The 144179-nt window shown below is 28.1% G+C and overlaps 3 protein-coding genes across 6 annotated transcripts in view; 1 reads left to right on the plus strand and 2 right to left on the minus strand.

The window, feature by feature from the left end:
• LOC100200262 (WASH complex subunit 1) overlaps positions 1-8033 on the minus strand; it is a 17917-nt gene extending 9884 nt beyond the window's left edge. The window contains exon 1 of the mRNA XM_065805454.1: positions 7384-8033. Within this exon, the coding sequence (XP_065661526.1) occupies positions 7384-7942 (559 nt within the window). The 5' untranslated portion in view covers positions 7943-8033. The remainder of the gene's footprint in view (positions 1-7383) is intronic.
• An 18364-nt stretch (positions 8034-26397) lies between these two features.
• LOC105843664 (uncharacterized) lies at positions 26398-110491 on the minus strand. Of its 3 annotated transcripts, none has more exons than XM_065805456.1 (9): positions 110142-110491; positions 109842-109953; positions 95278-95412; positions 60823-61329; positions 58119-58601; positions 50189-50671; positions 42280-42555; positions 26724-26893; positions 26398-26647 (listed from the first exon to the last, which is right to left on the minus strand). In XM_065805456.1, the coding sequence occupies exons 1-9, from the start codon at positions 110466-110468 to the stop codon at positions 26642-26644; spliced, it is 2499 nt and encodes an 832-aa protein (XP_065661528.1). In that variant the 5' UTR covers positions 110469-110491; the 3' UTR covers positions 26398-26641. The 3 variants fall into 3 exon arrangements, with proteins under 3 accessions (XP_065661528.1, XP_065661527.1, XP_065661529.1); XM_065805455.1 differs by having other exon boundaries at positions 95278-95415; XM_065805457.1 differs by lacking the exons at positions 26398-26647; positions 26724-26893 and adding an exon at positions 41981-42125 and having other exon boundaries at positions 95278-95415.
• Positions 110492-121603: 11112 nt separating this feature from the next.
• LOC100209380 (ribosomal oxygenase 1) overlaps positions 121604-144179 on the plus strand; it is a 120448-nt gene continuing 97872 nt past the window's right edge. Inside the window, exons 1-7 of one of the 2 annotated variants that reach the window (XM_065805461.1) lie at positions 121604-121767; positions 126180-126700; positions 129151-129250; positions 139663-139776; positions 140831-140937; positions 141037-141144; positions 142940-142974. In XM_065805461.1, coding sequence (XP_065661533.1) covers positions 121660-121767; positions 126180-126700; positions 129151-129250; positions 139663-139776; positions 140831-140937; positions 141037-141144; positions 142940-142974 — 1093 coding nt within the window. In that variant the 5' untranslated portion in view covers positions 121604-121659. The remainder of the gene's footprint in view (positions 121768-126179; positions 126701-129150; positions 129251-139662; positions 139777-140830; positions 140938-141036; positions 141145-142939; positions 142975-144179) is intronic. The other variant, XM_065805460.1, reaches the window with a different exon arrangement.

The following is a 144179-nucleotide window of genomic DNA, read 5'->3' on the forward strand; positions in this document are numbered from 1 at the left end:
TTAAAACTTATTTTTATCCTGATTGCTCTTAACACAATTTTAAATGTGTTTTTAATAAAAATTTTTGCATTTCCAGAAAAACTAAAAATGAACAGAAACATCTGAAAGTCTGGAAAAATAATAATCTCTGTAATTCGGTGCAGAAAAGATTTCTCATTTGTAAAGACTATCATATTTTGTTTTTAAAGTTTAAAATTCATGGTTTTACACTTTTGTGTTTGATGGATATAAAAATGAGCATCCTTCTCAACTGTAGCAACCCATTACAACAGGTGCCAAGTAAGCAACTCTTTACAAATGAGATAAATTGAAGCCCCACCATTTCCATGACAGTACCATGCTCAACTTGTTTCTCCTTAATAACTGCTGCTAGTAGCTTCTTGAATTGTAATGATAGCACCATATTAAAGTGAAAAAACTTTGACAGAAAATTGATAGAAAAGCAGCACACATCAGTACCAGTAGAATCAATTGACACAGTCCTACAACCAAAAAAATTAGCAAGGAATAAAAAAAACCCAGACACAAACAGCATGAAACAACAGATAAAGAAACTTGTGCGTCTATTCATCTAAATAGTCCATAGACAAACCATTTGAAGAAGAAAAATATTGGAAACATTTATTTCATAGAACTTTTTCTTGCTGCTCTAGTAACAGCAAATAGCACAAAAATAGTTGGAAAAGCCAAAACTAATAAATACAACTAAACAGAAGAAATAGATGTAAAAAGGCGCTGTCTAATACAAAGCTCCATTATTCCCAGTTCACTAAATCTCTTATTTTATCTCAAAAGCGAGGCTCTTTTGGAAAATTTTCAGCAGCATCACTCACCAAGGTAGGTTTAACATTCCATCTTTCATTCATGGTCTTTTTACCTACACCAAAGATAAGGCAGAACTATTTGCAAAAAACTTTTCTTCTAATTTGGTCCAGACAACATTCATGTCATAGTTTTACAAAATTGTTCTCCAGAACTCTCTTCAATTCTCATGAAACTATTTAATAAATGGCGATGTTTAAAGTAGCGAGACTAGGGCTATTGCTTTTGACATATTTAAAGCTTTCAACGAAGTTTGGCATGCTGGTCTTTATGTTACACAGTTCGCATTTTACATATGAAATCACCATTTTTATACATAAAATGAGAGCTGCGTAGTGCTTTTTATCATGACCTACCATGGTTCAAGGTTGGGAGTTAAGCTGAGATTTTTTTTAGCTTTATTTAGCGGTGCGTGTTTGTCTAGAAGAGAGTTAAAGCTAGTGAAGTCTTCATAAGATTTATTAGTATTACCATTGGAAACTTTGAATACGTTATCCCAGTTTATTTTCAAGTAATTATTCCTGAATTCTTTAATGTTTAGTTTTTTGAAACTTTGAAGAAAAATATTGCTTTTAGGAGAATTAATTTTTCTTTTATGACGAGTAAATTAGAAACTGAGGCAAATGATCTGCTACTTTAACAGTTAGATTGCCAGAAAAAATATCATTAGAAATTGAATTAGAAAATATATTATCAATTAAAGCACTTAAGTGATTGGTAATTCTTGTTAGTGAGGATGTAAAAGGAAGAAAGTTTTTTAAAGGAATGGTGTTTAAATACTCCAAGATTGATTAATCTGAATTTGCTTTTACAAGATCTATATTAAAATCATACATTGAATAATTTTATTCTTTTAACAGAAAGTTTTTCAAATAGAATAGCTAAATATGATTTAGCCATTATATTTGAAAAACTTTTATTAATATCATGTTAGAATAGTAATAAACACAGCATACTATGATAATAGACTTTTTAGGGGAAATGATTTCAACAAACAAAGGCTTCAAGAATCGAATTTTATACATAATTAAACTACTTTTTCCTTGCTTTTGAGAATCCTATACTTTTAATCAACTGATAAGTAAATTTCTTTAATTATCAGCTAAATATTTTGTGGTAGAGGTGTAGTGGTAGAGTGCTTGCCTTATAAGCGAGAAGCTCTGAGTTCAATCCCCACCATTTCCCTGGTAGTACTGCACTCAACTTGTTTCTCCGTGCAGTGGCCTTGTTTGTCAAAGTTCGTGTTTTAGAGTTATAGAGTTGAGAGAGAATTGTAACAACATTTTAAGTAGCCTCCCAACTGTAGTGGTCTTCATGGCCTCAGAGAGGTGAATTAACATAAAAAAAAAAAAAAAAAAAAATTGTAACACTTTAAACTTTTTTCCATTTCAGTTGAACATTGCTTTATTAGTTAAACATTTTGATGAATTAACTTCACTTTTATCGCTAACAAATTTTGAATTCAGTATAATCAGCATAATAGAAACTAAGCTGAAATACATTTTACTGCCAACAACTCCAATATATCTTAGTGAATATGTTAATGTTCATAATTTTCATTCATACTTCAACAAAAACCTCATTAGTAGGGGCTCTACTTTATATTTCTAATAAACTAATTTATAAATCTAGAAATAGATGGTCATTTGGGAATTATATATTATATATTTATATATTATTATTTATATATTATATGTTATATATTGTCAATTGAAGTTTGAAGATGTAATTTAATATCTGATATAGAACTAAAAGGAAAGATAATGTTGCAGCATGTAATACAGAGCCAAAAAGTAAAGAAGTTTTTTGATAACCTAAAATCAACATTATTCAAAAAACTACATTTTTGTGGATTCACTTAAGCAGAGGTTGCATTCAAGTGAAAGATGATTAGAACAAATATTACTATCAGAAATTTTGCATAGATTAATATAGTAATAGTAATTTAGATATAATAGTAAAAATTAGTAATATATATATATATATATATATATATATATATATATATATATATATATATATATATATATATATATATACAATATATATATATATATATATATATATATATATATATATATATATATATATATATATATATATATATAAATATATAATAGATATTGATATTAGTAAGATTATTACAACAGAAACAATATAATAATAGTAGTATTTATACTCTAGTATAACAATGATGAAGTTTATGATAAAAAAATTAACAAAGTTATTTTTAATAATAACAATATTAATAATAGTAACAATCACAAAAATAGCAATAATAATAACAATAGTGGCAGTAGTAACACTAGTAGTAGTAGCAATGTATAATAAAAATGTAAATACTATAAATATGAATAACACTCAATATACAATAATAAAATAATTAACAATATTATAAAATAGATACATATAAAAAAATAAAAAATTAAATGAGCTAAAAAAAAAAGGTAAAGTAAATACAATTTCAAATATAAGCATTAATGATTAAATTTTTAAATGCTTCTTTTTTTCTTCTTACTTGTCTTGCTAATGAAAACAATTAAAAGTTCTTTTTCTAAGTTCAAATTTAATTCTTACATTTTGCTTCTTTTTTTTTTACCTGTAAGCAGATACATTCCGTCATATTTAATTTTTATCACTTTTTTTTAATTAATATTTATTTATTGATTAATTTACAATTTTAGTAATTTATTTCAGATAAAAGATTAGAAGTTATCTTTTTGGCTTTTATTTGCAAATACCTTTATCTCCTACTCTATTGATAAGTTTTCTCTCTTTATTTAAATAATTTCTTTTTAATAATTTAAATAATAATTTTTTTTTCTCCTTAAATTATCAAGTAGCATTAAACCTCAACAGCAATATTTATTAAATTAACTCCAAAGTCATTAATAATTTATCATTAGAAAATTTTTTATCAATTTGAATTATTATTTCTCAGATGGATAAAAAAAAGACTTGTGGTAGAAAAAATTTGACAACGAAAAAAAAAAGGACAGTAAATAGCAAATATAAGCTAATGAAGGTTTTAAACATTAAAACATTCTTATTGCTGGGGTATTCCATGAGAAAATGAGACAAATTTTTCAGGTATGTAAACCACTGTTCCAGATTTTCTTGATACTTTAAAAAATTGCTCACTTTTAACACATATATTACCTCCAATTTTTTGAAATTTTAGCAATAATTACTTATAAATCAGCTATTTGAACAGATTTTTTTGTTTGGTGGCCATCTTAGTTTTGGTAGTATTTTTTTATTGCGCAACCATACATGTAATCAAGCTGAAATCTGCTCTTATATAGCTTTGAAAATCAAAAAAATCAGAAAATTATGATAGTAATGGAAAATTGTGCTAATTTTCTATTATGACAGTAGCATCTTAAAGGAAAAAAATATTGATTTGAATGCCTCTGTTTTAAATCAAAAAATGTGACAAAAGTCATTTCATCTATTTCCTAATTGGTGAAATGACTTTATCAATTTTTTATTTGATTTAAATTTGATGCAAAACCACGATACATTTCAAGAATATTTAAGGTATCACTGGTGTTAACTTTTTTCTCTGCAAAGCAACCTTATTTATCAAGGTTCTTAGTTCAATGTTATAGGATTAAGAGGTTGTAACACATTGATTACAAAAATTAATGAGTTAAAACACAAGCCCCAAATGAGCAATGAGTTATCGAAAATCTATATGACAACAGAGCTGAAACTTCTCAAATAAACGTATGTGATGTAAGTGACAATTTTTGAAAAAATATGATACAATCCTCTTTTTTTGATGGAATAACCCTGCTTACTTTTAATACATCAATAACTGTTTGGAGACTAATTTTATCAGTATATTTTTTATTTATATTTACTACTTCTAAACTATATAGTATTGTTGAATGCTATATGGTTTATATATATATATATATATATATATATATATATATATATATATATATATATATATATATATATATATATATATATATATATATATATAAATTTAATTAAGAAAAGTAAAATAAATATTTTATCAGCTTGTTGCTAAAATGTTTCGGGCAGGGTTTTTTGGGCATTATCAAAAAAAATTTATAGTAATAATGTGAAAATTAAAATTAATGGTAAAAGACTATCTAAATATATAAAATACCTCGGGATAATTCTTGATAAAAACCCATCATGGTACTATCAAGTAATTCAATTATATAAAAAACTCTCACATGCCAATAGTATAGTATGCAGTCATTAATATGACACTAAGTTCCCTAACATGTTCTAATATCAATTTACTATGCCTTATTCTCCTCACATCTAAGTTATTGTTGCACTGTTTGGGGTCAAAAAGGTAGTTTTCTATTGCATTGTATAAGCAGTGTTTCAAGAAGCATTTAAAAATTTAATCATTAATGCTTATATTTGAAATTGTATTTACTTTAACTTTTTTTTTTAACTCATTTCATTTTAATATTTTTTTATATGTATCTCTTTTATAATATTGTTAATTATTTTATTATTGTATATTGAGTGTTATTCATATTTATAGTATTTACATTTTTATTATACATTGCTACTACTACTAGTGTTACTACTGCCACTATTGTTATTATTATTGCAAGTTTTGTGATTGTTACTATTATTAATATTGTTATTATTAAAAATGCAAATGCAACAAAAAAACAGGTTTTCACTGATTTCTTTTGGAATCTTTTGCAATATTTTTGTAGATTCTGTGAGTTTATCAGAAAAAATGTTCAAATAAACTTGAGGTGAGCAAAGAAACCTAAGTTTTTTACGACAAAACCCCTTTTTATGTAGAAAAACTTACTTAAAATAAGAAAATAATGCAAATGCAACAAAAAAACCTGTTTTTTTGTTGCATTTGCATTATTTTCTTATATAAGTAAGTTTTTGTACATAAGTATATATATATATATATATATATATATATATATATATATATATATATATATATATATATATATATATATATATTATATATATATATATATATATATATACATATAAATTAATTTAATCCATTTATTTAACCATAAAATATGAAAATTTACAATAATATTTTATAAGCTCGCATAAATAAGGTTAAATGTCACTCATATAGTTAAAAATTAGTCAATGGAGTGACACCTAAAGGTAAATTAATGATAATAGTAATATTACTAGAGTTAAAAAAGACAGTAAAAAATAAAAGACCTTGAAACTTTAGAATTTTTAGTTCAGAAAATCTATTTTCGATATTAGATCGTAAAGGAGAAAATATCACAATTCTTAAGAAAATGCGCTGTAAACTGCTTATACAATGCAATAGAAAGCTACCTTTTTGACCCCAAACAGTGCACAATAAGTTAGATGTGAGAAGAATAAGGCATAGTAAATTGATATTAGAACATGTTGGGGAACATAGTGTCATATTAATGACAGCATACTATACTATTGGCACGTGAGAGTTTTTTATATAATTGAATTAGTTGATAGTACCATGATGGGTTTTTATCAAGAATTATCCCGAGGTATTTTATATATTTAGATTCTTTCTTTATATTTTATTTCTATATATTTAGATTCTTTTCTTTTTATATATTTAGATTCTTTTACCATTAATTTTAATTTTCACATTATTACTATAAATTTTTTTTTTGGAGGGTAAAAAATAATAAATTCAGTTTTATTGATATCTAGGGAAAGATGGTTACTATTTATCCAATGATATATAATATATATATATATATTATATATATATATATATATATATATATATATATATATATATATATATATATATATATATATATATATATATATATATATATATATATATATATATATATATATATATATATATATATATATATATATATATGAATGTGTAAATAAATTATTAAAAAAAGAAAAATTTCTTAATATACCCTATCTTAATTAAGTTTGCTTTTACTAACTTTGAACCTATAAGCAGTAGGTTAGGCAGGATTTTTTGAAGTTACAGATATAAAATTTTGAGGCATTGTCTAAACTCCATATATAAGTATGTTTATACTTATGTCAAACGAGAATATTTTTCAAAAAAATTACAGCAATCAAAACCTAGAAAAAAAAATTCCATATAAAGTTTGCTCCCCTACCACCAATACAAGGACAATAAGTAATTAAAATATTTTTTTTTTACTTAATTATACTAAATTTAATTTCAAAGACTTTTCTAATAATCTTTTTATGTTAAAATGTTACCATGGTGTGTAAATTTTTGACAAATTTTTAATATATACAATAATAATTCAAACTGTATTTATACATATCAAAACACAAAATATTATTGATTTGTATCAAAAAAAGTATACTAAAAAAAATAATTTTGAACTCATTGACTTCTACAAAAAAATCTACAAAAATAATATAAAACTATCATAATGTTAGAAAGGTAAAAAATATTAAACAAATTGTAGCTAATAAAATAGAATAAATTATACATTATATTTTCAGTTCAAGTGGTCCATAAAAAATAAATATGCTTAACAACTGAAATTAAAAAACATAATATAATAAAAACAATACCAGCTAATGGATCCATAATGACATATTTCTTGTATGGATTTTCGGATGTATTTAACAGTAAAAGTGAACTAACAGAATCAAGAGCTTTAGGTAGCTTTCCTAAGCCTTCCCTTTTTTTATCGTCATTATCATTTTTTAAAACCTTTGTAGTCACATTATAAAACTGAAGTTTTTCTTTAAGAGCATTGTCGTTAAATGAAATATGGCGCATTGATACCTGATTGGATGATCTTTTAATTTCATTTAAATCATTATTAATATGAAAAATTGATTTGTATATATCTAAGGTATCTGCTGCAGGATATTTAGCACTAGAAAAAACTCTAATAGCTTTTCGACTACCTTTTAATGTATCAATTTTAGTTTGTGCTAAACCAGCTCTTTGATTAATATTATCCAACTTTTGTTTTAAACTATCAACTCTATCTGTAATTCGCTTAAAAACATCTTCTGTAACATTTTCAAGATATTCTAATGTATCAGCTAATTGAAAGATATAGTCTTCCTGACGTAAATCAGCAGAAATGACTGGTATATTGTATACTTGAACTGGTGCCATTTACTTTTAATAGTATTTATAAATCTACATATTTAAACTTTGATATTTAACAACAGTATTATAAAACAATCATTTTTAAATTAACAATGCCAACCTAATAATATGATTTAGTTAAAAATAAACTGTTATTAGTGTTTAAAAGCAAAGTAAAATAAAATAAATAGTAGAAAATATTATAAAAAAATAAAAATAAAACCAACAACAACAAAAATTTAAACTTTATGTTTAATAAAGCTTTAAAACAAATGCAGTTTTGCATTATTTTATAAATCTATGCATTTAAAATACTTTTAAACTTATACACATAAAATTTATGCAATATTTCATAAAACAGCAACAATATAAACTCAGATTTTTTACATTACTAAAGATATGGATTTATATTTTTAAATTGATGAAACCTGAGGTAAATACATGATAGAAAAGTTTTACTAAAAAACTTTGTAAAACCTTTTAAGCTTAACTAAAAACTCAGAAAATACATTAAAAAAAAAAAAGTTATGCTATCACTTTGCATATATTCTGCAAAAATATCATCAATCGAAAATGAAAAACTTATTAATATTAAAAAACTATTAAAATATTGTATACTGTTGGGTTTATAAGATAATTTTTTTTTTCATGTTAAAGATAACCTGTTATTTGAATGCCACTTTTTAAGGGTGCTAAGTGTGACACACTAATTTCACAGACTGGATTGGATAGGTTTCCATAACCTTCTAAGTGATATAAAAAATATTATTATATCTTTTTTTTAATTTCTACAATAACATTTTTATTATTATTAGGAAGATTAAAGATTGAACTTTTGAAATAATTGGTAAAAATAGATTTTTCTTTATAAAAACTTAACTATTCCTGCATTTTTTACATCATATAAAAAGTGCAAGAACAGTAAAGTTTTATGGTGGTCATATATAAATTATATGTGACCAGATTGATGTTTACACTATGCAATCTATTTTACACTGTTATTATATTCATAATGTAAATTATTTTCACTGTTTAAAAAAACTTTAAATAAATAAAAGAGGTTGTTGCATTGACAGGAAGACTCAGTAGTTATAAGATATAGACTTACATAATATCTAAAATTAAGTCGAGATTTATATCATATAATAATATTATTAATCTGATTTTATTAATATGGACAAAAAAAATGATAGCTTCTATCATAGGGATCTAGGTATTTTCTAGCACATAGTTTAAAATAGTAGATTTTTGCATAATCTTTAAAGACTATGAGAAGATAAAGCTTTCTTTCTCGAGAAAACATGTTAGGAACTTTATTTATTAACAGTCTATTTCATAAATTTGAGAACTCTGAAACAAATGGATGCTACAGACACATTGGTAAAATAGAATACTAATTCACAATCTTTCCTATTCCAATTTAGCGTTAGGTATACGATTAAACGCGGCGATTTTATCAGCACTCCTGCCAAGCGCCAAAAATATGCATTTTCAAGTTTAATAAGATGGATCATGGTACTATACGTCTTTTAATTTGATTTAATTTGATTGTAATGGGACGCCTAAAAATAAAACTTATTTATGTTATTTGTGTATAGAATAGCAAACTATATTTTTTGTATCTCTCAGTAGCGAAAGTTAGCCAATGACTTTTCTATTTGCTGTGTTGAAGTATAGATTAGTCCTATTTAATGGGTCTAAGTAACATTAATATATAAAGAAACTTTATCAGTTTATTAGCGATCGGTTCGGTTCCGGCCAAAACTCTGACCGGATTTTTCGTTTCATATTCTGGTTCCGGTATTATTTTAGATTTCGGTTCCGGGCGGAACTTCGGTTCAAAATGATACCGGATGCACCCTTTCAAGCCATTTGTCAAACGTTTTTTTATATTCTCCTTAGGGTATACTTTTTGTTTTTTGGGTTAGTTTCGTTATGCGAGTTTTTTTGACTTTCGACGTCAGTATCGTCATCAAGATTTTTTTTATCAAGTCGAATAGCCAATAACTGGATGGAGCTAAGTCTGGTGAGTATGGTGGGTGGCGAGTTATTGTAATTCTAGCTTGGTTCAGACAATTTGAAACATGGTTTGAGTCCCATGGGGTCGAGCGTTATCATGGGGAAATTCGAAATCTTGAGTGCCTATTTTAGGTCTTTGCTTATTTATTTCGCATAAAAGAGGTTTCAAACAATTTTTTATATAATATTTGCTAGTAATGGTGTCTCCTTTTTCAACATAACCCAAATGAGCAACACCTGTTTTTTCGAAGAAGATGTAGAACATGTTTTTCGGCTGAAATCTGTCGCATCTTTCTATAGTTCTTGGGCTTTCACCTTTATCGACCCAACTAGCGTTAGCCGATTTGTGTCCAACTTGTCTCAAATAAAACCACGACTCATCCCCTGTAATAATATCACATAGTCTCCATGGATCGTTTCTGAAAAGGGCTAAATTTTCTTTACATGCCTTAACTCTATTCTTGCGATTTTGATCGGTTAACCCGTTGGGTATCCAATGTTAGTTTTCTTTTTTTAAGTGCGTTGTGAATGATTTCATTGATTGTAAAACGATTAATCGATGTCAGGGCTTCAATTATATCATGTGTTGCATGCGGATTTTCTTCAATAATGGCTTGCATTCGTTCAATATTCTCAGCTGTATGCGTAGTTTGAGAGTGCCCTGAGCGAAGATCATCTTCAAGACTCTCTCTACAATCCTTAAATAAAGTAGCTCACTTGGCAACTGTACTATATTCTGGAGCTTGGTCACCATGAATTAGAACCAATTCATTGGTTATGGCTTGTGTTGAAACTCCAAGTAGAGCGCGGGTTGTATATGCTCGATATTCAAATGTTTCCATTTTTAAATTTTTTCTTTTAAACGTATTTAATAAAATTTAAATAACTTTTTTAATAAGCATTCAAATAATTTCAACAAGTACTTAAAATGTTCATAATTAAACACAGTTTAAAATGATATATAAATATTTAATTATTTCCTGCCTCATTGTATATTTATAGATGAAGTTCAATGAATTTCTCTAACGAACTAAGTACTAAATATTAAAACTAATTTAAAAAATTCAACTTTTATCCTAATTTCTATAATCTATAAAGCGTTAAATTATCTGTTGTTTCTATTCATTCAACTTTCTTTTTTTTTTTTTAGGTGCCCCAAGAAGTCCTAATGGTCTTGTCACAGAGCACCGCGGAAGTGCATTTAACCAGGAAGTTCGCGCCTTTTTCCTTAGCGTAACGCGAAAATATATCCGGAGCTCGTTTCAAACCTGGATCTCCTGCTTATGTTATTTATGCAAGCGCTCTAACTACTGCGCCACGGCCGCCACTTTTTTTCAAGTTTAACGCAACTGTTTTTGATTGCATTCACGCAAAATTTCCCTTGGAAAACGATGAATTGAAGTAGTTGTCCAATTGGACAAGAATTTCAACACTATAATTTCCTTAAGGGAATTGTAGTGTTGAAATCGTTAATATTTGTCCAAAAAGAGCATATTGTTAATTATTGTCCAAAAGGAACTTTTGAGTAGAAATCATTACAATAAATATTGGAAATACAAAAAGCTTGTCAATTATATTTTTAACATCTGTATTTGACGCGAACCAGCAACATTGAAAAACCATCTTATATTTTATTCTAACAAAATGAATTCAAAAAGAAAAACAAGTTTAGCATGAAAATACTTCATAATTGAAGCAAACAATCCATGAATAGTTGAGTGCAAAATATGTAACGGCAAAGTTTCATGAGGATCAGACGACCCCAAAAAATAAGGATTATATGGACTAACGTCACACCTGAACAAACATCATCCTGACATCAAACTTACGTTAGAAAGTTCAGAAAATCAAAAAGCCAAAGAAGAAGCTGAATTAAAATTAAACAAGAGAGAGAGAGAGAGAGACAGTTCCAATCTTCAATATACGATCAAAAAAACAAAGAATTGATATGTTAAAATCTACAATTGCAAACTGGATTCAAGCTTTTTCAAAAATTGACTCTAATTCTAAAAAACTTCACAAGTCAATATTTGAAATAATGGTTCTTGACCTCCAACCTATTGTCAATGATGCTGAGTTTTTGAGGCACCATGCTCTAGTTGCTCCTAGTTACGAAATTGTTAGCGAAAAATACTTCATAAGTTTACTGGATCCAACTTATAAAAAAATAAAATTTGCTCTCAAGGAAAAGTTGATTCAATCAGAAACTGAAAGTGTGTCAGCCTGTTATGATGCATGGTCATTAGGGTGGAGCGATTTTGAAAATTTTTGAAATTTGATTTGCCTGAGCAGCAAATCAATATCTTTTGGTGAAAAAAGAACCTTACTCTTTTTTTTTTAGTTTAGATGAGTTCTTGAGGTTCCTCTTTGGATTCTAAATTTTTGATGGGTCCTAATATTGTTTAAATTTTTTTTTTTTTAAACTATATCAACTTGATACTTAAAAGAAGCAAAATAATATGCTGATTTTGAAAACCCCCGTCCTCAACAAAACGGGGGTTTTAAGGTATATTTTTGCAAGTATTTTTTTCACTAAAAAATTTTTTTAATAAAATTATTATTTATGAAATAAGCATTTTTTTTCTGCTTTTTTTGAGTCCAAGGTTGATATGGTTTAGAAAAAAAAAAAAATTTAAAAATATTAGGACCTGTTTTTCAAAGAAAAAAAAAATTTCAAAGAGGACCCTCAAGATCTCATCAAAATCAAAAAATATTTTTTTACTTTTATCTTATAATTAATAGATTGATTCGTGTCTCAGTAATATTAGTTTTTAAACTCTTTTTTTTTTTGCTATGAAAATCGCTCCACCCTAATGGTCATCATTTCATCATGGCTACCTGGGGATGACGGTTCACTTTATTTTCAAAGATTGGAACCTTGTCAAATTCTGTATCTCTTGTTCTCAATTTGATGAAAGGCATACCGCAAAAAACATTTTCAACAAGATCGAAACAACAGCAGAGGAGTGGGAAATTTCTTCAAAAATTGAAGTTTGCTTAAGAGACAATGCAGCAACTGTAAAGGCAGTCTTTAATGAACCATTCTGTAATTATATGTCAGCTGGATTCCTTAACTACTCCCTTCAACTTGCCATCAAAAAAGAACTATTTTCACATCCAATCATAGACGGACTGATTGCAAAGAGTCGAAAACTCTGTTCTTACGCATACTATTCTACTGCTTTCTACACTGAACTTTACAGATAGCAAGAAATCCAAACGGATACAAAAGTCAGTCTTGGCTTAAAAATCGATGTTGTCACAAGATGGAACTCTACCTATTACATGCTTAAGCAAACTTTACATCTGAAACCAACCATTGCTGCCGCCTTAATCAAATTTCCCTCAGTAGGAAGTTAGTTTTCTGTCCAATATTGGAGCCTCTGTGAAAAAGTGGTGAACATTTTAAGAGTTTTTGAGGAGGCAACAAAAATGTTGTCAGGTGTTGACTCTTGCATCAGTTTGTGTATTCCAATTTTGACAACAATAATCAAAGCTTTGGAAACAACCTCTAGCGACATCAGTGTTCAGGTATTAAAAATTGCTATGAAAAATGCAATGGAAAAACGTTTTTCAGTAATTGAAAAAACAGAACATTATTCAGTTACTATTCTACTCGCTCCAAGATATAAATTGTATTTTTTCAGATCTCAAGGTGCTTTGCAAAATGCTAAAAACTCTGTCAAGACCCAAATGGTCATGACAAAGTGTTTAGCATTTTGCAAATCATCTTCCAAAATGATAAAAGAAGCTTTTAATGATTTTTTGGATAGTCCAATGACTTCTCAATGCCTTGAGTTTTGGAAAAGCTATGAAAAAAATGCAAATTCCAAAATCAAGTTAACGTTGACTAGGGTGGCAAAAAGTACCTCACACCACCTCCAACATCTACAGACTACAACATCTAAAGACTGTTTTCTACAGTTGGAGATATTCTCTCAAACGAAAGAAACAGAATCCATCCAGAAAATTTGGAAAAACTTCTTTTTTTGTCAAGAAAATCTTCCAGTTCTTGGATTCTGTTATTAGTTATTTTTATTAATTTAATATTTTGTTTAAATTAAAACTAACTTTAAAAAACAATATATTTTATTGATTTCTGGTTTCGGTTCCTGTTCCGGTTTGGGTTTATTTTCTGTTTATGTTCCGGTTATTGATAATAATAATTGATTTTCGGTTCCGGTTCCGGCAACATATGAGTTCCGGTTGATCACTGCAGTTTATCCACGTCAAGAATAAAATTTAAGGTAAAGTGAAAAACAAAGTCACTTGAACAGCCCCCCCCCCCCTTCCTACTTGAAAACCCGTGTCGTCGGCCCGGTTAAAGGAATTTTATATCAGGAAAGTATTTCTTAAAGATAAGACTAATGTTTTTTGTCTGATTATGAAAAGAAAGTGTAGAAAAAAATTCTAAATGAGAATTGAAAAAATAGAATTAACTTTTAAAAATAGTTTCTAATATTTTGTTCTCTCATTTTTTTACAACTTCTACACAGCTTTAATTTACACAATAAATTTCTTTATTATAATTGAAATAAATAAAAACAAAAAGTATTAAAACTAATTTTTAAAAAGCTTTTATTGTAACTTCTTTATAAGTTTTTTAAATTTTTTCATATTTTTTTAAATATTGATTGGTGTTACCCTCAACTTTAAAAGGTTTTTTTTTAAATTTATTAAACAGCTTGTCATAATTTGAACAAAAAATTGTGTGTAAGAAAAAGTACTGCTTTTAAACATTAAATCTCTATCTATAGTTACCCCAGTTGGGGTTTGTCAAAAAAATTATTAAATCTCTATCTATAGTTACCCATAACCCCAGTTGGGGTTTGTCAAAAAAATGTGCAGCTACTTAAGCAACTTCACTTTTTTAAAGACAAACATCTTTACGTTGTCTATCATTCAAAGTTATTTTTCAAAAAATTTTAAAACAGCTTATACTAATTGGAATTCATATGGATTTACTTCACACCAACCAATGGTTTTAGCTGTTACATTTTGCAAACAAAAAACTGATGCCTATTTAAGATGCTTGTTTTAAACGTTTTAAATGTAAGCCAATTATAAGATACACACTTTTTTATTTAATAAGAAACCAAGCAAATAGGCTAGTACTATAAAGTTTCTTTTTTTAGGAGTTCTATTTTCCCAATCTAGTACTAAAGTTTTCTTATGGGGTTCTTTCTTTGTTTATACGATATAGGTGTTTTATTTGCAATCGAATGGAATTCTATATATTATAATAAAAAAAAAGGAATAGATAATATTGAAAACAAAAGATAAAATCCTGATTCATAAAAGTTCCAATTATTATAGCAAGAGGTTTTAAATACGTGTTAAGTATGCTTGCACAAAAACGACTAATGCCGACATATTTTAATTTCTTTTGAAGCTGAATTTTATAATCTGATAAAACTTGATATTTTATCAGCTGCGCTCGAAAAGACTTATATAGAACAAAAATGTTAAGCAAATTTAGTAAGAGTGAACTTATTTTTTTTTTAACGGTACAAAAAAAAAATCTGATTCAAAGCCTTGATATTTGCACATAAAGAATAATATAAACACGGGTGGTCGAACCATGACGAAACTTTCTTTTAAAAAGTTTTATGTATCTTTTTTTCATTTAGTAGAAATATTACATTAAAATAAAATAGAATAAAGGCAAAGCATACTACAAAAAATAATTGTTGTTTTATGACAGACCGTTACGAAAACTTATTATTTTCAAAACATTCGTTACCTTAATTTTGTTAAACCCACAATCGGGCTTATTAAAGCAATGCATATATTAAAAGCTTTTTATAAGTTTTCTGTGGGGAATGTAACCCCCCCCCCCCCCTCAAATTTTGCAAGTGACGGGGTACAAAAACTATGAATATCAAAGCCAACGGTAAAAAACGTTATAGAAGTGATATTCTTAAGTGATTCCGACTTGAAAACTAAAATTTCTTAAAAAAATGTAAAATAATGAACATTCTTTAGTGAAAATTTCTAAGCAACCACAAAGTTTAATTGATTCTTGGCTATATAAAGGTGAGATCATTTGCAGCAAATATATAAAGGTGAGATCATTTGCAGCAAATATATAAAGGTGAGATCATTTGCAGCAAATATATAAAGGTGAGATCATTTGCAGCAAATATATAAAGGTGAGATCATTTGCAGCAAATATGGAAAATCGTAATTATAATAGCCGTAATAACTGAAACGGCAGCATTTAAAATTAAAATATTCAAACAGAAATATCGGTATTTTTATTTGAATATTTTAAATAAATTTACACAAGATGTGATTCAAGTTTTGAAAAATAATCTGATTCAAAGCATTGGTAGCTAATTTGAGTTAAATAATAAATTGAAAGAAAAAGACCAACATCTCTGCTAGTAACTACATAATTATACACACTCGCGGAATGTGTGGAATTTTCCTCCACACCGGTGTGTAGCTATCACTCCTATACACAAGTGTGGAGTTATTTTGCACACTTTTGTGCAAGTTAATTTTTTCTAACTCGACTTCTGACTTTCACCCTATTATCATTCGTTCTTCTTAAATTTAATACTTGTGATCTGCGAAGAGGGTTATGATGTTCTTTATAAAGAGCATAATAGTCGAGTTAGAAAAAATGAATTTGCACAAAAGTGTGCAAAATAACTTCACACTTGTGTATAGGAGTGATTTCCACACACAGGTGTGGAGGAAAACTCCACACTTTCCGCGATTGTGTATTAATTACAATAAAGTCACCGACTAATAAATTATCCAATTATTTTATTAAATTTTAAATAAATTAAGCAAATTTCCTTCAACCTACCTCCAATTTTAACTAAACTAAAATTCAAAATTCAAAACAATTTGTTGAATGTGCTCAATAATGGTATATCAATCCTGATGAATTTCAAGTTTCTTTCAATATTGTTAACCTTTAACCTTCAATACCAATTAAAGACAATTAAAGAAACATGTATATTACGGAAGAGTTAGACCAAGCATTCTAGAAGTAAGTGGAGAATAAATATATTCGGTTCAGGAGAATGTAGGCAAGAGATTTAAGAGAGAATCACAATTAATGCAGTAAAGTCCAATGTTAATGAGGATTCTTTTCCAACATTGAGACCTGATTATGGGTATGAACTTTCTTCAGATAATAAAAATTTAGCTGATAGATTTAGTCGTTCGAATAAGTCTAAGATAATGATAGGCATAAGCGCTAAAGATCTGCTTGATTGTATTGTTTTTTTACGCTATTATAATCCTTAGCATTGTTATCAACATTCCGCCTCGATGGCTTCTCAAAAGGAAACGTATGTAGGAGTTATTTTTAATACAATAAATATTCAGTATAATTAATAGTTATAACTTTAGCATATTTTGATGGTTACAAAACCTCATTCGTTAGGTATATGGCTGATGCTCTTCTTACCCTGAGAATAACTAATATGATCACAAAGATTGTAAATGAGGATGAAAAAAATATTCTGTGTTATTTTATGGTATCTAAAACAATACCTAGTTGTAAACTCACCCTCAAATGACCTTGCTGCTTTGAAAAGTGTGTTTTGCATCATAGATAAATATCCCAAACATGGGTCCGTATTGGTTTTCAGTATGCAAAGAGATAACTGGTATTGGATTGAGCAGTTGTTGCTATTATTTCCAGGGACAATATAAAGAAACTTAAAAAATATTTTTCCTAGCACCGAAAATGTATAATTTATCTGATAAACTATACATTTTTAACTGATTATAGGAATTATCCTTTCCGACAAACGTTTTCCGAAACAAGTTAGGCATTGCCATTACAAGTTTAAGGTTGTGTTTTGAGTATAATTATTGCTGTTACAGTATATGCGATTATATGCAATATGTTATATGCAAATATATGCAATTATATTGCTTTTTTACATTATTAAGTATACAGCGCTAACACAATGTTGGAGCTGTTGGAACTTTTGATTATGTGTCAATCTTTTTTTTGCAATGCGATTGTTTGATTTGTTATTAAGATATTATAACACAGATTGTATACAAATTATTTTTTCTATAATATTATTTAGATAAGTTTAAAGTATTGTTAAATTTTATTAATGTTAAATAGTTACTAAATTATGTTAGTATAGTTACTAAGTTGCGTTAATGATGTAAATTATTTGTCACTTACCTAATTTTTTTTGCAAGTCTTTTGCAAGTTTTCCGCGTTCTTTGAAGTAATTTCTAATACTTTACAGTTTTATTTTATATATTTTTTTGTATAACGTAACTTTGTAATTTTTTTTTTTAACTTTACTTACTCTGTAAAGATTCTATTATATTTTACGAATTTGTTAGGATTAAAGAACAAAAAAATTAAATTAAAAAAAAAAAAAAAAATTATACCTTATTTGGTTAAGACAACGTTTACTTTAAATTTCAAATAAATAAAGGTAATGGCTCTAATTTTACCATTTTCTAGATTTACTGCTACCTATGCCACTCTTTGGTAGAAGAAAATTTTAAACAATTACTTTTATATTATATTTAAAGTGATTTACAAGGTGCAATGATTGATATTGTTTGTCTTTTTAGATGGGAAACTATCCGGTACTATCAAAATCAGCTTTTCTGATAAAAATCTTGCATTATTGTTCTAAGAAAAGTTTAACAAAAAAGTGAAGTAAATGGTAAAAAGTTGGGGCCAAAATGGTCATATGAACTTAAAGGATTACCAAGATGCGTGAAACTCTTCGTGTTTCTGTAACCAGCAAAGTCTATTTAAAAAGAGGTAAAAGCGTTTCATAGTCATCACTTATAAATGCCAATTTTTATCTAAATTAAGATTAAAAAAAAAAAATTTTTTTATAGAAATTATTTTTCTTGCTTGACATCAGAGGGCCTGTTTTTTTGAATATTTTTGTTCCCGAGCTAAAAATACAAAATTTTAGTTTAATAACTTTTGTAGTCATTAATAACAAGTCTAAATAAAAACTTATTTTGTAAAAAAAAATTACTTATTATTTGCTTTAGGGATCACGCAACGCTAAATTTATTTAAAAAATAGAGGGAGGAGATCTTAGGCTCTTTTTTTTGCGGCGATTTTCATTAAACTTAATGGGTCGGTGTAGTTAAGGCGATTTACAAATTATTCAAGTTCTTTTATTTGGTTTAGCATGATTTTATCAGCGTATAATGCCCAAACAAGAGCTTTAAATATTATAATTTTTGCTTTAGGTTTTTTTAATATTTAAAGAAACTTTTCTTCTTTGAAAAATTGCCAATAATCGATCAGAACTGATCATACTAGTAAACTATGCTGTTCATTTCACCTTAAAAAACGTATTTATTTGAAATCTGATTTAAATTTTGACAAGTGATTGTGATTTTAAGAAGATTTAAAAAAAAAATCTTTGGCCTAGGTTTTTTCGCTTTAAACATTTGAATTTTATGATACCGCAAAATTTATCATTTCAATTTTTTTCGTCTTTTCATAATTCACAGACCTGATTATTTAACGGAAACATGTCGTAGTCAACAAAGTATCATACAGACGCTTTAATATTTTATAATTGCCTTAACTACACTGAGGGGCTGTTTTAATTTTTTATATATTTTAAGGCTCTGTAAGGGTAAAGTTTTGATCTTTTTTGCTTTAGGATTGTCCATAAAGTACGTATGCCTAGACGGGGGAGAGGGGTCTAAAAATGGCGTATATAAGATAGGGTGCAGGGGGTCAAATCATTATAGTAATTTTAATATTATTATAAAAATAAGGAGACACTAAATTAAAAAGTTATCATAGAATTTTAGGTAGGTTGTTTAAAAGAGCAGGTTTTTTTAGGGAGGTAGTGGGACTCAAACAGGCGTTTAGCAAAATGCAGAGGAGGGGAGAGGGTTGAAATAAAAGCGCACGAACTTTATGGACGACCCCTTAGTTTTTTTGTGAAATTTAATTTAACGTTGCGTAATTTATGGACGATCCCTTAGCAATATACTTTAGTTTTATTTAGTTCTGTTTACTAAAGCAAAACTCTTAATGTTTAAAAAAATGCTAAATTCAGATTAGTTAATGACTCTTTGATGTTGAAATTAAAGTTGAAGTTAATTATGCATTACATCATTTTAAAAAGAATGCTTCAATAACTTTCTTTTCAATTTTGAGTAAGATAACTATTTCTAATTTTGTTTATAACTCTAAAAATTAATTTCGATGAACATGCTGTGTTATTTTTGATGAACATGTTGTGAAATTTTATTTTTATCTTTTTAAAGATATTCACAGATATGCTTTATTACAATAGACTTCTTAGTTTGCCTAAAAATCTGCAAGCACGTCAACTTCTTTTTCTTGTTCAATTAATCCCGCTGAAATTAGCATTGGTAATTAGAAAATTAAAGCATTGAACACGGCAAAAACTCTGTAGCTACTGATTTTAATATTGCAGAAATATTTCTAACTTTAACGCAAGCAATAGATTTAATTGGTGTAAAAATAGATTGATGGCGCCACTCAGTGCCGTGGCTAGTGGGTCGGAGGCACCCCTCCTCAAAATCTGCTTATAGGGCCCCATAATTCTAAAAAACTTTCCACAAGGTATTCCTAAAACAAAAAAAAATCTCCTTAAATTTGCAAAAGAGCTTTATATTTCAAAATAATCCCGTCTAAAATTGCTGACGCCCCCTCCCACCCAATTATGGTTGTGTGTGTGTGTGTGTGTGCGTGTGTGCGTGTGTGTGTGTGTGTGTGTGTGTGTGTGTGTGTGTGTGTGTGTGTGTGCGTGTGGTGAAGCCTAGCCACGGCTCTGGTGCCACTATAGATTGGTGTGAAATATAATCTAATTTGGTTACAAACAACAAAAGAATTTTGATTAGCATTTTGAGGTCTAAACAAGTCTTACATTCCGCCTGTAATAGATCATGCTTTTGGCCATTTTATGCATTGTCAGCCAAGATTCAGGGATCAAAATTTATATTCAAATTTTAATAGTTTGTCTTATACAGATAATAGCAACAAAAAACGTTTTCCAGAAAGTGGACTGGTAGTTATAATGTAAATCATTAAGAAAAGATTAACCTGTTGCTTTAATTTTTAGAATAGTGCTGGGAAGGCAACGCACCATGAAGTGTATGCATGCTTTAAATATTAATTAAATTATTTAATGAAATGTTAAACGACTATACGCATGTTTATATATTAGTATGTGTACATGTTTATGTATATACACATGTATGTATATATATATATATATATATATATATATATATATATATTATATATATATATATATATATATATATATATATATATATATATATGTATGTATATGGATGTATACATGTATGTATATATGTTATTTATGTACACATATATGTATATATGTTTATTTAGTTTATAAATGCAGAAAACGTATTTTGATAATTTGAGTGAAAAAAAAAACAATGGTCTTTTTAAGTTCTACACTTTACAAATATTATTAAAAATGCTACAGCATCTTTTAAACATGTTGTTTGCTCTATCTACCTTTTCTTTTTTGCAAAACTTTTTTTTTTTTCCTAAAAAACTTTTTATTTTTCTCAAAAAATTTTATGTGACATTTGTTTTAGTTTTTGTTACATCAACAATGAATGAAGGCGGAAATTTTACTGAGACAGAAAAATGCAAAATACAAGTGTTAGAGAATTTTATTAATCAAAAAACTTGATTATAAAGACTTCGACTCATCTGAGGATTTTAATTAAAACGAAGTTTGAAACTTAGATTATTACAAATTGGTTTAGGTTTATTTGTAATTTGATTTTCATAGTTTCAGATACTAAAAACTGAAAGTTAACATCGCTTAATATTATTGACGTGCAAAAAAAAAAAAAAAAAGAAAATAAGGCAAAGCATTAGAAATGAAAAATCCACTCAAACATTACAGACCAAACATCTTCAACATACTCGGCAAAAATGAGACAGAAAACCAAAGTTTTTTAAGAGTTTTGCATTTCAGTGAAACTTCCAGAAAGCTAGTAGTAGTCAATGAAAGTTCATAAAAAAAGCTCACTTTAATGCACGCGTTGAACTTTTAATAAAATAAAATACAATTCAAAGCAAAGCACCCTGCAAGATGTAAGAATTAAAGGGTGTACTATTTGATGCTTTTTTAAATAACATTTTCAAACTTTTAAAGTTTTGGCACAGTATTTTTTCTCAATTCTGGGCAGTAAGGAGGATTTGTTTGTGCCTAAAACACACAAAATGTGTTTTAGGCACATCATTTTGTTTATACCATCCCTAAACCAGTTTACTATAATGATTTGATGATAAATCAGGTCAGAATACATGTCTACTATCATGTGATTTAATAATAGATAAAAGAATTAAAATTTTTGTAAACACTCTTTAACATATGTTTTACCAAAAAGTGCGAACTAAGAAATAACCAGTGCTATTTTTTTGCCACACCTGCAAATAGCTTGCCAAATCAAAGCTTTCTTTAGCAAACTGATCATGTTTTGGGCATTTAGAATTCTTATCTGCTTTTTCTCTATATTTGGCATTATAATAGATAGCACCAGGAATTTACAGATAATCGTACTTTAAATAAGTTTCATCATCTTCAATAATTCAGAAAGTTCTAGAAATAGAATTGTCATACAACTTTCTGCAGTTCTAGCAATTTTTTTTTGAATTTCAAAACGGTTAGACAGCTTTTGTGATTTGAAAGAATAAAGACCATATTTTTTTTGAACTTTTACAACAAAACTATGAGAAGGTCTGTATTTTTTTCACGTTTCCTTAGCGAGAAGCTTGGGTTATTCATAAAACTGTTAATCAGTTTTCCAGCCAGTTTTATATCTTGAAAAACCTCCTTTAAAAGAGGTTTCATCACCAGATTTGCTTTTGATCAATTTTAACGGTGTGGGGTTGTATTACCAAATTTTTTGGTGTTGAATTGTTGCTTCTATTCAGATTTTCCAAATATATGTGCACAATTTTTTTTGTGTTATAATACTGCTTAACAACCTCTGTTGGGATAAAATAAGCTTCACTTGTGTGGCAGATATTAAACTCTGGCTAGCCATGTGTGGTATATTTTCTCGACCTTGTTATATTTGTACATGGAATAGAACAGAGGTTTTTTTTAAAAATAAATGCACTTAACTACGAACCCTTGGGTCACTAAGATTAAGCAATAAAATGTGTAAATTAGATTATAAGATTAAAAACAAAAAACAAAAAAAAAAACATTTTAGCTGTATTCATAAAGTTTTTTCATTTAGAAGTGACAATGACCTAGTTGTTAACCATCTTAATGGGGAAACAAACCATATCTTCAAGGAGCAACCAACCATATCTTCTAAATAAATAACAAAAAAGTCCTTTCTGCGAAGATCAGGACATTCTTTAGTGAACAAGTACAACAGCTTCCCCTGTTCCTCATTTCAACAAGAAAGCATGAAAACCTTTCAAAGTGTTTTCACTTTTGTATTTGAAAAAGCATTAGTTAGTCTCAAAGAAAAACATTTATTTAATATTTAATGAACAATTTTTTTTTTTAATTTGGCTTTGATTTTTCTTTTTTTTTTGCAGTAAAAAAAAAAGTTCTAATTATTGGCACCTCCTGGGCTGTCTTTTAGACCCGCCTGAGGGGGTAACTAATGACCCGTTCAAAAGATAAAACCTTAGATTGTTTCGGACACGATCAGAGGGGCGTCGAAGTCCGAGACCTATTTTGACCCTTGTATAAATCCAAATATTTAAAGAGAGGTTTTATGATTCTTCACAATAACTTTCCCTGAATGGTTCTAACATTTCTAGAAAGATATGGCGCAGCCATATGTTGTTTGATCAACCTTTAATTTGATTCAGCATGGTTGTGACGATAGTAAAAAAAAACTAAAGCAGATCATTATTTAATAAATATAATAAAAGCTAGTAAATATAATGATCGTTCAGTAGCTTTTCACAATGATTTGGTTAGGTTTTAGCAAAGTATTATAATAAAGATCCACGTCTTGGTGAACATGAAATTGTTCTCGGTTAACCAAGATAACGGCTGACTAGAGACAAACTTCGTGCATTGATGACAACCCGTTTAACATTGATTAAGGTAAAGTGACCGATTCCAGCCGCATCTTTACAAAATTGTTTCTTCAGACATATTAACAAAAAGGTCGATATGAAAATTATACATTTCTAGAAAGATAAATCTTTCAGCATTTAGGATATAATTACAGCAATTATTATAAATGAAAATTGTTTGAAAAAATAACGATAACAAAAAGTATATAAATTAGACCAAAATACAGCCACTATGACCAAATTTCAGCCAGGTGTATGCGGAATGAACTTAACAACAGCTAATATAAAAAACAAGCTTTTTACAAATACTTTTACGGGTTGACATTTAAAATATTTAAAAACTATACTATAAAAAAACTATACAACTGTTTTAAAAGATTTGCATAAAATATAAATTTGTATAAATTGCATAGAATATTCACATTAAAAAAAAAAGAATTCAGTGAGCTCTATAAAAGACTTTTTTAAACACTAAATACAAAAATTCATAACAACATAATCAAATTACACACTGTTTTTTAATACTTTTATTGGTTCATTTTTATAGCAACGATTTTTTTCTAGGATTATATTTTGAAAATACTTTTGCTTTCTTTATTTTTAAGTTTTGTAGTCTTTTTAATGACGCATTCTTTTTCCGTTTCATTTTAAGCTTTTTTTTGCATCTGCTTTAATTATGACGTCATATGTGACCTCAAACCATACTTTTGCAATCCCTTGATTAGTCCATCCAGATTCACTTGGACTCCAGTTTGTTCCTTTAGGGGCATCTAGAACTTGAAAACTTTGAAGGAATTTTACTTCTTCCTTTACGTCTTCTTTTTGGAATCACGTGAGGTGGTAAGGCTCTTCCTGCTGCATTCACACTAACAATTAAAGTAATCATTTCTCGATTTCCACTTGTTCTCATATGTAAATATTTAGTACCTTTAGCAGCAACAATTTTGTGCGCCTTAAAGTCTAGCTGCAACTCTATCTCATCCATAAAATAATTTGCCACCTTTATCGGATTCATGCATTGATGACGAACTGATGCTGTTGATTCCGGTTGTCGAAGAGTTACTTTTTTGTTATGTCGATTTATAAGTAGTCGCCACCATTTATTAGATGGTTTGCCATTCTTAAAAGAATATCCATATTTTTCGGCAAGCTTGCCAGCATATACCATGAATTGTTCTTTTCAAAAACCCATGCCCATCCTAGCTCTGTTGTCTGAAAAATCAAGTAACTTTTTTTCAAGATAAAGTGGCATTAAACTTTTTCTTCCTGCTTTTGCACCAATCTCAACATTTCCATTTATCCTGCTCTGCAAAGTTGCTCGGGGTACTTTAAAAATTTAGCAGCAGCTCTAACAGACATTTTAGGTGAACTAATAACACTGTTTATAGCTTCAAGTAACACTTCCTCTTTATATTTCATATATTTACCTCGAGTTGGATGATATTGTTTCTTAATATGAATTTTTTTTTTATTATCAGCCATTCTAAAATGAAAAGTTTCTTATAAATTATTAAAATTTTCAATTAAAGAATATTTTTTAATATGATTTCATTTATAAGCAATAATCTACATGAAACAATATGGTATCTTTCAATAATTTAGACTTTAGTTTATTTTTAAGTCATCATCCTCATATTTTAAAAATATTATATAAATATTTAACTAAATAAATGTATATAATTAAGATAACTTTTAGGACATATATGTATCATAAAGTACTTATATTAAAAGAATAAAATCTAATAATATAAATATCTTACAAGTATGAGTTACTTTTAGACACTCGTTAACCTAATTTTGGCCTTGGCCGGAATAAGGTTTATACCTGGCCGGATTTTGATCGTTCTACCAGGTGCATTTAATTCAGAAATACTATCTTTAGAAGTGACTTAGCATAATTATAAAGCTAAAATTGCCTTTTAAAGAAATATATTTATAGTTTAAAAAAAATAACATTTCGTTAAGCAATAAATATTTAATGTCTATAAGCTTCAAACTGGATGCTTACATAATATTTTAAATCTAAAGTAGTATTTTTTTTTTTAGATAAATATTTGTTATGATGTTTCTTCTATTATAAACACCCGCCAACTAAAATAATGTTTTTTTTTTATTGGCTGAGTTCATACCAGTCTCAAAAAAGTCGCATTTATAAACATAATGCAGAAACCAAGACAGAAATATTAAATTTAAAATGTGGCAGGGATTTGGTCACTGACTCGAATTTAATCACTTTACCCTATGACGTCTCGTTCTAATTGACTTGAAATATTTGCACAATTTTTTTTAACCGTTATATTGGCTCCTTGCTATATGGCTACTAATTTAAATACACGAAATTTTTCACATTTTTTTAACAAAGCGCACACAGATTTTTATATCGATGAAAATGATGGAGTAAGTGTGAAAAAAAAAGTTATAAATAATTTGAAATATATTATAAAAATGCATAAATTATTTTCTTTTAACTACAAATAAATCTTTATCTACAATAGGAAGTGTATTAGAACTGATAAATAATATAATATATATTTTAAAAAAATGAATCAGTGTCGAGTAAAAACTCTCATTACACAACACATACCAGTGCGAAACATTTTATTTCTTCAACAGTTTATTATTTGTTTAATTCGTTAAAATGATGTTGATAAAAACGTTGGAACTTACTTCTAAATAGAAAGAAAAATTACTTGAAAATAACTGAATCACTTATAAATTTATATATCTCAAATATATTGAGCCTACCTTGGGTCCATTTGTCCTTAAAAAAAATTGTATAGAAAACAAATTTTCACTGGAGCCATAAGATATGTAATTAGTTGAAGTAGGAGTTGCTTCAATGCAGCTAGTTGTCCACCAGTTACTGCAACTTTTAAACGTCGTGTTATTAGCATCAAATAAATCCGGTTCAAGAGCTAAACATTTATATAACTATTGAACATTATATTAAAGAATACATCAATCAAACCATCATCATCAATCAAACCATCATCATCAATCAAACCATCATCATCAATCAAACCTAGATAAGTTTGATTGATTTGAGTATTTTTATTTTATAGCTAAAAATAATTAACTTATTTAAATTAATTGATTTAAACAAAAAAAGTAAGTGGTTTTGTGACGAGTTATGCGGGTCTTGTTGCGAAAGAGTTACGATGTTGTGTTGAAGAAAAGGGGAAGAGGGAAGGAGTCAAAACTGTTGAAAATTGCGTAACGAAATTTATGGACGACCTCCAGTCAAGTCATTAACTTCTATACAAAACCAAAAAATCTGGTTTTATTTTCCTCAACTGTATTAACTTTTTATAGAGCTGGTAATGGTAGAGCTGGTAATGGCAGAGCTGTTATATTTTTTATATAGAACTATAAACAGTGGCAATAAAATAAATAGCACAGATGTTCAATGCAATGATATATTTTCTAGAGATCTAAATTTTTGAGATCTAAACTTTTTTAGCCTAATAAAATATTATCTTTAAAAGATAAAATTACTGAGTAAGAAAATAAAGTAACTTGATTAAAAAAACAGTACAATCAATGATTTATAGGTACAGAATAATTTATCTACAATTAAATAGCGCACCTTGTACTTCATGGTGTACTGTACATGGTGTGCTATTTAAATTGTTTTGCATAATTTAAATAGGTTACCCTGTACAAAACTTTCATTTCGTCCTTTTGCTACAAAAATCATGAAATTCTTCGTATAAACAGTTAAGAAAAATATTATTTGAGGTTAGTTAATATTTAGTGGGGTATCCTTTTGAGTCAATAACTGTTTGACAACAATAGCCCATTGACGAGATCAATTTTTAGCATTGTTCAGCTTTAATTGCGTCCCAATCAGTCTTTATTTCAATTCAAAGTCCGTCTGTATTTGCTGCCGTCAACCGATTTATGTTTCTGACAACTTTCTACCACAAACTTTCTATCGGATTTAGGTCTGCCGATTGTGCAGGTTATTGTTGGGGATGACCAAATATATTGTTCTCCATCGGATCCAAAGCAATTAAACTTAGACTTGTCTTCTCTGGGAGTTGTCATTCGCTCTCGAGACTTGGATTTTTGTTGCCTTATGAACCAAAATGAACCAACCTAAGTAAAATATTAGCAATGAATTTAATACAAGGTCATCACAATCTTCGAGCTATTGTTCTTCAGAATTGTTCAGAATTGTTCTTTATATCGAAATGCATGTACTTGTTACTTGTACTTGTTACGAAAGATATCTGTTCCGTGTATACCGCGTCCCATTGTTGATAGATGAAAAAACTTTGCTCAACGATTTATTAAAATGAATTCAATGAATGAGCTCAATGAGTTCTTAAAATATTAAATAGAATGATTTTTTTTTTGATACAATACAAATATTTTTTTTTTAGGAAGAGTAGATGCACGCAATTAAAAATGACCGCAAAAATGTAAACATGACCGCTAAAATGTAAACACGACCGCTAAAATGTAAACACACATCGTTGATGCAATAAAAAATAACACCAGTTTCTATAAAATATAAAATTTTGTTTCAAAAAGTAAAAACAACTGGTCTAGCAACTAATTAAAGGTATCAATATTAACAACTTTATATATATATATATATATATATATATATATATATATATATATATATATATTTATATATATATATATATATATATATATATATATATATATATATATATATATATATATATATATATATATATATATATATAGACACACACACACTTACACACACACACACAAACACACACACACACCCACACACGCACACACACACACACACAAACACACACACATATATAATAACGCAGTACTACCCTAGTAGTACTACGTTATTATATATAAGTGTGCATCAATGGCATTTTAAATACGGGTACCAAACTTGTTTAACCTATTCATCACGAAAGTGTATAATTAATGTGTATCGAAATTCATATTGATGGTCAGAAAGTAATAACTTACTTTCTGACCATCAATATGGATTTCGATCTTCTCGTTCTACAGCTGATTTGCTAACAGTAATAACTGACAGGTTTTATCGTGCATTAGATAAAGGTGGAGAGGTTAAGGCCATCAATCTTGACATTTCAAAAGCTTTTGATAAATTTTGGCATGCTGGTCTTCTCCATAAGCTTTCTTCTTATGGTGTATCCGGCAACATTTTAAGATCATTGAATCCTTCCTTTCCAATCGTAGCATAAAAGTTGTCCTCGATGGACAACACTCTTCTTCTTATTCTGTAACTTCAGGGGTTCCTCAAGGTTCAATCCTTGGCCCTATACTCTTTTTAACTTACATTAATGATCTTCCAGATATTCTCACATCTAAGGTGGCATTGTTTGCTGATGATACTACCATTTATTCTTGTCGTGATATGAAACCATCACCCTCTGATTGCTTGGAGGGGGCATTTGTACTTGAAAAAGATCTCACTTCTGCTACAGCATGGGGCTCACAGTGGCTGGTGAACTTTAATTCAGATAAAACTCAATTTTTTCAGCCAATCGTTATCGCAATAATTTAGATCTTCCTATATTTATGAACGGTGATGTACTCGATAAGTCACCTACTCTTCATCTTCTAGGATTAACTCTTACTTCCTATCTTTCTTGGAAACCATATATCAAATCAGTTGCAAAATTAGCATCTGCTAAGGTTGCATCTCTTTATCGAGCTCGTCACTTTCTTACTTCGGATTCTATTCTCTATCTCTATAAATCTCAAATCCGGCCTTGTATGGAATACTGTTGTCATATCTGGGGCGGTTCTTCTAATGATGCCCTTTCTCTTTTAGACGGTGCAAAAACGCATTGTAAACATAGTTGGACCTGCTCTTGCAGACAACCTCCAACCATTATCACATCGTCGTAATGTTGTTTCTCTTTCTCTTTTCTATAAATACTATAATGGGCACTGCTCTAAAGAGCTAGCGTCTCTTGTGCCATCTACTATAATTCATTCTCGTGTTACTCGTCATTCAATTAAGTGTCATCCTTTTTCTGTGACTGTTCCTAAGTGCTCCAAAAACGCTTATTCGTCTAGTTTTTTTCCTCGAACATTAGCTCTTTGGAATTCGCTGCCTTCATCTTGCTTTAATGATTCATATAATTTGCAATCCTTTAAGTCGTCCGTCAATCGTTATCTTGCTCTACAATCTTCATCATTTCTCTTTCAGTAACTTCCAACTTTAATTAGTGGCTGCTTGCAGCCTTGTTGGAAGCGAAGATGTATAAAAAAAAAAATAATAATAATAATGTGTATAACCCATTTTCATTTTTGAATATTTTACCCTTTTTGCTGAAAATTACAAGTATACTCATAGTTGTCAGTCATTTATTTTCGAACTACAAGTATACTCGTAGTATACGATTGCTTAAAATTTACCAAGTACGAGAATACTTGAAGCAAGCTGGCATCAAGAGATTGCCATCTACAAGTAAACTCCTAGTTCTTCTAATTTAATTAATTCTTAATATGAGAACTGGATTAGAAAATTTTAATTCATATAAATTCTTTTGTTTTAGCTTCACTATTAATTTTCGAGAATCTAAATGTTGATAAAAATATAAAAAAAACTTAAAACAGATAAAAGTAAAGGATATATATTGTTCAATAGAAAGTATAGTGCAAGCCTATTCTTTTAAACAATATATTTTGAAATATTTGCCAACAAATAAAGAAGGCCTACTTTCACAAACAGCGCATTCATATATATTTTTTTAATTTTATTTTAGAGAGAACGCCACATGGTTTTTTTTTTTTTTTTTTTTTTGTTTTAATAATTTTTTTAATAATAGTTTTTAATAATAGTTTTAATTAAAAAAAAAACATTGGCAAATTTGATTCATAAAAAGGTGGTAGGTCATGATAAAAACATTTCATCGTTTGATGTTAGCAAATTCCTCATAAATTATACATAGTTTCAAAAATAGCCATTCACTATATACACTACCACCGGCAAATAATAAGAAAACTTCAGTTAGGAAAATCTTTTGCGCGTGCAAACTTGTAAGAGTTTGTTGTCCGTTTTAAGCAAATAGTTTCATGTAAAAACTAGTTTCACTTGCATTTAATGGGAATTGACTTTAAATTTAAATTTAACTTGACTTTAAATTTAAAATTAAAGTTAAACCCATTAAAGTTCAAGTTATGGTGACGATATTATTTTTAATAAGTTTAGTTCTTTGTGCTGTATCTATCAAAAGCAGTTTTTTAAATTTCTTTAGAGTTACAAGATATAGCTGGAGATTTTTGTTATCTTTTTGAATGGTTTGAATGAATGAATGAATGAATGGTTTGAATCGTACTTTTACGGGGCTTCGGCTAACCGAATATTTGGCGTTCGGCAAAATCACTATTAAGGACATCTCTAGTATTAAATACAAATATATCGAAGAGATTAAGAGCTAGTTTTTTATATCTTTTAATTGTCTTTCTACGATCCCATTTGATCAGCCTGATCTACCTTTGACATGCCATGATTGTCATATAGAATGTTTTATTTTTTTACTCACCTCTTCTGTTCGTCACTTCAACCAACTTTAACGAATGCATGTCGCTAATCATTAGTAATTCTTTTTTATCATTCTATTTAGCAACCACTAAACCTTTCCTGTCTCTGGCTATGAATTCTGGTCTGTCTTTGTTTTAGCTTTTACACATTTTTTTTTTTGAATAATGGTCATCTCTTAACGTACCACAAATTATGTTTTTTGATTTATTATGTGCTTTGATAGTTCAAAGGAATTGTAGTAGTTATCGGTATCCAGGTGATAATCTTTTCCCAGAAAGTTCTACATTAAATCTAAAACAATATTTCGGGAGTTGCCTCTTTAGAACAGATTTTTACTTTCACATTACCATCTGATTAGCAAAGCTCATACACCATGATACCATATTTATGTCTTCTTTTTTTTTTACATATTGCCTGAAAACGCGAGACATTCCTTTCTAAGCATTATTGATTCATCGATTAAAACATTTTTATCAAGACACTAGATGTTGTCCATTGTATTATTCAAGCGAATAAGAAGTCCAATAAATTTACCAAAACACCCACCACTCTTCACTGTCTACAAAATGCCAGAACCTTACCATTAGCTGAAATTGGTTTCGTGGTATTATTCTAGAGAAAAAGGGAAATCTATAGAGATTGTTCTTAGTCCAGTAGTTAAAAAATAATGACAATTTAACACATCCCATATAAAGAAAAATTCCAAGGAATTGATGTATATCTTCCACGTTTATTGGTTTCCAATCTTTAAAATTAGTTTATTCTGAGTCGACGTTGCTTATTAATTTTATGGAATGCGTAGCAATTAGTATCAAACACCATATTATTTTTAAGTTCACATGAAACAAATAGTTGTAAGAAATCAATTGGTTTTTTGTTCTCCTTGTAAATCCTCACGCCAGGATTGACAGTAAATCGAATTTATTTTACAATATTTGGTTTATTTTTCGATTGACATGAATTTCTGGATAGATTTGTTTCAGAATCTAAAACGTCAGGCTTAGAATTTCTTATGTTTCTTGTTTGTTGAGCTTCATTTCAAGTTAGTCTTAAGAGTATCTGTCAACTGACGTATATTACTTTTTTTAGCGTTATTGACATCAGATTCTGACTCTGATACAGTAAAGCTTGAAGACGAAGTAGTACAGCGGGCGGCCAAATTATGTGACACTTTTTTACTAGCTTTTAAGATTTTTTTTAATTATTGTTTTTAAATAGTGGCAATACCCTCAATCCCCCACATCTGTCAAAAAGTTAGCTTATTCCTCATTTAGCTGTCAGTTGTTGAAAAGTGTGGTTGGAGTTAGTTAAAAATTGAGTTTAATTATTCGTTTTTGGAACAATTTTTTTGCAAGTTTTTTGAGTTGAGGATTATCAAAGTGTAAGTATTGGTTAATAATTTAATTAGTTATAGTTATATAATAATAGTAAAATAATAATTCATTACTTTTGCTAATTTTAATGCATAAATCCTGATTCGTTACCATTCTCACATTCTTATTCGTACCATTCTTACTTCTCATTGATTTTTTTAATATGGGCATGTCTTCAGACTTAACATCAAGAAAATGTAAGGAAGTAAAAACCTTACTTCTTTATTCTACACATTCTCAGAGAAAAATAGCAGCAATTACTAGCGTTTCAAACTCAGTAGCGAACCAAATCAAAAGAAAAAATTGATACAAATGTGCCCCTAGAACCAGACCGTGTCGGCAGAAGTGGCAGAAAAAAGATCACTACTCCACGATATGACCGTAAAATCAAGGACATCTGTCTTAAAAACAAAAAAAAATCTGACTCAACTAGCTACAATGATAAACAATGAAGGAATCAACGTGTTCAAAAGAACGGTTTAGAGATGGTTGGTAAATAGAAATTGATGGGTCCTTGTCCACCCAAAAAACCACATTTAACTGAAGCCAAGGAAAAAAAGGCAACTGGGTAGGCTAGAAAGTAAATATGACTTATAATTTTGTAAGAGCCCTTAAAAACTATAGCTTTATATTTAAAAATATCTTTGTAACGTTTTCCAGATCTGCCTCTTGAAAGAGGCAACATTTCAAACTTTGGTAGATAAAAGCTCATTTGTCCTACGCCGCCTAGAGGAAAATTCTACCAGGATGCTTTATGAAAAAGATTGAACATTCTGTGAGTGTAGTGGTGTGATCTGTGATTTCATCTATGGGTATGGACTCCCTCTACATTGTGATAGGAACCATGAGGCAGTAGTAGTACAAGCTAATACTGGAAAACAGGCTCGTATCCTTGGTCCAAGAATGGTTCCCTGATAATAAAGAGTACATGTTCATGCATGACTTGGCACAGTGCCATAAAGCTAAGAGTGTTACAGCATTCCTAGCTAAAAAAAATGTGCGGGTTTTGCTTTGGCCGGTGAATTCAACTGACATGAACCCCAAAGAAAATCTATAAGAGTTCGCAAAACGGAAAATTTCTATGGAGATTGTTACAACCAAGCAAAAATTGATAGAGAAACCTTTATTAGAGAATGGAATAACAACCCCAGTCTCTAGGACAACGTCAAATTCTGCATAGTAAGCATGAAACGCTTACAACGCCTGAGAGCCGTTATTGTACCAAATGGTTGCATTACAAATTATTAAGATTATTACCTTATTTATTATTTTAAAACTTTTTATAAAAAAATAAATAGCTATGAAGAAGTAGTTACGTTGTTTTATATTCTAAATGAAGCCGCCTAATAACAGAAACCATAAAAAATAAGTAAGTAATACCTATTCACCCTATCCAAAAACGGTCCCAACCTCAATTTTGAGGACCAAAAAAACGACCGATGGAGCATTAATCTACAGGTATCAGGTATCACCAGATGTAAAAATTAAAATCTAATCTCTATGGCCAAAGGAGAAAAATACATTTAAAGTTTTATAGCACTTTGCGCTACTGATCGCACTTTGAGCCCCGTTGTAAATCTATATATTTTTTTCACTTTTGGGTTATGGAGTTTTTAAAAAATATCAAAAACTCTTTACATATATGTGTTGGCTATAACCTGACAAAAATTAGCTTTTTAACACTTGTGGTTTGTGTACAGGGACCTAAAGTATAGGGTATGGCACTAAAAACCTTTTTAAAAAGAGACAACGGATGCTTTACGTTTTTATTTTAACCTTATCATCGACTATGGAAGTTTCAAAATTTAATAGAATGAAGCCTTAATATGTATCTTTCAGGCAAAAAAATAGAAGCAAGATATCTTTTATCTGTGCAAAGATATAGCTCTTAAAGTAGGAATCTCGCCTTTGAAAAAACGGCGAGATTCCTACAAAATATAGCAGCTTTTTGTGGTTTTTATGCTTTTTAAAGATTCAAAGTTACATCAAATAATTAATTTAGTAACAATATCATGTGACTAGTGGATATTAGATTCTATGGTTGTTAGACTTCACATTTGTGTGTACTTTGTCTGCAAAAAGAGCGCTTTTTTTGTCCAAGTTTGTATAAAATATGGGGCAGAAAACACATAGTTAGAGGCATTTTTTCTAGTTGTCCTGAATTTAAAACATGTAAAAACCTCTTTATATTTTAGTTGTTAAACCCACAGGTTTGTTTTGTTGTTTTTGTTTAAAATGATTGACCAAATATTGGAAATACACACAATAATAACAACTTTTATAAACTTAAATAAGAAATATATCTTTACTGAAATGGATTTTAACAAGATAACAAACAAAAGAAAATCCCATTTAACCTTAATCTCCCATTGAAAAAACACATACATACAGAAATAAAATCAATCAATCAATCAACCAAAGTTATTAACAGGCTTAAGGCCCAATATAATAAATATACAATGGATAAAATAAAGTGGATTAGAATAAAACAAAGACTAACGCACTTGAATATAAATAAAACCCAAGGAAAAATAATGATAAAAAAAATAAATAAATAAAGATAAGAAATTAAACTGTTATAAGTATAACTCATCTCTCCATTTAAACATCAAAGGAGACTGCAAGAACCTGTCTGAGTTAACAAAAGCTTTTATGATGAGGTTCTCAATATACTGCAGCAATAATAGTGAGGAGTATTGTTGCTTGCGAATAACAACATTAAGTGAATGGGCACCATGTTTCACAAATAATTCACTAGCACTGTTCCATGGAGGCTTGTTTAATATCAAGCGAAGTGCATTATTATATGCAACCCATAGACGATGGAATGAGTTATTTCTCCTAAGACACCACAACTGACATTCATAGATTGGGCTGCAAAAGGCATTAAATAACATGATCTTTATTTGTATTTGTGTAGAGCTGAACTTTCTATGGATGAGATTAGCTTTAGCATACATAGAGCACACGTGTTTTAAAATATCTTTGTCATCCTGCATATCGTTTGAGATCAAATGACCCAGGTATTTATATTGACTAGTGTGTGTGAGAACCATGCCAGATAATGTGAAACAAGGGCTATTGGTAAGGGGGTTGTAAATTTTAAAAAACATTATTTGAGACTTAATATTGTTATAACTATATCATGTTTCGCAGCATAACTGGAGCATAAGTCAAGTAAGATCTGGAGACCTTTGGCTGATGATTGATTTCCTTTAAAAATGATTTCCTTTAAAAAAAATTACTTTATGGTAGTGTTATGGTGTTTAATACTTTTCTTCAAATTGCTGGTGAGATTTTTTTATTTAGTACTTGCAAAATAAGATATATACTTCTGATTAATTTTTTGTAAACTAATGATTTTTTATGAAACTATAAATAAATTTATATAGTAAACAAAAATTTCAGACAAGAATATTTCTTATCAACAAATGTTATAAGTATTTCTAGAATGAAATTCTAGAAATAACTGTTTAACTTTTTTAAAAAAAAAAGAATTATTTTAAAAATCGAATTCAAAGATGCTTGCTGTTATAGTCAATAACACATTTCAGTAACTAGCCTCCATAACCAGGGTGAACAGGGGTTTTTTTGTACCTAGCCCATTGAGCACTGAAAATTGAATGCAAGGTTTCTGTTGATTGCTCACTAAAAATGCCCAACGTGTACCCTTTAGAGCAATAAATTTAGGAACATAGTGGAACACTGCATGGGCTTTTGGGGTGACTGAAACTGGGAGATGAAGATATGAGTTTTTTAAGTCTTTGATATGTTGAACATATGCAGTATTTAATGTCCTTCCAAAACAGGAGCTAACAACACTCTTAAAATGTTGGAATGTTTTCACAAAATCAAGCATATGGTCTGCCTTTTCTCTTTCAATAATTCTTTGTAAAACATCCATATTCTTCAAAAGCTTATGACAATCATTTCCAACAAACTTTCCACCATGATAAGATTGTAATTTCAAATTGAGAAGTAATGGCCAATCTTTGCCTTTAGCCCATATCTTTAGCATTGATATGTAAAGATGATTTACAATTACAAGGAGAAAATAAAGTTCCATCGGAGGAATAAACTCAATAACTTGTTTGACATCTTCTTGGTCAAACAATGGGTTATGAATAACATTATGAAAATCCTTTTTCGCATATTTTTCCATTCTCTTTCTCAATGAATGCTTTGTATTGCATCCTAATGGATCTGAAGTTGCTTGGAGTTCCCTGTTCTTTGAGGTCACTAGATTTAACATCACACCAACAGCAAGAGTGTTTGCTTGAGTGAGACTGAATACCACAGATGATATTGGCTAACTTCATGTCATATGCAATAAAAAAAGGCATATCAATTATCCCAAATTAACATAAAATTTTTTTCACATTTTTATAAGTTTCTGAAACATTTTCAGCAACAGCAATAAGTAGTCGACGCTTGGCATTTGTTTCTTTTTTTTCTTCTACAGACAGTAAGCTTTTGTCATTTGAGGCTGAACTTGTTTTGACATTTTTTTGACATCCACCATTGGAGATAACACTCAACTTAAGGAAAGATCCTCCACCATCAATACCTAGTTTGATAAGAGGCGGTGAAGTGATGCTCTAACTCTGAGAATTGAGTTATAAAAATCCCTAAACTCTTGCAGTAAACAACCTTCGCCAAATAATCAGTTTTTGTTGATGGCCTAGTGAGATTTTGGAAACTTTGAATAAAATTTCAACCTTTTGACCAGCCATTCTAAAATTTTCCCTAAATTTTGTTTCAACAATTTTTAAATTAGTGGTCTTGTTTAATGTTTGTTCTATTAAAGTTGGTGAATTAAAATTATTACGTATACGTGGTAAAAGCCACGTAGATAAACGTGATGAAAGTCACGTATTCATTTATGGTTTTTAATGACTATTGTTGTTTTATAATTGTCATGGGAATTATAACTTTGTATTTATATACGATTTTTTGTAATAAAACAGAAGGTTGAAAAACGCTTAGTTGTTTTTAATATATGTATATAAACGAATACAAGAATGCAACAAGCTATTTCGGCCATTATGCCACCAGTATTTGATGGCAACCATCAACGGTTTATCCGTCAACTGCGAACATATATTGCAGCAGTGGACATTGACGAAGCAAAGAGAAAAACGATAACATTAACATGTTTGCCACCACAGATTTATTCTGCATTAGAAGATCTATTCTTGCTGGCATTCCCAGAAGACGATTCAATGACTTACGAAGAGATCGAGGAAAATATTATGAAGCTTTTTAAACCAAAGTCATCGTTAATACTACGCTTTGAATTTGCAACAATTAAAAAAGCAAGTAACGAGAGTGTGACGGAATTTTTACGACGGATTGCCAGAGCTGCTGAAGGATGCAAATTTACGGATAGAGATGACAGGATGCGCGACCAATTTATCACTGACTTTAACGATGGAGCTACGATCAAACGGCTATTACTGGAATCTGAAGAACTTACATTTGCAAAAGCTGTTGAGGTTGCTGTTACTTTGGAACGAGTGACTCAAGAAGCCCGACAGTTGGATGGTTCCGATAATGTGATGGTTGCAGCAACATCGCTACTTCCCCAAACTGGTTTTGCCGGAACAAATAAAATGACATGTTTTAATTGTGGGAAATTTGGATATAATGCACGGGACTGCGAGGCAAAAGGCAAGAACTGTTCACACAATCATCGAGCAAAAGACTGCATCAAACGATTGCAAGGTTTAAAAGGAAAAGGGAGAATTTGGAAATAATGGCATCCAGTATTCTCCCTGAAACAGCGTTGCCATCATTAAAAGTTAAAATAAACGGAATGTTCCGAACAGCATTAGTTGATTCTGGATGCTCAATTACAGTGGTTCATGCTGAATCTACACGTGGACTTGTTTCAAAAAGTGAAAAATGCATCACAACTTTGGGAGGAACTGTACAAGTACTAGGTGAAATGGTAATCAAATTAGAAATTGATGGAATATATTGGATGGTTAATTCGTTAATTGTAAAGGACAAACCATTCGGGTTTGATTTGATTTTTGGAATGGATGCTATTGAAAAATTCGGAGGAGCCGTAATCTATGTTGATAAAAACCGTACCGTCCGAATGTTAGCATGTGACACGGAAAAATGTGGCGCAAATTATATAAGTAAAGAAAACGAAAGGAACGAAATAAACGAAGAGAACGAAATAAACGAAGGGAACGAAGTAAACGAAGAGAACGAAGTAAACGAAGAGAACAAAATAAACGATGAGAAAGAAAGAAATACGGCAAAATGTGGGGCAAATTATATAAGAAGTAAAGAGAACGAAATAAACGAAAAAAACGAAATAAACGAAGAGAACGAAGTAAACGAAAAGAACGAAGTAAACGAAGAAAACAAAATAAACGAAGATAACGAAATAAACGAAGAGAAAGAAATAAACAAAAACAACGAAATAAAACATCAGGATTTCACGGCAAAGTTCGACGGGAAAAAGTGGACGGCATCATGGAACTGGAATAAAGAGCCCGCAATTAATAAAACGATCCGCGAATACAAGATGAGCGAAAAGCATGAAAGTAGTTACCGAAAAGAAATAAATGAATGGATCAACTCTGGCATACTTGTGCCATATAACGAGCAAGCATTGGGACCACCTAAAGTATTGATACCGCTCATGTGTGTTGTGCAAGAAAATAAAGGTAGAAAGATACGCCCAGTGGGAGACTTCCGCGCTCTCAACGAATTTGTAAATTGTCACACAGCAAATGCCGACGTTTGTCAAGAGAAACTTCGTCGTTGGAGGAAAATTGAAATTGCAAAAACTCTTGACCTTAAGAAAGCCTACCTTCAAATTCACATTGACAAAAAACTGTGGCCATATCAAACTGTGATTATATATGGGGAACGGTATTGTTTCACCAGAATGTGTTTTGGCATCAACGTGGCTCCAACAATAATGACTACAATTCTTCGTCACGTGCTCAATATGAATTCTACTGTGAAGAAAGCATGTGATAATTACATTGATGATATATTTGTCGATGAAAGTGTAGAAACAGCTGAAAATGTAGCGAAGCATCTTGAGAAATTTGGTTTGCAGTTTAAACCTCCAGAAGAGCTAGAAAAAGGACGTGTTTTAGGATTGAGAGTCGAACGAAATAAAAATGGGGAATTGATATGGAAGCGGAACAATATAGTACAATTCGAATCTTCAAATGCAGTCACACGATCACAGCTTTTTAGCAATTTAGGTAAACTTATTGGACATTACCTGGTCGCAGGAAGTTTGCGTTTACAAGCTTCATACATCAAACGATTAGCTGGAAATATTCCATGGAATGAGTATGTTTCTGATGATTGCAAAGAAAAAATGAATGAGTTGCTTCACCGTTTGGAAAAAGAGGACTCGGATGGTGGGAAATGGCTGGTACCAGTGAATAAAAAAAGCTGAGCTTTACTGTGATGCATCGTCCATAGGACTGGGTGTATTTTTTCTAATTGGAGGAATCGTTATTGAAGATGCAGCATGGCTACGACCAACGAGTGATACGCACCATATTAATATAAGTGAACTAGATTCGATACTTCGAGGGTTAAATTTAGCCAGTAAATGGAAAATAAAAGAACTTACAGTATACAGCGATAGCAAGAGCACCGTGGAATGGTTAAACGCAGTTTTAAAAGAAGAATATCGCGTAAAGACTCGGGGAATTTCTCAACTGCTAGTACAATGACGGCTGAATACGATAAAGGAAATAGCAAAAGATATTAAGATTATTGTACAATGGATTACGTCTGAACTAAATCTGGCCGATCGACTTTCACGAATCCCTCAAAAATGGTGCAGAACAGTGTGTGCAACCGGAATAATCCAACAGAAAGACATATGGAAAGTTCACTCAATTGGTCATTTTGGTGTCGATCGAACATTGCAACTTTGTTTACGAAACAACCAGAATGTATCACGTAAGGAGGTTTCAGCAGTAATTGCAAGTTGTAACCAGTGCAACTAACTTTTGCATTTTTTCAAATGCAAATAACTAAAAAAATAATAATATACCAAGATATTTATATTTTTAAAGGAAAGCAAACTTCTTCATTGTAACCTAGATGATTTTTAATCAGACCACTCTACCAACATGCACTAATGTAACCAGCTAAAGTTTTCATCGGAAATCAGTCTTTATCATATAACGAATTATCTTTATAAAGAATATACTTTAGATTTAGACTTTTACACTTGATACTTTTAGTCACACATTTCATACACATGGATTTCATACATAGTCACACACGCATTTTATACATGGTCACACACGCATTTCATGCCATGAAAAACTCAAGAATATATAAATGGTTATAAATGATTCACTATAAATGATTCACCAATTACTGATAGAAAGCAGTTTATATCTTTAAACGATGGCCTACATACAAATAAACTTACAATATTATATAGGATGGTACAAAGTTCAATAATCTATTAATTGAAAATCTAATGATTTTCAATCGATAGTTTTTTATTCAATATAGCTTAAATTCATAGAGCTATTTCATTCAAAATAGTTTAAAAACTATTTTGAATGTAAAAACTCATTGCTTCATCCAGAGTGGCCACTCAAATTTAAAAATGAAATTCCATGACTTTTAATAAATTTAGATATTTTACTCTATTTGCAGATTAAGAAGAAAATTACGCTTTTTAATATTTTGCAAGAAGATATATATATTTTTTCTAAAAATATTTTTGAAATTTTAAAAAAATAAATAAATAAAATGTAATGGAACAGAACATAACTTTAATCTAAATATTTCAGTTTTCTGAATAACAAATGACTAAAAATATAACATTTTTGTGCAAGAATTAATGATATCAAACTTTTTTTTGCAAGATTAAATTGATGCAGATAAAAATTTTGAACAAAAATATGTAAAAAAAAGAAAAATAATTACTTTACTCTAAAATTAAACGTCCTTTCAAGGTATGAAATCTTAAAAATTAAAAAAATCAACTAGAAAAACCACTAGAATGATCACAAAAGTGATGATTATTCAACTTTAAAAAAAAGTAACAAATTTTCAGAACGCTGGTTATGCTTTGCTTCAATTGATAAAAACAAAACCAGTTATTTTTAATAATTTTTTTTTTAAATACTATTTATGTTAAAGACTTTCTTTGAGCATTTAGCAACTGCTTTTGTGTCATATTAGTAACCACTTGCTTTCCAGTTTACTTTGGATTCCTTATAGGAGAAAGCAGGTTGGAACAACCTTTGAAAGAAACAAAATGTTCACAAATATGAAAACCTTAATGATAACATTGGAGATAATCAGAATACTTCTTCTTCGTAAACTTTCTAAAAACCTTACCTAATGAAATACTAAACATAGCATTTTTATGTAAATAAACAGGAAAAAAACTTACATCCTTTTGAATCATATGTTTCATAGCTAAACAAATAGTCATCTATACTTGAGCTAACGGTAACATTGTAATACATTGAACTAAATGATATATCTTCAAATATAAAATATTCAACTCTCATATCTGTAAAAAATGTACTTGTTATTTGATTAATATTTTTTAAACCAATCCATTGTTGGTTTATTAGACCAAATCCATTCTCATAAGCCTCATAACTTTTATCCCAAAAACTTGATTCCCAGGTAGAAAAACGAGTCATCATTGGGATCCAGATTCCTGTAAAAGTTTAGAATACAATATAAATGCTGATAAACTCATTCATGCCTGTACTTTAACTACAGTTAAAGCAATTCCCAATAAAAATTTAACATATGAAATTTTATCTTCAATATTAGTTTTTATTGGCCAGATGCATTATGCGACGATGTAAAATTTGCAACTTTTTGATTACGTATACAGGAAAAAATGCCTTGTGTAACAAAGATAAATATCTCAAAATTCTATAAATTTATATAAAATACAGGGTGTAAACTTAATTTCTGACCCCCTATATCTCGGTTTAAAAATACAGTATTTCAACACATACCATTTTATTACTGTCTTATCAATTTAATTAGACAAAGAATATATGTTAATAGTCAGTAATCAGTATTTTGTCCATTTCTTTCTATGCATTGGGTAATTCTCCTTGGCAGACATTCTACTAGGCGAAAACACTCTTCTTGCGTAATGGCAGCCCACTCCTGTTCAACACGTCTGATCAACTGTTCACGATTACGAGGTCGAGGATTGTGTAAAACACTGTCCTGGAGTCTTGACCAAATATGTTCGATGACATCTAAGTCGGGCGAGTTGCCAGGCCAGTCGGTCCACACTGCTGGAAAGTCTCTGTTGATCACATTCATTGTTGCTCTTGCCGTGTGGCAAGTTGCTCCATCTTGCATCAGAATAACTTTATTTCTCACAGGAAAGATGGTCTTATCATCAGCTGCACGTTTGTACACAGGTAGAATAATATCACGGTAATATTTTCCATCAACAGTTTTATTTTGCTCAACAACAACCAGATCAGTTTTGCCATATCGAGAAATGCCGCCGGCGATCATAATCTTGAGACCGAATTTCGGACGTCGAACATAAGGTATTGACTCTGGTGTTGCTGTACGTACTCTTTGATTTTGACGGTTTGGAGCCGGATATAATTCAATTGGACTCTCATCAGTCCACAATACGTGAGCTCGTTTCACTTTACCATCCGGTGAGTCATCTGCAAATCCCTCTTCTTGCAAACGAGTACAAAAATTTACGCGATCAGTGATGTTTTTCTGCGACAACATGGGTTTCACTTTCTGTGTATAGGCATGCTTTCCCCATGTGGTCTTGCGCAAGTATTTACTGATAGCACTGTGAGAAATTGTTTTTCCTCTTTCTTTGTAACTGTCTGAAAAATTCAGTTTCTTAGCTACAGTTCTCGTTCCAACTCCGACTTTGTCTTTGACCCACTTTCTGACCTTGTCCTTGGTTCTTGGTGAAAACTTTGTTGGCTTTCCAGGTCGCTGAGCATCTGTGACGTCACCCTCTTGTTTTCTTGCCCACTTCCTTACAGTATTTCGAGAAACTTTACACTGTCTAGTGATTTCTTTAATGCTTAATCCTTGACTACATAAAACTTGAATTCGGTGACGAAGTAACTGTTTATCAGAACTCTATTTCAGAGTAAATTGCTAAAAAACACATGTTATATAATACATGTTAGTAACATACACATATAATACATATAAATACACACAGAGTAATTAATGTAAATCATAAACAGACACCAAGTATCACTGATATAAATAAGGCAAATAAAAATAATGCTGATTATTTCTTGTAGCCAAAATGCTAAACATTAAAAAAGTGTAAACTTAATTTCTGACCCCGGTTTTGAAGAGTAGCAATACGTCATAAACAGTGAAGAAAAAATGTGTTATTAATTGGCAAACTAAGATCACATATTAAGGAGTAATAAGGACAATTTACTTAAAAATCGTGCTAAAACTATAGTCATAATGCCAAAGGCCGTGGAAGAAGACAAGGAGACGTGGACAAGGAGAATGAAAATATCATTTTTATGTATGTTGACAAAATGGCTCCCATAAACATTTTCTGAGGTCATATCCTATCTGAAATGAGCGTTTTACGTGCAGAAAGTATAGAAAATTGGCTTAAAATTTTTGTCTACTTATCCCATAAAAACTATAGGAGAATTCTTGACAATATTTGGCCATAATGGTTGTATATCATCGTTTTAGGATAATGATAAGTTTCAAAGCAATTAAGTTAAATATTTTTTAATAGAAACAATGCTTTTGCTTTCAGTTAAAACTTTTAGTAACAATAAATAGGTTTTTTTGTTGGAATTAAAAGGTTTTATAAAAAATATTTGGGTTATAGTCCAAATTAAAAAAAATAAATAAAGGCAATTTTAGTATGTTACCAGTGGTGTTCCCAAGAGAAGGGATTGATTCCAGATTCTAATAATTTATTTAAATTTGTTAACTTGTACCTTCTTTATTTGTAGTTTGTATATAAAGACAAAAATTTTTAAATAAACTTCTTATAGTTTTAAACGTTTTTAATGTTTAAAACTACAGATTACAGAACAGCCTAACCCTCCTCCTCCCCTCATTCTTCCACAACAATAAAAAAAAAAAATACTTCTTTGAGTATTTTATAAATTTTTTATAATTTCTTTAATTAATTTAAATTATTTGAAGTAAAAATGTTTAAGTGCCTTAATGTTTTAACCATTAAATTTTGATAACTTTTTCATAATATTCTTTAAATCGCAAAGGTATACATTTTAGCATCCAACAAAAGGTGTGTATTTAATTTGGAGTGATGTTATTTTTAAAAATGGTATTTTCTAAAATAAACTTTTTTTTGCAATTTTTTAAAAATCTTTAAAACCCTGCAGGTGCATTTTAATTATTTTGAATGGTTTTCTTTTATTTACTGTAAGCAAAAGTCTTGTCAATGAAATTGTTGAGTAAAATTCAGTTGACTGCAGTGTTTGTTTTTTTTTTGCTTGTTATCAACATCCTGAACTGCTGAATGTCCTGATACACTACACTTCATTGTAATATTTTTAACTGATTAGTGTTGAGTCAGAAAATAAATCATGGCAGTTGTCATAACTAAGTTGTGGTTTTGAGGACCACAGCTATCACTCCAAGTAATATGATATTTAGCTTTAAAGATATTTTTGGCAACATCATCAAAAAAGTCCACTTGAAAGATCATTACCTGCTCTTCCCGAAGTTACTTCTGGACTCATAACACTTAATAACTATTCTATTAAATTTAATGTGTGTTATCAGTTTGTGAACATTTAGTTTTAAAAAAAGCTGTTTCAGCTTTTGGACACTGAACAATATTTTGCAGATCAAAACTAATTACTACTACATTATCCAGCTGGTTGTTATGGTCATATTTTCTTTTACATTTTTCCTGCAAAAAAACTTGATGTATCTCTTCCATGCTTTTCTTAAGTTGATTCTTTTTTTTGCTATTTCATAACCTTCAAAAGCATCACATTTTTTTTTAGTTTAAGGAAAACTAAATTAAAGTGAGATTTGAATATGGATCTAAAGTTTCCTTAACTTGTTTTTTATTTCTTGCTTACTACTGTTTTCGATATAAAGCTAATAAATCTTTTTTACATTCAAATTTGAGAATAAGTACTAAGTACTGCCTAGTGCTTAAAGATCTACATTAGGGACTATCAACTAATGGGAATAAAAATTATAAAGTGAAATAATAAAAATACTTTTTTTTATGATTTCATTTGAAACCTTCTTACTTAATATGCTTACCACTCATGTCCACTTTTAACGTAATGGTCAAAGGATTCTTTTTTCATGCACATTGTAAATAATATTTTGACTTATTTATAGTCAGTGCCGGTTTTAGCACTACCAGCGCTCTGGGCGAGATTTCTACGGTGCCGCTAGCTCAATTTAACCCCATTCAAAAAAAAGGCAAAGGGTAAAATAACCAATTAATTTCGCCCCTTTATATTCGGCGCCCCTGGGCCATCGCCCAATCAGGCCCTATCCTAACGCCGCCACTGTTTATAGTTATTATAAAAAAGGTTTTGCAGATTTCTTCATTTGCTCCAACAAATTGAACTGAAAACTGTCTTTTTAAAACACCTACTTTTGTCTGACTTTAATATTATGTATAACTTAAAATAAAAAAGTTTTACTTATATTTGTCCATATAATAGTTTAACTATTTAACAAAGTTTTTTTTTTCAGTAAGTTTCATGTTGCATTTGTACTACACTTTTAACACACAGATTTTAACACAACATACAGTATAAATTAGTTTTACATCAGATGAACGGAAATGTACTTGATGAGTCATCTACCCTTCAACTTCTAGGATCCATTGCAAAATTAGCATCTGCTAAAGTTGCATCTCTTTATCATGCTTGCCACTTTCTTGCTCCAGATGCTATTCTTTATCTCTAAAAATCTTAAACTCATCCTTGTATGGAATGCTGTTGCCATATCTGGGGTGGATCTTTCAGTGATGCCCTTTCTCTTTTAGACAAGGTGCAAAAACGCATTGTAAACATAGTTGGACCTGCCAACTTCCAACCATTATCACATAATGTTGCTTCTCTTCTCTTTCTCTCAAAAGAGCTAGCGTCTCTTGTGCCATCTACTAAAATTAATTTTTGTGTTACTTGTCATGCTATTAAGTCTCATCCTTTTACTGTGACTATTCCTAAGTGCTCTAAAAATTCTTATTTGTCCAGTTTTTTTCTTTGAAGTTTTTTAAAATTTGTTTCCTTCATCTTGTTTTCCTGATTCATATAATTTGCAATATTTTAAGTTGTCTGTCAATCGTTATCTTGCTCAATAAACTTCATCTTTTCACTTCCAGTAACTTCTAACTCTAATAGTGGTTGATTGCAGCCTTGTTAGAAGTGAAGATTTTGAAAGTTTTTATTTAATTATCATTTTAATATAATATTATAATATATAATAACTGTTGTATTCAACTAAAAGATTTATTTCTTTTAACTGTAGTTGATGTGTTTTTTTTTTAATCTATATTTATTTTCTCGTTAGTTTTTGCCGCAAACTGCAATAAATGAATTATTTATAGATAAATTTAAAATTACTTATTGCATGTTTTTTTTTTTTTTTCTATAATAGTATTTATAAAAAATCTCTCTCTCTCTCTCTCTCTCTCTCTCTCTCTCTCTTATATATATATATATATATATATATATATATATATATATATATATATATATATATATATACTCAATAAAAATTTTGTTTTATATAACTTTAGCATTTTTATAGTTGTGTTTCATAAAACATTTGTCTTCTTAGCAGGGCCGGTTTAAAACATTTTTAGGCCTGGGGCTGTAAATATAAAAGGAACTAATGCAACGGAAACCTAATAATGCGAAACGGGAACGAGACTATACTAATGAGCTTGGGAAAATTTTATTAAACATTATTATAATCTTGCTAATAAAATGACATAATCTAGGTACTAGTTAGGTACGGCTACATTCCTTTGGCCCAGACTTCCATATATATATATATATATATATATATATATATATATATATATATATATATATATATATATATATATATATATATATATTTATATATATTTCAATTCACCTCTCCAATTTCATGAAGGTCCCTACAGCCGAGGAGGCTACTTTAGTTGTGGTTACAACCCTCTCTAAACTCTATAACTCCAAAACATGAAGCTTGACAAACAAGGCCGCTGTGCGAAGAAACAAGTTGAGATAGTACTATCAGGGACGTGGAAGAACTTTCAAGACCACATATGTAGACACAAGTCTACATATGTAAACTTGAATTTACGGCATATAATCTGCTTGTGGTTATTTTGCATATAATCAGCTTGTGGTTATTTAGGCTTAATAATCTGCTGACTGATTATGCCTAAAAATTGCCTGACCCCTTCACTTTTTTAGATGGTTGATACACTGAATAAAAAAACATAAACATTGCCCCCTTTCTTAATGGGCTTGATCCACCCCTGAACCAATCCTGAAAAAATATAAAGATTTATTTATTTTTCTGACATTTCCTCTTTTATGTCTCTATCTTTGAGAAGTTTTTGTTTTAGTTTTATGGAATGATATGCTTCTGAATGATATGGAACGATATGCTTCTAAATGATATGGAATGATATGCTTCTGAATGATATGGAATGACATGCTTTTGAAAGGAGTGATAGGCTTATAGAAATAGATATTTTACTGCCCCAGCAACATGGAAAAAAAAATGTTCAGGTTGTTTTTGTAATCCAGTGACAAAATTTAGAGTACCTTTTTCTTCATTTTGTTTTGTGCTCATAAAATGCAACATTTGTAAATAATATTCTTTCTTGGTTTGAAAAATCATCAAGTTCGAAATCTAATATTACTCAAAATATACAAATGATTAATGATTAAATTTTATGCGGTAACAGATGTGAATATAAAATTAAAAATGAAACGTAAATAAAATACTATACTTATTCACAACGCCTCCCAAGCTTCCAAAAAATTAGTTTATTATATATAAATTAAGAAAACTGAGAAACATACTAAAAGAAAAATGATCTGCTTCCCTAAAAAAAAGGTCACAGGACAGAGGGCCTATAATTTTCAAAGAGCCTAAGCCCTTCAAAAAATGTGCAATCATTTTTTTAATGCGTTAACTTTAAAGATTGAAGTTTTTATTTTATTATTATTTGAAATTGTTGTAACTAAGAAATGTAACTAAGAATATTTTTTCTTCCTACTGTTTTTTTGTTGTTTTTTTTTCATTAAATTTTCTCGTAGCTTTACCACCATATGCAAAACCAATAAATGAATGACTTTAAATAAACTAAAAATTATCAATTGTGCTTTTGAACGTTTTTTTATTTATGTTTTTGTAGTGCCTAAAACTTTGTCTTATGTAAAACAAGTGATTGTTATTGTAGCATAAATATTTAAATATCAAGAAAACGAGATTGACTTGATGAATTGAGAGATGACTGTAAACTGCATGAGTGAACTGTAAACTGTAGAAGAGAAACTGTAAACTGCATGAGTGAGGAAAACATGAAGACAGGACTTCTAAAGTATTGTGTTTGATGTGAAAAACAAGGTTTAAAAAGGTTTTTTGAGCATGATGGAACACAAGGATGCAACATTGTTAAATGATGAGTCACATGTGATGGAGTTTAGGTAGAACAAGAGTTTTGTGTTTAAAAAAATTGAGTTTTTTGGATTGAACAAGACAGTAGTATTTCATATGAATAAGAGTGAATAAAAAAAGGATGAATAAGAGATTTACAGAAAATGTAATGGGGAGTAAGATGATAGGAGCATCATGATGTCTTAGAAGAGAGACCACATTCAAGATCAGCTGCTTTTTTTAAGCAAATAAAATCTCATAACTTTTTTGAATAATGCATATGATTGTCTTATATAGCAAATAGAGCCACATAAGATTATTTGGAAGATCATTGATATAGATGAGAAACAACACAGAAATGAAGATGATTCAGCGTTCATCATCCAAGGACGGAAATAATGTAAGGCAGTTTTAAATCTATGTCTATCGATAAAAAAAGAGTGTAAAACTGGCCTACAAAAACTTTCTGCTTATTTTAGATTTAAAATTGCCTAAACTTTTTAAACAAATTAAATAACGTGATATACAACCCAGATAAATTGTTTGAATGATATAAATTTTCTTAGAACAAATTACCTTTTAAAGGTTACGTTAGAATACATCATAATTACAACATAATAATTAGCAATATATCAATTAGTATTAAAAAATTAATTATTATTAACAATACAAATCTTAAAACTATATACACTCACCAATATTACCATTTATGATTTTGAGATCTTTGATGGATCCATTCTGTGCATCATGCCATGGATCTGCAGTATATACATCAATATTTTTAAAAGATTGAGGAATTTTATTTTCAATGGTATGAATGATAATTTCATTTAAATGTATAGCATAAGTGTAAACTCTATTAATTTCATACTGTGATACTTTTATAAATGACCACTGGTTCAGGGGCAGAGGCTGGGTCTTGACAGCATAATCATTATTTCCATTAACAGCTGAAGAAATGTACAAACTCCCAGAACTATCGTTATAAAACCACACTGCAAAAACTCCTGATTGCCCAGAATTTTGTCCAATAGTTAAGTGAATAACATTTTTCCAATCATTTGAATATAATCTAGGTTTTATTTTAAAAGAAATCAAGTATTCTTTCTCTATTGTTGATAATCTTGCAATCAACTTGTCTTTGTTCAACTCATGCTCATTGAGTTCTTCTACAAAATCTGAATGAAAAAATTTTAGGTGGACAGACTGAGTTATGCATAATAAAATATAATAAAAGATTTAGATATCATAATAACTAAATTATTTGATAAAATTAAAAAAAGCTAAATATTTTTACTACCTAGAAACTGTTTATTTTTTAGAAACTTATTTATTACAAGATATTAAAATTATATGCTAAATATTTATTACAAAAAAGTAGAATGCTATGCAGGTTTTTCAACATGTGGTTGGATTAGGGTTGCCATACGGTAATCTCCAAAAAAGAGGAGATTTTCCAATTTGTGGTAAACGAAAGGGGCGTCAACTTTATTTAGCAAGGTGGTAGAGTGGGTACCCCTATTATGAATCTAAAATGAAAACCATTTTTTAAAATAACATTCTTTTTGTTAATATAAACAGCTGGTTTGAAAATTAATTTAAGGACTCTTACAACTAATTAATGTAATTTTAATCATAATGCAAGTGTACAATCAAATTCAAATTTATTGAACTAGAGATAATATACATATATATATATAAAAAGAATCAATAATTCATAAAAATTTTCAATATATTTTTAAGTTTACCGTTCTGTATATTTTTTATTATATATTTTATATATTATTCTATATTAAAATATACCATTAAGTATGTCTAATTAAATATAGCATATATTTAAATATTTATATATATATTTAAATCAAAGTATAAATAAAATGTATATATATTTAAATAAAAGACTAATGAAAGATAAAAGCTGTATAATTACAAGTTACACATTAATTCTAATTTTGTATCATTTGTATCAATCTTACAAATAACTTGTATCAGTATCTCTTTCATCAAAGCTTTTATTTGTGGGAACAGAACTCTAAACAGGGGAAAATGGATCATACCAACTATACTTTTTTGTTGAGCCTATTTTTTTCAATAAATCTTTATTTGATAACAGATACTCATGGAATTCATGACATGAGTATGATTTGAAATTATATTTTACACATAGAATACTTTTAACAAGCTTTACTGATAATCTACTTTTTTCTTTTGTCCATTGGCAAGACATTAAAGAAAACAAACGTTCTACAGAGGCATTGTGGTTTGAAATACAATAAAAAAATTGCACTATTTTCAACAGTTCAGAACCACAGGACTTGTCTGTCAGGTTACTAAAATACTTGAACCAATATATATTTATATTGCTTTTTCATTTACAAATAAAATTGAGTCTTCAACCTGATCCCAAGTTGGGATACTATCCAGTTTCATCCAACTGAAAGCTTTGAACTCTTGGTATTGGAAGAATCATTTATCGAGGTACAAAATTGAGCCTTCATAGACATTAGAAAATTCAATAAATAGAGCACTAGATTTATCTCCATATCCATTATTTTTCATTTTCTTGAAAATACTTTTAACATTTAAAGGTACAAAGTTGTTACTTTTTCTGTCAGTTAAAATTTCAAGAATTTCCTCTAGGATGTAGATACTTTCAGCTAAACTGTTCTTTTCTTTTTCTAGATAAACAATTCTCTCAAGAAATACATACATTAGACTATGAACAAAAAAAAAGTCTAGCTTCATTAAAATCATCATTAAAGAAATTTCTAATAATAACAGGTACAGATTCCTGAGATTGAAAATAGGACTTCAGTGCTAGGTACATTTGTAAGACTCTATTTATACAAGGAAACAAAGACAACCACCTTGTTTTTAAGTGGTATAACAATTGCCTGTATTCTACATCTACGAAATTACAAAAGCACTTCAGCTCTTCAGTTCTTATTGTATATATTGAGAAGTAATTAAATATTTTCAAGATAATTGACTCAATTACATCAATGGAAAGTCCCTGTCCAAACCGTTTTGAATACAATTGTGCAAAACATGAGCAGGACATCCAGATCCTAACATCTTAGGGTTAAGGACATTTTTAAGAAGGCTTAACATATTATTGCCCTGACGCTTGTTGATACCTCAAAAGTTAGTGTTGGTGTTATCCCCAGCAAAGGCAATGCATTTGTTTTGTATGTTTGAGTTTTTTAAAGTGTTAATAATGTAGCCTGAGATAGTTTCAGCTGTCTCATCAGGAGTGGCTTTAATTTCAATGACCTTAGTTGTGACACCTTCTTTGTTTGGATCAAAGTACTAGATTAAAATAGGAAATATTTTGGTAGAACCATGATTACTGCCGTCGGTTGCTAATCCAAAACAGGCAATGTTTTTCAGATCCTTTATAGTTATGTCAACTGAGTGGGGAGACAACACTGACGTAATTATTGCCTCTGATTTTGTTCTGGCACAAGTGACTTCTTTAGCAATTTTTGAATCCGGATATACAGTTTTGTGCAGCTTGCTGACACAATCCATTGAATTAAAAGACTGGTGATGACTTACTGTATGAAATGCTAATGCACCTTCTGCAGCATGAACTTTTTCTTGAAGAAGATTGCCTTGTTTAGGCTGTAAAAATGACTTAATTGGCCTTGTAGATGCAACTGATTTTAAACATTTTTTGTGTTTTGTTGTGTTTAAGTGATATTCCAAATCCAGAGCACCTAAAACAAAACAATATTTAAAAAAAAACCCACATAATTTGTAAAGATGTAAAACATTTAGGCTACGGTAAAAAAAAGACTAAAATACAAACTAATAGTTATAATAAACTAAAAACAATAATTCAAAAGCTGAAAAGACCTACAATAGTTATTGTGAGATGCATTTGAAAAATAAGATCAAATTAAGAAAATTTAGGTAAGATGAATTATTTCTTACCTTTGTGAGAAACAGAAATATATGTTCCAGAAAGACAAATTTTGCATTCGGCTTCACAATCAATTTTTCCTTTCTTAAAACTAGAAAACTTTTCTTGAAGGACGTCATTAAAAGTGCAGCTATACTTTTTCTTTTTTAGGTTATGGTTTAGACTTGACATTAAAATTAATTAAGTGATGTTTGACATATCGCGAGGTTAGAATTATTTTGTTCTATCTCCACAAATCAAAAAATTTGAGTTAGATAAATTTTTTTTCTTTTTATAGTTAAAATATTTATTTTTTACTACCAAATCAGTAAAAAATAAATTATTTCTTAATATACTATATATATATTTGCAGGTTGTTAAAATCAAAATGGCAGCCGCGGTAGATTGTTTTGTTGAAAAATTACAACAAAACGTTGAAAGTAATATATGTATATATATATATATATATATATATATATATATATATATATATATATATAATGTTTTTTTTCATAGATCATAGTTATTACATTTGAACTTTCTTATATATATATTGTTCATGGTTTGGGTATTATGTTGCATTCTTCTATTCGTTTATATACATATATTAAAAACAACTATCTAAGCGTTTTTCAACCTCCTGTTTTATTACAAAAATCGTATATAAATACAAAGTTATAATTCCCATGACAATTATAAAATAACAATAGTCATTAAAAACATAAAAGGATGCGTGACTTTCATCACGTTTATCTACGTGACTTTTACCACGTATACATAATAATTTTAATTCACCAACTTTAATAGAACATATTATTGTTATTTGTTTATTATTATGTATATATATATTTTTTTTTTTTAGAAACTGATCTGACTGTTCTTGGATATTCTAATGGTGCACTTGTAATAGAATCAGCTAGTCGTCTGCCCCCACATGGAGGCCAAACTAGGAAACGAAAGTCAGCACCTAAAACTTGGATACAGAATGTGAGAAAGCAGTTGAGACAATCTGGTCAAGCTTATAAAAATAGAAAAGGAGAAAATGTTCCATGCAAGTCTGTAACCACAAGAAAAGACTGTTTAAATTCTTGTAAATTTAAATGTAGACAACATATCAGTGATGAAGAACGAGCACATATATTTTCTGATTTTTGGTCTATGGATGATACCCAAAAAAAGCATTTCTACAGTAGAACTACTGAACGACTCCAGAAGAAACGTCATCGAACAATCAATCAAAATTCCCGAAAATCATATTCATTTTATTACAGCTTTTTTGTTGGTGATTTGCAAACTCGAGTTTGTAAAGAATTTTACCTCACTACTTTAAATATAAATAGTAGAAGAGTTTATTATCATCATGAAAACAAGAATGATGCTACTGGAAGCCCAGCCTTTTCAAAATGGGGGAAATACACCAAAAAGGTTATTGATCAAAGATCAAAACAAAGTGTTAAAGATCATATCAATGAATTTCCTCGTGTACCATCACACTACTGTCGTAAAAGAACAAAAAAAGAGTATTTTGAAGCTTTTTTAAATCTTAATAAAATGTATGAACTTTACTCTACCTATTGCAAAGAAAAGAATATTGCCCCTGTTAAGAAGCATATGTATAGATTCATATTTGAGCATGACTTTAACATCGAGTTTCAAAAGTCAAAAACTGATTTATGTGATACATGTTATGAATACCATAACGTAGTAAATCCAACTGAGGAGCAAACCCAAAAATTTTCCAAACATGTAATGTTGAAAAATGAAAATTGAGCAGAACGTGAAAAAGACCGCAAACTTAAGGATAAAAATGTAGCTGTAGTATGCATTGACCTTAAAAATGTATTAAGTTTACCAAAATCAATCATAGGAGCATTTTTTTACAAACGTAATCTCTCAGCTTATAATTTAACTGGGCATTGCTCCCTAAATAAAAAAGGTTATTGTATGCTTTGGCATGAAGACATTTCAGGTCGTGCAGGAAATGACCTTGCAAGTAGTGTAACATGCTTGCTAGAGAAGATAATTGCTGACCACCCAGATGTTAATAAACTCATACTATGGTTTGATTCCTGCGTGCCTCAAAATAGAAATAGTCACATGTCCATTGCCTTACGTGAGTTTTTGATACGTTACCCAAAAATCAGGGTAATAGAGCAAAAGTTCTGTAAATCAGGGCATTCTAGTATACAAGAAGTTGACAATATACATAGTCAAATTGATAGAGCACTAGCTCCTCTTGAAATATTTAGTCCATTTGGTTTAATCAGAGCAATTGCTAATATTCAAAAGAGAAATCCTTTTTCTGTCTTTTTTTGGATTTTAGGCATTTTTCAGCTATTGCAGGCTATTTTAATTATAACCTTGTTCCCTATACCCAAATAAAGCATTTGGTTTAGAGGGCAGAGTTTTCAGATCATATATACTACAGAAAGTCATTTGCTGATGTTTGTTCAGAAGTACGAATTAAGCGTCTTCCTAACAATCCACGATCTTCATTAGCTGTGGCAATACCTCTTGCAGTTGTACCAATGGCTTCTGTCTTAAACCAGTGTGCGAAAATTTCTAATGATAAAGCTAAGGACCTTCAAAGTATGTTCAAGTATATGCCTGCTGTAGACATAACATTTTATAATAGTATTTTAAAATAATTTATTTGAATGTCAAAATATTTATGTTTTATGTTTATGTTATGGTGTTAAATGGGCTTCTTATTGAAATTGTTGTTTTTAATGAATTAACCAGATGTGCTTACCTTGCTGAATTTAATCTTTGGAATTCAATTCACTGTGAAATGTATTTTGGATAATATGTTCTTGGAGCTTATTTCAACCAAAGTTTTATTTTTCTGTAAAAATCTTGGTACATACTTTAGATAATTAAACTTTATAAATATTGCATTTATAAAGTTTTTTTACTAGTTAAAGTAAGATTTTAATCCAATAAAACAGAGATATGTCAAACAGTTCTTTACCTTGCTACTATATACAATATATATACAAAATACTAATTTGTATTATATTTTTATATAAAAAATGAAAATAGAACACAATAATATTGTATTTTATAAAATAAGTGTGTATTATATTGTTCTATTTCCAAATCAGGGTGTGGTAATTCAGATACCTGCACATTATATCTTTTGAAGTATTTACTTTTAAACTGTGGTAGCAAGTATGGGAAATTAATATGAATTTATTATCTAATTTGTTTACGTCTTTTATGTTTAAGTGGTCTACAGGTCCTTTTTAAAACTTTGAATTTGATTTTCTCAGTTCGGAAAAACATGGAGTTAGATCAAAATAATTCTAACCTCGCGATATTTTATCTTCGTGTTTACGAGTTTGGAGGCGCGCGCGATTTATAATAATATGTAAAAGAGAAAAAAGAGTACTTGTTGTTTGAGCATTTTCAATATATCCGTAAAACAGTGCGTTTTATTTTAGTTCGCCTTTTTATACTAAAATTTTTTGCATTTAATAAAAGATGTTGCACTTAATAATTTTTCTATATATTCTCGAAAAGTTCTATATATACTCGAAATTTAGGAATTTGAAAGGTTTTTTGATAGAAACTTTTAAAAGGAGGAGATTTACCTTTTTTTCTGAAATCCTCCGGAGACTTCTTTTTGGCTTCAAAATCCGGAGATCTTCGGGTAAATCCGGAGATATGGTAACCCTAGGTTGGATGCTATGCTGGATTTATTACAGAAGTTGTATTCTATGCTTTATTTATCATAAGGAGTTTAATGCTGTGCTGGATTTATTACAAGAAGTTGAATGCTATACTGGATTTATTGCAAGGAGTTGGATGCTAAGTTGGATTTATTACAAGAATTTGGATGCTATGCTGGATTTATTACAAGAAGTGGGATGCTATTCTGGGTTAATTACAGAAGTTGAATGCTGGATTTGTTACAAGAAGTTGTATGCTATGCTAGATTTATAACAGAAGTTAGATGTTATGCTGGATTTATTACAGAAGTTGAATGCTATGCTGGCTTTATAACAAGAAGTTGGATGCTAAGTTGGATTTATTACAAGAAGTTGGATGCTAAGTTGGATTTGTTACAAGAACTTGGATGCTATGCTGGGTTTATTATCGAATTTGAATGCTATGCTGGATTGATTACAGAAGTTGTATGCTGGATTTATTACAAGAAGTTGTATGCTATGCTAGATTTATAACAGAAGTTGGATGTTATGCTGGATTTATTACAGAAGTTGAATGCTATGCTGGATTTATTACAAGAAGTTGGATGCTATGCTGGATTTATTACAAAAAGTTGCAGGCTATGCTGGATTAATTACAAGAAGATGCTATGCTAGATGCTATGCTAGATTTATTACAAGAGGTTGAATTCTATGTTTTATTTATTACAAAAAGTTAGATGCTAGATTTTTTTGAAGTAAATTTTGGAAGCTCTTAAATGTTTTAATAAGGTTATAAAAATTGTTAGCAATATTCTTTAAAAAAATGTTTTCTATTTGATCATATCAAATATTATGTCTATAAATGCAAATTATTTTAACATTTATTTTTTCATACAACTTTTAACAAAAAAATTTGATTTAAATTTAAGACTCAACAACTTGAATATAAATTTACAATATTGTATTAGAAATAATATTCAAAAAGTTCTGCAAAAATATTGAACAAAAACTTTATTTATTTTTTAATTTTTTAAGAAACTAATGTATTTTTTAAACAAATGAAAAGCTTACTATTATATCCATTAATAATTGTAAATTCTTTAATAAAACCATTTTGGACAGAATGCCAGGGATCTGCTGCATACACTCGAACATTTCTGAAAGATTGAGGATAAGTATTTACTATGCTAAAAATAATTGTTCCATTTAGAAGCAAAAATAATGTATAAACTCCATTAACTTGAGTTTGTGATAATCGTATGCTTGACCACACATTCAGTGGTAGTATCTGGGGAGGCATATAAAAGTCACCATTTCCACCAATTGCAGTAGAAATAATCAAATATCCATCATTGCGATACCATATACTAGGACATCTTTCCCCATATTGGCCATAATTTCCCGAGGTAGTTAAATGAATAACATTTCCTGATGTGCTTGGATATGACTCAGGTTTAAGTTTAAAGGAAATTGAAAATGTTTTTTCTAACCATGGCAATGTTGTTATCATGTTATTAAATACCAACAGACGATCTTTGACTTGGTCTAAAAAATCTATTAAAAAATTTTTCAATTGTAATTTTAAAATTAAAACTTTAGTTTTTAAATACAGTATGTATGAGTATGTGAGTATGCAGCCCTCAGAATTATGGTCAGCATTTGGCAATGCCGACCTAAAATTGTTTGAGATCGGCAAAATATCCCTGATCTTGTTTCTATGTTTATGGCAACCCCTTTGTGTCAAATATTTTTTTCGACCTGATGCCGACCTCAAATTTTTTCCAAATCTGAGGGTTAAGTATGTGTAGAAGTATGTCGACAAATTATTTAATTGATATTATTACACAACATAAGCAATATTATTCAATATTATTTTAATTCATTTTTATCATCATTTTGCTTGTTTACATTATTTATTATACAATAAAATTATATAATGAACAATATAAGCAAGCAAACTGGTGACAAAAAAAAAATTAAAAAAAAAAAAATTCAAATTTAAAACAATTAAACTAAAAAAACAAGTACTGTATGCAAATTTTAAAAAAGAATGTAAAAAAAAAAAAAAAAAAAAAAACAGAGAATAAGAAAATGGAGCAATAAAAGTAAATTTAAAAGATATATAACAAACTCAGGGGCGGATTCAGCATTTTTTGTTATTTGAGATAACTAACTTTCATACATGGTGCGAACTCCAAACTTTTATATGTTTATACTTATGTCAAATAAGGATGCTTTGCAAGAAATTGGGATTATTGGAGCCTGGAAACAAAAAAAACCCTAAAATATATGACGCTTCTGCCCCAAACATGAGAGCAACAAGTTAATAAAATGTTTTATTATGCTCAACTAAATTAATATTCATTGATAATTTTTAAATTTCCTAAAAAAATCTTTTAGCTTTAAAAAATTATGAACATGTAAAATTTAAACCCCCCTCAACTTGAGAGGGTTACAAACTTTTTGTGGTCATAATTTTTGAATTCTAAGAGATTATTCAAATTTAAAATCTCACATTTAGTGACAAATTTTTAGGGCTTTTATTGTCCCCAGGCTCTAAACATTGCAGCTTTATGTGAAGTATCTTTATTTGATTTAACTATAAACATAAAAATGTTTGGAGTTTGCTCTGTCTGGAAGTTATCTCAAACACCACAAAATGCTAGATCCACCCCTGAAACTTAAAATGAAATATGGATAAAAATAATAAAAACATATAATGAAGCATGAAGAAAATATGTAAGTAAAGAATATTAAAAGTATAAATAATTTTATATACACTTATACTTCATTATATGTATTAAAATATCAATAAATATTTAAAATATATAATGAAGTATAAGTATAAATAAAAAAGAATAAATATATATATAAATAAATATAAGTAAATATTTAAGTATATAAATACTTTTAAAAATGCTTGTAAAAAAAAAGAAATATATTAACATAACTAAATATAAAAAATTATAAAGAAAATATGTAAGAATAATGTAACATATATAAGAAAAGATCCCTGTACTTATATATCAGATAACAAATTTGAAAAAAAAATTATTAGAATAAAAATTACAAACCAACGTAACTACATATCAATGTAACTCTTAATGAAGCAGACAAAGAACAAAAAAAATTTTTCCCTAACCCGTAACAAAAGAAAATGTTTTGTATATCGTCGTTGGCCAGGTAATATCTCACTTGTGTAAAAAGCAAAATTTTACAGGAGACTGAAAAAACTATATATTTCAATGAAATGAGGTTTTAAAAGTAAGAGTAAAAAACAAATAACTAACAAACTATAATATAATTTGTTAGTTATTTGTTTTTTACTCTTCTTTTTAAAACCTTATTTCATTGAAATATATAGTTTTTTCAGTCTCCTGTAAAATTTTGCTTTTTACACAAGTGAGATATTACCTGGCTAACAACGATATATAACTGTATTTTTGTTATAATTTCTAAAAATTTATTAAAACTTATTATTTACTGAACATTGAACAACCTAATTGTCAGTGCATCAATAACTTTAAAACTAAAAAATAAATTATTTATAATTTCTTTTATTAAAAAAGCATTTATTTATTACAAGATATTTTTAGTTTTTTTTTATGTAAACTCATTATATAAATAAGCGAAAAATTAAAAGGTAAAAATCAAAATTGGATAAAAACACATGTTTATACAAGAAGAGGTAACAGCAACTATAAAACTTATTTTTAATCAACAATACTAAGTAAAAATTAAAAATATTAAGTAAAGCATTAAAAAGTATACTAACTAATATGCCCATTGCATTTTTCAACAGATCCATCATTTATTATTCTAAAATCTTTAATAAAACCATCAGCAGAATCATACCATGGATCTGCAGCAAATAAAAAAGGGTTTTGAAAAGATTGTGGCAATGTATTTTCAACGCTTTTAATAATGTTTCCATTAAAATTTACTGAATATGTGTAAACTCCAGCAACACGAATTTGTGATATGCGTATACTTGACCACGTATTGAGTGGTAGTGAATTGATTAAAGTTATGTAATCACGATAACCATTGACAGGAGAAAATATCTGCAATGTTCCTGGAGCTGAAAACCATACACCAGGATTTCTATCACCGTACTGTAAAAGGTCATTTCCCAGGGTCAAATGAATAACATTTTTAGCCCCATGTGAGTATGATCTGGGCTTAAACTTGAAAGAAATTGAATATGCATTCTCTAACCATGGCAATCTTGCAATCAAGTTATTCTTAGTTAACGGTTGCTCATTGGTTTTAAGAAAAATTTCTACAAAAAAAAAATTATTAAAGTGATAAGTTATAAATTTTTTTTTTAATCTAATATTTTTTTAAGTTGCTAAAATATTCATCATTCCTTTTTTTTTTCACAAATATACTTCCAAAAAGAAGAAAACCAACATTTAAGTTACTAAAAAGTAAAGAAAAAAGTTATGTAAAGTCAGGAGATAAGTCCAAATATTGATGCTTAAGGAAAAGAAAACCTATATAAATAAATTTTTTAAGCATAAAGAAAATTTACAGTAAACAAATAAAAATAATGAGTCTTAAAAAGATTGAACAATAGAGATATTTTTAAAAGCTAGAAAATTTGTGTGATAGATATATGTGAAAACTTATGTGCATAATTGGATTGTAAGCAACAAAGGAATTTTGATATAAAATTGTTTATTTTTTGCTATTATTAACAGTAAATAAATATAAAACTTATAAAGTCATTCAGCAAAGTTTTATATCCATTTACTGTATCATAAAAGATTTTAATACCGAATTTAATGCTAGGGGTCGTCCATAAAGTATGAACGTTTTTTTTTCCGTTGCCTCCCCCTCTCCTTTCCCCTGCATTTGCAATACGCTTTTTTGAGTACCCTCCACCTCCCTATAAGTACCTACACCTTTAACCTATTTATCTAAGATTTTATGATTACTTTTTTTAACTTAGAGTCTCCTTTCATATATAATCAACCCACTGCCCTCCCATCTCATATCCGCCATCTGCAGACCCCTCTTCCCCTCCGAGCGTACGTGCTTTATGGACGACCCCTACTGCTCATGCTGCCGTTACTCATTCGTCTTAGCATAGAACTCACGAAAACCTTTACACCCAAGTTAATGATGAGAAAGAGTTACAGCACTTTTTGTATAAAAAAATGTGAGCGAAAGTGTATGCACTAAATATCTAAATTATGAAAACTTCAAATTATGTAATCTAAAATTTAAATTATGTAATGTTAAAACATATATCAAGTTTTATAGTTTTACTTTTACTTTAAAATTGATTGATTTATAGCATTTATGTGTCGTTTTATAAAGTCTTTTGTTTATTAAACAGTCTTAAAACATTCATCGAACAATACTCCTTAGTGGCTAAAGTGGTTATATCCTTACGCTTCCATATTTATTTATTTTTTTAATTTTTTATTTATCTTTTAAATACAAAATAAAACATTTTCGAAGTTCTATGGTTATTTTCACTTTTATAAAGTTTTATTCTTATTAAAAAATTGCGTTGCGGCAATATATCTTTAATTTTGATTAATAGCATTAATTTGCTGTCTTATAAAGTTACTCTTTCATGGAATAAATAGTGTTAAAACTTGACAGATTAGTGTGCCTTATTTGCCGAAGTGGTTAGCTTACTGCGCTTCTAAAGTAAAACGCGAGGGTTCAAATCCTGTCGCTTGCACATCAATTTTTTTTTTAATCTTTTCCAAATTTCTAAAATACAAAATGAATCATTTCTATTGATGTTATATACATAACATATACATAAAAAAGTTCTATTGATGTTAAATACAGTAATTCATAGTGAAAATGATGCAGGGTAGTATAAAACGTGTTTTCGTAACATTACTTTCACAAAACTTTTCTGAAAATAAACAACAGTGTATTAAAGAGCATATCTTTTAATATTATTATTGCAACAAAAAAAAAGAAATAAATTTAAAAACGATTATATTATTTTTTTATTAAACAAACATAAGCTAAACAAAAACCACATCACAGTGAAAATGATGCAGTCAAAAAAATACAAAACAAAATCATAAATAAACAAAATTAACAGGTGGGATTTCCTTTGGACTTAGTTACTTTTTTTTTTTTTTTTTTTTTTTTTTTTTTTTTTTTTTTTTTTTTTTTCTTTCTCTGTTTTAATATAATATAAGATTTTACAACTTCGTAATATAAAATTTCAATAAATAAAATAAGTAAAACAGATAGGGGCTCAAAGAAGATGAGGATGACAGTACGTTATCGCAATCTTTTCATAGAGCCCCTATAACAAGATTTCAAAAAAATATCGTAATATGTTAATGCGTAATAAAATTTCAATAAAATATCGTAATAAAACGCGTAATTCGCTAATAAAATTGATAAGCAACCAACAAAAGTAGAAATAAAACAAAAACAGATTTATGAGAAATTATTCAAAGTATGATTAACCAAAAACATTTCTTATATTTTAAAAATTTCTTTTTTTGTTAAAAACTTGAAGGAACTTAACGAATTTACCGTGCCTTTGAATCCTTTTTGAAAAGTATTCCATACTTTTGGACCTCGATATAGAATGCTGTACTCTGAATATTTGTTTATTATCCGAGGCAGTTTATATGTGTTGGACATATTCGCTCTAAGATTATAGCTATCATTTTTATTTATTTTAAACTTGTTATTAAAGCTTATAGGAGAGATATTGTGATTATAACGATACATGAAAATTAAATGCTGGTAGATATTAATTTCAAACACATTCATCATTTTCATATCTTTCATTAAGGGCTTAGCGTGTTCACGCCTATTTTTTGAGTAAATGATTCTGCAGGCATGTTTTTGTAGACTATAAATTTTTTTAATCTTTGCCGCTTGAGTACTTGCCCATGAAATGTTTGCATAGCTGATGAAGCTATGAATTAGCCCAAAGTAGATTAATTTAAGACTATTTTTATTGACGTAGGAGCGAACTCGATACATCAAACCTATTATTTTGGTGATTTTTGACTGGATATATATTATATGTGGAAGCCAGGATAATTTTTCATCAACAATGATTCCTAAGAATTTTATATTGGATTGCTTATTTACTAGTTTATCATTTAGAGATAGGTTAGGCAACTTGAGAGGAAGATTTTCTTCTTGTGTTTTTTTGTGAAATAGTATATACTTTGTTTTCTCAGCGTTAAGTGAGAGTTTGTTTGCCTTAAACCAGTTGTTTACTTTACACAGTTCAATATTCATGTCTGCATATAATTTCTTGATATCATTGTTGGTGAGAAATAAGTTTGTGTCATCTGCAAACATGACCGAGTTCATTTTTAAAGATGCATTACAAAAGTCATTTATATATATTAGAAAAAGAAGTGGACCAAGAATCGATCCTTGCGGGACTCCACATATGACATTTAATACTCCAGATTGGACATTATTTACATATTGTTTTCTGTTTGTAAGATAGCTTTTAATCCAATAATAACTTTTATTTATTATTCCGTAGTGCCTTAATTTATCTAATAGAATGCAATGGTCCACTGTATCGAATGCTTTTGATAAATCAAGAAACACTCCTAAAGTAAATTTATTATTTTCAAAACCATTAGTTATTTGATTTACTATTTCAATGATTGCATGCTCTGTAGAGAGATTTTTTTGAAAGCCAAACTGATTTGGGTAAAAAAAATTGTTTTTAATGAAGTAATCATAGATTCTATTATAAACTACACGTTCGAAGAGTTTTGAAAATACAGAAAGTATTGATATAGGCCTGTAGTTTGTAATGTCAGAATGATCATTACATTTGTATAATGGAATTACTTTTGCCAATTTAAGTACATCCGGAAATATCCCAGAATTTAATGAGAGCTTAAGTATATGAAACAGGGGTCTATTAAGACTGTGTTTGTTTGCAATAACTATATCACTAGATATCTCATCAAATCCTGGAGCCTTTTTTTTTTTTAAGGAGGCAAAGGCTGCCTCTAATTCTTCATAGCCTAATTCATAATCAAGCATGGTAACGTTATTCGTGTTTTTAAGATAGGTTTTAAAGGATACAGATGTTGGTACAATTTTATTTACAAGATTTGGACCAATATTTGTAAAATATTTATTGAATTCTTCTGAAATTAGTTTTTGACAAAATATATCGTTATTTTCAATAACAATTCGTTTAGGAAGAGAAGGTGAATTTAGTTTTTCTCTTCCCATTAAGAGATTAATGATGGACCATGTTTTTTTGCTATCAAATTTGCATTTGTTAATTTGATTACTGTAATATTTTTTTTTTGCATTTTTAATGAGATCTTGGTAAAAAAATTTATAATTTTTGTAATTTTTTTCATTATCATTGTTTCTATTTTTCAAAAATTTATTGTAAAGTTTTTGCTTTTTTTTTGAGCACTTTAATAACGATTTATCCATCCACGGATTAGCAATTGCTTTTGACTTAATTGTTATTATCTCTTTTGGACAGGTTTCATTAAAGTACTCCAAAAATGTACTTAAAAAGGCATTGTAAGCTTCATTAGTATCTTTACATTTATATACGTTGTTCCATGTTTCTTGTTTTAGTCTACTTGTTAATTTATTAGTGTTACTCAATTTTAAATTTCGTTTTTTTAAATGTATAATTTTTGAATGACAATCAGACATAGATTTAAAGTTTTTTATTTTTATGAATATCGGGAAATGATCGCTAATATCTGTCAAAAATATACCGGTTTCAAATGTCGTTTCTAAATAATTATTGATAAAAATATTGTCTATTGCTGTTGCAGAGGTTTTTGTTACTCGCGTTGGTTTATTAATAGTTGACAAGACATTAAATTTAAAAAGCATATCAAAAAAAGATTTTATTTTTGGAAATTTTGTGTTAGAAAGAGCATCAAGATTTATGTCACCAGTTATATATAATGTCTTATTTTCTTTATTTATTTTCATAATCGTATTTTTGATAAAAGTTTCGAAATTTTTTATTTTTCCACTCGGTGGACGATAAACACATCCAACTAAAATGTTTCGGTATTTTTTATTAATAATTTCAATGAAAAGGCTTTCATAATTATCATTTGAAAAGCATAGTATATTTTTTATCTTGAAAGCATATTTTTCTAAGACATAAATTCCTAATCCTCCTCCTTTTTTCCCATTTCCTCTTGATTGACTTATTAGTTTATAAAATGGTAATATATAATTAGAATTTAATTCAAGAGAACTTTCTGTATCATGCCAAGTCTCTGAAATAGATATGATGTCGAACGTGTAGTTTAAAATATTTAAAAATTCTTTAAGTTTATCAAAATTTTGCTGCATGCTTCTAATGTTTATGTGTAATACAGAAAATGAGCCATCATCTGCTATTACTTTAAATTCAAAAGGATCAATATACGGTGTGTTAATTAAGTTCATTTGAGTTTCTTGAAAAATATTTATATTTTCTTCTGATAGGTTATTTATAAAGTTGTCCTCAAAAAAGTCTAAATTTAAATTGTGAAAATCTAATTTCTGTGGAAAAAGCGCTGCCATTTTTTAAAAATGTATAATTTAAAAATATTTAATATAATTAAAAACGAAAATACTCAAAACGCTTACTCGTTTACGCATGTCGGAATAACATCTGTGTTGCGGGTGTTTTCTCGAAATTCGTGAACAATCAGTTTGTTGTAAACAACTTTTGCAAAATAGCCATTTTGACGATGTATCTTCGCCTGATCAAAAAGTTCCTTTCGAATTTTTCGCGTGGTAAAACTAAAATCTTCGTTTAGAAAGATATTAGTTCCTTTTAATTTTCTTGCTCTTTCCAAAATTGTTTTTTTGTCCTCGTAATCCCGGAGCTTCAAGACAATTGTTCGCTCTCGTTTATCATTAGCTACTCCCACTCGATGAGCCCGATCAATTATAATTTCTTTTTCAATACCAAGATTATCTTTAAATAGTTGCTTTACCTTTTTTTTTGTGATTTCCCAATTCTTTTCTTCATTATTTTCAACGACCCCGTCAATTCTTAAATTGTTTCTTCTGTTACGGTCTTCAATATCAACGCTTTTTAATTTTAACTCAATATTGTCAGAAGATATTTTACCCTGCATTTTTCGTACATTTGATAAATCGTCGTGAACTTTATTAATTTTTTCCTCAACTGCTCTAGCTTTATCGTTAAATACATCGCCAACAAAATTTAATCCAGATTTCATTTCGTCGAGTTCTCGCCGAACTTCTTTAAAACTAGATTGAAAGTTATCAAACCTCTCATTTATGTTCGATAATGCTTCATGAAAAAAAGACAAAATTGTTTCTTTTTGAATATTTAGTAGCTCTCTCATCATAGCAATCGAAACTAACTCTTCTGATTTAGACATATCAACTTTTATTTAACGAATTAAAAAAAATTTCAAAAAATATTTAACTGTAAGAAAACGCGTCTGTTCACCACGATGTTCGCCACGCAAAAAAAAAAAAAAAAAAAAAAAAAAAAAAAAAAAAAAAAAAAAAACTAATTCTAGCCTATTAGGAATTGGTTCCACCAATTTGTTTGTATATTTTGGGGTTATTTTATTCCACTCTTCCAGCAATTCATGTTTGAAATTTTTATTTTTTATGGTATGTTTACGAATTTCTAAGTTTAGTTTATGCCACAAATTTTCAACCGTATTTATATCAAGAGACTGTGGCGAAATTTTATTACTTTAGAACAATTGTACAATAACCACTTTCGCACTATATGTGATGTATTTTTGGGATCGTTGTCCTGGTAAAACACAAAACTATCTTTTATGTCCAATTTTTAGACACTGGTTGTGAAGTTTTCTTTTAAAATGTTTAAGTACATTATTTTGTCCATATTGCCTTTGATAAAATGTAAATTGCTCACCCCATAAGCATATATATACATAAGCTGAGCAACAACCCCACACCAATACATGACCACCACCATGTTTTACGGTTGTTCTTAAATGTTAAGTTTTCATCTATTCATTCGCTCTTCGCCATACATTTACGACGAAGAATTAAACATTCTTCCAGAAGTTAAAATCTTTGTTTTTGTGATCATTGGCAAACTCGAGAAAATTTTTTTTATTTTGTTTTTTCTTAAAACTCTACGGATTGTTTTCGGATTCACACTTTTTCCAAATTGTTTTTTTACCTCAATGGCAAGCTTTAGTGCACTTAAGGTGGTAGTACCCTTTAAGAGGAAAAAAATTTGAAACTTGATATTTTTTAGAAATATTTATGTTTTTCTGAAATGTTAAATTAAATTATTTCAAAAAATAACAAAATTAATTTTTTTTAGCCCCTGCTTGGTAATTATGCGCATAAATTAGCAAAATTTAGGCAAAAAAATTGACCTTTTTTTAACAAGAATATCTAGGTAACCATTCGTGTTTTACAAACCAAACTTTATAAGTAGTTTATATTTGTTCAAAAAATGTGCTGAATTAAAAATTATACAATAAACAACATTTAATAACTTTAAAATCATTAAATTCTATCAATAAAAAGAAAAAAGTATAAGTACAGCTTGTTATAATTCAAAATTTAAAACTTTAACATAAAAAAGTTGATTTTCTTTGGTTCAGCACATCACAAATACACTAAAGAATAATTGTTGAAAATTTGAAAAAATTTCATTGAGCGGTTAAAAAGTTATCCTTGTTAAAAAATTAAAAAATGCACAAAAAGTTAATCGCAAGAAAAACGCAATTTAAAAAAATACTAAAAGTATATTAGGTTTTTTACACAATAAAAACCACCGCTACTGTATGCAATATCTTCTGCTTTATTATGTTGGTCAATAAAACCTTTCTAAGAAACAATTTAGTGATAAGCACAAAAAAAAACTATAAAAATTAGACTTGTATTTTTCAAGATATTGCAAGAAATATATCTCTAAGGCCCGTTGCTAAGGCGCTATATGATACAGTACCTAATCTATTCAGGCCTTTTAACTTATTTTTTTTTAACTTTTTTTTTATTATTATAAGAGTAGACATAATAAATAAATAAAAATTGTAAAAATTTAAATTTTGAAAAAAAAAAAATTTCAGCCGGTTTTTCGGGGTACTACCACCTTAAACATGGATTATCTCGCGAAGTTTGGACAATCCAACGTTCTTCTCTTATTGTAAAACTTCTTTTTGGACTTATTTTCACTTTGTTTTTTATTCTGTTTTTATTTTGATAACTTTCTATAACATATTGTACTGTTGACACACTTTTATTAACAATTTTTGCAATTTCTCGTTGACCTTTTTTATTTTGAAAATGACAAAGGATTAATTATCTTTCTTCCTCATTTTAATTTTTGCATTTTAAAGCACACACAAATTAATTACCAAACAGAATAATAATTAACAATATTAATAATAACTTGACAGATGTTATACTAAAACAAAACAATGTAATTGCGGTTAGTTACTTCCGATTTTTGAGAGATATAAATATAATTACATCATTTTCACTGTGATATGTTTTTTACAATAAACAATTTGTTTTGTATTATTGTTTTGAAACTTATTTTAATCAACATAAAAACAAATGTCTAATATAAAAGTTATACTACAATGTATATTTTACTTAGAATAACATTTTCAAAAATTATGTTAAAATAATGTTAAATCACGAAAATGTATCTTATACTATGCTGCATCATTTTCCCTGTGAGCCACTGTACATAACATATATATAAAAAAATTATATTGATGTTATATACATAAAATATACATTAAAAGGTTCTATTGATGTTATATACATAGCATAGAGAAGGTTTGGTCATCTGCAAAGTGTTGGTCATTTATATAAATAAGAAACAGCAAATGGTCAAGGACAGATTAGTGAGAAACACCTACTTTGATATCGTTTAGGTTTGAGCTGACCCCACTAATCGATACTTATTAAGTTCTATTAGTAAGGAAAAGTTTGAACCAGGAGTTTGAAACTCCTCTAATACTCTCTAAAGTAGAATGTCAACACCTACAGTGTCAAATCCCTTTTGAAGGTCAATAAAAATACCACATCCAAACATTCCTTTATCCAGAGAATCTTTAATTTTTTCTCTTAGACTTAGTAAAGCAAGTGATGTAGAGAAATTTGTTCGAAAACCAAATTGTAATTCAAAAAACAGTTTATTTTCATTGAAGAATTTGTATAGGCGGTTAAAAATTAGCCTTTCAAGCATTTTATCAATGTTGGAGAGGAAGAAAATTGGCCCATAGTTTGACATTAATAGTTTCGAATCAGTTTTAAAAATAGGTATAACTTTGGCAGTTTTTAGGTTTTCTGGGAAAATACCACTTGAGAACGAGATATCAAAAATATTAGAAAGAATTCTTGAAAGTTCCGTTTTTAATAGTTTTAGAATTTTAACTGGCAGACTGTTTGGCCCAGAAGCTTTATTTGCATCTAAAGAAATGATAATTTTTGAAATTTCATGTGCCTCAATACAGTAGGTCTTATAAAGAAAACTTTTTGAGAAGGATTTGATAAGTAATATGTAAAATGATTCATGGATGAAGGAATCGTTGCCTGGACATCTTTACCAATATAAGTAAAGTAGTTGATGAAAGCATTACAAATATCAAAGGGGTTTGTTATTGTTTTATTGTTATGTGTTACATTTGGAGTTATTTGAGAGTTACTTTTAATATTAATAATGTTTAATACCTTTCCAGGTTGCTTTTATATTTTTTATGTTTTCAGTAAAATAATTATCATAGTATTTTTTTTTGCTTTCTTTAATTTTGGATTGGAAGTTGTTACGCAATATTTTTTGCTCATTATGAAATATGGTTTTATTTGTTGATTTTTAGACCTAATATATTTTTTAAAGAGGTTAAAGAGTTTTTGTGTTGTATAGAGTGCTTGAGTTCATCTGATATTCATGGTTTAGTCTTAAATTTAATATTTTGTTAAGCTTTTTAAAAAGCGCATGGATATCAAGCAGTAGAATAATGTTGTAGTATTCTCAAGAGACTGAGTACAATTACCAGGGTATATTTTTGGTTCTCTGTCTAAACTAAGATTGTGAAAATCGTTTCTAAATGCAACTTCATTAAACCTTTTCCAGTTTCTTTCCTGGATCAAGAGTTTTTTATTAGGTGGTGATTTAAGAACCCTCCTGTTTTTTTCTATCTTTCTTTTCCCTGAGGCCACAAGCTCTGCCAAAACCGTTTTGTCATTAGATATGCGAAACTTTGTTAAAAATAACTGTCTCACAGATTCTTCATGGCTTTTTGATGATTCGGGCTTCTCAATTTTGGAGACACCTTTTGTAAAATTTGAACAACTTTTTCGCCGAGCGCTCTAAGAACAGTCTACTCTTTCATTGCTGAAAAGCCAGCAGACAAAACAAAACATGGCGTTAACTTGTGGGGAATAAATCAACCAGTGACGATTATGTTCCTCTTCTCGTAAACCTTTTCTTTTTGTACCACGTTGTGCTGATGTATCTTCCCTTGTCATCTTTTGCGAAATCATTAAAAGTATCACAGAGTCCTGGCTTACACGGCCCTTATTGTAGTAAATCTCGAATAACTGCAGGTGTGATGCTTTCATTACAAAATAAGTGAGGGTCTGTTGGGTAGCTTACTTGGAAATTATCAATGGGCTTCACCAAAGTAGCATGATCTGTGACTAAGTCACTGTTATCAGCATCACGTTGTGGTAGTATATTCGCACAATCTGTGAATGAGTCACTATTATCAGCATTATGTTGTAGTGGTATATCAGCAGGATTTGTGAGTTCTGATGAGTTACTATCATCAGCATCACGTACGAAAAAACCTTTTGATGTTTCTATAGGTTTAAATACATTTAAACACTGCCATAGTTTTTTTGAAATTTTTCCAACATTTGGCGTCTTAAAGTTTTTTATATTCATTTAAGCATTGCACTATTTTAACTAATGGCTAACTTAACAATAGATTTAAACTAAAATATAATGTTTTCAAATCGGAAAATGTTTAACAAAATATATATTAATGTTTGTTGTTAAAAAAATATATTAAACATGTATCTGTGCCTTTTACGAGGACATTGTGGCTACTTTGGCGCCTTTTTACAATTTATTATGTTATGAAATTAAACTGTAATAAAATAATGTCAATTAAAAAGGCGCTGTCGCTGAATTTCAAAAAGGCGCCACCAGCTACGAATTTTTTTATGCAGGGGGAACGAATTCTCCCCCTTAGCCTACGCCTCTATTGTTTTCGTGATGAGACCAGGGTTCCTTGGATTTGTTTGTGTCAACTGGAATATTTTATAAAATCAGTGTCTTTCTTAAATTTCTGTTTACTTGGTCATCTAATGTCTTTCGAATATGTTTTATTATCTGAGGTCAGATTGAGAGTTACTGTCGCATTTTATTATTATCATCAGTATTTTTTTGTACTGTAGATTTAATATTAGTATATGTAATTTTTAGTTTAGCAATATCGCTCGGTATTTTAGAAAAGCTTGTGTTTATTGCTTGTAGGATTTTATTTTTTGTGCTTTGATGTTTTTCATTGATATTTCTTGATTAATCAACATGAATTTAAATTTGAGATATTTTTACTGAACTTTTTTTTGTTCCTTTTTCATTTAGGAACAGTTTTTGTTTTTTAGCGATTAAAAGGCATTTTTAAAAAATGCTAATATTTTGTTTTAACATTTTTTTTACCATTAATTTTTATATTATTTTTACATTTATTTAATAATTTGGTTATTTAAACAAGTACGTGAAATTATAAAAATGCTATAACATAATCAATTGTTTTAATAAAAAGACAATATAAAAATACTGTTTATATTTCGTTTTATAAAAGCATATTGATCTACGTATTATTATAAAAGTTAGTTCATTTTTCTGCTTCTTTGTGAATAAAAATATCATCAAATATGAAAATTGTGACAAGCACAATACATACATAGATAGATACATACATAGATAGATACATACATAGATAGATACATACATACATACATACATACATACATACATACATACATACATACATACATACATACATACATACATACATACATACATACATACATACATACATACATATATACATATATGTATATATATATATATATATATATATATATATATATATATATATATATATATATATATATATATATGTTGTTTTTTTATTTAGTTTTTTTTAAATTGGTGCACCGGCATACTAGAAGTAAGATGGCGTAAATTTATAAAATCAACTAAACCCACGTGTCAAAGAATGATCATTCTATCTATATAAAAATTAAAATTCACAATGTTGATTAATCAAAAAATACCAATGAAAAACATCAAAGCACTTTAAGATGCACAAAAAATAAAATCCTACAAGCAATAAACACAAGTCATTCTATATATATATATATATATATATATATATATATATATATATATATATATATATATATATATATATATATATATTATATATATATATATATATATATATATATATATATATATATATATATATATATATATATATATATATATATATATATATATATATATATATATATAGGAGTCAGAAGCTCTTGATATTGTTTGTGGAGTACCACAGTGATCAATCTTGGGAACTGTATTATTTTTAATATATTAATGATATGAATAAAGCTTCTCATAAAATATCGTCAATTATGTATGCAGACGATACAAATTTGTTCTACAACAACTCTGATGTAAAAATATCGTTCGAAACAATGACCACTGAACTAGAAAGCTTTAACCAATGGTTTATAGCTAATAAGTTATCATTAAATTGTGAAAAAACAAGTTTTACTCTTTTCCATAAAATAAGACAATCAACTAATCTTCCCTTAAAGTTGCCAAACTGTCAATCAATAAAAATGAAATAAATTGAGTAAATCAGACAAGGTTTTTGGGAGTAATATTTAATGAGAACCCATCATGGAAAAAATATATTAGTCTCATTGAAGCAAAAATACCTTCTGCTATAAGTGTATTATATAAATTTAGGGCCTTTCTTGATTATAAATCACGCAAAATGCTTTACTTCAGTCTTGCTCATTGTCATTTCTTGTACGCTAATATTGTTTGGGCAAACACATACAAAACTAAATTAATAAGATTACAGAGCCTACAAAACCACGCAAGTAAAGCAGTTAACTATTTAAAGAGATTAGAAAACCCTTTCTCTGTAATGAAATACATGAATGTGTTATATATATCAAAACTTAATTCGCTTCAAATATTAATATTTATGCATAAATACAAGAATAACTTGTTGTCAAAAGTATTTTCTGATACTTTTACGTCGGCGTTTTCGCAAAAATACAATCTTCGGTCAAATACCAACCATAACTATCACTATATAGTGATAGTTAAGGTTGGTATTTAACCGCATTGTAAATATACTAAAGTCATGTGGGCTTTAAATGTTATTGTAAAGGGGCTCTATGAAAAATGATCTGCTATAAGAAAAAAAATTCATGATTTTCATTTTCGTTATATTCTTATCTACTTTTTTCCTCGACTTATATCAATTTTGGTAGTGAAAAATAACAAACGCCCTAAAAATATGAAAACAAAAACAGTAAAGTATTTAGGTATATTAATTTTTTTTGAATAATTTTCTTTTTTTAATATTCCATTTTTTTAGCTTATTTTTATTATATTTGGGATAATAATAAATTATTAAACCGTTCTGTAAAAAGCGCAAATATTCTTTCGATAACCAACATTTCAAAACTAATGCATACGAGAGAAAATTATTTCTCTATGCAAACACTGGGTATCAAAACTCAAATATTCTTTAATCAAAAATATTTGTAAAAACTCCCACTCATTACTTTTTAGCCAGGCAAATAAACACAAATAGGGTTGACCTTTGTTGGAAATGAATTTTTTAAACGAAAAAATAAATTTCAAAATATCGTACCTCTTTACGAAGATGAAAATATATTTGCAATAAAATTACAAAAAAATACCAATATTATTGTAATTGGTATATATTTAACCTCATCACAAAACAATCAGTTGTCATTGGAAAAATATGCAAGTCAATTAGATATGCATAAAAGGAATTATGAATATTCATGAGGGTATTGGTGAGATAATTATACTTGGAGATTTCCAATCATTTCCTTACGGAATATACGGTCTATCTATCTAGAAACAAGAGAAACAATTTGTCTAAGGTTTTATTGGAACTTATTGATTCAAATGAATAAGAATTAGTCGACATAACTAAAGGTTCTGATCCTACAATCACATATCGGCATCTCACATTGCCAAACTCTTCTTACATTGATCATATAGCTGTATCAAAGTATACATCACTTCTCTTTTATAAATGCATTATTATGCCTCCTTTCTTTCAAAATGTTAGTGATCATTTACCACTATTGATTTCAATTGGACTTGAAGGTCAACATCATCAAGAAAATGTAAATAGTATAACAGAGGACTATAGCGTTCCAAGATATGTCTGGAACAATTATGATTTTATAAACTTATATAATAATCACTTAAATTCGAGTTTCATTAATCTTAACCTTATTGGTAATTTCAACAATGAATTTATCCAAATCTATACAACTATAACTAACAGTGCAACATCGGCTCTTCGAGAACACCTAAAGTTGAAGAAACAATCTATACATTCAAAATCCTAATAAACTCGTGAATTAACTTGAAGTAAAAAAATTCTTCAATTTCGTTTTCAAAAATGGAGTGAAGCGGGATTCGCAAAAGACTCGATTTCTTCTATCCTTAATCGCTACCTATTTGATCGGAAGAATTTCCACAAGTCGTCAAATCAGCCCAAAATAATACACTATATCAACAATAGACTATATCAACAATACATAAATATTAAAAAGACTTAAAAACTCTAACGCAAAAAACTTCTGGAATACTTTTAGGTGTATAAAAAAGGATTCAAATTCAAAACTTTTTACTATTAACAATAAAAAAGATAAAGAATCCATCACCGCAGAGTTTGCTACTATTTTTGAAAACGGTTAAACACTGAGAGAATAACTAATGGGTTTACTAATCTTCGAATTCCATTATGCAAAAATCCTGATGAGATATTAATTACTGATGAAAATATTAAAAGTTATTTCTCGTCTAAAATCAAATAAATGCCAGGATCATTACAAAATCTCTGCAGAATGTTTAAAACATTCCAATGTGACGTACTAACACAATGGTTAAAAAAATTATTTCACTTTTCAATTAATCACAGATGAACCCCTACATCAATGCCAATGTCAAATATTATACCTCTACTTAAATCCTTTAAAAATCACTTACCGATCCAATTACCGCGGTATCAGCATTATTTAAAAATTTACTAAACGTTTAGAATACCTTATCTTACTCATATGACAGGAGATAAAAGAAACTCATCAACTTCAATTTGGTTTTAATAATGAAAGCTCAACTCTCCATGCTGAATTTGTTGTAAGCGAAACAATTAAACTAGCGCAACCGCTCACCTACTTATTTATGTTCACTAGATGCTGAAAAGGCTTTTGACAGCTGTAACCGGGATATTCTTTTTAATAAAATTTATTTTGATAAAAATCTTTCAGTCCAAATATTTAAGGCTATATCTTCTTTATACAGTAGCGGTAGTGCAACTGTCTCATACCTAAGTTCCAAATTAGTTTCATCTGATCTTAAGCAAGGAGTGAGACAAGGATCGATTCTGTCACCCTACCTATATAACATATACACCAAAAAGCTACTTAAAACTATAAAAAATGATTACATTGTTGGTACTATTATGGAAACTTGACTGGTGTTGTAGCTTATGCTGATGACATCACTCTTCTCAGCTCTATTGTCTCGGGCCTAAAAAAACTTATTACAACGTGTAACATGGAAAATACTTTAAACGACATAAAGCTTAATGCTGTCAAAACGGAACTTTTACTCTCCGGAAAAGACAAATAACTAACTGCACAATATCATTAGATGGCCATCAAATTATATCTCATAAGAAACTTAATCATCTCGGCTTTACTTGAGATACAAAAAAAATCAATTTTTGCTTTACTTAATAGAATGAATTTTGACTGTAGGGTATTAAATTCCCAGGCAACGGTGCATACTCTGTTTTAATCAGGAATCCGGTTTGCAAATCCAAGGTCTGTTATCCAATTATATAAATCATTTGCAGTTCCGATGCTAAGCCACGGTCTAGAGCTCTGTGAAAATAAAGAGTGAATAATGAAAAGACTCAATACACTTGGAAGTAACGCAGTTAAATTGCAGTTACTTGCAGTTAAATTGCAGTTACTTGCAGTTAAATTGCATTTATTTGCAGTTAAATTGCTTTTTAATGTCTCTAAGTATAGCAAAAGCTAAATTTTCTATTTAAAATTAAGGAGATGTCAAATTAAATACCATATATATTATAATTATATACCAAAACAAAATAAATCTGTTTGTCTTCCTTTTAAACAATAAAGTAACCTTTGAAATCATTAATTCTCAACTTAACTACTGTTCAGTTAAACCTTCTTTTTTAGATGATATAAAAGAATTATTTAATATTTATAAACTGAATATGAACCCCTTAATGCTGGTTAAAAAAAAGTAAAAATTAGAGACTCAGAGAATGTAATTCCTGAAGCTACTCTTCATATTTTGGTACAGGCGGTTCCATGTTGGAATGTAAAACAAAAGCGAAACGCTTTTTAAAAACACACTCGAGGAAAACATTCCTAAATGATACTTTTTTATCTCTCTTTTTTCTTAATTGTATTTCGTAACCACCCTCGTATTTATTAACCACCCTCGTAAATATATTTTACAGAGGGTGGTTAATAAAATAATAATAATAACAACAATAACAATTATAACAATAATCATTATTGTTATTATTATTATTTTATTTAGATTTTCTATTTCGTATAGTTTTCGGTTCTTTTCTTCCAGTATTGTTGTTCTATTCTCTTTAGTTTCATATAGCTTTATCCGCAAATTCTTAAAACGCTTACTATATAAAAGTCAGTTGTCTAAAAAAATTACTTTAGACGAACAAGGCTGTTAAAAATGACAGTAATAGTTTAATAATTGTAAGGAAGCAAGTTAAAAGTGACAGTAATAATTTAATAATTGTAAAGAGAGCATTACGATTAAGTTTTGGAAATTTATTGAGCAATATAAGAGAGGAGTTAGAGAGTGAGGAGTTGCCAAATTTGTAGGTTTAAAAAATAATTTAAGCGAGAGTTACGAGAGATTAAACAATATTGATGAGGAAATATTAAATAATTTAGATCAAGAGGAAATTGAAAATGACGTTTGTGAGAGTGCAAGAGTAGTTGAGTTTTATCATGTGTTGATGGCTGGAGTGACACTATAATTAAAAAGTATAAAAATAAATGAATTGGATAAAGATTCTGTTAAAAGTTTAAATCAAACTTAATGTATTTTACCTAAGTTAGAATTGCCAGTTTTTAATGAGAATCCCGTCGATTGGCAGGGTTTTTGGGACCAATTTAATTTATCAATTCATTGGCATGATGGTTTAAGTGATATAGATTGGTTTAACTTCCGAAAAAAATATTTGTCTAGCCAAGCATTGGCTACTATCTCAGGACTTTCACTTAGTTCAGAAAATTATAAAGAAGCCATTGAAATCTTGATTAACAGATACGGAATACACAAATTTTAGTTTCAGCACATATGGATTTTTTGTTAAAAATAAAGAAAATTAAAGATTTCAATGATCTAAAAGAACAAAGAAAATTTTATAATGATATAGAGAGCTGTGTACGTAATCTTAGATCCTAAAAATAGAAACAACAACTTACGGCTGTTTGTTAATTCCTATCCTTAAGGAGAAACTGCTAGATGAACTTTTAATTTTAATTTCTAGAAAATTAGCCGGAGAGTTATGGACTTTAGATAGACTTTTAAAATATTACAATGAAGAATTACAAGCTTAGGAGTGTTGTGCCAAATATATTTAAAAATCAAGTTATGAAAAAAATGAACATAAAAATTTGAATTATGATTCTTTAAACAAATACGCATAGCAAAATTATCATAATTATAGAAACAAAAGTAACTTTTATACACAAAATAAAAGAGCAAAAAATTTTGCACTGTGTATATTGTTTAGAAAACCATAAGCCTTTTCACTGTTTAAGGTAACGAATTTAGATTCAAGAATTGAAATTTTAAAACAACGTAAGATATGTTTCATCTGTTTAAAATTAGGTCATATCTCAAAATTTTGTCATTCTAACTATTCATGTTTTCAATGCAATGGGAAACACCACATTTCTATTTGTAATAAGAAGCAAATCCAAACTAGTGCAACTCTTGTAGGTGTCTCCGATAGCATTTTACTACAGACAGCAAAGACTAAGTTTTTTTCAGAGTGAGTGTGGAGTATTCAGAATATTATTTGGTAGCGGTAGTCAGAGGTCTTATGTTACTAAGGATGTTGTGAAAGATTGAAATTAAAGACAATAAGGCAAGAAGCTATAATAATAAAAACATTCGGTCAATTTAACAATTTCAGGGTTAAAAAGCTCAATGTTGTTCAACTTTAGGTAAAGCATATAAATGCTAATTTGTTTGTATATGTCGAGGCGCTATGTATGCCAGTTAATTGTAACCCTTTGCAGAGGCTAGAGCAAGGGCTGCCAACTCGCCGAAAATTTCATATATCTATGTGTAATTGGCCGAAAAATGCATTATGGAATGTCTTGCGGGACCAAATTCATATAAACAACGAAATCAGTTATTACACTAAACACTGTTTATAATATATATATACATAGATATATTACATTTTAAAATATTATTGGCTTTAGCTTTTCAGGAATCAAATTATTATTTGTAATCCCTTATATAATTAAAAATGCCAGCTTTTTGTTTAGCCATCAATTGTGTAAACAAACGTGGAAAGAATGTTGAAAACAGTGTATCTTTTTTTAGATTCCCAAAAGAAAAAAACAGGCAAGTAACTGTTCACCATATTTGATTTATCAACAAAATAAATGTATCAAAACTTTAAAGATATTTATAAAACAATGTAAATGCATAATATGATGAAAAATATTGATACATAATATGATGGAAATAACTGCAACAAATTTATAAGGTTAACTTTTTTTTAGATGCAAACTTTGGGTTCATAATTGTCGTCGTCAAGATCTTGATACAAAATCTTGTGAAGAACTTAATCTTAGTTATACGATTTGCAGTGAACATTTTGATTCATCCCAATACTATCTAGCTAACAATGGCGGTAAAAGAGCACTTGTAACTGCTGCACCAACAATTTTGAACTTTCCAAATCAACCATCTTTTGTTAAATTTAAAGAGAAAACAACCAACAAACAGAACTCGTTTACAGGATAAAATACAAAAAAAACAAGTCAGTAATACAATTGAATTTAGCGAAAGAAATAGTGTTGATACTACTGGTACAAATAATATATCAGCTGTCAAAACCAATTTTAGAAATAAATATTTGTCATCTCAAGTTAAGATTTTTCGTCTTAGAAAAAAATAAAGAACTTACAGTTAAAGAACAAAATGTTACAAAATTGTGATGGTTCAATAGAACACATTATAAATTTATCTAAAAAAATTTTAACTACTACCCAGCTACAATTTTTTGAATGTCAATTACTTATGAATAATCGCATTAAAAAAGGAAAACGTTGGACTGTTAAAGATAAACTGTTAGCCTTGAGGATTATGAATCACAGTCCACAAACTTTTAAAATGCTAAGAAGGGTTTTTTAATTGCCTGCTAGAAGCACTATTTTAATGTTTCTAAAAAAATCTTTAGGGACCCTAGTATCTGGGTTTTCAAATAAGGTTATGGCCTTATTAAAAATGAGAGTTGAAACCATGACAAAATTAGAAAGTAACTGTAGCCTTATTTTTGATGAAATGTCTTTAAAGCAACATCTGGATTATGACAAAAAAAGTGACAAGGTCGTTGGAACTCAATCGAATGATAAACCAGTGAACCAAGTACTTGTATTGATGGTTCGAGGGTTATCAACAAAATGGAAACAACCAATTGCTTATTTTTATAGTAATAATGCCATGAGTTCAACTAATTTAGCTAAGATCTTAAATAACGCTATGGTTCATCTACATGCAATAGGTTTAGCTGTAAGATGTCTTGTTTTTGATCAAAGCTCAACTAATATTAGAGCTATTAAATTTCTAGGATTTTCATTATTAAATCAACAAATTTTACATCCAACTACAAGAGCAAAGGTATATATAATATTTGATCCACCACATCTCCTAAAAAGGAGAAATCAGAAATAATTTATTACAACATGACATTATGTCTGATGGTAAAATAATCTTGTGGAAGCATCTGCAAGAGCTCTATAATTTGGAAAAGGTTAATGCTATCCGCCTTGCTTCAAAATTGACAGATTTTCATTTAGATCCAGGATCACAATAAGCCATGCGGGTAAAGTTGGCAACACAAATTTTTAGTAGTCAAGTTAGTACTGCTTTGAATGTATATGCTTCTACAAAACTATTGCCTGAAAAAGTTTTGTCTACATCCTTTTTTATTAAAAATATGGATATTTTATTTGACATAATGAATTCTCGTAAACTAATAGCAGATAAACCAACACGATCTGCTTTAACTTTAAATAATAAGTTTATTCAACAGCTTGAAGATTTGAGAGTTTGGATTAAGGGGTGGTATTTTTGCGGTGCTCGTAGCCAAAAAGGTATATCCAGTCATTGGGGTTTAGATGTTTCTATTTCTAATATTCTTCGTCTCACAAACGAATTGCTTCACGAGGATTTCTTTCATGTTTGCACAGCTCAGTTTAATCAAGACTGTTTAGAAAATTTTTTTGTATTAATACAAAGCAAAGGAGGTTGGAATGACAGACCAATAGCATTGCAATTTAAATCAGTATATCAAAATGCTTTAGTACTCATTTCAATAGAGCAATCTAATTCTAACAGTAATTGTCTCCCAGAATCAGATTTTTTGGTTGCAGTTACCGTAGATTCAATTACCAACAAAGTATTTAAGAACCAAATTTCTACAAATTTAAACAGCTATCTTCATTATTATCAAAAATTACAACCTTGTATTTTACCAAATGTTTCAAGTGATTCACTTTCGCAGTCAGTTAATCAAGTTTTAAAATCGATTGCAGAATATTTAATAAAGAAAGTTCAAATTTGTCAAAAATGTGTCCAAGTTCTAAGTGTCACATCAAGTGGAAGTAACTTATTTAATACTGATTCTTTTTTAGAAAACTTGCTTCAAGATATGGAAACTGTTTTTATTTTACAAATCAAAATTCTACTTACTAAAAGAAACATTATACAACAAGTTATTAATGAAATAAAAAATCATTGCAATTTTAGATTTCTTTTTGATGAACATGTTGATCATGCCTTTCTCTTGAAAGAAAGTTTAATTAGAAGCTTTGTCATTATGAGAATGTCTTATTTTATACGCTTTTATAATCGAGATATACAACCACGAAACAAGGCATGTAAAAAAAAGTTGGGTCGTATTATCCATGGATAATGCTTGCATTAATGCTTGTGATAATGCAATTATAGATCCATGCTTACTTTTTATATTAAATAGAATGATTTTATTTTATTAATAAAAGATATTTCTTATTAAAAATAGTGTTTTTTTCTCTCAGCATCATTTATTAATTTAGAATCTAAATAAGAATATATTTAAACGAATAAGGTGATAACAATGCTTTTAAATAGCAGTTTTGCAATTTTTATCACTATCATAAATATATTCATGTTAAGTTAATAATGTTATACAAGTAAATTTATGAATAAGTTAGCAATATCAAAAGTTTAGTTTCTAAAGGAGTTTTTTTCAAGCTGCCTAATATGATTGTTACTTAAAATTATGTTATTAAAATTCATTAAGTTTGCGTATTAAGATTATTTTGGTCCCGCTAGACATCCCACAATGCTTTGCGAATAAAAATACACTATTTTGTCGGAAGTTGGCAGCCCTTGGGCTAAAGATACCTCGAGCGTGTAAAAATTACCCACCACGGTCGTTTAGACTTTAGAAATAAGTGGAAAGTTATTATACACAAGCGCAGTAGAGTTAAAAATAATTTAAAATTTTAAAAATGGCTGCGGATGCAACGTTTTTAAAAACTTATCACTGACAAAGAGTAACTTGATTAATTTTTGATAAATAGGCTTTTAACTATTTTTTTAAATGAAACTATTGTGAAAATAACTTGCAGCTGTACTAAGAAATGTTTAAAATAAAATACAAGACCTCTGAATGTGAATAAAATCTACTTACAGCTAAAGCTACTTTCACTGTTTTTGTTTATAATCTTTAAACCTTTTTTAGAAAAATTTTGAGCGTAGAAATTTTTAAATTTTTATTTATTCAGCAAGATGAACCTTTTATCGTTTTTGCATTTTTGGCTTATATGAGGATTCAATTTTTTTTGCAGGGTTAAAATAAAATCTTAATCGTTAACTTTTTGTAACCTGTTGCTACGGCACTCCTTTCCGATGTGTATATATATATATTTATATATATATATATATATATTTATATATATATATATATTTATATATATGTATATATTTATGAATATATATAAACTAGTAAAAACACATCTATTTTTTGATTACTTCAATCAAAAATTAGATGAGTGTTTTTACTAATTTATTATTGCTCAGTTCTTTTAGAACATTGAGCACTCTGTTTGTAGAATACACTAACATAATTTTTATATATATATATATATATATATATATAAATTTTATATATATATATATATAAATTTTATATATATATATATAAATTTTATTTATATAAATTTATATATAAATATATAATTTAATATATATAAATATAAATTTTTTTCTATAAATTGAATTTTTTTTGAGATTTAGTAACTCTTCCTGATGATCCAACAATGGTGAAACTTCAAGTCGAAGATAAAAGTTAGATAGGTGTTTTTTACTAATTAATTATTGCTCTGTTCTTTAAGAACATTGAGTACTCTATTTGTAAAATACACTAACATAATTTACATATATATATATATATATATATATATATATATATATATAGATATATATATATATATATATATATATATATATATATATATGTATATATATATAATAATAGTAATAATAATAAGAGATTAAAGTGCCATTATTTACAACAGTCACAATAGTGATGAAATAATTCAGAAGCACTAAAACAAGTTAGCTATGAGTTTGAAAAAGTGTTTATAAAAAGTTCATATTTTAGTCTTTTTTTAAATGTTTCTAAAGAGGTTGAGTTTCGCGTGTTCATAGATAAACCATTCCAAATTCGAGGTGCAGTCATACAAAAAGAATTTGAGCCCAGAGAAGTTTTTTGTTGACGACGTGTAAGTTGACAACTGTCTAATGATCTAGTGATTTATTTTGAAGTTCGGACTTCTAGGAGTTCAAATAAATATGCAGGAGATTTAGATAATACAATTTTATATGTGATATTATATATATATATATATATATATATATATATATATATATATATATATATATATAATATATATATATATATATATATATATATATATATATATATATATATATACATATATATAAAGAGATCTTGAAAAGAGTATAAATATATAGGAATTGGTTGATAAATATGGATGAATTACTAGGATTTGTAAAAAAAAAATATTTTTATAATTGTATATATATATACCATTTTTTAAATATTCTAATATTAAATAAAATGGAACATCACAACAAAAATATTAAACTCCTTTGCAGAGTTTGTAGACAGTTACTTGGTAAAAAGCATTATTTTATAGGAGAAATTCTCCTATAAAATAGGAGAAAGTAAAACTAGAGAAGCTGTTTCATGTTGAAATTGCAGATTTGGAAATTGACCATCCTCCAAAAATGTGTAAAAAATGTTATTGTACAATAAACAATGTGCTGTCAAGAAAAACATCAACTACCCTTGGTCTCTGTACTAAATGGAAACCACACTGTGATGACAGTTTTACTTGCCAATCAGTAAAAGCTTAGAAAAGGTTTAGTAGTTTCTAAACAACAATCTAGAAATAAAGCAAGATGTAGTGGCCGCCAAAAAAATGATTCAAAAATGTGGACATTTGCAATGTTACCATAAAAGAAGCAATAACCATAATACATGATGAAGACATAGATATATCAGAGCTAAATAATGAGTTAAATCCTCATTTGCAACATTGCTTATGTAATATATGCGGTAAAATTCCAAAGCAACCTTCAACTTTAAAAAAATCCAAGCATCTTTCTGCCTTTTTTTGCATTGTAGAAAATATAAAGTTAAAGCCAATTAGTAAAGCAATATGTCCTCAATGCCAAGAACATTTATTATATAAAGATTTATTAACAAGTAACAAAACAAATTCTCTCTAAAATGTTGACTTTTGCATGTATTTTATGCCAGATAAAACTTAATATAATTCAAGAAAATGAAATCTATAAAAATCATTAAGACATATATACTAAAAAGGCCACATTTTTGCCATTAACATTGCCATTGTCATCATTAGCAGTGTCACAAACAACTTATTTAAAACCATATTCATCTAAAACCAACATATCAAATGTTTTAAAACTAACAAAAGACAGTGTAATTCCAAGAATAGTTGAAAACTATATATATATGTGTATATATATATATATATATATATATATATATATATATATATATATATATATATATATATATATATATATATATATATATATATATTATGTATATAAATTATGAATATATATATATATATATAAATATATATATATATATATATATATATATATATATATATATATATATATATATATATATATATATATATATATATATATATATATGTATATATATATGAAGACCTCAGTGGAAAAATCAGCGTTGTCACATTTAAAAAGTATTGAGAAAGTATTTGTTGATCATTAATAAATGTCTTTATTTAAAGCAAAGAAAAAAAAATTTTTGTATAAAAAATTACAAAATGTTTTGTTTTTGAATAAATTTTAAATAAAATAATTATAATATAAATTCTTTTAAATTGCTTAGTTTCATTTGCTTTAAATTAAGACTTTTATTAATGATCAATAAATACTTTCTCAATACTTTTTAAATGTGACAACGCCGGTTTTTCCACTGAGGTCTTCATATATATATATATATATATATATATATATATATATATATATATATATATATATATATATATATATATATATATATATATATATATATATATATATATATATATATATATATTATATATATATATATATATATATATATAAATATATATATTTTAAATATAACAACGCCGGTTTTTCCACTGAGGTCTTCATATATATATATATATATATATATATATATATATATATATATATATATATATATATATATATATATATATATATATATATATATATATATATATATATATATATATATATATATATATATATATATATATATATATATATATATATATATATATATATATATATATATATATATATATATATATATATATATATATATATATATATATATATATATATATATATATATATATATATATATATATATATATATATATATATATATATATATATATATATATATATATATATATATATATATATATATATATATATATATATATATATATATATATATATATATATATATATATATATATATATATATATATATATATATATATATATATATATATATATATATATATATATATATATATATATATATATATATATATATATATATATATATATATATATATATATATATATATATATATATATATATATATATATATATATATATATATATATATGTATGTATATATATATATATATATATATATATATATATATATATATATATATATATATATATATATATTATGTTACTAACATATAACAATATTATGCTCTCTTCTTTAAGAATATTGAGCACTCTATTTGTTAATACACTAACATTGTTTATCTTACTGAATAAATTTAAATTGAAAAATTTTTACGCTCGAAAATATTTTAAAAAAGGTTTAAAAATTGTAAACAAAAACACTAAAGTTGCATTAGCTGAAAGTAGATATTATTCACATTCAGAGGTCTTGTATTTTATTTGAAAAATTTCTTCGTACAGCTGCAAGTTATTTTCAAAATAATGTCATGAAAAAACTCGTTAAAAACCCATTTAATTATTTAAAATTAAACAAATTACTCGTTGTCAATGATTAGTTTTTATAATGCCATTACCGTAGCCATTTTAAAAATTCTTTCTTGAAAGTAATGTAATTTCACTGCGCATGCGTATAATAACTTTTCTCTTACAAACGACCGTGCCACATATTTCAAAATTAATTCTTGCTGATTATGATGATAGTTCTCAAGATTTTCCTGTTGACTTATTGGTAGGGTGTGACTTGTACCATAAATTTATGACAGATAAAGTTATTAGAGGGATTGAAGGCTGTCCTGTAGCTTCTTCCTCTGTTCTAGGATGGGTATTTATTGGGATTGGCCCAATGTCTTCTGTAATAAATGATGAGGAGAAAATAATCCTAAATTTACGGTGGTAAATTTAGGATTATTTTTTTAGAAATAATTTATATTTTGAGTTTAAGCTATTTATTGATATTTTGTAGTAAAACTTGATTCTATTTCAAAAAATTGAAAAAAAAAATCATTTAAAAATTTTTTTTGTCTTGATTATCCAAAAATAAAATAGTTAAACCTCAAACAATGGGGTATATTTGAAAACATAATATCTCACTATATAATAATTCTACAGCTTTGACATTTTGCAGAAATGCTTATTACATATAATATTTTCATTTGTCATAGGATTTTTTGATTTGCCTCGATAACTCCAAAGTTATGCAAAATGTTTCAGAGTTTATTTATTTAGTCACTAAAATAAATACTAAATTTCATATAAATCTGAAATTTGCTCTTAATATTACAAAATTCTATGAGAAATGATTTATCAATGTCTTATAAAAATGTTCTGAAAATTTCAGTTCATAAATCCATACCATTTTTAAATAACCATGTTTTAAAATGTGTAATGTCTCGAAAATTATTAAAAAATGTTTAAAAACCACCAGGTATATATGAAGTTTGTTTTTCATTTGAAACCTCAACATCCACTATGCCTTTTTTAATTTTTCTTAGTTTTTTACGCTGTTTTAACACCATATTAGAAGATTTGTGCTTCATATGTTTAACGCGTTTATTATCACCCTCCATTAGTTTCTTGAAAGTTATTTGTCCTTTAATTCCAAAACTTTCCAAAACAGATTTTACTCCTTCCCCACCATCATTGAAATGAAGAACTAATTGCCAATTCAAACGTTCCTCTGGATAAGAATACATTTTTAGGACAGCGAGTCCATATTATTGCGTTAAATGCTTCGTTTGCATTTTGCGTTTGTCCACGGAGGCATTTGGTCAACAATTTATCATCAGATAAATCTTGAAAAATTGGTTTCAGCATTAAATAGATCCATATTGGTAAATTAATTTATCTTTATGAAACTTAGTACCATTTAGTTGATCAAGTTGCCACTTACACCAAGAATTTTTATCTCTGGGACACATATCATGGCGACCTGCAGGATCATTAAGTGCGGTCTTCATTGCGTATACATTATCAGAGTTTCTCCGAATAGCAAGACCATAGTAGTTTTGCATGGAATTAATAAAAGTATCAGTAAGTTTCCCTTTACCATGTATTGGAGTTTGTAAGGATTAGATTCAACAACTTCTTTAAAAGAAGAAGTATCTCCATCTCCTAAATATTGGGAATAAATTATATTGTTTTTCTGGATGAAACGTGCAAAAATTTGAATAGCACCAGCAGCCTCCATGGCACCAGAGGATTTAGTATGGTTTATATGACAATTATGATTTACTTTCCATCTATCATGTTCAGGTGTACCTTCCTTGGATCTCCACATTGTACAACCTTTACAGTGTTTTGAAAAAGCCTGATAACCTAAAACTTTATTACCAACAACAGCTGTAACTACACCATTCAATGATGCATGACCTCTCTTCTGCCAAGAACCATCAATTGTAACGCGTTTGCAGACTGGCTGATTACTCGCTTGAGGAAATTCACTGGCAGCTCTTTTCATTGATACTTCAGCTAATTTAGCATATGCAGTTGAAATACAGTTGTCATTCAAGTTGTCAAAAGCTGATTCACCAATACCATACATGTTAAAACAGTTAGTAAACATTTTCAATGCTGCCTTCCCCCGACCAATCTCACGAAAACTAATGACTGCTCGAACATTTGACTCATACAATTTGCGACCACGTTTAGTTTTTCGATGAGAATCATGGCACTCTTTACTTGTGAAACAGGAGTTAATCCAGCCACAGCTCATACATTTCAATTCTAATAAATGAGCAAATCCAGTTCTTTTCAGGTTATCAATAAATTCTATCAGTTATTTTGTTATCACATTTAGGACAGTACAGAATTGGTAAAATTAACTTTTTCATTTGCTCAATATCCATAAACATAAAATATTTACTATCATCATTATTACTAGATTCAGTAACAAAACCTGCAGTTTTAAGTTTCCTGGAGCTTGCACATTCAATTTCTAAATCTGCTTTAGTTTTGTTGTTGTTAAAGTTTTTTTCTTTGGTTTTAACCATGTGGCGATTTTTTTTATTTTTCTTTGCAAATTTTGTTTTGTTCAAATCATTTTTACTAACTAAAATCTAAAAAATAAAAAATTCAAATAAATAGACTTCAAAACAAAAAAGAAATTTGCCTTCGATAAGCAATTTATGTCACCAGACAAACTTCATGCTTATCCTTTTAACTTTAACAAGTGTTTTAGTTTTTAAAGTATATCTTATAGTCACTATATAGTTTTAAAGTATAGCCATAAAAATGTTTCAAAAATAGTATTCTGCTGCATTTTTGTAGGGCATTTACATGTTGCTAGGGCGTTGCTAGGGAAAAGTAACAGGAACCAATTCACAATTATATCAATATATTGACAATCATATTAAAAAAACCTATTCATGTTATACATTTTTGAAAAGGTATTAAAATTCTTAATTAAATATAATAGAAATATTTTTTTTGAAAATTTCATCAAAAATCAACTTTTATTTCTAGGGTTACCACCTTACGCGTTGATGCTAATTTAATAGGGAGTGTGAAAGATGCGCGCAGTGAGATAGATGAACTAAGAAGTGATTTACAAAAATTTTGGAGTGTGAAAAAAATGGAATCTACTGATGAGTGTGTAATACACAAATTCGAAAATGATATTATGCATAACGATGAGAGATATGTAATTAAGCTTGCTTTTAAGCCAGATCATGATTGTTTACCAGATAACTACAAAATTTGTGAGATTAGGCTGAATAGGTTAAAGAGGCAATTGGGTGATAAGAATTTGTTAAGTGATTATGACGCCATTTTTAAAGAATACGAAATAAATAAAATTATTGAAAGAGTTCCTGACAATGAAATCGCTAAGGAACCAGGAAAAACACACAACCCTAGCACACAGGCCAGTTGTATGAAAAGATAAGGAAACCCCTAAGATAAGAACCATATTTGATGCTTCCTGTTCCAACAACAGATTGTCCTCGAATGATTGTCTTTATTTAGGGCCAAATCTATTATCAAAAATATTTGATGTGCTGCTGCGATTCCGATTAAATTATATTGCCATATTAGCAGATATTAAACAAGCTTTCTTAAATGTAGAAATTTCTAGTGAGCATAAAGATTATTTAAGATTTCTCTGGTATGAAAATGTTGAAGCAGAACAGAACTCAGAATTGATTGTTTATAAGTTTTTGAGAGTAGTATTTGGTCTGATTAGTAGCCCCTTTTTAATAAATGGAACAATAAGACATCATCTCAAAAAATATGAAAAATGTAATGGTAAGTTTGTAAAATGTGTCTGAAGGTGGTTTCAATTAAGAAAATGGAAAACTAGCGGTCAAGAGTTACAAAACTATTTTGATTTTAATGAGAAATTAATTAGAAATACGGAAATAAAAAATTCAATCTTGATGACAGTACTTACTTAGAAACAGAATTGGGTAAAAGTGAGCATGAGTATAAAAGAGTTTTAAGAATTGAATGGGTTTCAAATAATGATAAATTTATTTTCCAATTTAATGAGTTTATAAAAATGTCACGTGAACTTAAAATTACAAAAAGAAATACCTTAAAAATTTTGGCATCAATTTTACGATCTATTAGGCATTGTTTCGCCTATAACAGCCAGACTAAAAAAAAAATTTTCAAATTTTGTGTAGCGATAAAATGGAGTGGGATGGGAGTGTGAGTGGAGAGATTGAGTTTAAGTGGAAAGAATTGTTAAAAAATGTTGAGGAGCTGAGTGTTTTAAGAGTAAAGAGATTTGCGTTTGTCAGAGTAGAGGAGATAATAATTTCGGCAGAGTTACATGGAGAGATATATTGTGCAGTTGTTTATCTTAGAGTTAAGACAAGTGTTGCTGTGAGAGTATTTTTTTTGGCAGCCAAAACAAAAGTAGCGCTATTGAAAGAGTTGTCTGTTCCTTGGTTAGAACTATTGGGTTGTTTGCTGTTGAGCAAATTAGTTGGAGAAATGAAACGAGTAATAGAAAATTGAGTAATTAATAGTAATGTTAGTTGTTGGACAGATTCTGAAATGGCTTTACATTGGATTAAAGAGAAGGAGGAAAATTGAAAACCTTGGGTGGAAAATGTGTGGTCATGATTTGGAAATAGGTTGAGAGAAAAAAATGGAGGCATGTAGCAGGATTGGAGAATCCAGCAGATATTCCAACTCGTATGTTTTGTTTTAACCAATTGAATGACGGTTGGTTATCTGGGTCTAAATTTTTAGGTAAGGAGTAGGTTGATGTGGGATTATTTGATAGTGAGAATAGTTTAAATGTGGATGAAGTTCTGATTGAGTTGAAAGGTGTAGATAGGATAAATGAGAGTAGTGTAAATATGGTTGAGGCTGCGAGTAGTGGTAATATTGGTGTTCTGATAGACATTAAAAAGTGTAGTACATCGAACAGACTTATAATGGTAACTAGGTATGTGAATAGATTTGCAAGTAATTTGATAAAAAAAAATTAAAAAGAACAATGGATTAATTAAAGAAAACATGTTAATACTTGATGAGTATGATAAGGCATTTAATTTAAAGTTATTAATAGAACAGCTTTATTTATGAAATCAAGATAACTACGAGAAGCTAAGTTCATCCCTGAAGTTGTTCACTGACGAACAAAACGTACTGCAATTAAAAGGATGATTTGGAAATTCGATACTGAGTTATAATAAAAAATACCCAATTATTTTATGTGATGCTCAACATAGCTATTTTACGGTGTTAATTATTCGTTACGCCCATGAACGTGTCATGCATTATGGCATTGAAATGACATTAAGTCAAGTTAGAGCAAGGTTTTGGATTATTAAAGGAAGAAAAACTGTCAAGAAGGTTCTGTGTAAGTAATGCTTACACAGAATGTTCTTGAGTGCTTCGTCCCCCAACTCCTGATTTACCTGATTATCGTGTAAATGTTTCTATGTTTTCGTTTCAAGCTGTTAGTGTAGATTTTGCTGAACCTTTATATGTAAAAAATTACTTGAAAACTGATTCTTTATCTAAAGTTTACGTTTTGATTTTGGCTTGTGCGTCTAGTTGTGCTGCTCATCTGGAATTAACTCCTGATATGAAGATCCCTGCTTTTATTGGAGCACTCAAACGCTTTATTGCACGCAGGAGCATACCTGAAAGCATTACTAGCGACAATTTTAAAGCATTTAAATCAATTGAAGTAAAGAAGTTTTGTTTAAATAATAAGATTAATCAAAAACTTAACCTACCTGCTTCCATTTGATGGGGAGGATTTTATAAAAGATTAGTACGGTCTGTTAAGATACCACTATTGAAGATTATGGATTGTATTTTGTACTAGTTTAAATACATAGTCTCTCCAAAGGAACAGTTTTCAATCCTCGAGATTTTACAAAGGCGTTCGATCGCACGTGTTTCCCGGGAAGGCTTGCTAAGGAGAAACTGAAATAAGAAATCTTTCAATAAGACTAGAGTTAAATGAAAGAGAAATGATTCATGGACTCTGTAAATAACTTGTAGAAAAAACGTATCCTACAAATATAGTTTATTTGGAAGACGTTCTTCATACTATCCCCATTTCCTCAAGTGAATGCGAACGAGGCTTTTCATGGATGAACCTGATCATCAGACCAACCAGGGCTTCATTAATGACCAAAACGGTTTCAACGGTTTTGTTCATCAAATAAGTAGGATCGCTACAAATAAGCTTTCATCTATTAAAGTATGTTGATTCGTGGTTGTTTGGTAGAAGGCATTCAGCTGTAGACATTAGGAGCCAGGAAAAGAGACCAGATGATTTCTCCAGCGAAAATTGAAAAAAATCTGGGATTTGTTATTGAAGTTTATATCTTTGTATAGTTTGGACTAGCGGCCATGGCATTGAATATAACAGTGTCATGACCGCTGATTCTACTCAACCCCCCTCTCCTCCTCCTCCTTCTCCTCCCCCCCCCCCAAAAAAAATAAATAAAACCTGTCATAATTTTGAAAAATAAAAAAAACCTTTATACATCGGAAAAGGCTTTATTTGTTACCGCCTTATTGGGTATGATGTGTGGGGTAGCCCACCAACGGCAACATACATATGTATAAATTTTATTTACGAATTCAATAACTAATTTCTGCTTCACTTTACATATTAAAAACAATATAAGATGATATAGGTGAGTTCCGTCACCTGTTCTTCTAGAAAAAATAGCGCTGTATATATATATATATACATATACATATATATATATATATATATAGTATATATATATATATATATATATATATATATATATATATATATATATATATATATATATATATATATATATATATTTATATATATATATATATATTTATATATATATACACCGTAATATATAAATATATATATATATTTATATATATATATATATATATTTATATATATATATATATTTATATATATATATATATAAATATATATATATATATATTTATATATATATATATATTTATAAATATAAATATATATATAAATGTATATATATATGTATATATATACATACATATATATATATATATATATATATATATATATATATATATATATATATATATATATATATATAGATATATAGATATATATATATATATATATATATATATATATATATATATGTATATATATATATATAAGATATATATATATAGATATATATAATATATATATATATATATATATATATATATATATATGTATATATATATATATATATATATATATATATATATATATATATATATATATATAGATAGATATATATATATATATATATATATATATATATATATATAGATTATATATATATATATATATATATATATATATATATATATATATATATATATATTATATATATATATATAGATATATTTTCATATATATATATAATTTTATATGTAATTTATATATGTATATATAATTATTATATATGTATATATATATTTTATATTTATATATATATATGTATATATATATATATATATACATATATATGTATACATATACTTATAGATATATATATAAATATATATTTATATACATATATATATACATATATATTTATATATATATATATATTTATATATATATATAAATATATATATATATATATATGTATATATATACACATATATATACATTTATATATATATTTATAAATATATATATATATATAAATAAATATGTATATATATATTTATATATATATATGTATATATATATATAAATATATATATATAAATATATATATTTATGTGTATATATATATATATATATATATATATATACATATATATATATATATATATATATATATATATATATATATATATATATATGTATATATATATATAAATAAATATATATATATATATATATAAATAAATATATATATATATATATATATATATATATATATATATATATATATATATATATATATATATATATATATATATATATATATATTCAAAAGATTAAAATAATATGTTATAAATCATACTTTTTAAAATTACTTTTGAATTACCTTTTGGATTTTCTTTCTCCAACTTTGCCATTTCACATACAGTTTCAAATGAAAAACCATAAGGACTAATTTGGTATACTGCAGTTTTAGTAAAACCATTATCATAATGCTCTTGGCAACTCCTAGCTATTCCAGCTGCTAAAAGATAAATATATTTATATTATATATATATTTATATTATATATATATATATATATATATATATTTATGGAATAATATTGTTTTATCTGATTTCGATATACCTTTTACATTTCCTACTTTCAAATAAAAACTAAAAAATTCCATTATTTTAATGGATGATATAGTCAAGTATTTTTGGTACCTGTATTTTTAATTAAAATCATATATACATTATATAATTTAAATTTTTTGAAGTAAAAAAAAAGAAAAAAAGAAGGTGGAGGAGAGATTTAAAAAAGTACGTACTTTTAGGGCGGAGGATGGGGGGACTTAGAAGTACGCATGGCAATTGGGTAAAGAGGGATGAGGGTTAAATTTGTAAATTTTTGGCATAGGTACTTTATGAACAACCCCTTAGATCTTTATGTACTAAATCTGGCATGAGTACTAATATGAGATCTGCACTTCTTATTGAAATTGATATTTTTAAATTTGGTTGCTATGTATACTTATTTTTGCCTAGCAGCAATCTATTTTTAGTTGTTGCAGATGTTTTATATGAGCTATACCCAGCAAACATTGTTTTAGTGAATTTGCAGTGGACCTATATAGACGTTTTTTAGCGGTTTATTGGAGTTTTGCTCATCAGTTAATTAGTGGACCACTAGTAGCAGCAGCTATAAATGGCATACCGATAATGTTCCGATATTTTAATGGTGATTAATTATCGGCAAGTCACTTTTGGCGGCTGCCACTAATGATCCACTAAGTAACCGATAGGCAAATCTACAGCGATCCGCTCAAAATGCTTATATTGGTTCACTGAAATTCCGCTATAGCGGAATTTCAGTGGGCAATATAAGCAGCAAACTATAGTTTGCTGGGTATAAATTATAATTAGTTTAATATGATGTTTGCTCTTCTTATGAGAGAGATATTTTTTGATTACTATAGATACCTAGTTTTACTTATTATTTTAACAATCTATTTTGGTAGCAATAATCTATTTTGGTAGCAATAACCTATTTTGAAAGATTTTTGAATAACTTTTTATCGAAATTTTAACCGTTCAATTTTTAATAACTATTAAAAACAAAACGGTTAAATGTAGTTAATTTTAGGTTTTTTATTATTAATGACCTAAAAAGATTTAGGTCATTAATAATAAAAACAAAATATAGTGCAATAAAACATTGACAATTTGAAATACATCAACAATTTACAAAACATAAACACAAGCATAAAGTAAGAAAGCATATTTTGGGTAAGTCGACAGTCGGAGCCTGAAGCAAATCACTAACTCTTTCTAGGAGTTTAGATTTTGAATATTTATATTTTTACCGCCTCAAGCTGCTAATTATTGGGCCTGATGAGCACCTAAGTTGGCATAATACATCAAAGTTTGTTTTCAAACGACTGCATCTGCAGTATAATGATGCTATTCCATTGAGTTAGTTCAAGATTTGCATTTCTAATAAAAGGCTTTTCTACTATTAATACATACTATTAAAACTGGGCACTAAAACTTTTGGGGGCCCCATTTTTGCATTAAAAAAAGTAATTTTGGTATGATTATTGAGTAGTAAAGTACACTCATTAATGTAAATATTTACCAATGCACATAAGCCTTTTCTTCATAAATATAAAAAATTATGTGATAAATCTGGTATTTATTATTTTTTTAAATGTAGGGGGCACATTGATTGCCGGGGCAGTATGATCATCTAGTTTGTACTCGTTTACTTTTGCCTTATTTTGACAGAGATTGCAATTTAATTAACCATTATACTATTTTTTATTGCTTAATAATAATATTTTTGATAAGATCAGCTTCTGCGTTAAGAAAATATAAAATACAGTTTCATCATGAAAGTGATTTTTTGAAAGTAGTAAACATATTCAAAGAAATTTTAAATTAGATTTCCGAATAACTTTACAACCATTTTTATTGTAAACTCATATGTGTTAAGCTTATAATAAATTTATTTTTTTAAGTTGGTTAAAATATTTACAGAAGTTATTGGCATCAATATATCAACTGCACCTATTAGGGCACATTGATCGTTGACTATGCAGGGCTCATTGATCGGAGGATCCAAGTGCCCTATAATATGGCGCATATAACTTATATTATAAGACATATTTTTTGTTTAAATTTCATACATTTAAACGAATGGCATGCACTTATAACGAATAAAAAATTTTTATATAAGTTTTTAAAATTTCATTTTTAAAATTTAATACTGTTAAAAACTCATATTAATAATATTAGTTTTTAGTTTTACAATTAGTTATGTATATATATATATGTCTGTATTTTTTTTTTTATCTCTGGCTAATCATTTTTTAATTTATCTGAGTCTGTTTTGTGTGATAGCTTTTGTCTCTACTTATCCGGCAAGATTTATATTTCTCATACTATTGGAGTTCAGTACATACAAACCAAGAATACATCTGTTATAAAAAGACGCTAATACGTATTTTTGTGGAAAATTTTCGCACTGTTATGCTTCTCACAAATATGCGGCCTCATTCGCACATAGTAACACAATTCTGAATAAATATACAAGGATAAGGTCAAAAAAAGATTATGAACAAAAGTATATAATAAAGAACAAATATTTGATAAACTGATTTTAGAGACTGTTGATGTCTACAGGTGTGGTGGTGTAGTGCATTAGTATGTACCGTTTGGTCGTCTCGTATGGTCTCGTTATGTTTTCGTTCACTTTCAAATCGAGTGAATAGAAAGCTAAACACATTCACTCCTTGCGCTAATGGGCTTGCACATCAGAGCCAGACGTAAGACCTGCAGAATGGATTTCAATTGATTGAATGCACACATTAGTCACCGTAGGCCACAAGCCATCGCTCTTAGTCAAAAGAGCTACTGCCCGGTGCTGGTGTAGAATGATGTGCTATGGAGTGAGATTTTAGATCCGAGCACATTGTCAGCAAGCGCTGATCTGACGTGCATTGTGGAGCTTCCGAATGAACGTGTGCATGAGTGTAAGCGTAGTCATTAGGCTATTGAGCGCCGTAAACACATCCAGCGGGATAGCTAAATGTCCGTTTTGTCGTTGTGGTGTACATTGGAAGGAGTCGGGGCTCACCAGCCACAAAGAATAATTTTAATTGTTTATGCGACACAAAGATTGCAAAAAGTGACCAACGGAGCCGTCCAGTTACGACCTGAGAGATTTGAAAATAAAAACAGATCGTAGATGGTGTCATTAAATAAAAAATAAAAATCATAAGAAAATATAAAATGTGTGGCAAGACTTTTGTGAAGTAGAAAAACGAAGAATAGGCAATAAAGGGGCGTGAGGAGAAACAACTAACGCTCTAGTCACTCTATGTGTTGAAATCGACATAAATTTGATCCTTATTGCATAAATAACGTTGATAAAACTGGTTTAACAACGGTACAAAAGCCAGTAAAAGTGTTAGCAGGTAAAGGAAGTAAATAAGGAGGAAGAATCACATCTACAGAACGAGGAACATTAGTAACTGTATGTTGTGCTTCAAATTAGTAAGTGACCAGGGCCTCGGCTCTGGCCCTGGCCCCGGCTAAAAATGAGACTTCTTGCAAACCCAGCCCCGGCAAAATTATAAGATTTAGCAGGAGTTGATGGCCGGGACTAGAAAAAATTTTTAATTCTTAATATGTTATAATTTTATGCTTAAATTTACTATTTGTTAAATACTGGCATACATTAATATATTTTCAAACTCTAATTTACTTCCAACAAGATTGCTAGCAACCACTATTAAGTTATGAGTTACTTTAAAATAGAGAACAAGTTAAAAAACTAGGAAAGGTATAACTGAAGACTTTAAAAGTTGTAAGTTGTATAAAAAAGGAAAAAATGAAGATCGGTAAGAGTTATAAAGCTTTTTTGATGTTCAAGCAAAAAATCGGAGTTAATAAAAGTTTTTACAGTATGAAGGTACAGATACAGTAAAAGAATGCAATTTGTTGAATTAAAAGCCAAGCAAAAATGAGTTTTAGTTTATTGTTACAGAGATGATAGCTTGTTTGAGCATTGACTATGACTGTATTTGTAGAAAAAAGAAATAAATGCAATCTTACAACAATGGGAAAGTGTCTCAAGCTTAACAGATAAAGCAGGTCTAATTACATTTACAATGTGCTTTTAGACTTTGTCTGAGAGTAAGAGGATTGTTATTCATCAATATAGGATTGCCAACAGTACTACAATTTTTTTTTTAGTAAATAAATGTGTTTTGCTGTTTAACAAAAATTGTGGATTTTAAGTAAATAAGAAACAATACAGGAGCAAAGGTAGAACCTTGTGGTACCCTTAAAAATATTTAAAATAAAGAAGAGGGTAAGCCTTCAAGAATAAGTTTTCTACTGCAGTTAGAAAGAAGTGATTTAAAACCTCAAAACCTTTATATAAAGAAACTAATAACAGAGTGAAGACTAATTGCAGGATAGTTAGAGAGCTCAAAGTGTCTGGAGCATAAATCGTAGAAGTGTTTAATTGAGAATTAACGTCAGCATTGGAAGCCAGAGTGCTTAACTGTCAGGAAAAGTATGGCCATTATATTCAAAAGTTTAATTAGAGTAAGATTTCTTTGCAAATAACTCTGCTTTATTCTGGGGAGAAGTAAAAAGATCAGACCCGTGAATTAGAGATTAAATGTTAGACTTACTTTAGTTAATGACACTGTTGAAGACTAACCATAAGTCTCTAGAACCTAACATCTGAGATAAGATACAAGATTTAGTAGACTGAGAATTACAGAGCTTAACATCAGACAGGACTTTTTTACATTGGCTTCTTGGAATAATAAAAGGATATTTGTTTTTAGGTGTTCTTGTAAAAATGATGAAAAAAATGATTAATGATTAATAAAGCAACTGCTCAAGATAGTGAAAAATATGGAGTAGAATAAGACTTGACTTATAATTGAAGAAAATTAATAAAAGCTTTCAAACTATTATTCCATAAGGAATAAAAGCTTCCGAGATGCACATTATGCATTGAGGTATTCAAACTGTTCTCATGAATCTCCAGTTTTTTTACTTTTGGACAGCCATAAAAGTCATATTTCTGTTAGAGCTTTGGATCTTGCAATTCAACATGGAATTACAATGCTAAGTTTGTCTCCCCATTGCACCCATAAATTGCAACCATTAGATAGAACTGTTTTTGGACCATTGAAAAGGTTTTACAATACTGCGTATGACAATTGCATGGTTACAAATCCAAGACCTGTGACCATTTATGGTATTGTTTAAATAGTTCGCGAACCATATACAAAAGCAAAACCATCAAATATACAGAGACCATTTCAAGTAGCTGGAATTGAACCATTTGAAATCCAGAAATTTTTGAAGATAATGAATAAATATCATCATCAGTTACAGATCGTGCTGCTCCAAATTAAATACTCGTTTACTGCATTAAGAGCAGTAAACAAGATTCTTGTGGAATCTGAAATGACTGCAGCACATGTTGATGGCATGGAGCCTGAAATACATGTTGTACATCATGTAACAAGTTTTTTGAACAAAGTGTCACCAAGCATTGCTTCATTACTCTCACATGAAGTTATGAAACCTTACCCAAATGCATCTGCTAGAAAAGGAAGTGTTAAAAGTAGGCAACTAAAAACAAAGATCTTGATTGACACTCCTATAAGTATTGAAATGTCAGAAAAACGTTTGTTAGAAGAAAAGAAAACCCTAAAACAAACCAATCAACAAAAGAAACCCATCACAAAAGATAAAAAAAGGAGAGAAGTTAAAAACTATTTGCTTAAGAATAAAAAACAATGTAAAGTAAAAGTAGCTTCTCGTCTTGACTTTGACAAATGATGATAATATAAAATGACAACCTTGTAAACTTTAGTCTTAATAAAAGTCTTCCATGACTCTTATATATTCTTTGTAAACTTAAAATACTGTACTCTTATAGACTTTATATGCTTCAAGTATTGTAAAACTTTACACATATTTGTTAGTAGTATAAAACTGGCTTATTTTCATAGATAGATAGGTGGTCATTCTTCTAATGAAAAATTTATTCTAATGAAAACATTTTACACGGGTGTGTATTAGGTTGTAATGATGTATATTTTTTTATAATTTTACTTTTTTTTAAATGTATTATATAATATACATTAATACCCTTCAACTAAAACATTTGTAGCACTTAGGTATAGCAGTATTAAACATGTAAATAATGTAAGATCAAAGCGCCCCAAGTCGGAGATCATAGTACCCCATTGCATGGGGTACATTATTCTTTTGCAAAGGGTTGTTGTATAAATATATCATGTTCATCAATTTTTTTATTAAAACATTTATTTTTACTTAAAGACAGATTGTTCTAGTTTAGTTTAGTAATTAATAAGTTTTTATTTCTATATCGGGTTGTTCGCAGTTTATAAAATGCTGCTACGGCGATCAATGCGCCTCTATCTACCCAACAACATTTTTTTTTTAATATACTTTACATATCTTTCTTTACGTTTATAATTAGGACATTTTCAAAAACAACTTATAATGGATATCACAACCTACGAAATTGGCATTGTTATACAATATGCCCTTAAATATTTTTTTTCTTTTCTTTTATCGATAAAACCGTTAATTATATCATCAAAATCGATCTCGCGTAGAATATCTGAATCGATAAACATCAAGCTCAGCATGTCTAATCATTCCTAAAGCATGGTATTTCTTTGCTCATTTTTAATTCGTTTTATTTTTGAAAAACGAAATCTCCGCAAAACAATTTGTAATCATAAGTGTTAAAAAAAATGCGAAGAGCAGTTTCGACGGTCGGAAAAACAGATGCAAGGTTATCAAGAACCAAAGTTTCGTAAAGATCCAAACAAGAGAACTGAGTTTTGATGCAAATTTTAATTTGACGTAACTGTAATACTGCCTATAGTATATAATTTATAGCTATATAATTTTTATACGGAATTATAACTATATAGTTCCGTATAAAAATCTTCTAACTAGTTAGAATATAAATTAACCAAATTAGAAACCTTTTGTCAATAGTTATTTTCCGAAAGTTCAAAGTTAGCCAAAAAAAGAAAACGTCTCCGCAATCTCTAAGTAAACTTTGCTTTGCTCATTAATCTCTTTCCCTTAAGCCTTTCAATAATTACTATAAACCTGTTGATATTAAAATTATCTCGAGCAGGTAATATCTCGTTCGGAGTATAAAGTTTTTAAATAGTACTTCTTTTAAGGCAAATTCGTGTTGTAACAATTACATAATCAATACCTGGCAAGATTGATTTTGCTTTGTTTTCAAATTCATCAAAATTGTCTCTAATTTTGTCTAACATACTTTCTAACGATGAGAACATCGAAGCGCAAGTTTTGAGATCAATTTGTTCTGACAGAAGAGCTTTGCTTGTCAATCAAAAGCTAATAAAAATATTGCTCTAAATTCAAAAGTTTCTATTTTATTTGCAATACATTCAGCTTCGTGTCTGGTTTCAATTTTTTGAGAGGGTTCTTAAGCAATCTCATGAATGCTGTCAAAATTGCTTTAAAAAAATTGAGTACTGCTTCGGTGGCATTTGCGTGAACCTCCCAATGCGTTTTTGATAATGATTTGAGTACTTTTTTGTTCCCGATGTTTTGTGTTAAGACATCCCAGCGATGCGTCAAATTTAAAAAATACGTATACAATAGTTGCACAATAGAAAAAAAATAAATGCAAAGAAGCAGCATTGTACAGAAGATTGTTAAACTAAGTTCAACGAATGCGTAGCACACGGTATATATACTGCATACTCATTGAGATTAGACATTATTGCTTGCATCCCTCTGTATACTCACGACATATTTGCGGCATTGCCTTAAGACTGACCTCTACAATATTTAAAGTCTAAGTGAAAAGCCTTGCCTAAAAATTTTAAAACAAGGTGTTATTATTTAATTTTACATAATATAATTTGCTCTACTTTGGATTGAGCACTCAATACCGTTATTTATCAACATAATTGCATTTGATAAACAAGGTCTCAAGGAGTATCCAGGAGTAAAAAGCGAAAACTTTTAAAAAAAGTAAGGATGGATAATTTCTTCCATAAAATTGTCTTCATTAACAACATTAGGGTAGACTTGCGGCATTTTACGAGCTTTTATCTCTAAAGAATCTGGTTCAACCATATGAATGAGAATCTTAAGGAAACAGCCTTTACAATGTCAAATCTTGATTAAATTTTTGAAATAAAATGATTAATGGCAATTCTGAAAATATTTACCATAAATTGTTGCTCAGGGTTATTATAACCGAAAACTAAATTTGCAGGTTCATCGTGGTATTGTTTTGTTCTCTTATTACTTTTTGTCAAAAATTCAGTTTCAAGCCAAGAGGACCTGCTATAGTATTTACTTTAGCCCAAATGTTGATACATGATGGGAGGATAAGACCAAGATCACTAGTTACCTGTTAAATAAGAATAACATTTGTAATCTATAGTTAATAAAGTTGAAGAAAAATGACAACACGGAGAGTTTTGTACCAAAAGGTAAGAAATACAAAATTTTCCAAAATTTTCAGCGGTAAGCTCATCATCTTCTACCGTACAACTATGGGGAGTATTAATTTCTCGTGTTTGTTTTGCAGTTGGTTTAAAAGTGGCAATCCGAGCTGACCATCTAGTATCTAAAAGCTTGTGACAAGAGATTCCTATTGAAACTTGAAAAATCTTTCAAGTTTCAATAGGAATGAAAAATGTGTGGATGTTACCAAAAAAATTCTTGATCTCAGTGCAATATACAAACGTACGTACCCAATCTAAATTAACAAGGAATATAAAGAGCTATTGGAATCTTTTGTAAAATAAGATTTTGACTCCGATATAAATTCCATCAATATTTAAGCCGTTGTTATAATCTTGGCCACTGCGTTTTAGAAAATCAAGTCCATGTCTTCAACACAAAAAAAAATTTCTTTTACCTCCCAGATTTTTTTGTTGAAAATAAAGTGCAAAAACCATGAAATAAAAGTGATTTGAAACAATTTCCAATTTGTTTTCTCTAGAGCAGAGGTTTTACATGTTGCAATAATAATACAAGAAACGGTAAAAAAATTGGGTTGTTTATTAACACCTCACAAATCAAATTGGTAATATCCATTACTTTTTTTTCATCCATGTTTTCAACACAAAAAAAGAATTCTTTTACCTCCCAGGTTTTTTTGTTGAAAATAAAGTTCAAAAACCATGAAATAAAAGTGATTTGAAACAATTTCCAATTTTCTTTCTCTAGAGCAGAGGTTTTACATGTTGCAATAATAATACAAGAAACGGTAAAAAATTGGGTTGTTGGTACAATAAAAAATAATTATAAAAAAAAGTTGTCTTTTTATGTGATGGGAGAAATAAAGTTGAATCTAGAATACAATGTAATATTTCACGCCACTGTTCTACCTCAGATTCTTACTTTCAGCGGTAAGAATTATCAACAAAGATAATCTGATTTTGTGGACTAAAGGATTTTGTGGACTAAAGGATTTTGTGGACAAGGCAATTATGATATGTTTTGATTCAATCACCTCTGTCATTCCACCATTTAAGCGGATTATTCGTCGATCTCCGGCTAATTCATGGCTTTACACCCAAAAAAAAAAAAAAAAGGAAAACACAGAATGGAACATATTGTTATCCACCAGTATTCTCTGTTAGTCCAATATATTTGTCCTTTTTCGCATTTACAAGTGAAAAGAAAATTAATGATATTGTTCTCTTTAGCTTTTGTTGAGTCATTTGACACTCTACTACGCCTACTACTAATAGTTTATTCATTTAATATTATGTAACTTGTATATACTAAATATTATATACAAGTTACATAATATTATATGAATAAACTTTTTTGAAGAAAATGTATAAATTCTGCTTGATTACTTATAGATACCTGATTCATCCACAATAGATTTTGTTAAATAAACTATTTCTTCTAGAGAGCTAGGGAAGTTCCTATTTACTTGTTCTCTCATGATAATTGACAACGTTAATTTTAGTAATACTACCATCTCAAAAAAGGCTATTATATTAAATTGGGGTTTATCAAACCTTTATCAAAATTAATTGTTTACAAAAACAAACTCAATGCAAATGTCATTGTGAAGCGCACCTTTATGCCATTGATAAATACATTTGATCTCAGATAAATCATATGTATTTTTACAAACTATACTCAAGCTTTTGTTAGCACTATTGCTTTCTAATTTATCAAGAAAACATTATAATGATTTTACGCTTTGTCGTAAAATGTCGTCATAACGTCGTAAGTCCAACGGTTGGTTCTAATATTTTGTTGTCATCTTGCAACAGCGCTTATTTTTGTTGTCTATATCTAAGCTAGTTTAAAACTAATATAGAGTATAGACCAGAGGCGTTGAAAGAAAATTTTTTGGTGTTCGAGATAGGTAACTTCCAGACATGGAGCAAACACCAAACATTTATATGTTTTATACTTATGTCGAATAATGAGGATTTGCAAAATATTGCGATGATTGGGGGCTGGGAACAAAAAGCCCCAAAATTTTCGCCCCCTCCCTGCCCCAAACGTGAGAGCAACAAGTTGATGAAGTATTTTTGTACTATTCTTAAATAAACTTATATTCATCGATAAATTTTAAGTTTCATAGTATTATCTATTAGCGTTTAAAAATTATTACCATATAAAATTTGCAACCCCTTCAAATTGAGGGGGGTTTAAACTTTATATGGTCATAATTTTTGAACGCTAAAATATTTTAAAATGAAATCTAAAATTTACCGATAAGTTTAAGTCCAGTTAAGAATAGTACAAAAAATATTTCATCAACTTGTTGCTCTCACGTTTGGGGCAGGGGGGCGAAAATTTTGGGGCTTTTTGTTCTTAAGATTAAGTAAGAATGAGTCTCAAGAATCATAAGGAAAAATACGTAAAATGCCAAGATACTGGCTAATAATACAGCTTGGCATCAGAGTGTAAAAATGTGAAAGGAAAAATTAAGAAAGTTTCAGATGAATGTTGAGAATGTACGGGTTATTTTGAATTTTCCAACAAAGGATCAGTGCCAAGGATAACAGAAAAATTGATTAAAAAGAGACAAATAGAAATCAAAAAGCAGGTATTTATAATTTTGATGGTTTATTAGATTTATTAGAAAAAAAAGAGGATGGGTTTTGGTTGCATTCTGAAAATTACAATCTTTAATTTAAGCAATTAGAGACATCTGGTAGAGTGGAATATACGACAATGAAGTCTGATAATCCTCAAAAAAATACAAAATTCAAAAAAAAAAAATCAAAACTGGAAACGTTCCATCGATGCCATCAAATTCAATTCTAAATGAGTACAGAGAAGAATACAAAAGTAGTAATAAGTCATTAAGTGACAGTGGTAGTAGTTATAAACCTTCAATAAATATCGATAAACAAAAAATTAAATGCAGGACAGTTAAGACTGTTAAATTGGCAGCCCTCGGAGTTAGGAAAACTGAGATCAGCAATAACTTCCCGACCTTAAACTGTTAGAGGTCGGCAAAAAAATTTGATGCAAAGGTTTCACCATAAAACATAGAAGTGAGGTCGGCATTTTTTGCTTACCTTAGGTCGGCAGTTAATTCCGAAGGCTGAATTAGTTACTCAAAAAGCTGCAACAGTGTTCAACAACTTCCGATCGCTGGTTTCATTTTTCCAGCAACAACTTAACGAGCAATCTACATGGAATTCATTAGTGAATGTAAAAAGTTAAAAAATAAATTAAGAAAGGAACTAAAGGTTGAGAATTAGTGTTTTCATTTTGATGGCAAAAAAAATAGTTGATGTGAAACATCAAGTAGTTGATAAATGACGATACAAGAGAAGTTAGGCTAAAGCCAATGGTATTAAAAAACGGAAAGTCGGAACAATTTTTGAATGGAAAAGACTTTGAATGAAAGGACTTTGAATAAAAAGAAAGAAATTTTTCGAATGTGATTTATGGAGATCTATAAAAATGATCATGGTAGACACTACAAACGTTAACACTGGGGTAACAAAAGTGTTTGCTTTGAGAAACCTCTATATGTTGTTTGTTAGCACCATATATTAGATCGAATATTGAAGTTATGTCTGGGTACTTTTTTTTAGAGGTAATACCAATTCACTTGATTGATCATATTAATCTGTTGAAGCAATACGTAGTAAATATGACTATTTGACATCAAACTTTGACATTAATGGCATACAATTGAAGGAGAATAAACTTAAATGGAGAGATGACATACAGTTTTTGATGCATCTCATTAACGCAGTGAAATACTTTTGGAATGAACAAAAAATTTCCAAGGTTAATTTTAAAATTTAACCAAATATTAGCCATGCTAGATGACACTCCCGGGCAATTTATTTACTACCTGCTTATATACTAGTTGTATGCTTACATACTAATTGTATGCTTACATACTAATTGTATGCTTACATACTAATTATATGCTTACATACTAATTGTATGCTTACATACTAATTGTATGCTTAGCATACTCAAATCTTTTTTTACCGTATATAATTTTTATATACGGTAAAAAAAATTTAGGTATGCAAAGTCATTAATGAGAGAAATAAAAATGATGAATGTTTTAACACACACAATCTTTGTGTCTAATCATTAAAAAAATCTCACACGGAAAAACTTTTAAACAAAGTTTAAAATAAATTGAAACAAGAACTATTCTCTGAGATAAGTTAGCTATAAATAAAGAATGCAGCATAAGATATCAAGGGTTTAAGATTTAGCACAGCTTTAAAAATAACCATTTTTATATGGTGAAATCAGTATATTCATTTAAAAATTTCAAATAAAAAGCAAAATTTTGAAAATAAATAAAAGCTTTAATATATTTCATAAATACACTCTTTTAAAAAACTAATTTCTAATACATTTATGGATTTATTCCAATAATTGTCTTTTATTCTTTAATAACTGTCTTTTATTCTTTATCTCTAACGGAGATTTCTTATTTTTCATATTTTAACGGAAGTTTTTTTTTTCATATTATAATGAAGTTTTATGTAATTTTAATAATAATTTAATCTTACTTTACACTTGTAAAATCAAAACGGTGAATTACAAAACTGTTCAAAATATTTTTTGAACAAATTGACGTAAGTTAAACTTCTTGAAAAAAAATTTTTTTAATCTTCAAGTGCTAGGCAGTGTGCTATAAACAGTTTCTAAGTAGAACGTTGTATTAAATAATGATGCCCGGGTACCCGACGAGTTTTTTAGGTGTGCTAATTTACCTTGCAGTTATTGGAGGTGCCTGGTAATTTTGGAGGTGCTGGGAAATTTTTAAAGGTGCCTTACAACCTAGAAACAGAAAAAGAGGTCTCGGTTGCCTGAAAACCCTCGCGGTGTACTGGCAAACATATATATATTACAGGGTACCATCATCTTCCAGGAATGCCAAGCATTTGAAAAATATACCAAGCTCTTTCAAGGGGTAGCCGGGCGCCTCCAAATATTAGCAAGTAACTCTAAGAATTACCAGGTACATTTATTTATCTTTATTTAATACTAAAACGTTCAAAAATAAACATAGGATTAAATAACTAAATTAAACTGTATTTTGTAGATCATGGAAAAAATAAAAATCATTTTTTAAATTGTAATAATAATGTCCTCATACCAAATACATGGGGAATTATGGTTAATCCGAGAGCATGCAACAAATTTTTCGATTTTATTTATCAGGTTTGTTTGAATTAAAATTTTAAATAACATTTTGACACCAAGTAGTTTTTTTTTCAAAATGGTATCTTTTTTATTGCATCAGTTTTTTTTTTCTTAATCTTACTAAAAATCTGATCACTGTAGGAAAAGACAAGGCAAGATGGCAAACGTTTTAATAACCCTAGTTTTTGAAAAACTGTCAAACATGAAGCAATAATTTTTTATCAGTATGTTTGTGTCTTCATAAATTTTCATCACCGACATGAATTTTTAGTTTACAAATAGAAAAAAGTGTAATAAAAATATGAAAATTATTTTAAAATTCATATACTTTTCATCTACTCACGTGATCAGGTAAGATGACTTAACTATGCGTTTTCTATCTCTAACTTTATAGAGTTTTAATAGCTATCAACAAAAATACTAAAACAAAGTATCACAAAACAAACATGCTAAAAAAGCTAAAAAGTCACTAAAAACGTCACACCTGTAGAACACCACCCATTAGCAATAAACCTAACCAAAATATTTTTTTTTTAAACAAAAAAAAAACCTTCTGCTTATTTTAAAACACAAACCACATACATCGTTTGTTTCCATCTATATTTTAACTTTTTTTGTTAAGTTGTAATAAAAAACCATCTTGCTCTATTTTTTCTACTTGAAAACTTTGATGATTTGTGATTTTATTGCGATTTTTGATTATCATGTGTTGTTAAAAAAAACCTTTTACCTATAGTGCAGTTACACACGTGTTGGCGCCGATTTCTTGCAGCACATGATGGAATGCAACTACAATTTCCACATGGATTTGGTGTCAAACTGCAGCTGCGAGAACAGTTTGGCTAAAAAATGAATATAAAAAAAATTCAAGCTCGTCATTTCATTATAATTGTTAAAATATTTTTCAAACCGGTTTAGAAGAAACGTATATAAATATTTTTTAAACATACCGGTTTAGAAGAAACGTATATAAATAATTATTAAACATACCGGTTTAGAATAAATGTATATAGATATTTTTTAAACATACCGGTTTAGAAGAAACGTATATAAATCCTTCAGATTGTATAGTTTGCGTAGATTCGTTGTCAAAAAATCGACATCTTAATAAATTTTTATCTATTATCTCAGCATCTATCGATTTACAGTTTTTTTTGTTATAACAAGCAGTAATGCATTCGTTATAATTTGCGTGTGCTTCAACGATACTTGTGATGTCATTTACTTTTCTATCTTTGTAAACAGTGTAAGAATACCGTGATGAAGATTCCATTACTGGATAATTATATTCAGACGTGATGTTTTTAAGGCAGCCAATCAAAATAAAGCAACGCAAAACAAAAAACTTGCTTGACATATTTATATTATTGTAGCCTAAATAAATAGTTTTATTTATGAAATAATTAAGAAATATATCTAGAATTCATCATTTATTTCTAGAACCTCAATGTAGTCAAGGACGGTTTTTTATGAAAAAGGTTTTTCATAAAGGCAAATAAAAATGTTTCTTCTTCATCTCGCACAACATCAAGTATTCTAAAGATTTGAATATTACTTAAATTTTGAGGAACCTATATTTAATTCTGATTTTGATTGAATTCGTTGAAAAATTTGGAATAATTCGTTTAGAACCTGGTAATATTGTAATTTTACTTTTTGATTTTTTTTATCGCCCTTAAAAATTGGGTAATTCACAGATCTGTCCTTAAAGTACATCGAGAACTCAAAATTTTAAGTACCTTACACGTTATTATTTCTAAAAGTGAAAAAAAAGTTTTTCCTCCTAACTACTTATTACGCTTTTTTATAAGTAAAAATCTAATAAAAAAATATTTTTGGACAGACTTTGAACTAAAAAAAAAATAAAAAAAAAAAAAAACACACACACACACACACACACACACACACACACACACACACACACACACACACACACACACACACACACACACACATATATATATATATATGTATATATATATATATATATATATATATATATATATATATATATATATATATATATATATATATATATATATATATATATATATAAATATATATATATATATGCACACACATACATACATACACATACATAAAAATAAACTTCGACATAAACTTTTTTTAAATTGAAAAACTCACATTACCAGAAATGCATGACAGAAGGGTGGGGATATGCACACCTTTTTGCCCTTCCTTTTTACTTAAAAATTTAGAGTTAAAATAAATCTATAAAATATTAGGAAATAAATTTAAAATGCAAAAGTTATTTAATAATCAACTTATTTTTTTAAACTTCTTTACTGTCAAAATACAGGGTTATATAAAGGGGTATAGTTTATGATTTAGCAATGATTATGCAATTGCAATTATTTTTGCAAACCTGTTGTGAAAGTACGTCACGAAACCCGTCAAAGAAGCAATTCATGTATACGTCTTTGTCTATATATAATAATACTAATAAATTCTCTTGTAATTTAGCTTTTCAATTGAATAACTGTGACAAGCTAAATTATTTATTAACAAAACCTAGTGATATAAGCTTTGTTTACATAGATATAACTGTTGCTTTATTAAATGGGCGTTTACAAATTTTATATTAAGAGAACGTGCGCACCGTTTAAAAAAAAAATTGTGAATTAATAATATAATGGTAACAATAAACTAATTTCAGTCGGGCTGATTTAAAGACTATGCGTTTTAGCAAGATAGGAATCTAGGTTAAGGTTGGTAGTAATTTAACCCTCTTTCCAAAAAATTTTCTTGTTCATAGCTAAAAGTTTCAACCGTTTCAACAATTTTTGTTAAAAGGGCCCTACACTTTTAAATCAAAGTAAATTTTGAACAGTTTTTTTGATGTTAATATGCTCACTGGTAATCAACAGTAATGCATTATCCATGTTCTAAATTTTAACTATTTCTGACTGAGTTTTGAAAAACTGCAAAACAACCCTTTTATTTTTTTTCAAGAGAGATTTTTTAAAAATCATGGTTGGACATGGTTTCCAAATATGACGACGTGATACCCGCTAATGCAACATATAAACCATGAAATGCATAACTTTGATTTTTTTATTACTATAGCTTGATATTTTTTTTTGTTTTTGGGTTTTGAGGTGCTCCTAGAAGTCCTTAAGGTCTTATCACAGAGCACTGCAGAAGAGCGGTGTTCTGTAATAAGAACTTAAGGACTTCTAGAAGCATTGTTTTTGAAAAGCCTAAAGTACTTTCTAGGTGTTCCATTGTTTTTGAAAAGCTTTTTTTATTTGAGCTAAAATTGTACTAAAGTTTTCTTCAGTTGGGCGTTTTGTTGGTTAATGTGATTATCGTGTTTGAAATGCTTGTAATGATACATTAATAATAGTTTTCTAAATAAGTATCATTTTTACAATCGTAAGTAGAATCACTGAATCTTATTTGTTAATCGATGGTTGAATAATCTTCATTTTATAGACTGAATTTTTTTCAATATTTTAACCTGGTGTTTCATAACTTTATTTTTTATATTTTATTAAACTTCTTTAAGAAATGCAGTTTTAGGAAATCTAATTTTGCCACAGTCATTTTTATAGAACTCATAAGAAAAAAATTATAAAATAAATAGTGATAATTTCCCACTCGTCCGTCCAAGGTGCGAGCTTAGCCTTGTAAAGAAGTCAGTCAAGAAATGGTAGCGGATTAAGATATGTCGGAGGTAGGGAGGAAGGAGATTTTGAAAAGGGTTTTAAAAAATTCCAATAAACTAGTTGTTTAAAATCCCTTTTTAAAAAAAGCACTCTTAATAGTAATACAATAATCTAAATTTAATACACCGTTTAAATAGATGGGGCAAGATAGCGGATGTAAGTCATGAAGTAATTATACATTATCATTGTAATTATTTTATCGTAACTCATTTTCAGCATGAGTTTTCAGTTTGCAAGTATGAAAATTTGTAATAAAAATTTGTAAGAAAAAGCCATCTTGCCCCATTCACTATCTTGCCCCGTTTCTCCCTATAATTAATTAATTACAAAACATTCGCAACAACAAAAATCTTTCTTTTTTAAGCTATTTATCGTTTTTTAAATGGCTAAAACAGTTTGCACAACAAAATGCGAAATGCCAGAATTAGTTGTACACTCTCAACAATAAAAATATGTATCGAAACTAGTTTTACTTTCTCCTTTTTTTAACTTAATATCTGATCTAAAATTTCTACATTGGATAAAATTTTTGATATTGTAGTTTATTCTTCTCCGGCTAATTGCGATATAAAAACCACATATCTTAACTCACTAAAGAGCATCATAACTCGCTTCGAAGAACCAAGATTAAGCGAGTTTTAGCAAGAGCAGAAGTTAATTAGAGTAAAGGTTAGAAGCAGTAGAGTTAGAAAGATAGCATAGAGTCAGCGGACAGACACTACACTGAATGTTAGAACTTTTCATCAAGTTTTTTGTCGTCTTTGAAAATAAAATTTTTAAAAAAATCCACAAAAATTAAATCATTTTATCAAAATTAGCATTGAGCAACCATTAAAACAAACTGCTATTGATTGCTGTGTTAAAAAATGTCTAATAAGTTAAAATAAGAAAATACCGGTTTAATACCGGTACGCACTTCATTCAAATCATTTTTAAACAAACAAGGTTTGTTTTAGGATGTTCGAGAATGCTAAATGTTTTGGTAGCTGTGCTAAAAATAATTAAAATATAAAAAGACATACACTACGTTATTAAAATAACATTATTACCATTTATATAACAAAATTTATAATTATTGTAAAAATTATTAATATAAAGATACAACATAGTAACACAACAATAACATGAAATTTAACCTATCAGCTAATAAAATAAACCGATTTTCGATGTTGTCAGTATACAGGTATTACCTTAGTTATCTTGAATTCAATTTTTTCCCCCTCAACTGTTGACTATTGATCAATAAACTTCATATCATAAAAGTTTATTAAATTAAAACCATATTTCAACAGTTCGACAAACTAAACTAAAATTTCAACAGTTCGGCAAACTAAACTAAAATAATGGCATAGGGTAGATTGGTAGAAAAGGGTAGAACTAAAAAACACAAAGAAAAAATATTTAATAAAATGTATTGTTTAAATTTATAAAAAATCTTTAATTTATGCGTGACATTAAGTTCAGCAAATGCAGCAATGCCGTCGTTGCTACATTCGCAAATCTTGGTCAAATCACACTAATATAAAAAAAATCTATTTTAAAATAATATGTTTACTTTCCCAATTTTTTGATTAGAAAGTTAAGATATAATAAATTTTAATGAAACATTTTTAAAAATTAAAAATTCACATTACCAGAAATGCATATCAAAAGGGTGGGCGTATGCACGGACACCCTCCATTTTATTTACAAACTAAGAATTAAAATAAATTTAATAAAATACTAACAGATAATGATTTCAATAGAAAAATTATATAGTAATCAACTTATTTTTTTAAACTTTTTTTCTACCAAATCACATCTAAAGATTCAAAGTTTACAATTTTGCAAAAGTTGTGCAATAGCAAAGGTTTTTGCAAACCTGTTGCGAAAGTACGTCACAAAACAGGTTCAAAGAAGCAATTCATAAATGTCTTTGTCAATACATAATACAAACTAATAAATACACCTTTAATTTAACTTCTCACTTCTAACAACTGTGACAAACTCAATTATTTATTAATAAAGCTTGATGATAGAAACTTCATTGACATTGATTAACTTTATTATTTTAATTATTTTTTTATTAAATGAGTGTCTAAGGAATATAGAGAACGCACGGATTTTAAAGAGAGAACGTGCGCGCGCTGTTTAATAAAAGCAGGCGAATTTTTAAAAAAAGCTATAGCGACTTAAAAAATATAATTGTGTCAATAAAATAGGCAGAAACATGTCTTCAAAAAAATAAAAGACAAAAAAAAACTAGATGATATATTAGAGATAAGGTAGACCATTAATAAACTTAACTCCTTCAAAAGGAGTTGAGTTTATTACTTACATTTTAGAATTTTTTTTTCATAAAATTAATTAAAATCCACATATTATTGATAAAATAATGTGCGGATCAATTATTAATAAATTTTATATGCAACTTTACAGTTTGAGAAATTTGGTCCTTGCTGTGTTTTTTATTGCGATGAATATGTAAAAGTTATTGATGCTATTAATTAATAATTTTTTTTTTATAATTTTGAATTATATTTTTATTTTTTCAATTAAATATAAAACAACTAACAAATTTTCAAAAACACTAAAAAAAATAAAAAATATGTTGTTTTTGGCTCTTCTTAAAATTAAAAAATCTTGGTTTATCAAAATGTAATAAAAGTTATAGAAGACATCCACGACAACAAAAAAATAACTTCTGAAATTTTCATTAAAGTTGTTTGAAATATTCGAAACAACATCTACTTAATTGTCCTGAATTTTGAAAAACTGAGAAAAACGCATTTAAACTAAAAAAATGTCATAAAATTTAATAAATAAAAATATGATCTATTGACGCCTTTTTAAAGTGTAGATAGGAATGGATAGGAAATAGCCTTTAGTAGCTGAATATATGGAAGAATTGCTTTGATACATCACCAATGTATATAATTTTCTTGTTTCGATAGATGATTGAAAACGTTCAACAACATCCTTTGTCTTCATTAATCCTACAAATCCTTTATAATTAATCGAGCATACATGCTTGCCTTTACACATTGTGTTTTTTTGAACAAAGCCTTTTTTTTACTAGAGTTTCCCGCAAGCATGTTATATTGTTTTCAATGGGCCTACATAGGCATTTTGAGTGGACCGTTGTAAAAAGTAACTTGTCAGTTACTTAGTGGACCATTAGTGGCAGCTGCCAAAAGTAGCTAGCCGATGACTAGCCACTATTAAAATGTCGGAAAATTATCGGTTTGCCATTTATAACGGCTGCCACTAGTGGTCCACCAAGAAACCGATTCATAAAACTCCAATGAAAAGCGAAAAAAAGCTCATATTGGTCCACTGCAATTCCACTAAGACAGTATTTGCTGGGTATTCTATACCTATTTCTCAAAAAACTAATATTGTTCTTAAAGTAACATCAAAAGTTTTTATCCCACTGGTGCTTCCATTACCAAGATAGAAACAAAAATAGCAAAACATCTGCTCCCAATATCAAGACAGAAACGAAAATAGCAAAACTTCTGCTTCCAGTACCAATATGGAAATAAAATAAGTAGACAGTGTGATAAACCTTTTTTTTAAGCGTCATAAATAAAATTTACTATTTATTATTATTCTTCTTACATGTTGATGTTCATCAAAAATGATTGATTATCATTACTAAAACTATTTTTTTTTGCAAAATCATTATTTGCAACATTTACAGAAGATTTACTACTTGAACAAGAAAAAAACTTTTTTTTTTTTTTTGCTGAGCTCCATTTTAGTTCATGTAACTTTGATATAGTTTCTTTAGCTGCAACGTTTGTTGTTTGTTGGTGTTAGTTTCATCTGAAGAATCTACGTTTCTTAGTATTCTTACGTTTATTTCATTTATCTTTATTTTCCATTATTTTACTCATTGATCAAAGCGATAAAACAAAAGTTAGTAACATAGAGAAATAGTAAACATGGTTAGAACATGGTTAGAAAATCCGTGAAACATTAAGTCCTCTAATGCACTAAAAACAGTTTTAGAGCAGCAGTTATCATATGTGTAGTTTATTTAGGAAGTTTTAGTTTTACTATGTGGTATAACTATTATTTGTAGCTACATAGCAAAGAAATAAAGCAAGTGTTGCTTTGGAAAAGTAAAAAAACTTGCTTTTCCTGTTATCGTAGTTAAAAGTCAGTTTTTAACTCCATTAAAAAATTATTTTTAATGGGTTAGCTTCTTTTTTTTCACAAAAAAAAAACACAAAAATTGTAATCTACGATAAATATATTACTTAAAAAAAATTTAAAAAGTTTTTAAAAAATTATTAGGAAATTGTTTTTATAAAATGAAAAAAATGATATTGAAATGAAGCTCTTGATCCCAGTAATGCTCAAAAGCTCTAAAAACAGCCTGCATGCAAGACAAATCTGCATGGGCTGCCGCTCGTGAGTGGTGTTACTTGGAAGGCAGTACAGAATGACGTTTTGTTTATCTGCAAAGTCTACAATATTGTCATTCAAGTGGCTGGATGCTTGCAGAGCCAACAACTCCATTATTTATTTCAGATTTTCAAAATAATCTTTCACCACATGTTTGTTGAACTTCTGTGCTCTTGAAAAATTTAACTTTTGGCTCTTTCTCCAAGAAAAATCTGCATGAAGTTTCATAAAAGGCAACCATTAAGTTTCTAGGTGTAGTTTTCGAAGAAAGTATAACCTGGAAAAAACATATAAGCATAATAGACGATAAAATTTCAAAAAAATTTTGGCATTTTATACGAAGCCAAACAATTATTAAATCAAAACTGTTTAAAAATCTAATATTTCAGAGTTTGCTTTGAACCCTGGATATCTTGCTTTTTAAGCAAGCGATCTAACCACTGCGCCACGGTAGTTTACTTCAATGCTAATATCGCTTGCTACAGCTCTAATGTAAATAAAATATGAAAAACTGTACATTCTAAAGGTCTATTTAAAAATAACAAAATTCTCAATGATATAATAATAATAATAATAATAATAATAATAATAATAATAAATGAAAATTATAGAAAACTCATTAAATATTTATCAAACTTTTGTTTTTATCTACAAACTTTAGAGAAATAAAAAAACCAATTATATTTAATATACTTTTAATTAAAATTAATAGCATATACCTTAAAAGTTTTCCAAAATACAACTATAAGCATTATTAAAATACATTACGTAGCTACCAAATTCTCTATTGCCACTAAAGGTTCTAAATTATGCAATACTTTATTAAACAAAGACCTAAAAATCGTTTTCTCTTTTTCTATTTAAACAAAAAGTGAATAAAACTCTTATTGATGTTAATAAATTAAATTCTTAATTTCTAAAAAAAAATCTATCTAAGATCTCTTTTTTTTTTTTTTCGACATTAAATTTAATTCTTATTTTCAGTTTTTAAACAATCTAATTAGATAAAAATTTGTAACTACCTCAAATTAAAGGGGCTCAAACTTAATAAGGTCATAACGCTGAGAGATTATACTATAAAACTTAAAATTTAATAAAATTTTTAAACGGTACACAGTAATTTTGTTTTTTACTTTTTTATATTTGAAAGATATGCTTTACAATGAAAGCGCGTCACAGCTTACTAGGCGTAGTGATAAGACATTTGTCGTCTTTTTTTTGCCCAGGTCTTATAATTATTATTTATTTTACACAAAAGCGTATGTATTTTTTTTACTGGCAATAAAAACCATTAAAAAAAACAGCTTACTCAGAAGATTCAAAACACTTGGCTATCGTAAAATTCGATAAATTATCTTTTTTTTTTTTTTAAAAAAAAAAAAATATTTTGCCGTTTAAAAAATATTACAATAATCAGAAATATTTTACAACTTTTTAGAAACTTCTTCAACAGGACTTCTTAAAGATTATGAGGATCTTGCCATGAAGCCCTTTACAATTTATTATCAATTTTTGATAAAAATACAATGTCTGTAATAAAATAAAAATACACTTTTATGCAAAAAATTTATAAAGATAAATTGTTAAACAAAACAATATACAAGAAAAAATTTAAAAAGAAATAAAGATATTTTCAATAAAAATATAGCTTTTTTAGGTTTCTGTTTAAATGAATCAAAAGTTGGTTATGTAGAAAAATCAAAATACGGTAAGACTATTTTGATCCAGTGATAAGGACCTTCGTAAGAAACAAAAAGCTGGTCATTGCTTTTATGGCAAAAAGGGGCAATAAGATTGTTATTAATACAAAGAAGTTTTTTCTATATTTAGAGATAATCTATTTTGTATAAACCAAGCAGAAACCTTTTTTAATTTAATTGTCATATTAGTAAAAAGCATATTAATATCTTTATGAGACAAAAACAAAGTTGTGTCGTTTGCAAAATTTGTTGTTGTTAAGTTTGATGATTTATAAAGATCATTTATGTGTAATGTAAAAATAATTGAACCAATTATGGATCCTTGTAAAACACCACATGTTATATTCATTAATAGATGAAATATAGAATCTTTATATATTTTTTATTTAATACCATAAAACATTATTTTTTTATTAACAGGATTTGATGATTGACGGTATCAAATGTCTCGGACAAATCAGTAAACACTCCTAGTGTAAAATATCGCACGTAAGGTGAAGAATGACATTCTCTGTTAAATTTTTTTTAAAACCATATTGGTTTTTGTATTTCATTTTAATTAAGATAATTAAGATATTTGGACGATCCCATATCTAAAAATTGGAGTAATTTTTGCTATTTTTTGTTTATCTGGAAAAGAACGTTGCCCAATAGATGCTATGCATATATTTTAAAGAATATTTTTATATAACATCTTAGGAATCAATCACAATATTATCTATTTACTTACCTGCAATATGTAACACTTAAAACATTACCAAAATCACTGTATTTTCAATAAAAATTATAATCAGAACGCCAAACTCTGCCCGAGCGAAGCCGACAAGCTGTCAAAATGGCGTCAATAAAGCAATTCCCGTTAGTCTTTTTAATATTTTATTGACATTGTTTCATATCAATGCCTTATCTATGAAAAAAACGCTGTACTTTTTGAGTTTCAAGAAAGTATAAGATCACTTTCTAGAAACTGAATAATAAAATTGATTGAAAATGATATATAACTTTGAAATTAAAATACTTTAGATTAGTCTTGATTTGTGGATGTTCCATGCTAAGCCAGCAATATCTTTAGATGTAAAAGCATTGTATAGCAAAATATTGCATGAAACTCGAATGAATAATACATATATATATATATATATATATATATATATATATATATATATATATATATATATATATATATATATATATATCTTCTATTAAAGTTTATATAAACTTTAATAGAAGAAATCGCAACGGTTCGTAAACATTTAATTGCATTTTTATGATATAAGAAACTCAAAATTTTGTAAAAAAACTATGAATAAATTATATTTACAGCAAATTTTAACAGAATCAGAGGTAAAAGGGACAAATTTGAAAAAATTTAAAACACTGTTTCTTGAACACTGTTTTGGTGGATCTCAATTTTTTGTTTTGTTTATAGCTTCGTTATTTTATTATCAATCATGTCTACTAAGAGAATAATAAAATAATAAAAATATTAAAAGCAGGACATAATACATAATTGCAAATTTATGCATAAAAATAAACAGATGTAGTGTTATAAAAACTAGTTGATAACACTTTGTTAGTTGATCATTTTAATCTGCAATCTTAATGGTTAAGAAACATGCACATACTTTAAAAAATAAAACATATATTTAAAAAAAAAAAACACTGAAAATTTCAGTCTAAAAGCTTTTCTTAAACTCGAGAAAACCTGAGAACAGGTTTTGAAGTTGCAAAAATGAATAACATGAAAAAGTTTGAAAACAATGAACAAAGTTATTCCGATAGAATGATTAGCGAAAAAAAAAAAAAGATTCTCACCAGTAAAAAAAGTTTAAGTAAGGTAATATTAGTAAGTATTTTATGCAATACGTATATATTTCCTGAAGAAATAATAAATTTTGCATCATATAATATATTAAAAAAACTCCAATTTTAAAAAGAAATTAGTACTTTTTTGATACAATTCACCCAAACAAACAATATGAATCTTAATTGGTCTACAACTTTGTGTAAATGCGACGTACAGCGTATTTTTCGCGGTTAACATGAATCTCAGTTCTCAGTTCCATAGCACAAAACTTTAATGAAAATAAAATTAGAACGCACACGTGCTACTTAAATGCGTAATATTATTCTAATATTTTTATGTACATTTACTTTCAATTAAATATATAATGATCACAAACTACAAGTTTAAACGACTTACTATTTATTAATATGATATTCATTCTTAATTGTAGATAATAGTTTACGATATCAATACTAAAAAGTTAAAATCAGTATTTATTTAGAATTAAGGAGTTACATACAATTAAATAAAGTACCAATTCTTGCATTTGAATAACATTGAAATAGTTAATTAAATTAAGTTATTACTTATATTAAATTAATTGTATTGAGATGGCAGCTATTAAAATATAACAGTAAAAAGAACCAAAAAATCTAATTCATGCATTGTCAAACTCATACTTTTTTTTTGGAACTTTGGCACTTTTAAAAGTTCCAATTTAATCCGTCAGGGTAAGGCTGGTGTAAAGCATTTTGATAAAGTAACTTTATCAAAATGTTTTACACCATTAGTTTAATAAATTTTGGTGTACACCTCCCCTTTTTAACTAAATTTTTAAAAGTTTAAATCAATTATACAAATTTAAATTTATTTTTAAACTTTAGTAAGTAAATATTTTTGATAGCATTATGTCCATTTGTTCATTTAAGTTCTAACTGATAAAAATGCTTATTATTTTTAATTTCAAAGGTTACATGATAAATGAATAACAACAAAGTATCAGCATTTAGTGTTTTCAAAGCTAAAGAAAAAATTGGTTTTGATATCGGTCTTGATTCACCTTCATCAAAAGCTTTAAATACTCCAAGTGTAAGTATTACTTTTTCTAATTATACCTTGCTAACAACAGTACATAGCATAGAAGAAGCAAAAATTAGTATATGGTCTCAAACCAGTGTCAGAAAAAAAAGAGGAAGTGAAGTGGTAAAAGGGTATAGAACAACCTGAATTTTTAACTGTTACAAAAAGTAGTGTTTCAAATATAAAGCAAGTAGGTAACAGAATCAAAGCAAGTAGAAAACAGAAGGTAGAATGCACATGTTTTGTAAAAGCTTATAGTGGTTGGTGTATTTACTAAATTAAAAAAAATCATGAAAAATAAAAGTTTATACATTTTTTTATTTACAGTATTTATTTAAACAATTGTCGGATGTGTATTTCAGGCACCCCTATTAGTAAGACCGTAAAAAAGGAGTCACATTTTATGCACAACTTTTATTGAAAACCATGCTCTAACCCTGAACCTAACACTAAAGTTTATTATATTAAAAGCCAAACCCTAACCAAAACCCTAAGACAAACCCTGAACCTAACCTTAAAAGTCAGGGTTTGGATATGGTTTTCAAAAGTTTCATTTTATATAAGACTTATTTACAAACTTACTATAGGAGGAGGGGGGGATGCCTGAAATACACATCTTCCATACAATTTATATGCAGAATCATTAAAAAAAAGTATCGCCTTATTATTTATTTATTATATACTAAATATCATTCAGAGTTATACAGTTGTTGTTGTTTAAATCAAGCATCTAATTTTATTTTGATATTTTATTAGTAGGAGTAATTTACTTAGTTTAAGTATTTTTAACAGCATTAATCAGTAACATCAAATTTTAAAAGTATTGACAGAGCATTGTAAAGTTTTATTAGTACTTTTGCAGTAGAGCTAAAAGTTTACTCAATTGTAGCAAGGTCTATTGCAGTAGAATTATGTTTAAGTAGAATTGTCTAGAATTTATGTTAAAATGGTCTAATCATGATAGAACTTGTAAAAGTTATAAACGTTCAAATAAGTAAATGGAATAATTTTTAAAGAACAAAGTTTCCTAGGAATTAGTTATTTAAGTATATTTTATAATTTTTTTTTTTTTACAATAAAAAAAAAATTATAAAATATTTATAAAGGTTGCATTGTCAATTTTGTTTGTTTTGTAATAATCTCTTGCCTACTATATGGTTTATGATCCCCTGACAATGGAACATGAGTTGTGCTCATTTCTTTTCATTTTGTTAAGCAGGTTTTAAGTATTTATTATAAACTAGTTACATTATTATGTTATGTACAGTATTTAATGTCTTGAAAGTGTTATTTCTTTATCATGTTATTGTAAAACAAAACAAAAAAAGATAGTGAAAAAAAATCTTTTTGACATTTCTCACCATAGTTTATAATTATGGTAAGAATAAATTGTTTTTTTCCAAGAAACACAATAATAAGAATAAACTGTTTTTTCCATGAAACATAACAAAAAAAGGATTGTAGATAAGCAATTAAAAGAATTAGGTGATTGTCTTTCAAAGAAGATGGTTTTGATCTAACACTGCTGTAAACTATGCCTAGAAAATAAAAAAAAGCTACCACATCTTTCTCTACAACAATGGATTACTAAATGAACAATGATAAATGAAATTGAATAGGAGGATGGATATCTTAAAAGTAGTTTACCATCTGAATCAAATTATGACCTTTTTTTATTATACTCACTTCCCAATGGTCATGAAGGCCACTACATTACACTACAACTCAAAATTTTTTTTACAACATATTGGCAACCTTTAAACTGCGAAATACAAGGTTTAGTAAATAAGGCCACTGCACAGAGAAATAACTTAAAACAAAATCAAAACATTAAAAGTACAAACTCTGCGAATCTAATATACTATCATCTAATAAAAACACTTCCTAATTTAGTAACAAGAGTTTAAAATTGTGCTCGTTTCAAGAATTTGTGAGGAAAGCTATTACTTATTTACTTTATTTTTTAAGAAATATTTTTGTTGAAAACAAAAGTTGTTAAATTAAATGGCCAACTGTTTATTATCATAAATCAGAGTTGACTTTATATAAATTGACTTAAATTTTAGTTTAATAATGTATGCATCTATGGCTTTATGTCAATGCTATTGCCGATATATCATCGATAAAAAAATAATTATTAATATAAATATTGAATAAAAATAATTATATAATAATTTCTGAACAACAATAATAGTTAATACATATTAGCATAAAATGTTATGATTAAAGTATATATAACTGCACCTGACACTAGCTTATTATTAAAGAAGTTTTTTAAGTTAAATAATTAACAAAAATTAAATATATCTGTGGAGGTTATTTGTCCATTTAGTCACTTATCAAACTATAGGCCTATAGAACTATTCTCCTATAGGAGTGCAAAAAAAGAATATATGTGACGCATCTGACCAAAACCAGTCGGATGTCGCGTTATGTTATATTGAGAAAACCATCAAAACATCTCAAAAATTCAATTTTCAAAAAATAAATAGTTATAAAAATTGAATTTTTGAGATGTTTTGATGGTTTTCTCAATATAACATAACGCGACATTCGACTGGTTTTGGTCAGACGCCTCACATATGTACATTTCACTTCCTCCATACCTATTTAAGTCAGTCAATGTATGTAACTACACTGCCACTATGGCCATATCAGTCAATTTATATATGCATTGATTATTATTATTGTGTGAAACTTTAGAAATATAAATAAATAATTAAATTACAAAAAACATCAAAATACAAAAATTTGCAACCCTAAAAAGATTGATACCCTCAACCCTTGGGCCTCAAAGTTCCTGAAATAGGTCATCCATGGCTCTGCACCAACACATTTTAATGGCAAAAAATTAAATGTTTTTTTGTATAAGTATTTTTGAGACCTTTTTCATTGTATGCGTGTACAAATAATGGCTTTCAAAGTAATATTGAATAATAATTAAAATTTATATGTATTAAAATGCATTCATTATATAACTAAACAGCAAAGAAAATTAAAAATACTATTGTATTTAAAACAACTACAAAAATTTTAGATGGAGTATACAAATTTGTTGTGTAATTTTGGGGGAGGGGTTAGTAAAATGTGACGATTTGTTACTAGGGTAAGGGGGATGGATTCAAAATTGTCAAAATTTGAGTGATGTATTTTATGGACAACCCAATTTATATCAATAAAAACTAAATTGTTGTTTTGAATTCTCCATTTTATTTTGATTCTTGGAGTTTTTATAATATATGCCGAAATCTATATAGACTTGTTTAGTTCATAAAAGTTTTATTATATGAAGTTATTGTATAGTTTTTTTAAGATATTAAAGTATTTTGTATTTTATAAAGTATTTTAGCGTTATTTGTTGATCATATTATTTTTATTCAAGTATCATAGAATGTTATATTTACTTTTTATTGATGTGATCACTGTCTTTCTGTTTTGTGCAAGAGCTAAATAAAATTAATTCTTTTATAAAAATAAGATGTTGCTTGCCTTATATATTCTGAATCTTATTTATTTTTATTTAAACTAAGAGAATTTTTTTCTAATTTTGTTTATGAGTTTTTTCCCTCCTAAATTCTAATCTAAATTATTATCTAAATCTAAATTATGTTTTAAGTAATAATTAGTTTGAAAAATGACATTTGCATTTACAATTAAATTTTTTAATTAGAAAATATTGATAAGGATGTTTATATAGTTCAAATTGCTAAATTTTGTTAATTTAAATATGGATAAAAATATAATCATGTTAAAATAATGATAACTAAAATAACTAAACATTTTATATATAAAAAATTAATGTTTAAGCTGTTTTAAAATTTACTATTTTAAACCATTTCAGACCAAATTTTTTTTAAATAAATTTTTTTAATTTTTTATTAGAATTCACGTATGTAAACACAGGAAAAAATATATTTTCGCATAACAAGAATGTTGATTAAGTCTTTAGAGGATATTAATAAATGTTCCCATTTGGGAGCGCTGGCCTTTATAGCAGTTAAATAAAAATAACAGAATTAGCAAAACATCAAATTTTTAATTGTTCATATTTGGTAACGCTGGATTGATAAGGGTTAAATAGAGTAATAAACAATAAACATTTTAATAGAAAAATTATGTGATAGGTGATACAAAGTTAAAATGGTACACCAAGACTTGTTAAATTTTTGTTAAAGTTATAACATTTGTTATGATAAATGGCTTCCTGGTAAGCTAAATTGGTAATTTAACTTACCAGGAAGCCTCGTTACCATTGTTTTTTTTTTAGATAATTATAAGTATTTATGCAAATAAATTTCTATTTTTTTAATTATGTTATAATTATATAAATTTCTACAGCTGTAAATATTTATGCAAATAAATTTCTACTAATTGTATTTTTACTAATAGTTTTTTTTATAAAACTTTGTTAAAATTTTTAGAAAAATGGTGACATGAAATCTTCAAATGTTAAAAAAAAATTAAAACGCAATAAAAATGAGCCACTAAGTTCTTTACGTAATTCAATTCGTAAAAAAGTCAAAAAAGATGCACATCATGAGATATCATTGAAACCTGCAGAAAATAAGAGGAAACCCTCTGTACTTCAAGTGTTTGAACGCAATTGGGCAGAAAATATTACTGACTTAAACAGCTCCTCATTAGAAAGGGAATTTTTACCTCAAGTTTTGGAACAAAAAAAGGTCCAAAATGACCTGCATAAAATAGGTTATCAAGAAAAATCTAATTCCGTTGTAGATTTAACAGCAAAAAAATCTGAAAAGAAAAAATCTGTAAGGTTAAAAAACCAAAGTTCAAAAGCATCATCTGCTGCAATAAATCAAGAAAAAAATGATATTACCAATGAACATTCAAAAAATCAAATCAAAAACTTAAGCTCTCTTTCTGGTAAAGAGTTGTTTAACTGGGTACTAGCGCCAATAAGTTCTGAGAGATTTTTCAGGTATGTTAGTTATTGAATAGTAATAGTTATGCTATAACATTTAATCATCACTTTCATAATTTAACATCAAAGCATCGTTGTAGCAGCAGCTTTAGTAGAAACAATATAGATGATGTTATACTAAATAATATTATTTAATGAAACTCAATACTAATGTTGTTATTAACAACTATTGTTGTTTGTAACATGCTGATGATAACATACAATATACTTTGTTATATGATAATATTATCATTTTATTTTATTATAATTATTTTTATTATATTGCTATCATTTTTATAAGATTTGGTTTATAGAAAAGATTGTGTTTTTTTTTATACAACCAGATATCGATAAAATAATTTATTTTTTTAATCATTATTTGGGTTCCAATGCATGATTTTTTTCTTTATTTTAATGATGTTTTTCTTTATTTTAATGATGTTTTTCTTTATTTTAATGATTTTAATGCAATTGAGATGATTTAATCTACAACTTCAAGTTTATTAATAACTGAGAAAACATTTGTTTGCTTAACCCACAAGTTGATCAATCCATATGATCATGATCAAATAACTTGAGGACATTCTCAGCGTCTCTTTAAAGAGTTTTTTAATGCATTTCACCTCAACAATAACATGCGAGCCTTGTCTACTAGACTTAATTTCTTCCCTAACAGTCGTCAGCCAATGGAATTCACAAACTGATTGACTCTCCTCATCTTAATGAGTTTAAAAATTGTATTGATAAACACTTTAGTTGGCACTAGCATTATAATTATCCACCAAAATGTTGCGGCAGCCCATTGTCTACTGACAGGGAGCTAAAGGGTTGCTACCCCTATCAAGTGAGAGAGAAAAAATAAAAAACATATTTACTTTAATTAGTTTAGTCCATATGGTAATATTTTCTTGCCACAGCTTATCATTACTATTATTATTATTGTTATTATTATTATTGTTATTATTGTTATTATTATTATTATTATATTGACTAAATTATATTCACTCTTTACTACCTCTAGTTTGTTCATCAATAACTGCTTGCATTTGTTTGTTCATCAACTGCTTTCATTTGTTTGTACATTGATGAGTAAACTAGTAAAAGTGAATAGCATTAATATGAATCAGAACAATTTTGACATAGAGTTCTCTATCTTGGGTTATGGGGTGCTTTTATTATATTAAGCATTAATTATTAGAAGGATATGGAAACCTGGCAGGCTAGTGGGGACACATAAATGAAGCATGTTAAGGAAGAAGAGGAGAAAATGGCAATGGTTTTGAGAAGGAAACTAGTTTGGTTATAGAAATTCCCAGATCTGGATTATTAAATGATATAAACACAGCTAGAAGATTTTTTAAGATAAGAATTTTTTAATTTTAAATTTAACAATAGCTTACTTTTTTATTGCAGACAATTGTTGTTGAGGCGCACTCTGCTAGCAAGAAAACTATTGAGGAGCTTCCATAGAATAGATTGTTATCAGACATAATAATGCTATATAAAATTGTTACAAACGAAATCGTAGTAAAATATTGTTAAAAATGCAATCATTTTTTAGTTTAAGTTTTTAAAATTTTTTATTAGTTATTTAGGTGCTCTTTATCACAGAGCACTGCAGCATAGCATTTAACCCGGAAGCTCATGCCTCATTCTTACCAATGATGCATATATGATCCGGCTTTTAACCACTGATCTTCAGTTTTGGAGCCAGCACTCTAACCACTACTGCGTAATAAATAATAAAAAAAATAATAAATTTCTTAATAAAAGATGTTCGCTTGTAGATACAGTTTTATTACCAAATAACAAGTCACTGTGTTGCTAAACTTTTTTGAATGTTATCTTTTGAGGGTACAACATGAAAATGAAACTTCTTTTGTGGAAGCATTTTTCATGCTTTTGTTAGTATAATGGTTTATGTATTATGTTTATACTTAAGCACTGAATTTTTCCTTTTTGTATTTTTTTTTTTTGTTTATTTCCACCCCTAGGCTTTCTGTGTAAGCTATGGAATTGTGCTCAAAGATCCTTCACTCAAAATAAAAGCCAGGTTAAAATATAAATAAATAACAAAATAAGAATTAAAAGAAAATTCATTAATGGACTTAATTTAAAAAAAAAAAAGATTAACATCTGTCATCCATAATTATGTGGTTTGGACAGTTTTACATTATCTCTTTTTTTTATTTAAATATGATTACTGGAAAAGTTGAAGCAACTTTCCACAACTAGTTTTCTTTCTCGGCATTTGTTGACCTTATTTACAAATCAATGAGGTAGTATCACAATATTTTTATTGTGATACTACCACCAAGAAGATCATCCTAGGTTTTCAGAATATCGACAGCAATAAATAATAATAAATAATAAACACGTATACATATTTCTTGTTTCCAAATTTAATATGATTTTTTGGAAAATACAAATTTATAAAAAAAACCTAAAATAACTTTTTGTATTCATAGTGAAGCATGGCAAAAAAAACCATTATTCATTAAAAGAAGGCAACCTCTCTACAACACCAATTGGTTTAGTACAAAGAAACTTGACAAAATTCTCAGAGAGGTACTTTTTAAATTTTTAAGTTTAATAAATTTTTTATAATTTTTTAAGAATAATATTTGTCCTTCCCTTATTTTTATTTTTTATAAAAAATTAATTATTAAATTATTTAAAAATGATTAAAAGGTAATTTTTTACCTGTTTTATTGATAATTTATTTTTTGTAATCTTATAGATTACAAAAAATAAATTATCAATAAAACAGTTCACATTTGTTTTTAGCGCCTGTGTTGTAGTATTCACTTAGCAGTAGTTTAATGCAATTATTGCATTTGTTGGTGTTTATTATTACTGAGATGCTTTTATTATTACTGAGATGCTTTTATTTTGTTTTGAATGCTTTTATTTATATTATTATCTTATCTCTCAGTTCAGTTTATTCTTTGACTTCACTTGACAGCTTGATCTAGTACCCTAATGCAACTATTCGCATTTTCTTAATGTCAACATTAAGTTAAACAATTTTATTTTAGTTTTACAAAAGTTTATCAGAAATTTTATGTTAATAAAAAAAGTTCAAAATTTCCAATTTTGTTAATTTTTTTTTTAACAGTTAGTTTTGTCTTTTAGTCTTACAACTTCTAAACAAAAATATTAAAGTACTTATTAGTGTTTTTATATGCTTTACTAAGATGCTTATGTTTTGTTCTGTTTTAAATGTCTTTATTTATAGGGTCATTCCATATAAGATAAACCTTCCTGGGTGACCAATTCAGATTTTCCTGAAATTTACACCCCTAATAGGTTTTACGGTAAATATGATTTCCCTAAAATTTCCTTGAACTTACACTTTCTATCATAATAGGATTCTGGAATTCAAAATCGGCCATTTTGATTTTGTTATATAGTCAATATCTTTAAAACCGATGATTATTTTAATGTAAAAATTTGTTTATTTATTATTTTTTAAACAAGGAATTTGTTTAAAAAATAATAAATAAACAAAAATTTAAAAAATTTAAAAATATAGATATCCGTACATAAAGGCTTATATTTTTCCAATAATATGAATAAATTTGAAACTCAAAAATATGCCAAGAAATAGATCTCAATTACAATAAAAGAGTGTAATTATAAAGAATAAATCTTGTTCTCAAAATAATATTCTAAATATTTTTGTTGAACATTTTAAAAACTGATATTTCTTCAAACTCTTGCTCAGAAATTTGATATCTTCTTGCTGATTGACAAATCCATATAAATAATTTTGAATCCAATGTTACAAAACTTATCATGAATAACGACTACCACCTATATTCTCACAAAATAACATAATTTTCATATTTGCTTGTGTATTCCACTTTCATTTGTTTCAAAAATAATGAAATTTTTTCTTTAAAGTGTCCAAAATGTGAAACCAGAGCATTTACTTTTGCGTAAACATTTACAACAGAAACCCAATATTTGTCTTCTTGCCTGGGCCATTTAAAGTTTACTCCATTTTGTTGCATAAATTTTATATAAATATCTGAATCATCAGCAATTTTTTGTACAATTCCAATGTACCATTCATTATCATAGACAGATGCAAGATATATTCCAGCATGCAAATCACCTATGTGGTCTGGAGTCCGGCCTTCTTTGTCATTAGTTGCATTAACTGTTGTAAAACATGTGTCACCTGATATATGTTTCATTTTTAGCTTCCCATCATTACATGGTATAAAACAGTGATGTGAACACATTCCTGGAAATCTTTTAGAATTAGAGTAGCGGTTGTCAAGCTTAGCATTTTCTATATGATCTGTTATATTAGTTTCAAAAAAACTAATGAATTTAATACCTGTTATATTTTCATTACACCATTCAAACATTTCATTGGCAGATAATATTGGGTTATTTTGCAGGCTAGTCCTTGCTACAAGTCGTTTTACAGTCCCACCAATACCATCACATGGACTTTTGCCATGACTTGCAAAAAATGCAACTTTGCACGTGTTCCATGGTATTGAAAATGATGACATAGATTGCTAAGAGATTTATAGTTTTTGTATTGACTAGCTGCTCATCACTAAAGTAATAACATAAGGTCAAATTTGGCAAGACAATTTCTATATCTTCTAAAGCTCTAGCTAAAAAATGCATTAACAGCATTAGCATCATGTTGCAAACAGTAACATATTATGTAATAGTTTATTGGTTTGAGTTTTTTTCAAAATCTTTGTAATATGTAACGAATGGATGTAGTGTTGCTTTGCTATTATTCCAATGAAATCCTTGGACTGCATCTTGTGCTATAAAACTATAATTTTCTTCAAAATCAAGCAAAATAATAATTTGGTTTTGTTGAAGATTTTCTTTCAGAATTTGAAGGAATAAAGACTGCCTTTGAAATAAAATGGTGTGATCGCAAGTTTTCATTGTAGAAACAATTTCTTGAAGAAACTCCTCTAACGGAAATTCTAAAGTTGCCAAACTAATAGTGTTCTCCTTTTTTAACCACTGTTTGTACGGCACTATATCCTCATATTCAAAACCATGTCGATTGAAGATATCACTTATATACTGTTTTAAGTTTTCTACATTTGGGCAGTTATCACAACTATGAAGCATACAGCTGCAATTCTCAATGTCACATGCTGTTTTTGATAAAAGTTCTTTATATTCATTGTTACCAGGCACTGCATAAGTAATCAACTTTGAATTTTATTGTACTTGATAGACACAAACTGAATGCACACCAGATGCACTATCTACTGTTACACACCATTTTGGATAAAGCTGAAAAAACTTTGAAAATCCTACTTTCTCTCCTGTTTTTATAAATTCTTAATGTAGTTCTTTTAGATTTACAAGTAATAATTGCTTTTGGATATGTTGTTTTTGACCAGTGATTTTAACTGAAACAAATTCTTTTTCGCCAGGACAAATCCAAGAGTATTTATCATACTAATAAAAATTCTTGATATTTGTTTCAAGTGCTTGTGATATCTTAATTCTAGTAATTTTTTTACACTCTTCTAAGATACCTTTTTTTTTTTAGAGGCCTTTAGTTTACTCGCTTTTTTAACCATTGACTTTGGTACAGAAAAGCATTCTGTTGTTTGTTGGATTGTCCTACTATTTGGTGTTAATATTAATAGGTTTATTTTTTCATTTCTGTATGATTTAGCAATTTTTTGCTTAATAGCTTCACAAAATAAATCTTGGTATGTCGATTTTTCAAATATTCATGGTTTATTGAGCAACTAATAGAAATTTCATTATTAGAAATTCCCAAATAATTTGAAATTAATGTTTGGCAAGAACTTGAAACATCCTTTAACTTTTTTTTTTTCCATAACTGGGTCTGTCTTGAATAGACACTGATTTTAAAGGAGAACAGCCCAAAATCCTTAATGTTTTATTTGCAATTTCAGAACCAGTCTGAATGTATGAAATATTGGTTTCATCATTGATTCTATTGCTTTCAATAATTTCATCTTTTTTACAACAAGTTTTCTTTTTTACTACAAAGTTTTTGACCCGGGTATAACTTCATTCTTAAAGCAGTTTCTTCAGTGATTAACAGAAGAGGTTCTAAAAAAAATAAATAAGAGAACCAATCTATACAATTATTGCAATTTTTATCAAAAAAGTAAAACCTTGTGTAAACATTAAACTTGTTAAACACAATTTTTTTTTGTCATTTACATAAACCAATGACAAGAAAAATTTTTAACTTTAAAAGTATTTGCATAAAAATATTTTTTTGTGAGATTTTTTCACTATAACTTACTGAATGCTTTAGTTTTTTGAACTTTATATAGGTCACAACAATACCTTTGTGTAGTTTCATAACATGCAAAGAACATCTTTTCATGATGAAAACATATACAATTACAGTCATTTAAAGTTATACCATATCTTTTTTTTTTTTTTTTAAACATCTTCGCTTCCAACAAGGCTGCAAGCAGCCACTAATTAAAGTTGGAAGTTACTGAAAGAGAAAAGATAAAGATTGTAGAGCAAGATAACGATTGACAGGCGACTTAAAGGATTGCAAATTATATGAATCATGAAAGCAAGATGAAGGAAGCGAATTCTAAAGAACTGACGTTCAAGGAAAAAATCTAGACAAATAAGAGTTTTTGGAGTACTTGGGAACAGTCACAGAAAAAAGATGAGACTTAATTGAATGACGAGTAATGCGAGAATGAATTTTAGTAGATGGCACAAGAGATGCTAGCTCTTTAGAGCAGTGCCTATTATAGTATTTGTAGAAAAGAGAAAGAGTAGCAACATTACTATGATGTGATAATGGTTGGAGATTAGCTGCAAGAGCAGGTCCAACTATGTTTACTATGTGTTTTTGCACCTTGTCTATGTCTTGTCACAACTATGTGTCTTTGTCTATGTGTTCATGTCTTCAACTATGTCTTCAACTATGTGTCTTTGTCTATGTCTTGTCACAACTATGTGTCAACTATATCTTGTCACAACTATGTGTTTTTGCACCTTGTCTAAAAGAGAAAGAGCATCATTAGAAGATCCGCCCCAGATATAACAACAGTACTCCATACAAGTCTGGATTTGAGATTTAAAGAGATAGAGAATAGAATCCAGATGAAGAAAGTGTCAAGCTCGATAAAGAGATGCAACCTTATCAGATGCTAATTTTGCAACGGATTTGATATATGGTTTCCAAGAAAGATAGGAAGTAAGAGTTAATCCTAGAAGATGAAGAGTAGGTGACTCATCGAGTACATCACCGTTCATAAATATAAGAAGATCTAAATTTTTGCGATTGGCTGAAAAAAATTGAGTTTTATTTGAATTAAAGTTCACCAGCCACTGTAAGCCCCATGCTGTAGCAGAAGTGAGATCCTTTTCAAGCTCAAATGCCCCCCTCCAAGCAATCACAGAGTGTTGGTTTCTTATCACGACAAGAATAAATGGTAGTACCATCAGCGAACAATGCCATCTTAAATGTGAGAATATCTGGAAGATTGTTAATGTAAATTAAAAAGAGTATAGGGCCAAGGATTGAACCTTAAGGAACCCCTGAGGATACAGAGTAATAAGAAGAGTGCTGTCCGTTGAGGACAACTTTTATACTACATTTGGAAAGGAAAGATTCAATAATCTTAAAGATGTTACCAGATACACCGTAAGAAAAACCTTGCTTATGATAGGAAGAAGACTAATGGGACAGTAGTTAGAGGAATCAGATCGCTCTCCAGAATTTTTGAAAATAGGGATAACAGATGCTGCTTTCCAGCAGGCTGGTAAACAAGACTTTGATAAGCACTTGTTAAATAGTTTTGAAAGTATGGATGACATTTCTGGAGAACACTTCTGCAAGACTAAAACAGTCTAAGTAGGAAATCACATTAGATACAGAAGCTGGAGTGATATGAATGTCAAGTAACGGATCAACCTGTTTGGCGGTTATATCAGGTAGAACGCAACTAGTGGAATCAAGAGATGATAATGACGAAAAGTTCTTAGCAAACAATTCAGCTTTGTCTTTTGGTGAGGTGACAAAGTCTGAACCATACAAAAGAGGTGGAATTACAGATTTGCCCTTATTATTGATACTATTAGAGATTCTCCAGAGTTTCATTTATTGAAACTACTGGCAATTTTAATAGTGTTATTTATCTAAATTGCCTTAAATTATAACAATTTATTTTTTATTTAAACAATATATTTATTAGCAATTGTTAGAAATTGTTGTTTAAAAGCAATATCAGTAGGAAATTCTAATTATTTAAATCTGTAGCAAGCTATTTTAGTGTGACACAACACTGATTATCTAAACATACATTTATAATTGTGTTCGTATATATATATGTATATATATATATTTTGTAGTAAAGCAGACACATTTGCTCCCCGCTCGTGAAACACGAGCGGGGAGCAAATGTGTCTGCTTTACTTTTTGTTCAAACTTGTTTAATTTAGCAGTAAAATTGTTTTCTTATAATTATAAAAGCACAAATATAAAATAAGAATGGTATGTTTACTATTTGAACCAATTGCATGTAGAAATGCAATTTGAATAGAAATGAGGTGCTAATAGAAAATTACTATACAAATGCAATCTGAATAAAAAATTACTTTAGGAAAATTAAAACTTCAGAATTTTTTAATTTGTAAAAATGTCCTTTAAATTTTTGTTTGATAATAAAAATAAATATTTATAATAGAAACTTTTTAAGTTTGTTTTTATATTTAGCATTGGTTTTTTATCAAAATATAGGTTTTTATGGCTATGAAAATTGATTTCTGGTATCAAAATTGAGGACTACTATGTCACTTTTGTACTGTTTCTACTAGTATGTCTTACTAGTCTGTCACTTTTGTAGAGTTTTAACATTTTAAAAGGTGGTTCCAGCTATTTTTCAAAATGTTCAAAAAAAGGTCGAAAGATTATTTTAAACATTTAATAGGTAACATTTGATAACATCAAATAATTTTTATGATCATTACACTGGGGATAGAATGTGCAATTCTTTTTATCATGTTTTAGTATTTTGTTTGCATAACAAATAAGAAAAACGGGTTAAAAAAAAGTGAAACTTTTTTTTCTTTAAAATTTTTTTTTTTGATGCAGTAATTAAAATATTCTCAGATAGAAATGCATAGTAGTTCTGCAATTTTTTTCTCAGTAACAGCTGCATCAAAATTTTTTTAATATTTGACATTTTTTACACAAATTTTACCAACTTTATTTGCATTTAAGTTGTCTTAATGTGATCAAAGTATTATTAAATGACATAGAAAAATATATATGTTAGGTCACCAGGGTTTACTGTTGGTTGCAAATGACTCATGAATTTGTCAATATATTTTCTTTTAAAAAATTTACAGCTTTAAGTATGCTACTAGTAATCAAAAGTTGTTTTTAATCATACTAAGAGCAATTAAAAAGAAGTTTCAAATTTTGTCTAATAAAATTATAATAATATAATATTTATTGTAAATATTTTTAAAGATATAACTTAAAATTACACTTTATCATGATTAATAAAAATTACATAGTTAACTATTAATAAAATTATATTCATTTATTAACATGACAAGAAAAAGCTCACGCTGAAACTTCTTAGTCCTGTAATGGTTTGTTTTTTTAATTTTTCTGTCAAACACACTTTCAGTTTGTGGTTTCAGATTATGATGCTCTGTTTGGAGTTAAACCTGACTTTTGTGGATCACAGTATTTGGTGTCTGTGTGTGTCAATTGGAGGAAAATTAATGATTGCCTTATTCCAGGGTTGGCACCCAAAAACCCAAACCCAAAAACCCACCCAAAAACCTAAGAGCAAAAACCCAACTTAATGAGTTTTTGGTCATAAATTTTTTATTTATAACTATTATATTCATAAATTAATTTCCATTCACATTCAAGATTCGATGCTGGTCAAAAATTTTTCTAAAAATAAGAAGTTTAGTGAATCATAAATAAGAATTTATTTTATTTGGAGCAGTAATATTCAAACTTAAAGGTTTAGAACAAAGTTCTTTAACAATTTAGTCATCAGCAACTGTGCATCTTGACCTTAATGTAAATAAATTTGTACAAGCATTGTTGCTTTTCCTCTTCCTAGAAGATTCCTAATTTTGCACCAAATAATGCTAAAGGATGAGAAAAATCTTTTAATGGACTATTTGGACAAATGTACAACTGTTGTTATAATCTTGCAAAACTTGCAGACAATTTGGAAAACTTTCCTTTAGTTCTATAATTCTCCACCAATTTGTTCCTGATTTTGTGCTTTTTACACTATCGTTGAATAAATATTTTGGGCAACAAATTTTTAGTTTAAATGTTTAGTAGCCTGGCATAAATTCAGGATAGACTTCATTCCTCAGCTTCTTCCTTTTGATTTCTATCCAATGTTTTTTCTAAGTAAATAAGTAAAGTTATAAGGGTAATTAACTTACAAAAATTTTTTATCTGTATTTATTTTAATTTGATCTGATACAAGTTTTCAAGTTTTTTACAATTTTACATTTACCTTCATTATTTTTAGTTTTATTTGGGATCTTTTAAATTGACCAGAAAATGATATGAAACCATTGCTTTTTGAAAACCTCTTTAAAATATCATCTTTGTATTGTCTTATTATGCGCAACTATGAAATCATTATGTACTTCAATCATCTTGAATTAGGGTAACATCACAATTATCATCAAGATCATCATTATATTGATTACTTCTTCATTTACCTTTACTAAGAGCTCTGAAGACATCTGTTTTCTATTTTGGGGCTCGCACTCAGGTCTAAATATTTTAAGCAGCTCGGTAGTCAAGTCAAGATTTTCTACTATGTAAAATGGTATATTTATTGAAAAAAAAACCTTGCAGTTTGCAAATCCAGTTCATTCTTTTGATTACTTGCTGCTGTTAACAAATTTAAAAATGGATGTTTGCCATTGCATCGTCATTGCAGTTGAATGAACAATTGACGAATAAGAAAAATCACTAATAAAGCTTAAACAATTTTGATCATTATTATCTGACTAGTTAGACTTGTTTGATGCTGCAGATGTAGATTGCCTTGACTCTAAAACTGATATATCGCTAAATACTTCTGCGGAATCATTAGTGTATCTTTTTTCTTCCTTCTGGATTAATCAAAATGGATCTTAACTCTCTCTATTTTTTTAATTATGCTTTCTTTGCAATAATTACATATTACTCAATTTGGTTGATCACTTAATATGACCACTTCATTCCACCCACTAGCCTAATTTCTTCCCTCTGATTGATACTTTGACATGTTAATGTCAAATGAAGACCTATAATCTACCTATATTTTAAATTTAACTAGAAAGATAACTCAATTTAAAAATAGCTTTATATATAAAAAAAAATGCAACCTGATTATTAATTAAGCTTTTGTATAAGACAACTTTAAAAAATGAAAAATAAATAACTTATCAAACTTTGTTACTAAAGATTTATACCGAACGTTAGTAAAAACCCTAATACCCAATAACCCACCCAAAAACCCGGTTGGGTTGGGTTTTTGCTTAAAAACCCATGTTTTTGCGAACCCTGCCTTATTCTATTTTTAATTGCATGCTAGTCACCAAATAGATAAAAAAAAATATGATTTCAACTTTTTAATTTCTAAAGTTTAATTTTTATTTCTACTTAGTTCTTTAAAAGTTATTCTTATGTAAATAGTTATTCTTTTATTTCAAACTAAATTTCTAAGCCATCACTACTGGCTACTACTGTTTATAAACAAACACTACTGACTTTTTTCTTTTTTCAAAATATTGAATAATGTATTTTGTACAATAAAGTAAAAATTTAAATTAAAGTGAACAATCATTTCCAAGCTTTATATTGAATTTTATTATTATCTAGCATTACTTATATTTTAATTAGGTGTGGCTTTCTAGATGTTTAAAATGCATTAAAGCAGCCTTCATAATGGCTGATCAATAAATAAAAGTAAATAAAGTAAAATATTTTCGCTATATTTTCAAATTATTTTTAGAAAAATAATATCTGAATTTTAAAAAAATTATCTTGATGATCTATGTTGGAATTACACCCTATTTGCTCTCCAGAGTTTGGTCCTATTTTGTCTTCGGAACTGCAAATATGTTTTATATAAAGATATAATCTATAGATCTAAAATATGAAAAACTAATTTAACTTATTATATTTCTAGTTTATAAACGTACTCCAGACATAATCCAACGGTTTAATAATATTGTACAGCTAAAGAGAATTTAACAAGTTCAGGTCCCCTTATCTATCGATGTTGCTTAAATGGCCAGAGTAAAAATGGATCTTTTGATTCTGAGGCCATTACTCTAACAGATGCACCGCTGCTGCTCAAACCAAACTGATATTTAAATATAAAGCTAGTAAAAATATCTAACAATAAAAACAACAAATCAATAAAAATAAAAACAAATCAATCAAAAATAAGAACAACAAATCAATCAAAAATAAAAACAACAAATTAGTTTATCTGTTGCTATTAGTTTACAATTATTAAATTAAATAAATTTTTCTGTTCTTAAAAAAAAAAAATTAAATTTAAAGTTACTTTTAATATTTTTTATAATTTAATGCAAAAGTTTATTATTTAATAGTATTGATGTATAATTAAATAAAATAGTAAAATTGTTATGCAAATAACTATTGCAATATTAAAAAAAATAATAATATTCCCAATGGTTCGAGAAAAATTTGGCCAGGTACTTTCAAATAAAAAATAGGTTTATTAGGAGTCTAAGATGCTACCATTGATACAGCATAAAAATTCAAAAAAATTAAACAACCAATGAAAAGCATGAAGAAAAAAAATTGATTCTTCTAACCCTAAATAAGAATATTTTATTAATAAAATTGCATTTTTATACATTGTTGTTGTACATTTTTATACTTTGTTGTTGTACATTTTTATACTTTGTTGTTGTACGTTTTGTATTATTTTATACTTCAGCTTTTTTACTTTCTTTAGAAAAATGTTCAATATACAAAAAATTTAGACATTGCAGTTTATAGAAATGGACAACGTGAAACATTGAACCCTGAAGGGAGAGCTTTTCCATCTGTTGTCTGGAAGTTTTATGAAGTATAGTGTAATATTCTCTAAAACTATTTTAAATTATTTAACTAAAATAATAAACATGTATATTATAATGCTCCAAAATATGTTTATTATAAAGCTCCAAAACCATATTATTACTATTGAAATTTTTTTTCATGATTGAATCATTTTATGAATTCCCTCGTGTAGTAGTGACAAGTAAGATATTGGTGAGAAGTAAGATAATCCCCACAACGTCTCTGGTTACTACTAGAGACTAGATTTTGAATTTAGTTTGTTTCTTACAAAGATGGTTCTCTTTTATTCTCATTGTGAATCTCATAAATTCCTATTAATAAATACCTAATAAAGTAAGATGAAAATTTTAAAATTTTTTTACAAAAGTAGTTTTACAAACACAAAAAAATATACAAGTACGTTATATACTTACGTGTACAATTATGTGTGTGTGTGTCTATATATAAAAATAAAATATTGGTTTAATTTGATTATTTTGCACACTATTTCACATACTATTTCTCACAATATTTCTCAAAATATTTTGAGAAAGTATGTGAAGTGAGAAATAGTCACATTATCTCCTTAATAATCGTTCTACTTTTTTCCTTCTAGTGCAGCTGCTATTCTATTTATGATTATTTTTTTTAAATCTCTTCCACAAGAACAACAAATAAATCTATCAATAGAAAGGCGTTTATTCTGGAGAACAAACACCTTTCTGTCATTGCAAGAAATCGAAGGTGTTGTCTGAAGCTAAGGTTGATTACTATGTCTATAAATAAGGCTTCAAGATAGTGCTGCCACTAATTTCTTAAAAATGATCATGAGAAAATATGAGCAAAGACAACAACCTGGCAATATGTGGGCAATATTTCAGTCCTATATGAGGTTTTTTGATACTGATACTTCACTGTTATTAAAACTTCACAAGTTGGATAAAATATGAAAATAACATAAATTTTTGATACTTGTATTTGTTTTAAAAACCTAAAAGTAGTAAAATTTGTAGATGATTCTAATATTTTTCATACCACTGAAATTTAAGTTTTAATATAAAATTGTTTTCTTTTTTTTTTAGGATGGTTGTTCTATTCGTCTTTTAAATCCACAGATATTTGCTAAAAGTGTCCATCAACTAACATCACGCCTTCAGGAGTATTTTGGTTGTTTAGTTGGATCTAATGTGTAAGAAATTGTTTTTTATGTTGGGGATTCATTTGTAGTTTTATTTTATTTTAACCAAGAACATTTATTCTTATATTTTAAAGAATGTTTTTTTTAAAGGTATTTGACACCACCTGGTAGTCAAGGGTTTGCACCCCACTATGATGATATTGAAGCTTTTGTTATTCAACTTGAAGGAAAAAAGCACTGGAAGCTTTATCCACCAAGGTTTAAGTTTTATCCTCATATAATTATTTAATTTTTTATTGATGTGGAAAATATGTTTAATTTAAGATTTTTTTTTTTTTAATGTTACTTTTTTTAAATTAGTGTAATCATGCAACATAAATGATAAATTAAATTTTGTGTAAAGAATTTTCTAAATCTATATTTTAAATCCAAAATTTAAGTTAAATATTTTTGATTTTAAATAAAAAGACTATATGAATTAAGAAAAAATAAGTCCTACACAAGTTTGATGAAATTTTTTAAAAGATTCTATAGAAAATCAGACAACAAATTTAAACAAGTGCTGCTGTTCTATTGATATTGTACATGAGTGCCACTAAACCAATATTCTAAATCCAAATATTCACAATTTTTTTCAAAAAAAAACTATTTACAATTTTATGTGTTAAAAACATACTTTACAAAAAATTTACTTACTATGTGCATTTATTTACTCATGAAAATAAATCCATATAATGGTTTAACTTTGATTGACCCATGAGTTAACTTGAACAAATCTCAGACAATACTTTAATTCTTATTTTGATAATAAATTGATATTTAAAGTTTCTAACAAAATTTTTAACTATTTTATTAATTTACTTATTTAAAATATTTTTTACAATCAATAAATAGTTTTATGAAATTAAAAAACCACAAATTTATGATGACTCTAGGCAAATTGGTTTTAAGAGCACAGTAGCTAATGAGTAATAGCAATGGTATATTTAGTTTGGTCACCAAAACCATTTTACGTGAAAAGAATCAAATTTTTTATTGAAAATAGCCTATACACCTCTCAGAACACCTCTATACACCTCTCAGAAAACACAGAATAACTTGTATTTAATGCACAATTGTATTTATATTCAAGCAAATAAATTTTATTTTTTAAATAATTTTAAAATACTGCATGAGCATTGCATATTTAGTTTTGACATCTAAGAATATCTAAATTGGATAGAATAAAAAATTAGACTGAATCTTGATTTCCTGCCTGTTGGATAATGTCATCTGAGTTTTAAAACTCTTAAGAACATATTGACCACTCCAACTATCATCCTTTCAGTCTTCTCTATTATTAGCATAATCTTTAAGTCTTTAATCAACAAATTTCTAATCTCGAGTCTAATAACTTATTGTCAGACTTCGCAGTTTTTGATCTTCTTGTTCTGTGGTTGATTTGCTAACTGCTTTGAATGAAAGATTATATTATACATTAGATTAGAAGCAGCAAGATAAGGGCTATTGCTCTTGACATATCTAATGCTTTTGAATAAGTTTGGTATACTGGTCATAACCATTCCACTGGCCTCATATGGTGGATCTGGAAAAGTTTTTGAGATTTTCATTTCTTATCATTATCATATTATTTTTCTAGTTTTTTTTTTGTTGTTGTTGCACTCCAATCCTTTGGAACTCTCTCCCATCTTCATGTTTTTCTGACTCAACTTACAACTTACAACTTTTCAAGTCTTCTGTCAACCATTATTTTGTTTCTTAACTCCATTCTTTGTTTTTTAGTAATTCCCAACTTAGTGATTGCTTGCAGCCTTGTTGGGAGTGAAATAGATTTAAAAAAGAAAACTCTTTTATATGGTGATATCCCAAAATATTTTGCAGCTATAAACCCAACAGTTTGATTTTAAATTAATAAGTAAAAAATTAATAAGTATACAGGTAAAGCCAAGTAAAATATAAAAAGAAAAAGCAAAAAAATATAGGTAAAAAGTTAAATAAGAATTGAAATATTTTTTGGATTTTTAAAGTTTTTAATAAAATCTTTTATATTTAGAAATTCAAATGAAGTTTTAGCTCGTTATTCTAGTGGTATGAAACATTTCAATTATGTCAAATATTTTAGTGTATTTTACAAAAAAAGAGTATCTATTATTCTTAAAGAACAGAGCAGTAATAAATTAGTTAAAGAACACTTATCTAAGCTGACCTTATACTGTTCTGGAATATTCCTGATTATCCTGCAGAAGCTTTAGTTAGATTAGTGTTTTTTTTACTAATTTTTTGCTTATATATATATATATATATATATATATATATATATATATATATATATATATGTATATATATATATATATATATATATATCCTACACATACATACATATACATACATACATGCATGCATGCATACATACATACATACATAAATACATACATACATACGTACATATATTGGTATGTATACAGGGTGTTAACCAGGAATAAATTTGATTCAGTGTTTTGATGAAATTGGATTTTGTCAAAATATTTCCCAATCATCTTTCACCTCCCCTGAGATTAAAATGTGTTCCGGCATGGGGTCTTTTTTTCAACGCTGAAGTGGAGTAGAAAAAAGAAAGAATATAAAACTCTTTCTTCCTCTACTCCACTTCAACCCTGCATAGATTGACTGGACAGAAAAAATAAAATAAAATATCGTCTGTAACATTTATTGAAGATGAATATGAAATCAACATAAAATTAAAAGTGTTTCACAGCAACACGGCAAATTAAGCTCTGATTTCCAAAGATATATTAAGAACTAGATACTTACATATTATAAAATAATCAGTGTATTAATTAATTTATATTACAAATAATATATTTGATTTATTTGTAATCCTAATATATTGCTGCCGCTTTCATTTTAAGAGTATTCTTTTTTACTGGTGGATATTAAAGGGGGATTTTTATTGTATTATAGCAATTTATGTTCAATGAAAATCTCCACAGAAGATAATAATCTTCTTCTTATTATGTAAATTCTGCTTTATGTCCTTTATAAACAAAGGCTTACACCATCATGTATTGTCATCAAAAGAAATGTTTTAAAAAAAGAAAAAAAAAGAGGTTTTGAAAATAGTAGCATAAGCTCGTAAATTTCATATTTCACATTTATTGCGAGTTCAATTTTTAATTAATATTAATTTTCTCTATACATAAGTCGCATAGCAAAATAATGTTACAATTACAAAGTCTGAGGAAAATGCAACAACAAATGTCGTTTAATTACAAAGGAATATTGATCGCAAGCAA

This window comes from Hydra vulgaris, chromosome 09 (genome assembly GCF_038396675.1).
Source record: "Hydra vulgaris chromosome 09, alternate assembly HydraT2T_AEP".
NCBI lineage: Eukaryota > Metazoa > Cnidaria > Hydrozoa > Anthoathecata > Hydridae > Hydra > Hydra vulgaris.

Bases quoted from the DNA above. Each gene is read 5' to 3' on its own strand.
- LOC105843664 (XM_065805455.1), bottom strand. From the start codon at position 110,468: ATGTCAAGCAAGTTTTTTGTTTTGCGTTGCTTTATTTTGATTGGCTGC. The intron at 50,672-58,118 runs GTAAGCTTTTCA...TTTTTCATTCAG, and splicing joins AATTATTAATGGATATAATA to ATTTTGTAGAAGAACTCAAT. The intron at 42,556-50,188 runs GTGAGTGTATAT...AAACTTTTACAG, and splicing joins AATCATAAATGGTAATATTG to GAATCTGGATCCCAATGATG.